Here is a 121,896-nt window from a genome sequence, read left to right as displayed (position 1 = left end):
AAACTCACAGAGATCTGCCTGCCTCTGCCTCACAAATGCTGGTTGTTTGAGACAAGGTCTCATTGAGTTGACCCATGCTGGCCTTGAACTTGCTATTCTCTTGCCTTAGCTTCCTGAGTGGTTCTTATAGGCCTGTGCCACCAGACCTGATTGAATTTGTTTTTTGGTAGTATACGAATAGGTGGGTTTTTTATAAAGTGAAGTACCCTTAAGTGATTTTTGTTGTTGTTTTGAAAAGAGTTTTATTATGTAGCCCAGGCTGGCCCTGAAATTCTGGTTTTCATGCCTCAGTTTGCAGAGTACTCAGGGCACAAGTGTTCCCCAGCATGCCTAGCTTTGAACACTTTGGGGATTTATTTTTTATTTATTTTTAATTGTGTGTGTGTTGGTAGTACTGGTGAGTGAAGATGCCTTCAGAGGCCAGAGGCATGGGATGCCAGGGGTGCTAGAATAACAAGGGCTGCCTCTTCCCTTTCCCACATGGTGCTGAGGACCAAACAACAGCTGTCTGTGCTCTTAATTGCCGAGTCATCTTTCTTGCCCCAAACAATGTTTGTATGACAGGGCATACTGGTTTACTACATAGAGTTCTAGGCTAGCTGGATTGCATAGTGAGATTCCTTTCCTAAAATAAATGAATGAATGAAGGACTGTCATTAAGTTATCAGTTAAAATTTTTACTTCTTTTTAAAAGTACTTTTAGAGCCAGGTGGTGGTGGCACATGCCTCTAATCCCAGCACTTGGGAGGCAGAGGTTGGCAGATCTCTGTGAGTTCAAGGCCAGCCTGGTCTACAGAGTGAGTTCCAGGACAGGCTACAAAACTACAGAGAAACCCTGTTTTGAAAATAACCAAACAAATTTTTAGAACATGTATTTATCTTTTTTTATTAAAAGTTTTTACATTTTTCATGTTCAAAAATTAGGTATTCTAGACTTAAAAACTAACATCCTCAAGCACATTTTATCTTCAGTTGTCAGAAGGATGTATGTTCATAGAGTGTGTTGAAAATTAGGAAAATCGACGGTTCTGGTTCTGTCGGGGGTAATATTTAGGCTGTTATTTTGATAAAACCCAGTTGCTCTAATGTGATTTGAGAACACTTGCTCCACTGGAATGTACTTGCAGGGCAAGAACTGGGGCCTGGGTGAGAATGCACCATACTGGCCGGAATTGGTTTTGTACATGATCATCTGTGGTTTAGACAGTGAAGTGGTTGTGTGGAGTGTCTTAGGGTCCACCATACAGGAAAACACAGGATTGCCAGGGTTCACACATGGAGCCGGTGGTTCAGGCTTCATTTCTGCATCTGAAGTCAAAGTACTTTTCTTATCCTAAAAGGTACATAAAACCATCCTCAGTTACACAGAGCAGACTTAGACCTATCTATTTCCCCCACCCTTTATCTTTTCATAGCCTCTTTTCTTAGCTTTCTTTCTTTTTTTTTTTTTTTTTTTTTTTTGGTTTTTCGAGACAGGCTTTGGATCCTGTCCTGGAACTAGCTCCTAGCTCTGTAGACCAGGCTGGTGTCGAACTCACAGAGATTGCCTGCCTCTGCCTCCTGAGTGCTGGGATTAAAGGCATGCGCCACCATCGCCCGGCTTTTTTTTTTTTCTTCGAGACAGGGTTTCTCTGTAGCTTTGGAGCCTGTCCTGGAACTCCCTTGGTAGACCAGGCTGGCCTCGAACTCACAGAGATCCGCCTGTCTCTGCCTCCCAAATGCTGGGATTACAGGAGTGCGCCACCACCGCCTGGCTCTTTTTTTTTCTGAGACAGGGTTTTATTATGTAGCTTTGGTTGGCCTGGAGCTCACTATGTAGATCAAGCTGTTGGGGAACTCAGCAGAGATCTGTCTGCCTCTGTAGTGCTGGGATTAAAGTCTAGGGCTACCTACCATACCTGGCTGTTGGGAAATATTTTAAGGTGTGCTACTTTTGTTTATGCTGCATTTGTTTAACTCTGTGAAACTGTGATTCTGTGGTTCTTTGCCTGTCTAACACACCTGATGGTCTAGTAAAGCACTGAATGGCAGGATCAAGGACAGGCAGGGCTGGCAGGCAGAGAGAATAAATCGGGGGAACAAATGAGAGAACAAGAGGAGGAGGACGTCAGGGGCAGCACCCAGCCACCCCCAGAGTAAGAGTGAAAGTAAGATGCACAGAAGTAAGAAAAGGAAAAGCCCAGAGGCAAAAGGTAGTCAGAATAATTTAAGAAAAGCAGGCAAGAAACAAAATGGGCATTTCTTTTTTTCTTTTTTTTTTTTTTATTTTTTTTTTACTTTTTTTTTTTGAGTTTTCGAGACAGGGTTTCTCTGTGGTTTTGGAGCCTGTCCTGGAACTAGCTCTTGTAGACCAGGCTGGTCTCGAACTCACAGAGATCCGCCTGCCTCTGCCTCCCAAGTGCTGGGATTAAAGGCGTGCGCCACCACCACCCGGCTCAAAATGGGCATTTCTAACTCAGGGGAAGCCTCTGTAGCTGGGTCGTGGTGGTGCACGCCTTTAATCCCAACACTCAGGAGGCAGAGACAGGCGATTCTCTGTGATTTCGAGGTCTACAGAGTTGCACAGAAAAACAGTCTTGAAAAATGAAAAACAAACAAACAAAAGACTAAGTCTCCGTGTGAGAGTTATTTGGGAGCTAGGTGGTGAGCCCCTCAGAAAAGCCAAAAGAGCAAAACATTGCACAATACTTGGCTTTATTTTGCTCTCTCTTTTAGGGAAAGGGTCTCAGGAGGCCCAGGCTAGCCTAGAACTCTATGTGTAGCTGCAGGTGACTGTGAACTTCTGACCACCTTGCCTTCAACCTTCCAAGCATTAGCATCATGTCATGGGCCATCATGTGTAACCACCATGGCTGTCTTGGAACTCACTTTGTCGACCAGGCTGGTCTTGAACTCATGGATATCTGCCAACTCTGGCACCCAAGTGCTGGGATTAAAGGCATGCGCCACCACCACCTGGTTTAGTTAATCTTTTAAATCCTTTGGCCAGTGCAATTTAAAAAGCCATCGAATTACAGACTTTGCTGTGAAGCCATCTATGGAGGCCTCTGTCCTGAGCAGCCTTCACCCATTCAACACGTTGTACACTTGCGGTCTTTCTCCTACGTGGCTCCCCTGTTCTCTTAGTATCTGTGCTGCAACCTACACAACATGAATTTGTTTCCTCACAACTCCAGCCTTGCTTTATACTTAATGCCCGAATCTCTTTTTTCATCAGTCACTAATCTTTCTCACCCAAGAGGTTTCTGGGCAGCGCTCATGCTGCTTATCTGGTAGAGAGGCTTTGTCTACCCAATGTTGCCGACACCGCATCCTTTTCTGGTTCTTTGAAACAGTCTCATCCTGTGGCCCAGACTGGCTTTGAACTCAAGAAACAACTCCTGCCTCAGCTTCCTGAGCGGTGGCATTGCAGGCTTGTATCTTGGCTCTGCGATTCCTGTACTAGCTGCACGACATTGTTATTTTATAAACCTACACGGCTAGAGATGAGGCAGGAGCACAGTGTGCTTGACTACCGTGAACTGACGTCATCGGAAGTTGCAAAGGGAGAGAGAGGCCATCCTGTTATACAGGAGGTCCTGGACTGAGAAAAAAAAATCTAGAAACTAGAATACTAGAAGAGTGTGGTGTAAGGCAGACACTTCCATCAAGATGTGACCCACTTAAAAATGGCTAAAACAGCAACAAAACCCAAACCACAGATTTGGGCTCACTTGAAGGAAAATTGAATGCAAACATTAAAATGCTGAATAAATGGATTTTTTGAAACAGGTCCCAATAATTATGTGGCCCCAAACTCTTTGCAATTCTCCTGCCTTAGCTTCCATAGTGCTGGGATTCTAGGTCTGGACCACCATGCCTAGCTATATCATGGGCTTTCTTTGGTTATTACTATCTGCTTCAGTTACTGAGGACTCCAGTTTTCATTAAATCACCTACTACTGAAACTAAAACTTAGCACCTTCAGCTCCAGAGTTCATTTTTTAAAAAGTCACTTCAAACAATGCAAATCACTGGATTATTTATCTACTATCAAATCAGGGGATGGTGTCATCGAGATATATCTTTTAGATATCCATCGTAATTGAAGATGTTCATAGGTAATCAAAGTAACTACCACTTTACCCCACTCACTGTAAAAGCAGATTTGTTATTTGGATTTCAGCCTCTTTGTAGTGGCGTAGGCCTGTAATCCCAATACTTGGGAGGTAGAGGCCAGAGGTTCTGGAGTTCAATGCCAGCTACACAGAGAATATGAGGTCAGCCTGAGCTACTCTGTGAAGCTCTGTCTAAAAAACACAACAAAACAAAACACCACCCCAAACTCCTCCCTCACCCAAACTAAAACAAGGGGTCAGGGATATAACTACTTAGCATAGTGCTCTCCTAATTTGTGTGAGGCTTGAGGTTCAGTCCCTGGTTACAGCAACACAAATATCAGGTCTAATTGTGAAACCAGTTTTGCCCAACGTCAGCTACTTGAATGACTTCCTTTATTATTTACTCATTAGCTAGGTAGGAGATAGAGGAAAGTTAGCAATCCTCTGGTGTGAGGGCACTGCGTTTCCTCACCACAATCCTTTTAGATAAGACATACTATAAATGATACCAAAATGACGGTACTAGGGCTTGGAAGTGTAAAGCGATTGCCTACCATTCACAAGACCCTGGATGAAATTCCCATGAGCGCAAACATAAAATAAAAATCATCCTGGTATGCCGGGCGGTGGTGGCGCACGCCTTTAATCCCAGCACTAGGGAGGCAGAGGCGGGCAGATCTCTGTGAGTTCGAGACCAGCCTGGTCTACAGAGCTAGTTCCAGGACAGGCTCCAAAAACCACAGAGAAACCCTGTCTCGAAAAACAAAAACAAAACAAACAAACAAAAAAAAATCATCCTGGTAAAAACCATCACCAGTTTGTAGCGAGGTGCCGCCTTTATACCTTCAGAGCAATAATTACTTAGTGGATCGTGCATGTACACTTGTAAATGTAAAAGCCTGGTGACTAACTAGGTGAGTAGATGGTGCCTCAAACACTATCAGAGAGTTTGACTTTCCAAAGCGTCTATCTAGCCTTCCGCCCAAACCCACCAAGTCGCAGTCGATCTCTTTCTCCATCTTCTAAATCTCTTCTGCCAAAGCAGCTCTTTCCTGATGGCGAGATGTCTGACGAGGGCGCGGGGTACGGTCTCCTCACAGAACCGAAGGAAAGCAGCAGCAATGAAGAAATCAGAACAGTCCGTGTCGCGTTAACTGCTAGATCTGGGTAGTGAGCGAGTAGGTGGAAAGTCTCAGTCTTCCAGTGTGGCCTCCAGTCTCCATGGCAACCGGCTGCAGGCGTGGGAGCCCGGATGTTATGGGGATCCGCGGTCGTCCCGCCCAGCTTCCGGCGGCCTCAGGGCCGCCTGCCGCACAGATCTTCGGGCGTTGTAGTTCTTTTTCTCCGTCGCGGACTAGCGGAAGGCCCAGAAGGAACTACAAGTCTCAGCATGCCCCACGGCGCCGCGCCTGCCGCCCCTTCCCTGCTGCGGACGCCCGCGAGCAGGTTGTTGTTTTTATGAGGCGTCACTGGCGTCTGGAACCCGGACGCCGCCACGGTGACAACCGGTGCGGTCGGGCGGAGGAGGCGCTGCCTTCAGGTAGGTACCCGGGGCTCAGGTTGGGAGAATGAGGCGTGCGCCGCAAGCAGCTCGTGCCTTCGGGCATAGCGCCGGGAGGCTGTCTTCTGGCGGTTTCCTCGGTCCTCACGCTCACGGGCGACCTCGGGTGGAGGGCGCGACCCGGCGGGCGTGAAGCGCGGGCTCGCGGGCTGCAGTCTCCGCGAGCTCCGAGCTGGGCGCCCTGGGATTCGGGTGCGGTTGCATCCATATGCTGAGATGCCGCGTGCGTCACCCTGCGGTCGCTCTGAGATCCCGGGTGTCAGGAATGAAAAAGTGCCAGCGTGCAGCCCAGAGATGCACTTCTAGTCAACCCCGAAGCCGTTCTGCCCCACCATCCCCTTTTTCTTCTCCTGTTCTTCACCCTTTCCCTCCGGGGCCTCCCCGGCGTTGACCAGGCTCGTGGGCTTGTCCTCAATAGCAGCTGCGCGTATGCCATACGTGTTTACCTTTATTTTTCCAACTCTGTCAGGAGCCGCGCTGGAGTCCTAGACCTCAGCAAGTTGGGGTGTTTTGTTGAGGGGTAAACTGTGCACCGCCCTTCCTCACGTTTCCTTTCTTAACCGTATGGAGCTATTTGTACCCCGAATGGGCAACCAATTCATGACTCTAAATTAGTGCTTTTGCGTCTTCCAGCAAGGTCACGTAAATTCTTGAAATGCCAGCATTAACTATCTAGCCTTAAAGTCCCTTTGGTTTTCTGAGATAGAGTTTCTAGAGTTTCTCTGGAACCCTGACTGAGCTAGAACTCGCTCTGTAGGCTGGGCTGGACTTGAAATCAGAGTTCCGCTTGCCTCTAACACCTGAATTCCGGGATTAAAGGTGTGTACCACCACCGCCCAGCTTCAAGGTCCTAATCTTAAAGGCGTCCCATTTCTCTGGGGATGTTTTATCACGTGTTTACTAGTTTACATAGTTTACTATTCTGACCAAACTCAAGTCACAGGGGAACTGCTGAGGTTGTGAGGTGAGTTAATGCTGGGAAGTGCTTTTTTTTTTTTCCTGTGTAGCTCTGGTCCTGGTAGTACTTAATATAGCCCAGACTAGACCTGGGAGTTTACTTGCCTAAGACTCCTAAGCACTGTGATCATAGCTGAGTACCAGCAAGCCCTGCTGTTTTAACCCCTTTACACTAAAGTTGGAATTCCAGTCAAGGGTGTCAAACTAGATATTTAGAATCAGAAGCTGGAGACTGTCAAGCTTGGTACCAATCTCGGCAATATAGTGAGGCCATATTCCCAAATGAAAAGGTCTGAGAATGTAGTCTTTTTGGTACAGTGCTCATTTAGTGTATGTAAGGCTCTTCTGGGTTCAGTCCCCAGGATGATCTCAGGAAAACCAGAGAACCAGTGTTATGCTCGGAACCAAAGAAGAGACAATTATATTTGTGTTGGAAATAGAGCTCAAGGGATATTTAGTTTGAAAGTGATTATCTAGGATGTGAAACTAAACTGACTTCTTTTTGCCTTACTGTATTTTCTGTAGTGGGTGGAATGCAGCCATTTTTATTCCCCATATGGCATATTTCTTTTTTTAAGATTTATTGTTTTGTGTTTTACCTACGCGTTTGTAAGGGTAGCACACGTGTGCAAGGCCAGACAATCCGGACGTGTGTGCTGAGAACTGACCTTGTAACATTCGCTGTAATCAACCCTGTCTCAACTAGCCCAGGCCGACTCAAATTGGCGTTGTTGTTGGGGGTGGGGGGAATGGGAGGCTGAGACAGGGTTCCCCCCCATAACAGCCCTGGCCTTCCTTGTACGAACTTGTTCTATAAACTAGGCTGGCCTTGAACTCAGAGACCCACCTCCCTCTACCTCTGAGTGCTGGGATTGGGGTGTCTGTCTGTGTTTTTAGATAGTGTCTGACTCTTTCCAAGGACTGGGGCTTGTTGCAGTTAGTTACCCTGCTAGTTATTCCTGTGCAGTTGTGAGCCTGCTTGAGCTCTTCATAAGATTATCTGTGAAGCCTTTGTTGCTTTTTAGGTGGTAGTATTTATAACCTGTTTTCTCCGGTTGTCTTGGGAGCTTTCCTCCACATTTCAGTTTCTTTTCAACATTTTCTGTCCTTTAGCTGTGTGTCTGTGTGTGTCTTGTGTTGGTTTGTTAGCTGTGTTGTGGGTGCTGGAAATCAAACCCAGGTCTTCTGGGAGAACAGTTAGCACTTCTAACCTCTGAGGCTTCTCTCCAGCCTGTCTTGTGTTGGTTTATCTGTGATTAGGTTTGGTTCATTCACAGGGTAAAAGAAACATTTATATTAGATTAGTGTATCAGAGCTACCAAGTTCCACAGCATTGCTGTCTAGGTGAAATTGTATTTTTAACTAACTTTAAATTATTTATGCCGGGCGATGGTGGCACACGCCTTTAATCCCAGCACTCGGGAGGCAGAGGCAGGCGGATCTCTGTGCATTCAAGGCCAGCCTGGTCTACAGAGCTAGTTCCAGGACAGTCTCCAAAGCCACAGCGAAACCCTGTCTCGAAAAACCAAAAAAAAAACCAACTTTAAATTATTTGAATATGTATTTTATTTTAAGTTATTTGAATATGAATCGTAAAACCCATGTTTGTGGTTTGAAAAATGTCAAGAAGGTGGCCTTCACAGTCATCACTGCCCCTCCTCAAAAGGTTTCTATTCCTAGTAACAGTCAGATTTGACTAGATTAACCAAGTAAATAGGCTGGTTTCAGTATTTACTGTAATGGAAAAATTAAAAATGCTGCAGGATCTCTGACAGCAGAAATGCTGTAGGTCCCCAAGCGGTGTTAGCGGGCCGTGTGGCAGCAGGCAGCAGGCCCTGAGAGCAACCAGTCCCAGACAGAGACTGCTCATCCCCAAGCAGTGGCTGGTCCCAGGCAGGAAGACAGTGGTGGGTGGGCAAGAAACAGAGACATGAATAGGCATGAAATGCAGAGTGAGGTTGAATATTTATTCAGGAGGTTATGAAGGGAGAAGGGAGGAGAGAGAGAGAGGAGAAGAAGAAAGAAAGACAGAGGGGAAGCAGAGAAGTGGGGAGAGAGGCAGAAGCGAAGCTGCCTCTCTGAGAGGAAGAAGGAAAAAAGAGGAAGTTCAGGCCGGAAGCTGAAGATCAGCCTGCCTCAGCGGATGGGGGAGTGGGCGTGGCTTGTCTCTTAAAGAGACACAACAATCATTACATTTACTATTTGCCTTATGCAGTTAAACAGGACTAAAACATCTTCCAGTTTGAGTTCAGAGTTGGAGTTTAGTCCTGTAATGGAAGGATTGCATGCAACTAATATGTTTTGAAGTTTTTGTTTTGTTTCATTTGAGTTTTTTGGAAGGGTGAAAATTTGCTGAGTTAGTAAGGTTTTCTTGGAATTCGGTATCATGAGTTGCAGAGTTTCCTCAATAAGGGTATAATATGATTGTTCTTAGTGTGACTGACCTACTCAGCTCTGAGTTCATATTGCCAGTGAGCTCCAGCGAGCCTTGCAAAGGAAAGCAGGGTTCAATGATGAATAATTAACTGAACTTCTGAGACTTTCCACTGATAAGTTAGAAGTAACAGCTGTGCATTTTCAAGGTGGATTTGTGAAGATGGAATTGGATATGCAAATGAAATTGCGATGACGACAGATTTATCTCTGTATAACATTATTGACCTTAGTAGGTGACGTGTGAAACTTCACATTGGTAGTGTGAAGACAATGCCATGCATGTTTTTTGTGCATAATTTTTGAGAAGAAATACCATGGCTTCATTTGTCTTCTTGTTGGAGCTGGGTAGCATGCTCTAGTTGGATGGCCAATTGGTTTCCTTCCTCACTGTGACTTTGCTCTTCTGAAGACCTGGGATTGTAAAACATTGCCTCTGCGGTTGGGCTCTTCATGCTCGTCTCGGTCTCACATGTAGAAGTTTGATTTCATAGGAAGTGGCTTTTCTTTTTAATGTTGTCCTCCCGAGCAGCAAGACTACATTGAGCCTGAAATCCTCTGGCAGATGTGAGAGCCCTCCCGGGTGAGGTGGAGATGCCTCCTCCTGGGAAAGTCAGCTGTTGCCATTGGCGTCTGATTCTGGGGTGGACCTCCTTAGGTTGACATAAGGCATTAATGTAAAGCAGTGTTTAGAAATTTCTAGGTTCATTTGAAAGGCTGTATCAGAGTAACATAGGTGTGTGGAGGTAAATACTTGGGAAATGTACTGTGGAGGGTCTGGACAGCTCAGGCGCATCCTTGTCGGGTCCTAGTGCTGCCAGATGACAGCTTTTCTCCCTGTGATCAGATGTGAACGGCAACAAGAACGGATGTTTAAAATCCTTGGGTTATCAGCTTTTCTTTCTGAATACAGAGACAATAACTAGGGAAAGTAGAGTAAATTACCTTTTTGTGAAAATGTTTAGAACTAAAACATTTGTGTGTGTGTGTGTGTGTAGAGAGAGAGAGAGAGAGAGAGAGAGAGAGAGAGAGAGAGAGAGAGAGAGAACCAGATTTGTGAGATGCTGAAGCCACCCCTGGACTCAGTGCTGCGGTGTGGACCCTGCCCATCTTAGATATCTGTTAACTTTAAAAAGGGGGATTTATTATTTACTGTGTGCTCCTGTGTCTGGGCATGTGCAGGTGAGTTCGGGTAACGATGGACACAAGGTGTTGGATCCCCCAGAAACAGCACAGTTTTTGTGAGCCACCCATTGTGGGTGCTGGGCACTGAGTTTGGGTCCTCTGACAGAACAGTGCCCAGCTAGCTCTCCAGCCTCATTGTTGGCTCTCTTTGGTTTTTTCAAAGTTGTGCTTTAACTACCCTGGAGAATCAGGGTTTCTAACAGTGCAAATAGCTAACGGGAGGAGGACTTCTCTCCTTTGGGTATCTTAATTTTCTCTCAGGGTTTGAATCGTTGCTCTCAACTTTAAGAAGTTGTGGCTTTAGATTGAGGCAAAAGAAAGGACTGTTTACTTCAGATACCTGTGAGTGGTTTTGGCTTCCTGGTTTGCAGAGTGTTACATCACAGAAGGAAACTTGCAAAGCAGTGGTGTTGCCTCACTTCTCTTGCAGAAGAATTGATGTTCTGGATGAAAAGGTGCATTTAGTGTTTGCAGCAGTAGTACATGAATGGGGTGAATTTATTCCTCTGCCTTTATATTTTAAAAATATTTTAATAGATTTTGTTTTTAGACGTAGAGTTTCATGTAGCTCAGGTTAGTCCAGCCTCACTATATGGACTAGGCTGGCCTTGAACTTCTGTTCTTGCCTTTCCAGTGCTGGGAATTGTGTGCTACCACACACAGATATTTTGAAGACAGGGTTTTACTCTGTGGCCACGCTGTCCTGGAGCTCATGGGTAATTTTACTGCCTCTGTTTGCCTGAGTGTTGGGTTTATAGTGTGCCCTCCTTGCCTGGTTTACATTATTTTTTTTAATGTTTTTTATTTTATGTGCATTGAAACTAAGGTTACAGACAGTTGTGAGCTGCCATGTGGGTGCTGGGAATTGAACCCGGGCCCTCTGGAATTGCTCTTAATTGCTGGGCCATCGCTCTAGTCTCTGGCTTACATTATTTTTAGTGACAATGTTTTCTTACCTGATTTCCTACTAGAAGAGAGCTTGCTTATTGCAGAGAGATATCTTTGTATTCACTGACAGGAGTAATTAACCAGAGACTACCTTATCTCCTGGACTGTGTGGGCTTAATTCACTGGAAATCTAATAGCTAACACTTTAAGGTAACATTAACTTCATTGACACGTTATTTAATTTCTTTAACTTTCAAGGAGAAACTGCTCTTCTCAGAGATGATGGATGTGTCTTTCACTATGCTTAAAACTGGTTTTCTTGTTTTGAGACAGGTTATTATCATATAGCTCCTGCCTAGAACTTGCCACATAAACTGGCTGGCCTCAAAAATTCAGTGGTCTACCTGCCTGCTGGGATTAAAGGCATGCACCACCACACACTTTTAATTGTGTTGTGTATGTATCCTAATTTGCTGCTGTGAAGAGACACCATTACCAATGCAACTTAAAAACAAAAGAAATTATTGGGTCTCATAATTCTAGGGAGTTAGAATCCATGAGTGTCATGGAGAGCATGGCCTCAAGCAAGCAGACACAGTGGTGGAGAAGTAGCTGGGTTTACATCTAGGCAGAGAGAAAGAGAATGCTAACTGGGAATGGTTCTACCAACTGGAGACCAAGTATTCAGACGCAGCATATGGGGCCTAGTCTCTTCCAGACCACCGCAGTGTGTAGGTCTGTGTGGCTGTGTGCTTGGAAGTGCAGGCATCCCTGGAGACTAGAGGTGTTGAATTCCTGTGGAACTGAAGTTACAGTATGCACTCTTAACCAATGAGCCATCTTTCCAGCCCCTTTTCTTTTTGTGACAGCCTAGGCTAGCCTCAGCCAATATGTAACCTTAATTGTCTTGGAACTCATGATCTGATCTCCTGTCTCAGACTTCAAGTAATTGGGATTACAGGCTTAGGTCACTGGGCCTGAAGGTTTGAGATTTTCTATAGAATAGTCTTTAAGGCCAAGCATGGTGGCTCAAGTCTGTAGTTCTTGAATGGGGAAGTCTGAGTCAAGAAGACAAAAAGTTCAAGGCCAGCCTGGTTAAGTTAGTGGAACCCTGAAACACTGAGCTGTACGTCAGTGGTAAAGTGCTTGCCTAGCATGTATAAGGAAGGCCTTAGTTAACTCCCAGGACTGAAAACAGGCCCATTGAGTGTGATGATGAAAACATGCTCCATTTTCTTTATTGTCACTTCTTTCTTGCTTTTGGGTCTTTTTGTGTTAGAGTCTCAGGCCACAATTCAGGCTTGTCTCATAGTCTCTTCTCACTTGTGGCTGGGGAGCACAGCTGGGTAACAGGCCCAGCCACCACCATGCTTAGCTGTTTATTTTGGTTTGGTTTTTCAAGACCTTAGCCTCTGTTGCCCTGGCTGTCCTTGAACTTGCTGGGTTGATGATGCTGGCCTTGGGTTAAAGGCACACCCAGCATTGAGCATTTTTAGAATAAGGAAGACTAGGTTCTGCCGTGCTGTTAGGCTGGCCTTGGCTCAGACACTCAGACACAGGAATACAGTGTACACGCCATCAAATTAGCTTCCAGAGCATTCATTTTTTCTCCTCAGTAAAGTAACTAAGCTGGTTTCATTTTACATAATATGTTCTTCAAACTCATGCAGTAATTTTAATCTAATAAAATGAGAGAGTGGAATGCCCAGCTGGGACTGGTGACATGTCTAAGCCATCCCAGTACTTGGGAGTGAAGAAAGGAGGGCTTTGAGTTGGAGGCCAGCTTGGCCTATGTAGCAGGGCTCTGTCTCCAAGATAAACAGACGCAAAGTTGGAGAGAACTCAGTAAAGTACTTGTGAGGCAGGCATGAGGGCTTAAGTTCAGTACCCAGAACCCACATAAGCGGGGTGGTGGTGGCACACACCTTTAATCCCAGCAGAGGCAGGCAGATTTCTGAGTTCGAGGTCAGCCTGGACTACAGAGCAAGTTCCAGGACAGGCTCCAAAGAGAAACCCTGTCGCGAAAAACCAGAAAAAGTGTCACGGTAGCGCAGGTTTATGAGTGAGGCAGGTCTCTGAAGTTTGCTGGTCAGTGCCAGGCCAGTCTTTAAAGCTACAGAGAAACCCTGTCTCGAAAAACCAAATAAATAAATATATATATTAATTAAAAAGGCACTACAATGATTGCTCAGTGGTTGAGAGCTTGCTGCTCATGGAGAGGACCCAGGTCCGATTCCCAGTACCCACATGGTGTCTTATAGGCATCTGTAACTCAGTTCTGGGACATCTGACACCTTTTGACCTCCATGGACACCAAACCTGCATGAGAGACACAGACATGTGCAGGCAAGACACACATACACATACCAAAATATTTAAGGAGAATTTTCAGGAGGAAAAAAGACCTCAATGAATCTACTCAGGCTGATCTTGAAGTTAAACTTTTAGCCCAGACTGGCCTTAAACTCCCTGTTGTTCCTCAGCCTCCTGCATAGCTGCAATTACAGGCCCGTGTTTAGAGTCAGAGTCTGGACAGTGACCAAGATGGAGTCTTCATGGAGAGCCCAGCAGCTCGTGACTTTTACCTACCTCAGTCTGTGGTCTGGTGGAATCACAGAACTGTGAGATAACAGTGCCCCCATTCTTCTCCCTCATGCATGTCTAATTCTAGAAGATACGGAAATGAAAACCCTGCCTTCTTCATAGTAAAATGTAGCTTCTTAGGAACAATGTGGCGGGTGTCATCATGCCAGGTAATGTTGTAGTTAGTGGGGAAAGTTAGTAGTGTTGTGTTGCTCTTCGTTTTTTGAGACCGTGTCTCAGTGTGTAGCCCTGGCTGTCCAATGTGGACCAGGTTGGCCTCAAAGTCACTGAGATCTGCCTGCCTCTATCTCCAAAAGGCGTGGTCCACACCCCCTGGCTAGCACAGGACAGTTCTTAATGGAGGGTGATGCATAAGAATGAGTCTCCTACCCTTGAAGCTCTTAGAAAGCCCTTGGAATTTCTGGAGGCTGCTGGTTAAGGGAGCCTGCCTGCCTCCCTCCCTCCTGTCTTCCACTCGTTTCCCCCTCCCTTCCCCTTTGGAGTGTCTTGCTGTCTATTCTGGGCTGGCTTACAGTTGGCAGCCCTCTCACCTCAGCTTTCCTAGTGCTGCCTCCTGGGATTGAGGAGCCTTACTGCTGTCCAGGAGTCTGGGGAAGGTCATCGCAAACTAGCTATTCTTAGTGCAGAACAGAGGGTGGGGCAACTTCTCAGTCGTAAAGTGTGAAGGAGTGTCTGGCACAGCTGCTTGGTCTGGAGCTTCCTGTGCTGTCAAGAGTGACCTTGAACTTCTGATCCTGTCTGCTAGGATTTTGGGTGGTGGCCAGCTGTTTAGTTCACAGGTGCTGGAAATCAGCTCTAGCTAGGCATGCTCAGCTGGAAATCCGAGCTACATCCTCACCCGTGGCTGCAGTTTTGTTGGAAGCACAGCTTTCAGGTTGGATCCGACACTTCCATAGTGTCTGCAGTGCCAAAAGCTAGTTTATGAGGTGAATTCTCAAAGCATGGCATGGTGTTGCAAACCAGTAATTCTAGAATTCTGGAGGCAGGTAAGGAAATTGAAAGTTAAAGACTAATCTATGCTAGCTAGTATAAGGTATGAAAGCTTGGTCTTAGTTTAGACGTGTTCCCAAATCGCTCTTAAAACTTCAATTAACCTGTTTATATTAATCTACATCCTGCAAGTGGCCTGTTACCTCTCTCTACTGCACATCCGATCTCCTCCTCGTCTTGCTGGCAAATTCGTCCCATCTCTCTGGAAGTTCTGCCTATTTTTCTCTAGTTAGCTATTGGCCATTCGGCTCTTTATTAAACAAACCAGTTAGAAGGTGCCTTGGCAGAGACACATCTTCACAGTGTACAAAAAGATTATCTCATTAAAAAAATCCAGGCATCCTTTGTCTTTCAGATCTAATTTCTGTTGGTTGTAGCAGCACAGCTGTGCAGGTTGCCTTGGCTCCAGAGAGTTCCCGTCTTTACAATTTGGTTTCTTCTTACAGGTGTGCAGTCATATGCCCAGTGTGGAAAACCCAAGGGGGTTGTCACAGTCCTGTTTCAGTCTCACCTGGGGGTTTTATGTTATAGAGATTTTACAGACATTTAAAAAATGTGTTCCAGGCTGGAGAGATGGCTCAGAAGTTAAGAGCACTGGCTGCTTTTTCAGAGGTCCTGAGTTCAATTCCCAGCAACCGTGTGTGTGGTGGCTCAAAAACCATCCAAAATGAGATCTGGTGCCCTCTTCTGGTGTGAGGCTTACACACAAACACAAGCTATGTACATAATAAGTAAATAACATCTATAAATAAATAATGTGTCCCACGTTTTGCTGTATGTTCTTGTATTTATAGACTTGAAAAATGTCTGAAAATTCCAGCGACAGTGACTCATCTTGTGGTTGGACAGTCATCAATCATGAGGTATGTTCTCTGGTACATTGTTAGCAGTGAAGAATCTACTTTATGGAGGTCAGTGTTTTCTACATGTAAGCCATGGGTTCTTTTGTGTATAGTTTGGGCATTTTCCCAACTAAACTTGGCTACTAAAATACTATTGAATTACATAAAATCCTAGTTCGTTCTCTCTCTCTCTCTCTCTCTCTCTCTCTCTCTCTCTCTCTCTCTCTCTCTCTCTCTCAACAATTTGAGACAGGGTCAAAACTTTGAGTTGCATTAGGTAGCTTTGGAATCTTTATGTGTCTCAGGCTGATTCTCTGGAACTTAGGATCCTTCTTTCTCAGCCCCAGGAGCTGAGATGACAGGCCTATGCCAGCACACTTAGGGTTTTGCAGTTTTTTTGTTAAATGTTTGGTTTTGGTTGTTTTGAGACCTTAATGTGCAGGGATTCTAAATGAGTGCTAGTATGGCTAGCATGGTTTTGCTTTTGAGAAAGTCTCGTTCTGTCACATAGACTGAATTGAAACTCAAGGCAGCCTTCCTGCCTCAGCCTTCCAGGTGGATTAGCGGAATGAACCATATCCAGTCTCTCTTTTTCTTAAATGAATGGCAGGATTTAAGAAAAAGTATATGCTTAGATTTACAGGTGTGGAAGATGACAGTTGTTTATACTCACGTGGGAGAACTAGAGAATAGCATTCAGGATTTTGGATACCCTGCTGAACATAGCATCTTCTTTCTGTATTACTCTACCTGACATCCCTTAACTTTTTGTTTTTGTTGTTTTGTTTTTCAAGGGTTTCTCTGAATAGCCTGGCTGTTCTGAAACTCACTTTGTAGACCAGGATGTCCTCAAATCCCACTCTTGGTACCAACCCTTCTGTCTTAGGGTTTCTTTTGCTGTGAAGAGACACCATGACTACAGCAATTCCTTTTTTCCTCCCCTTCCTTCCTCCCCCTGATCATAGCAACACTTAGAAAGGGAAATATGTAATTGGGTTGGCTACAGTTTCAAAGGTTTAGTCTGTCGTTGTCATGTGCTGGCAGTCATTATGCTGGAGAAGGAGCTAAGAGTTCTACATCTTGAACCACTAGCAGCAGGAGTCTGTGCTGGACAGAGCTTGAGCACGTGAGTCCTCAAAGCCCACCCCCACAGTGACACAATTCCTCCAACAAGGTCATACCTCCTAAGAGTGCTATTCCCTATTTCTAAGCATTCAAACATATGAATCTAGGGACTATAATCTATTCAAACCACCTCATTCTACTCCCTGGCCTCCATAGGCTTGTAGCCATAATATAATGCAAAATGTATTCAGTTCAACTTCATTAGTCCCCATAGTCTGTCACAGTTCAACAATGTTTAAAAGTCCAAAAGAATCCCCCTGCCTCTGCCTCCCATGTCTGCGATTAAAGGCAAGTGCCACCACTGGTGACTTCCTTAACATTGAGGTGCTGGCTTTATTGTTTGTTAGACTTTGCCCTGTATAGCTACATTCTTGTGTAATTTTTTAAGACTTTTGTGGTACATTGTTTTCATTCTCTTTTTAGGAGGGGGACTTGAAGTTGGAAGGAAGATCAGTGTCTCACTGTGTAACTTAGAATGGCTTCTAAATTACCACACAGCCTAGGCTTGACCTTCAACTTCTGATTCTCCTGCTTTGATTTCTGAGCACTGGAACTGGAGTACTTGGTTGTTGGTGTCCTTCTCCTCCTCTTCTTCTTTTTTTTTTTTAAAGGATGTATGGTGTTTTGCCTGCCTTACATGTATGTACTGTGTATACAGTGCCCTTGGAGGCCAGAGGATGGTGTCAGATTCTCTGTGACTGGAGAAACAGATAGTTGGGAGCTACCATGTGGATGCTGGGAACTGAACGTGGTCTCTGGGAAAGCAGCCAATGTTCTAAACTGCTGAGCTATCATCTCTCAGCCTTTGTTTTTGTTACTGTTTTTGGAGAGAGGGTCTAGTTGTGGCTTTATGGAGCTTACAACGTAGTCAAGGCTGTATTGAAATGAACATAGTCGCAAAGGCAGTTTTGTAATGAGGAATGGTGTAGCTAGAACATTGCAAACACTAGCTTATTTCTCACGCTGGTGATTGTTTTCAGTGTAGAAGTCAGAAGAATAGAAACCACCATGGCCAGTCTGATTTGTTCAGATTTGAGTAGTCTCATCAAAAGTTTCCCATTTGTTTTTAGGATTTTGTAATAAATTTTGCTTACTTCATCAGTGAATTAATTAATTAATTAATTTTTGAGACTGGGCCCCACTGTAGTCCAGTGCGGCCTAGAACACTATGTCACACACACACTGTCCTCCAACTGGAAATCTTCTGCCTTGCCTCCCAAGTATTTGAGTTATGAGTATTCACCATCAGGCCTAACTGATGCTGGTACTTGATAGTATATATATGGTACATAGAAATAATTATTTTGGCCAGATGGTGGTGGCACATGCCTTTAATCCTAGCACTTGGGAGGTAGAGGCAGGAAGATCTCTGAGTTACAGTTGTGAGCCTCCATGTGGGTACTGGGAATCAAACCGGGGTCCTCTGGAAGAACAACGGGTACTCCTGAGATATCTCCCCAAACCCATAGTGTAGATAATTAGCACTCAGAGTTTGGCTTTTAGCCTCTGAGCCATCTCTCCAGGACCATGGGAAGATTATCTAGCCAAGCTTTATTCAGAAGATAACTCCAATAGGCAATATTTAATTTCTTACTAAATGTAAAAGTTAACCTTTTATGCTCATTCTATTTGTGTTCACCTTGAAGCATGAACCCATTCTGCAGTTTCCCTCCTGTAGGCCCGTACGAACTGAGTGGAACAAATCCGATCAGGATAGATGATGTTTAGAGTGTGGGTAGCCTCAGGAACTTTCTACATATCACATATCAAATCCAGTACCTTAATTAATAGTTACCACTTTCCCCCAGGGTTCTGATGTGGAGATCGTGAATTCTGCCAGTGACAGCTGTGAACTGAGTCTTGGCAGTTCCTCATTAGAGCAAGAGGAACTGCAAGTTCTTGATGTGGGGCCTGGAGGTGAAGGTAAGTTTCCGTTTCTTTTGCTGGGGCTGGGAGTATCTATCTTCCTTGATTGCCATTGGAATGGTCTTATCCTGTATGTTCCCTGGACTTGTGGGAAGCTGGAGACCTGCCAGCAAGTGTCTGAGAGTAGTTAGAAGGCTGCTGATACATAGGAGCCATTAATGCATTGCATTCCTTGTGTGAAATTGTCCCCTCATGCTTTCGAGTAATTAAAATTTCTTAGCAAGAGCAGAGTGATCATTCTTGGAAATTGATTTTGTTCTTGAATTCTATTCAGTTTACTGAGTGAGTGTCTAAAATGAAGGTTAACTTTAATATCACCTGTTGAAGTTATCCTTTGAATAAAGCAGCTTAGCTAGATAATCTTTCTATGGTATTTTAGTCTCTTGGTGCTGAGATTGGGTGACATCACATAAGTGACAAGTTTTCAAAGAAATAACGCTATTGATCTTGGTTTTATAGTGAACAGCATGTCATCCATGGGAGATAGCATGTTGTCATCAGTGGAAGAAACCAAGTCAACAATTGAGGTAAACACTTTGTTCTGTGGATGTTTGATAAAAGATTGTCCTTCTGTTTGTAGCTAAGCATTCTGTTACCTAGATGACAAGAAAAATAGTGGGGAAAAATATCAGTTTTAAAGTTAAATTAACTTCTGCTGGGTTTCAGAGCAGGACCCCAAGCCAGTGCCTTCCCCTAGGACAGCCTCACAGCTCCGACTGTAACTAGAAGACAAGTTAGTGTTGTTGAAAGAACTGTTCCCTTACCCCATGTTGTGATCATTCTTGGAAAGTGATTTCATTCTTAAATTCTATTCAGAGTTGACTGAGTGAATGTCTAAAATGAAGGTTAACTTTTACATTTGATAGCAAATTAAATATCACCTGTTGAAGTTATCCTTTGATTAAAGCAGCTTGACTAGATTATCTTTCCATGGTATTAGTCTCTTGGTGCTGAGATTGGGTGACATAAAGAAAAATAATTCATTTCTGGTAGGGTCTGGAGAGATAGCTCAGTGATTAAGAGTGCCTGCTACTCAATCATGAGGACCTGGGTTCAGATTTCACCACACATGGAATAAGCTGGGTGTCCCACAAACAGCTGTAACTACAGCTCCAAGGGAGCTGATGCCCTCTTCTAACCTGTGTGCACACATAGACATGTGCATACACTCACGCAGATACAATGTCTTGATTTCAGTCCCCAGGAACTCACATGGGCGGAGAGAACTGGCTCTGGCAAGGTGACCTCTGCCACATGCGCCTCACCAAAAAAGTTATTGAAATAATTTATTTTTGGAGATGGGAGGTCCAAGATGAAGGTACTGATAACTGGTTTGGTGTGTGGTAATTGCTCCTTGCTTTAGGATGGTGCCTTTTACCATGTTCTCTATATGGAACAAATGCCACATCCTTGGGTGACAGGAAGGGAATGGCCAAATGGCATCCTGCTGTGTGCTCTTCCAACAGCATTCTTCCCATCTCCTCAGCTTTAATGTTTTGTTTGTTTGGGGGATTTTTGGAGGCAGTGTCTTTTTACACAGCCCTGGCTGACTTAGAACTCAATACATGGAGTAGGCATCCTCAAACATGCACATAGGTCCACCTGCCTTTGTCTTCTGCGTGCTGAGATTAGTCATATACCAGCCTAAGTTGTAATGAATTTGGGGATATACTCAAGTGCCATCAGCCTGTCTCGTATTACCTGGGTGTATTTTGTGCCAGTAAACTTAAAGGACTGGTGAATAAGTGAGTTCTTGGGGTCCTGTGATCATGGAGGGAGCTGAGTAGTCTCTTCAACTTTTGAAGCACAGTGGGAGGAGACTGGAGTCTCATCTAATTCTTAGCATTAAGAAGGGCTTTGCGGTGCTGGATAGTCCAGTGGTTAAGAGCATTGACTGCTCTTCCAGAGGACCTAGCTAGGTTCAATTCCCAGCATCCACATGGCAGCTCACAACTGTCTGAAGATCCAGTTGCAGGGGATCTGACACCTTCACACCAATGCACATAAAATAAAAAGTTAAATAAACCATAAAAAAAACCCATGTGCCACATTTGAAAAAAAGGAATGGCTTTGAGGTCTCCAAACTAAAGAAAGCAGGCCTGTGACTGCATCATACTTTACTGTTGGATAGGAGTCATTTCTTTCCTTAAGGGCTAGGGGAGGTGTTGAGGGTGGACTTGAAGCATAGCATGCACAGGGCCCTGGACTCCAGCCCCAGCTTTGAAAAGCAAAGGGAAAGGGAGAGAATGGATAAGGAATGAAACTGGGTGTCATGTATTTTGAACTGCAAAGCAAATTTAAGACTCAAAATTAATGGATTTACTGCCTATAAAATTTGGTTCCTAGGTGGAGGAAGCAGCTTCCCCTGAAGACAATGTGTATTTCGCAACTACCAGCGATGAGTCTGATATTGTTACACTTGAACCACCTAAACTGGAAGAAATGGGGAACCAGGAAGATATAATTCTAAAAGAAGCACCCACCTCAGAAGACTTTAACATGGGTTCTTCCTCCAGTAGCCAGTACGCCTTCTGCCAACCAGAACCCGGTAGGAGCTGTTGCTGCAGCAAACCTCTGACATCTGAATTAATGGCCTCTTTCCTAGCTCCAACTCTCAACTTCTTAAATTATTTCTCTGAAACCCAAGAAAATCTTGGTAAAACTTGCTACCGTGTCTCCCTGGCCTTCATGGCTCAGATCAGGGTTCTTTCTTTGATACATTACTGTGCATATGTGGGGTGGGGTACTGGGGGATTGAACCCAGATATTGCACATGCTAGGTAAACTCACACTGCCACATTCTGTTTATTAAAGTCTCAAGTCCTCAAAAGGTGCATTTGGTTTATAATAATTGGTTGCAGGAATGATTGAGGTCTAGTATGGTCTAGCTCTGGGAGTCTGGCTGTTTTTAGTAGCGCAGGTTAGTCTCAGACTTGGCAGCAGTTGTTTTATAGGCATGTGCTACCATTTTCCGAGCTTCCACAATTCTTTCCTTTCTTTCTTTTTGTTTTTGTTTTGTTTTGGGTTTTTGTTTTTTCAAGACAAGATTTTTCTGTGTAGTCCCAACTGCCCTGGAACTCAGTCTGTAGGCTAGGCTAGCCTCAAACTTAAGAGATCTTCCTGCCTTGAAAGGCATGCGCCACCATGACCTGACTACTTCACAATTTTTAACCTCAGTTTTCTGGATATGTAGTATCTTTCAATGTGACACAAAATACTTAGACATAAAGTTCCTGGGAAAATGTTAAAAAAAAAGAAGCCTGTAACTAACTCATTAATTAAACCACAGTAGTAATTTAGAACTTTGTTTTAAATGGTTCCTAACTTGATGAAAAACCAAGAATATATAGAATCTAGTTTGGATGGATATACTCGTTAGATACTATTGGTTTGAGTTGGTTTAAGGTAATAACATGCCACATTGTGTTTCTTGACACATTGTGTTTCTTGGTTTGTTCTAGGGCACAGTTTCTGTCTTGAGCACACCCTTGGCTAGCCTTGAACTTGCTACAGTCTTCTGCCTCAGTTGGTACTGAGCTGGGATTATGGTACAAAACACCCCACCCACTGTCCTCCATGTAACACACCATGCCTGACACTCTACTGCACACCTTTAATCTCAGTGCTTGGGGGCAGAGATGGTGGACCTCTGAGCTCAAGGCCAACCTGGTCTGCAGGGTTCCAGGACAGGCTCCAAAGCTACACAGAGAGACTTTGTCTTGAAAAAAATGAAAGACACACACAGAGTCTCTGTATGTGTTTAGATTAGAGCAGAGGAATCTTTTCTGAATATTCTAATCCATCCTTTGTTGAGCCTGAGATATAGATGGCTGACTACAGGTTAGTACAGCTGACCTTAGGATTCAGCAGGTACCTAGGGGTCAAGGGCTCTGAGAGGCCTTCCCACCCTCAGGGGCTCAGCAGGGCAGCACTTGGTATGTGTATTTTTTTTTCTTTTAAATTTTAGAATTCCATCATGTTTAGATAGTTTCCCTCCTTTTGATGTATTTACTTAACCATTACTTTTGGTCTGGCTTAAGATGCATGGAGTTAAGTTAGGCCCAAGGGCTCGGTAATGGAGCAGTCTACACATTCATTGTTGATGGGAACTTGCCCAGGACTCTGACTTGATTTCTTCTTGAAAGACCTTGGACTGTTTCAGAATTGGTTAACAGAAATATTAAGGTTTTTTTGTTCTTTGAGACAGGGTCTCACAGTTTATTCCTGACTGGCCTGGAATTCGCTATAGACCAGGTCAGCCTCAAACTCATAGAGAATGGCTTGTCTCTGTCCCTTGAGTGCTGGGATCAAATGTGTGTGCCACCATGCCCAGTTTAAGCATTTTTCAAAAAAAAAAAAAAAAACCTATTGGAAACTTTCCCATCAAAATTGCTTGTATAAAGAAAATGTTCAAAAATAATGATAAATTTTGGGCTACACTGAAAATGCTGTTCAGCCAGGCACCACTGGATGATTTAATTTCCTGTTACTTTGTTCTTTTCTTTTCCATTCTTTTTTCCTTACAGCTTTTCAGGTTTCTGTTTTTGTATGATTCTAGTAGGTGTGCAGCTTTCGTTTAAGAAAACCATTGCCTTCCATTGACCAGCCCTTTTCCTCAGAAGGCAAAGGTGATAGCTGTAGAGAAGTTTGTGTGTGTTTCTAAAGAGACAGTCATTGGATTTTAATATCACACAGATAGCAGTGTTAACTGATAAAAGTTGTATTTTCCTTATTGTTTATAATAAAGCTCTATACATTTTTTTCCTGTTTATTCACAAAAGAAAGGTGGTGGGAGAAGCTGTGGAAGATTCCTGAGTGCATCAGGGGATGGGATGATCAGCTGAAACTCCGAGTTCCTAGCCAGCTCGCTCTCCAAGGTGGCCTGACTGCTGGGCGGCTTCTCAGCTGGCCTAGTCACATTTACTATTGAAGTGCTGAGTGTTTTGGAGAGTCTTGATACCAGAGATCCCATAGACAGGCTGGCTGAGCTTACTGCATGCCTCCGCATTGCTTGCTGCTTGGATTGTGGGCCAAATTATGCTGTACAGGAAGTTCAGAAATCCAGATATTTCCACTATTACATGTATGAATTAACGATGGAAATATTAGGTAGTTGATGACAATGTTTATAGGGTGGGCTGTTCATCTATATGAAGGCAATATATTATATATGTATTAATAGATGAAGGCTTGGAGATGTTTTTTAAGACATTTGGTGAAAGGTTTGCTTTTATACTTACTTCCTGTGATTCCGTCAGAAAGTAACTGCAGTACCCCAGCCATGATCTGAATGAATGAATGCCTTTTTATTATGCAATGCTTGTTTTAAGTCTTCCTTTCTCTCTTTTTATCTAAGAAATGTACCTATCTCACAGCTAAGGCAGTGGTGATCAAGAATAACCAGACCCTTGCTGGGCACGAAGGTCACGACACTGATCCTCTCAGGGCCCCATGTCACTGATGTGTTCATTCAGGAGTGATGCTGTCTCTTAGTTGTCATGTGAACAGGAACCGAATTCTCTACACTCGATCTTTAGAAAGCATTACCTGATACAGACCCAGCTTTCCTGTGGCATGAATAGCCTATTTTCTGACAGACTGGCATTTTTGGTGCATGAGTGTGTGCTGTTTTGGAGCTCGGTGTTAAATTCAAGTTTGTGTTTTATCCTTACTTCTAACTGGCATATAGAGATTACTACCAATTCTATTAATAATTTGCTGAAATATGGAATGGAGTTGTTAAGTGACATGCAAAAAGCTGCAAGTAGTGTTTTCAGGGGGGTGTTCCTGGAGCGGAGTTTTTGTGTAGATTTTCTTTCCTCAGTTTGTTCTTAGCATCGGGGATAGCTGTTGTGTCGTTTCCTCATGCTGACATATTTACTAGAGGGTACAACCAGCAACCTTCTGGTCAGAGAGGCAGTCGAAGGGAAGGGCTTGCCTGACTTTGGGAACCTGGGTCGAACTGTGGTGCTTTGGACCTGCATGGTGGGGTAGGGACCTGGAAGACCTATTGATTGTACAAGACCGGGACATACTTATATACTTCCTGTCCCTTCACGTAGCTGTGAAATGGAATGAAAAGACAGGAGTTCATCTTTCTTTAACTAAAACAGAAATTGGCTTGTGTCTGTAAGCCTGAACTAGACTACAAGAATGATTAACTGTTCTAGATCGTAAGGGGGAAAGAGCAGAGCTTTGAGAAGAGCTGGAGGAGAAGCCTGTCAGTCACAGGGTATAACAGTTGATGAACTACAGTTAATCTGTGCTTGGTTTGCTGCAGGGTGTTCTTGTTTGTGTTTCTTTTTTTTGGCTTTTTCACGTTAAAGGGCATGTAAAGCTAGCATTGATCATTATAAATCATAATTTACTGGGAAGCCTTTTTTGAGAATGTTTACCTAAATGTCAACATTTTTCTTTTTAAAATAGTCTTTTCATCTCAGCCTAGTGATGAGGAATCAAGTAGTGATGATACCAGTCATGAGCCCAGCCCTGCCCTGAGACGCCGCCGCAACAGGAGAAAGACCGTTTCTATCTCAGAGTCTGAAGAGCTGCCACTTGCTGAACCAGGAGATGAAGCCTCCAAGGAGCTGAATAAACGCCACTCTAGTGGTGGTCTCAACAAGTGTGTAATTCTGGCCTTGGTGATTGCCATCAGCATGGGATTTGGACATTTCTATGGTAAGTGCTTAGACACACCTTGTGCAGACCACCTATGTTATAGCAGCAAGACAAGACGGCACACAGAAAGGTCAGTGTTGGTTATTATGGCCTATATGTAGCTAATTTACTCTCAGGAAGCAGAGAGAATTTGCTTAAGCAGTTTGACATTAGTCTAGGCAACATAGCCAGAACCTGTCCCAAAATAAGAATTAACAGTTTTCTTTTTTGAGACAAGATCAGGCTGGTCTTCCAGCATCAGATTCTCAGGTTTGAGAAAAGACTACTAAAATAACATATTTGTGGCTTTCTTGGTTTGTTTTTTAATAAGAAGATTGGAAGATTAAAAATCTGAAGTTGGGTAGTTGGCTTGAGATGGCTCAGTGGTTAAGAGCATGGCTACTAAACTGTTGTTCCAGAGCACCCTAGTTCAGTCTCCAGCACCCTACCCATATGGTGGCTGCTTCATAAACATCTGTATTCCCTCTTCTGACCTTTTAGGGTACTGTGTGCATGCCTTTAATCCCATAGGCAGGCAGAGGATTTTCATTTTGAGGCTAGCCTGATTCACACATTCCAGCTTCTTAGACCCTGTTTAAATTCAAATAGAAATCTGGAGTTAAATGTGGTTGGTATATATGGTAATCACGTAGAAAACATACATGAGACCCTCGGCTTAAGACCCTGTGTTCACCTGGCGGTGGTACATTCCTTTAGCTCCAGCACTGGCAGAGGCGGGCACATCTCTGAGTTCAAGTCAGCCTGGTCTACAGAGCAAGTTCCAGGACGCCTGAGAAACCCTGTCTCAAAAAAAAAAAAAAAAAGAAAAAGAAATTTGAACTGCTTACCCTGGGGCAGATGGTTAGAATTTGTTGCATGGTATTTAAATTCCAGCAGAATAGTCACAGTGTGGTAGACAGGGTGTGGTTCACATCTGTAACACCAGCCCTTGAGGCAGAAAGTTCAAGGACAGCCTTGGACAGTAGTAGTACCTCACCAGTCCTTAGTCTCACTATCTCTACTTGGAGGTGGTGCCTTCTGTTAGTGTAGTTACAAATCTTCATACAGGTGGTCTGTAATAAGATATTTTGTTAGATAAATGCTTTGTTAGGTTATGCTTATGGCTATCCTTTTCCAGACTCTCTGGCATGAATTACAGTTTTGTTAGTATGATCATTCTGAACAGTCAAACAGACGGTGGGTGGGTCTGAGTCCTGTCCTGGCAAACTGTACAGCATGGCCCTCCACAGTAAAACCTAGATGTGCCTTGAGCTTGGATACAGGAGTCATTTTGTGACATTCCTTGCTGCCTTCCTGATTCTTTTTTTTTTTTTCCCCTTTTTTTGGTTTTTCAAGGCAGGGTTTCTTTGTAATAGTCCTGGCTATCCTGGAACTCACTTTGCAGACCAGGCTGGCCTCGAACTCACTGAAATCCACCTGCCTCTGCCTCCCAAGTTCTGGGATTGAAGGTATGCCCTACCACCTCCCAGCAATTCTTCCTCTTTCTATGACTTTGAGACCAGCTGGTCTACAGAGGGAATTCCAGGACAGTCAAGGTCAAATGGAGAAACCCTGTCTTGAAAAACCAAAAGAAAAAAAAAAGAACATCTCACTGATGAATCTTTTTTATGGTTTATTTAACCTTATTTTATATGCATTGGTGTGAAGGTGTCAGATCCCCTGCAACTGGATCTTCAGACAGTTGTGAGCTGCCATGTGGGTGCTGGGAATTGAACCTAGGTCCTCTGGAAGAGCAGTCAGTGCTCTTAACCACTGAGCCATCTCTCCAGCCCCCCTGATGAATCTTTTAAGTTCTGTAATTGTGTCTGAGTGTATGTTCAGATACATGTGCTACGGCATAGGTCAGAAGACATCTCTTGAGTTCCTTTATGGGGGTTCAAAAACTCAAACTCAGGTCTCAGGTTCACACTGCAACCACCTTTTCCCGACATCTTGCCAGCACAAGGCCTGTATTTGTACAGTTTGAGAACTAAAGTTCTCAAATTCTGTTCTTTTAGACTTTGCAGGCTAGTTCAGTTTATTCTCTTTATTTTCGTGGTTTTGGTGCAGGGTAACCTGGCCTGAGCTCGTGTTCTCAGCTCCGGGTGCTGGGATTACAGACCTGTGCTGCCAGATCTGCCTAGAGGAGCACAGTGTACGTTAGAAATAAATTTCTCAGATCTTGTCAGGTTCACACCTTTTGAGCTGGCCTTAGACTCACAGAGCTCCTTTTGCCTCTACCACCCATGTGCTGGACTAAAAAGTTTATGCTGCCAGGCTTGGCAGCTTGACAGATCTTAGCTTGCCCGTGTAGGCTACTTTTTAGATTGACTAATTTTCCTGGTCTATATAAACTACACTGTTTCTCTGTCTTAATAGTTCTTTCCAACAATATGTTTTTTCATGATTGTGGTTAAAGTATTCGATAGAGAACGTGATATTGGAATAAAATGATGGGGCAGCCCATATTTGGTAAAGTCAGAGCCGCTGAATTATGTTTTCGGTGTTCAGCTGGAAGTGGTCTTTGGGCTCGTGGGAAGGCCTGCTCGTGTGGACTCCTTAGATCCACACTAGTGAGACGTGCTCTGAAGCACGCTTGCCTGTGTTGACAGCTGAAGCAAATGTGTCAATGTTTCTATGTGTGTTTTTGCCTCCCTACAGGTAAACATGAAGGAAACAAGGGAAAAGGTCTAAAATCTTTTTCTTACTAAAAACCCAGTGTTGGATATTAACTTTAATGTTAATACAGACTGCACTATACTCACAATTTGCATGACGTTGGAATATTTTTTAGAAAGTACAGTTTAGAACAGTCCTTCTAAAACCAAGAAATTTTGTTTCCTTGTTTGCTAGCTTTAACAAAGTTAACACATTATCTCCCTTCCTATACATTTTTATCTTAGCCTCACACAGCATGAGAACCCTGGATGATGCAGTGTGTGGAGCGGGTGTACACAGTGCACCTTTGAACGCCCTCACTACAGGACAGGACTTGATCTGTGCTGGACAGTGAGCTCCACGCTGAGAGCACATTCTCCAGCATCTGTGTCCATAAGCAGCCACCTGGTATAAACAGTCCACTCAGAACACAGCCAACTGTGGCTCCATGGAAGTGTGGGGTTCCTGTCTATACCAGAAGAGAGAGCAAAGGATAGTGACACCGGGCATTCTAGCTGTTTGACAAGATTCAGATTCTAAAAGTGCATCTGAATTTTTAGAAAAAGATAAAAAGTAACAAAGATAAAAATCTACTTGAATGGTAACACCAAAATACATGTTTGAAGTACTTACCTGTCCCTGCTATTCTCATCTTCTACATTCAGAAGATGGAGCTGTTGACAGGTTCTCCAGCTCTGCTGAGGGTGTAACTACACAGCACAAACAGTCCTTAAATTCCACAGCTCTGTGAGCTCACTGAGTCATCCTTGAATGGGTTTTTAGTAAGCATGTGACAGGCAGGAAGGAAAGTGGCCATTCTAGCAGCTGAAACTCTGATAACCCCTTTTGGAACAGTAACAAAAACTGCCTAGATTATAGGGGGAACAGGTGTTTTTAAAGTGAACAATATAGTATGTTAACTGTGTGGGAAAGTTTGGTTTATTGAGCAACTGAAAACAGCTTTAAAAAAAGTGGGCTGGAGAGATGGCTCAGCGTTTAAGAGCACTGACTGCTCTCTTAGAGGTCCTGAGTTCAATTCCCAGCAACACATGGCGACTCAGAACCACCTATAATGAGATCTGGTGCCCCCTTCTGTACATATACAGGCATACATGCGGGCAGAATACTGTATACATATTAAATGAGTATTTAAAAAAAACAAAACAACAATAACAAAATGTAGGAAAGAAAAGTAAAGCAAAAATACAAGAAGTTGGAGGTCAGCTGGAACTGCCTAGAGTTTGGTAATCCATAAACTGGTGCTGAAGGCCTTGTTGTTAGACTGAAGGGGACTTGAGGTGGTTAGTACAGTGAGGTTTCCAACCTGGATTTATGCATTGGTAGTCTGTCAAAGTTCAGGAGGTGTGCTGGCTGCTTCCCATTGAAGTAGAGGGTTTCCAAGGGGAAGAGCCCTGCTAGATAGTGAAGTAGCTAGATGTTGTGCTAGACCCTTTACCACTGAGTTGAATCCTCACTCCTGTAATGAGCAATGTTCAGAAATGGGTTCCAAGATCTGTAGAATGAATTAAAACGGATTGTTTAAACTTCTGTATGTAGTGGCATGTTAGCTGGCAGATGTGCCTTTTGGTTTAGTGCTCTATTTTCTTGTGTGTGACACATGTAGGAGGAACTTGCAAACAGCTTGTCTTGGCAAAAAAAAAAAAGCACTTTGAATTTAAGGTCAAATAAGAAGGAATTGTCCAGGAACCAGGTAGTAAACTCAGGGCTTTACGGATGGTAGCTAGAGAGGCTCTTCCACCGAGCTACATACAGCCCCCGTCCTATGGCCGAGATGGCTTTGAGGGCCAGCAAGATGACTCAGTGAGTAAGGGTGCTTACTTCCAAGCCTGATTCCTGAGTTTGGTCCCTGAGAGCCACACAGGGAAGGAGGGAGCCAACTCATACAGGTAGAGGGAGATCAAGATCGTCTTCGACTAAATAGGGGGTTGAACTCCATTCTGGATGACTTCAGATCCTGACTCACCAGGCATTGGTGGTGCACACCTTTGATCCCAGCATTTGGGAGGCAGAGGCAGGCAGATCTCCGTAAATTTTAGGCTAGCCTGGTCTACAGAGCTAGTTCCAGGACAGATTCCAGAGCTACAACAAGAAACTCTGTCTTGAAAAACAAACCAACAAAAAAGACAATTTTGAGAATGGTACGTGTTTATAATTAGACTTCCTGTGCTATACTTCAGTATCCTATAGGCAAATTATTAAGATACATATTTTTCATTTTTCTTTGATTCTTAATCTGTAGGAAAAGAAACCCACTGATGGCCTATTTCTCTGTTTAAATAGGTTTGAAACACTTTCACAGTTCCCAATGAAGCTGAATGCCTTCAGTATAGCAAGATGAGAACTTTTTTTGTCATTGTCAGAGTGGCCTGTGTTTTTCTTTGGAAGGGCAGTGAACTGCTTAAATGTTCTTGTGTGTGCTGACTGGGTTAACATACATTATTAATCTGCTTGGCCTGAGCTCTCGCACCCACTGCCTGTGACGAGTGACACCATGGGCTTTTAAAGAAAGCAATGCCCTTTCACAAGTTAAGTAGCTGGTGTGGATTGAAAGCTTCGTGCAGTTTTGAGTAGTGGCTGTCATGCCTCCACACCTGATGGTTTTCCATTTCAGGCACAATTCAGACTCAGAAGCGCCAGCAGTCAGTCAGGAAGATCCACACAGACGAGCTGATTAACGGGAAAGGTTACCTCTCACAATGCCAGCAGGAACCAGAGTCTTTCCTAGATTTCAAGGTGAGTATAAATTAAACATTGAGAAATAACCAGTAGAAATAATTGTTTGAGCTAGGTGTAGGGGGCACACACACAATAACCCTATCCTAGCACGTGAGGACTGAGGCAGTACAAAATTAGGCCAAGTTCAAGACCTGTTTAGCAACACCTGCCTCAGAAAGCTGAAAAGGAAAAAAAGCAGAAGCCAACAGTTAATCGACTTAGATGAGGTTACAGTAAAGATCGATCAATCAATAATTGGGCCGAGCGAGTTGGCTCAGCAGTTACCTGCTCATTACCAGGCCTGGCCGACTGAGTTCCATCCCCGGGCCTACTGGTAGAAGGAGAGTGCAGACTCCCCACAGCCACAGGTTGATCTCTGACCTACAGACAGACTCTAAAACACACAAATAAATATAATAAAAATAATGTTGAGAAGTTGTTCAGTATTTTTATACCTGTTCCGTTGGTGTATATCATGTAACTTCTTGGCGCTCTTGTGAGTGAAGCAGTCTGTTTCAGGAAGACTAAGTACTTGACAAGGCTAGCAGACCTAATTGGATTCCACTTAAGTATTTCACTTCAAAGATTTTTATTTATTTACTTATTTGTTTGTTTATTTATTTATTATGTATACAATATTCCGTTTTGCGTGTATGCCTGCAGGCCAGAAGAGGGCACCAGACCTCATTACAGATGGTTGTGAGCCACCATGTGGTTGCTGGGAATTGAACTCAGGACCTTTGGAAGAGCAGGCAGTGCTCTTAACCTCTGAGCCATCTCTCCAGCCCCCAAAGATCTTTTAAAATGGACCTGTGTGTGTGCACGAGTGCTTGAGTGCTTTGCATGCATGGCACAAATCAGAAAACAACTGTAGGAGTCAGTCTTGTGATTTGGGTGCTGGGGAGTCCAGTTTAGATCATCAGTCCAGCAGCCAGGACCAGCTGGTGCTGGCAGCTGGACCATCTTGCAAACTACAGTTTTAAGTCTTGCTTTTCTTTTCTGAGAGCAGTGAGTTAGTGAAACAACTATTTCAACTAGTTGTTTTTCACATGTAAAACTCTATTACTCCTTTTTCCCCCAAATTCAAGTTTACTTGGATTTGGGGAAGTAGTTAACTGTGTTACCAGGATTCATAGTATCCTTTGTGTACAGAGATGTTTCCATGAGACTCTGACTTATACACCGACATACTGTAGCATTTCCAGCCACCCCAGTGCTCGATTAAAGGCACGTACCACCATAGCATGCTGCCTTCTGAATATGTTTTAATCCATGTTGGTACTGAGTCGGGATACTAATGACTGATTCATGTTTACTCACAGAAGGTAAACGCAGCTAACTTTATAATGTCTTAGTGTTGAGTGTGGTTTCCTGCGCCTTTAATCCCAGCACGGATCTCTGAGTTTGATGCCAGCCTGGTCTACTTAGTGTGTTCCAGGACAGCCAGGGCTATGTTGAGAGACCCTGTCTCAAAATAAATGAATAAATAGAAAAATCTCAGTTTTTTTTCCGTAGGCATCTTTCAGGTCAGTTCCCGTAATAACATGGTGGAGGGGTTTTCCTCACTTTTCCAGTTTACAAATGTGTGTAATCTGGTGTTGTGCCTGTGTGAGTGTGTGTAATCTGGTGTGTCTGCATGAGTGTGTGTGATCTGGTGTTGTGCCTGTGTGAGTGTGTGTAATCTGGTGTGTCTGTATGAATGTGTATGATCTGGTGTCTGTAGGAATGTATGTGATCTGGTGTTATGCCTGTGTGAGTATGTGTGATCTGGTGTTGTGCCTGTGTGAGCGTGTGTGATCTGGTGTGTCTGTATGAATGTGTGTGATCTGGTGTGTCTGTATGAATGTGTGATCTGGTGTGTCTGTATGAATGTGTGTGATCTGGTGTGTCTGTGTGAATGTGTGTGATCTGGTGTCTGTAGGAATGTATGTGATCTGGTGTTATGCCTGTGTGAGTATGTGTGATCTGGTGTTGTGCCTGTGTGAGCGTGTGTGATCTGGTGTGTCTGTATGAATGTGTGTGATCTGGTGTGTCTGTATGAATGTGTGTGATCTGGTGTGTCTGTATGCAGCACTGAGCATTGACTCTGGGGCCTTGAGTCTGCTAGTAACTACTCAGCCCTTTATTCTATTAGAGATGGGTAGAGTTCTGCCTAGCTTGTCCTTATTTGAAGTCTCCCTCATCAGTGTTCGTGTGATACTTGTAGTTTTCATTTTTTCAAGAACAAAAGCCTTCTTTAATATGTGACAAGTGGCATTTAGCATTTATTTCCCAATTTTTAATACTGTTTAACCACACCTAGGGGATTTATGCACATGCTCATATACATACCTATATACATACACATATGTGGGCAGTAAAGGTTATGGTTGTTACAAGATTAAGATTTAGATTAAATTATCAAGGACTTGACATTTCTCTTCTCTTTCAAAAAAAAAAAAAAACCCTTCTAGTTGTTGAAAGAAAACCTTGAGAGGTGTTGGACCGGTACTTTGGGAGCGGTTACCTTTGAAACCCAGAAAAAGAATCTTGCTGCCGAAAACCAGTATTTACGAATATCTCTGGAGAAGAAGGAGAAAGCCCTGTCTTCACTGCAGGAAGAGTTACGGCAACTCAGACAGCAGATTGGATTGTTGGAGGATAAAGGCACAAGTACCCAGTTAGTTAAGGAGAACCAGGTTCTTAAGGAGTGCTTAGAAGTGGAGAAACAGAAAACAAAGAGTTTCGTTAATGAAAGGGAGACTCTGTTAGAGGAAGCAAAGATGTTGAAGAGGGACCTGGAGAGAGAACAGCTCACAGTTAAGGCTCTGCGGGCAGAACTTGAGCAGCCAGTCCCTCGCCAGGTACAGGAGCATGCAGATTGTCCTAGTGTGCGGACTGAAGAGAAGGAAGTCGTGTTGTTACAGCAGAGACTCGCGGAGTTGGAGCAGAAGCTAACCTTCGAGCAGCAGCGCTCTGACTTGTGGGAAAGACTGTATGTTGAGGCGAAAGATCAGAATGGGAAGTCAGAGACCGAAGGGAGGAAGAGAGGAAGCAAAGGAAACCAAAGGGCTAAGAGCAAGTCGAAGGAGACGTTCCTGGGGACAGTTAAAGAGACATTTGATGCTATGAAAAATTCTACCAAGGAGTTCGTGAGGCACCATAAAGAGAAAATCAAACAGGCCAAAGAAGCTGTGAAGGAAAATCTGAAGAAGTTCTCAGATTCAGTCAAGTCCACTTTTCGACATTTCAAAGATACCACCAAGAACATCTTTGATGAGAAGGGCAGTAAGCGATCTGGAGCTTCAAAAGAAGCAGGAACCGAAAAGCAAAGAACAGGTTATGGTTTTTCTTTATACTCACTGCACGAGGTACAGAACCAGAACCAGAATGGCAGAGGCCCTTCTGCACAGAGGGATGGAGGGAGAGAAAAGCCCAGTCACTCAGAAGAAATTAGAAAAAATGCAAATTCATACACGTTCAAGGACAAGTTCGATTGCAAGGACACCCATTCCACCAGAAGGGGTTCTTCGGGTATGTTTGAATGTGCTGGGCAAGAATCTGCTAGCCCTGTTAATGCAGCGAGTCCTATCAGGATGAATGACTTCAGAGAGCTGATTCAGTGGTACTTATTGAATGAGCTGGGCACTTTTCACCACTGGAAAGAACTGGATCAGTTCATCAGTCCGTATTTCCCGGATGGTGTCTTTAGACAAGACCAGAAGCTCTTCGCCCACTTTGTTGGTGCCGTGAAATGCTACCTTAAGGGAATAAAGGAGTATCACGTAGCGGATGACCGTTTGGAGAAGTTGGACGGATACATATATAGACACTTTGGGCACAATTCTGCCCTTCCATTCGGACCCAGGTCGGTTTACATAAAACTATGTTACTATAATAGATTCTAAGAGTGGTATATTGCATAGTGTTTTTTTTTTAATCGCTGAGCTTTTTGGCAGGTTACTGTTTGTAAGAGGCAAGCTTTAGTACCACTGAAATTCAGAATAAATTGAAAAAGTTTTAAAACTTAAATATTACAAACTGAAAAAATTCATTGGCTTGAACAAATGATTAAATTATACCTTAAAAATTAGTTAAGAGTATATTAACTTATTTGAGCCAATTTGGTTTCTTTCAGTGTAGTATAATCTTTGATAGGAAGCTAGAACAGATTTTAATGTCAAGTTTAGGTCATGCGCAGCTGCCTCTCTGTCATCATTGTTGGTTTTATGTGACAGTAAGAGTACTCATTGATCGGCCACTGTAGAAAAGGGTGGTGGATGGTCAGGAGCCACAGTGCTCCATAATCAATCCTGCGTGCATTGTCCTTCAGCTTTTTAGTCTGTAACTGCATGTATGTGATGTTTACCTTTGAGATTCACATAGTTCCATCTTTATGAATAAATCAAGTGTGCCTATAAAATAATGAGACTGGTTTCTGATGTCTTTAGTTCCTGAAGCAGGTGTCTAGTGCTGTGCCGAGCAAACCCCTGGCTCTTTAGGAATTAGGTGTGCACCTAGTGGCATCACGGTGTATAGTGACCTCAGGGCAGTCTGGAGACGGCCAGGAATTCTTCATGATTGAAGTAACCTTGCCTCTAAACTGGCTTTTGGAAGAGAAGTGAGGGTTAGTTCGTCCCACAGGGAAGGCATCTTACTGGAATGGAAGGTCATTTGCAAAGGTGTGGAAGAATGAAGACCTACTTCTTTATGAATGAAACAGGTGGGCTGGAGGGAATTAGGAAGGTCTCTGCTTTGTCCTGAAGTGTCTGTCTTGTGAGATGGAAAATTCCTGAAGGATTTTGTCATGGGGTGGGATTGTGCCTAGCCCTTTAGCTGACTGGCAGCAGCCAAGAGGATTGATTGGCAAGCTGTGAAACCAGCTGTGGTATCTGCACATGAGATGCTGATGAGGTGGGAGGAGACAAGATACATTTAAAACAGCGCATAGTAAAACAGTTATATCTTATATAAAGGGAGTAGAAAGGAAGTGATTTCCATACATCTGGAATGATATTACTCAGAGAATACCAGAAGATGCTAAGCAGAGGATCAGAAGTGGATTGGTTTTGGAGGTGCCTGTTGACATTTATGTGGAGAGGATCGGTTGGCAGTTAGTTACCCAGCATTCATTGACTCACTTCAAAATCAGTCCCCATTGGAAGGGCTGTGCAGGGACGCTGACAACTGTGCCATTGTAGAGAAGGCCAAGCAAGCAAAGACTGCAGAGCGAGAGCACAGGCACCCAGAGGTGGGAGTCAGTGCTGCGCTGAGGACTACGGGGAGCTGCCATGGCTCTGTGTGAAGCAATGGTGGCGGGTGCAGGGAAAGTCAGACAGCTTTGCTTTGCAAGTGTGCGTATAGATTTCAGCTGAGCGATAAAGCCAATGGACACGACATCTTTAAAACTGGAATAACGGAACATCTCATTATTTTATTGTCACATTCCTGTTCCTCATTACTTATTTGGTTTCCCCTTCCAGCTGGTACAGTTGTATTTATCTCTATTTTTTTCCTTTATTGTTGAAAAGTAGTGAATTCCCCCTTTCCTGGTATTATAATAGAATTATATTTTGTATTTTATCTTTTTGCAGTGCTCAGATAGTAGATTAATGGAGAAAAGCATTAAGTTATTTTTACTTTTAGAAAACTGAACTCTAACATAGATAAAAATGTGTTTACTGCTTTCAGTCGACCTGATAAAAAGCAACGTATGGTAAATATTGAAAACTCCAGGCACCGAAAACAAGAGCAGAAGCACCTTCATCCACAGCCTTATAAAAGGGAAGGTAAATGGCATAAATACAGTCGCACTAATGGAAGACACACAGCAAACCTTGAGATAGAACTGGGGCAGTTACCTTTTGATCATAAATACTGATTTATGGTTAAATTAGGAAATTTAGAGGAGTGGATGCTTTCTCCTTTGTTTGGTGTTGAAATTAAGGTGAAACCCCCAAGATGACTGTCTTCATTTCTAGAGACTGTTTTGATGGCTTTATATTATGCAAAAGCAAAGCTTACTAACTTGCATTTTCCTATAGCTTAGGTTTGTTAAAAACTTTTTTTTTTTTTTGCTCTGGAAAAAAAAAAGTAGTTTTATTAAGGAAGCCAGGCATGAAATAGTCTGTGCATGAAACAAGGCTTGGTTTGAGTAGCTGAGCTCAGCTCATACAGGGCAGGAAGTGCCGCCATCTTGGTGTGCAGTATGGCTTGAGGAATGAGCTGAGACAAGGACCCCCTCTAACGTGTTCTACTCTCACGCTTTTGTCTCTCTGTGGGATCAAGAGCCCATTGGCTTGTGAAGAGCTTGCTGACTTGTTCTTGTGAACGCTCTTGCACACCTGAACACTGGAAGAACAATAAACTGCACCGTGAGGAAAACTAAAGGTCTCTGTCAAATCTGGCGTCGTACTAGTGTTTTCTCAGAATGCCTTGGTACAGTAGATGATACAGCCGCCCCCAAGTGTCTTCCTCTTCATTTCCCGAATCACTTGAAGTTCCCCTCAGTTACGCCAGCATCTCTGCAGCCGTCCTCACAGTTCATTCCCTCCTGTGGCGATGCTGCCGGGTAACCGTCGTTCATAGACATGTATGTGACTTCCAGTCCGACCCTCTGGCCAGTGCGTATGGAAGACAATAGCGGTCCTCTCATAGCTTCCTGAAGTGAGGAAGGCGCGGATCTCCTACAAGGAAATAAAGACACGTTGGTCAAGTGCAGTTTCAAAGAAATGTAGAGTTGGCCGGCTATAATTTCTCCTTTGTGACTTTTTTTCTTCATGATTCATGTAAGATTTCTACTTGTGGTAGCTAAACATATTTAGAGAGCTGCAGAACTAGGGCTCTTTCCTGGGCAAAGACCAGTTATGGAACATGGGGTTGTAATCATTAAATTTTATCAACTTTACTGGATTAAGAAACCATTGGAGGGGGGGCTGGAGAGATGGCTCAGAGGTTAAGAGCATTGCCTGCTCTTCCAAAGGTCCTGAGTTCAATTCCCAGCAACCACATGGTGGCTCACAACCATCTGGAATGGGGTCTGGTGCCCTCTTCTGGCCTGCAGGCATACACATAGACAGAATATTGTATACATAATGAATAAATAAATATTTTAAAAAAAGAAACCATTGGAGGGTGGGGGGGGTAGGGGCAGAAGAGGTGACTCAGGTCATGGTTGCTGACCTAGCATGAGGATCTTTTGGACCCCTAACGCACACAGAAAATTGGGCATGGTAGCTGGGTGAAGTGGCACAGCACGTCTTTAGTACTATGTAGCACTTTGGAGGCAGAGGTAGGTGGGCTTCTGTGAACTCCAGGCCAGCAGGGCTACACAGTGAGAGCTGGTCCTAGAAATAAACACAGGCTTGGTGGTGCCTACCTGTAGTCCTAACACTGGGTCATTGGAGTGGGGGCAGAGATAGGATTCTGGGGGATGTTGATAAGCTATAGTAGTTATGCTCCAGGTTTAGTGAAAGACCAGACTCAGAAAATGAGGTGGAGATAGACAGGAGGCATCAACTTAAACCTCCAGCCTTTCCGCATGTGTCCACAGGCACATGAATACACACTGAAGAGTTGAGACAGGGAGCACTGAAGCACATCTGGAGTGTGTATGTGCCTTACAGCATTGAGGGAAGACCTGCCTGGTATGGATGGCACATTCCTGTGGGCTTTCATCCAGTCTGCATAAAGAAAAGGGTAGAACAAACTGAACCAGGACATCCCCCCTTTTTAGATACCGCTCCATAGACCTGGCAGGCTCAGATTCCTCCACTACACCACCCAAGGGGTAGTGTCCCGAACACGAGCCAGAATAAGTCCTTCCTCCTTAAGCTAGTGTTTTGCCAGGCATTTGCCATAGCCATAAGAAGAGTAGCTCACACAGAGGAGTAAAGGGATCAGTGAAGCAGATCCATTTAAAGTGCCGAGTTGACTATTTCAAGTAGACATACCTTCTCCAGAACACTGAAGGTGACCAAGTGAGTGGGGAGAGATGCATTGCTTCGGAACTCTTGTTGTAGCCAACTTAAGGGATTTAGGTAGAACATATCTGCTTCATCAAGATACTGGGATTTTCCAGTCAGGTCTGGAGGACACTGGAGAAACCGCATGGACAGTGGGCAGTGAACGTGGCTGTGTAGAAAGGTCACAATAGTTAAGCACCCCAAGTTTCCATATTGTTTCAGGCTGACCTTGAACTTGCGGGACCTCAGGCAGAAGTGCCTTCCTTACCTGTAGTAAGGAGTGGAGTGGCAAGGCATCATGATGAACACGGAGACTGAAGCTGGGTCAGGACCTCTGGGGCAGATTTGCTGAATGTGACTCATGACATCCAGAGTGCCCCTCTGGTGAACTAGGCCAGTATAGAGAGCCAGCAGCATATTTGACAAAAGCAGGAAACTCAGAGCTGCCTTCCGCCATGCCTTCAAGTGGGCTAGTGAGTATCCTGCATGGAGATGGGCAGAAGGAAGTGGAACGCGGCGGTCTTGCTTTTCTGTTATGAGTTCATTTGTATGTAATTTTCCATGCAGACAGTATAAGCCTTGGCAAATAATGAATCGGCTTCTCTGCTCACTCACCACCATTGTATTCTCAGGCAGGAGCTAGCCTTTTTCTGCTGAGGCAAAGGTGTGGTATGGGTAATGGCTGTCCAGGCTTAACCTGGCAGACAAAGTCTGAGGGCGTCTGACATCTAGGATTTACAGGGGGATTTCTGAAATTGGAATGATGCCAAGGACAGTTGGAAAGAACCAGTATCACGGCTAGCCTGGACTAAGATGCAGTACAGGAAGCAGCACTGTGTGTTCAGTCATACCCAGTTGGATCCCACCACCTAATGGGGCTTTTTAGTTCCGTGTAACATGGAGGTGTAGTTCCCATAAACATCACTCTAAGAGCCTGCCTGGCTCCAGTTGCCTGGCCCTAGAAAAGATGCTTCTGGGTGTGGTGCTGGAGCGTAGCTAAGTGCCAGGATATTTGCCTGGCTTCCATCTCATGCACAAGGTACAAACCCCTTTGTGTAAGTTAACTCTTTCTATGTGTATGGGTTCTGTGAGCTCAAACATAGGTGCCAGGAAGTTTAGATTGCTGCAGGAAATAAGGCTGTGTTTCACCTACCACGTGAGTACTAAATCCTACAAGAAAGGTCTTGTAGTGGAACTGTGAACTCAGATACCAAAATTAACAGGAGAATATGCAGTGTGTGAGGCAGCACACAGCAGTGATCCCAGCCAATGTGGAGGTCTAGGCAAGAGGGTGCCAGTTCATAGCTAGCTTGGGCAATTAAGCAAGATCTTCAAGTTGAAGCTGTTGCTTCAGGGGACAAGGATTGGCCTGGAACTTTGGTTTCTTGTGCCTCAACTTCCCTAGTACAAGGATTACAAGTGTTTTATTTTTTTTTCCCCTTAAGACAGGAACTTGCCGGCCTGGAGGGATGGCTCAGCCGTTAAAGGCTAGGCTCGCAACCAAAAATATAAGACAGGAACTTGCCATGCACGTAACGCAGGCACCCTGCAGCACCTCTGGCAGCCAGAGTGCTGGAGTGCAGACAGGTGCCCTCTTCCCCGACTTGTTGGCTCTAGAACAGAGGCCGTCTTGAAGCAGTGCGTGAGCAGTGTGGATAGGCAGACCCGAGCTCAGAACAAGTGCTCTGTCAGCGGGAGGCAAGGTCTCTGCAGCCAGCAGTGAACCACTTGACACCTGCTACTACTTGGCAGCACTTCAGCACAAGTGCATCTCAGCATCTCCACCTTGGGCAGTCACAGCCTCCGGTTACTGATAAGAAACCAAGGCACAGTTCACGCTCTAAGGAACTCGTTATCCAGACCTCGTCTTAAAGGACTGAAATGAGTTCTGCTTAAGTAGGTATGTGACATTAGGCTGAAAAAAATCTTGCTGTTTTACTGCCTCTTGAATCTGGCCTGCTTTTGATTTGCTATGACCCAAAGACTGGTGGAAGGATCTGCAGATTTCAGATCCAGGCCTCCTGCCTTCCCACTCTTCCCTTGGGACCCACATAAGAAGCTCCACCTGACAGACTGGGCAGTGACAGGACTCAGGAGCCGATGTGTTTGGCCTACAGCTAGCCTGGTCCCACACATCTAGAGCCCTTCCTAGGCCTAGTGCTTTGTCCGTTTGGTGTGAGTGAGCACGGCTGAGATGTGACTTGTAAGGATAAATGGCATCAAAAGTCACTAATTAGACAACAGTGACTGACAGGTCACAAGAACAGAAGAAGGCCTGGATTTGAAGTGTTTAGGAAAGACTTGATAATTCTAAGGGAGGCTGTGCTGGGAGGCAAGCCTGGCCTCCCAGCACTGGGTGATCAGGAAGGAGGTCAAGGCCAGTCTGGATGACACAGTGAGATTACCAGCCAGACTCCGTCTCATCCTCTACCCCTGGCAAAAAAAGTGGCGTGGCAGGTGGATCCTTGTTTTACCTCACGTAACACAGGAGGAAAGCTATTTAGAAGCTGGGCAAGGTGGCTCACATCAGTAACCCCAGCACTTGGTAGGCTGAGGCAAGAGGATGACCCTTGTTCAAGGCCAGCTGAATAGTGAGGTCCAGGTCAGCCCTGCCTGCAAACTCAGACAGCAAACACTCATAGATCATCAGATTACAGAAAGAAGCCACTACAGTAACAGTTTCTAATAGGCAAGTTTTTATCTAGCCGAGTTGGAAATAAACTGGCACTGTCTCTAATGTTTTATGCTCTTCTGAGACAGACAGGATCTCGCTATCAAAATCCCAGGCTGCCCTTGACTTGTGGCTGGTCCTCCTGCCTTTTCCTCTCCAGAGGAATGCTGCCACACCTGGCTTCTCTTAACTATTTCTGTCATGTAGTGTATTCTGTATTAAACAAAACACTTACCACAGAACACCATGCAAAATGGTAAAACTGGATAGATAAACCTGAATTCTTTGTGGCCCAACATGCTATAATAAAGGATATTAAGGCAAAACATTAATTTTATACATTCATGTGAAATCAATGTATTTAAAATGAAATAAACATGATCTATTTTTCTAGTATCTGAGATGGAATTTTTTTTAAAAAAATAACAATTTTTCTATTATAATTCTCATTAATCTCAAACTCTTGACACTTCCCGCTTTAGTTTGAGTTGTTGGCACTGCTGGCATTACACCATGCCTGGCTTCAGACTCAGAAATCATACTCTTTAAAATAGAATGTGATTATGATTAAACAGTCTTGTCAGTGAGATTATGCTGTTCAATTACACTTAGAAAAATTATATTACCAATTCAATTAAGCAGTACTACTCAAATTTGAAATAAGGATACATTTATTCAAAAATATTTTTAAATGTTTGGGTGTGTGTGTTGGGGGTGGGGTGCTCACGCGATAGGGGGAGTTCGGTGGTCAGAGGACCAAGGACTCCTACCATGTGGATCCTGGCGATGCAGTTTTAGGGCGTCTGGCTTGGTGGTACGTGCCTCTCCCTGCTGAGCCCTCTCCCCGATACATGTCTGATAGTGACGATTGTCGCTGTCTGAACACCATACACTTAACTGTTACTTCCATCTGCCATAACCTTACTGCTCTAGCCTCAGAAAGTGAAGCTTGCTTTGGAATAGTTCAGAATCTCTTAGGAACATTGGAACGGTCACCTACGTGAACATAAAAGTCTTACCTGTACACCAGCAGTGTCCACAACACGGTCAGCAGTAGTATGTGCAGCCTCCTTGGGGCCAGGAAGCAGCCGTGGACGAAGAAAGGTAAGTGGGTTCCCAGGACAACTGGAAACCCTTGACTGAAGTACCAGTGCCATGGATGAGAGCCATAAAATGTCCCCAAATTCTGCAGCACGTTAAATTTCAAGAAATTAAATTGGACCAACGTCCACTGGTATAAGAAAAAGAAAATAGTGTCAGAAACTGATCTTGGACCTCTGAATATTGGATAGAATCATGATATTAAATAATTTAAATATCAGGCAGCAGCCTTACATTAGTAATTCTAATCAATGACATGAAGTCTGTTAATAACTTGTGGTTTTTTTTGTTTTTTTCCAAGACAGGGTTTCTCGGGGTAGCCCAGGCTACCCAGGAACTTGCTCTGTAGACCAGGTTTGTCTCAAACTCACAGCTAATAATTAATCTTCTAGGCTGCAGTGGAGTCTACTGCCCATAGTTCGGGAGCCTGTTTTGCAAACCAAATGAAGGGCAGAGTATTTTGATTGACAGGATTTCTGGATGACTAAGAATTAAAATCATTAAACATCAAGATGTGTGTTATGGAAACCACAGCAGAAGACACCAGAGAATACAGCAGGAATGATTCAGTGGATTCTGTTATAACTAAAGATTTGCCTCCGTTCCCAAATATTAATGGGTCTGTTTGTGTTCTGAGGTGGGGTCTCTTGTAGCCTAAGCTGGCCTCCACCTTCTCCCTGTGCAGCCAGGGATAATATAATGCTGACCACCTGATCCTCCTGCCTTCTCAGTGGGAACCCACACCCAGGCCGGTGTCATCACACCCAGATTGAAATACAAAAACATTACAAGTCCAGCTTGAGGCTTCAGAGCAGTAAATGGTTAAAAATAGCCTTTAGTTTAATCTGTTTTTACTTACTTGGCCAAAAAAGATGCGATCAATTATCAGAGACAAACTGAAGGTTATAAGTCTGAAAAACAAAGTAGAATGGTTACTCACATTTGAACCTGCCGGATTCCAAGCCAATGCCTTTTATAAACACTTTAAAGATGCTTTACAAGGGCTGGAAAGATGGCTCAGCAGTTAAGAGCACTGATTGTTCTTCCAGAGGTCCTGAGTTCAATTCCCAGCAACCACATGGTGGCTCACAACCATCTGTAAAGAGATCTGGTGCCCTTTTATCACCTGCAGGCAGAATACTGTAACATAATAAATAAGTCTAAAAAAATGCTTTACAAGTTCACCAACTGGATTCATACATTTTGAAAGATCCTTCACTGATGAGAAGCAAACTTAAGAAAAAAAATCCACTATTTTATCTATTCTTTTTTTTAAAAAGATTTATTTATTAAGTATACAGTGGTCTGCCTGCATGTATGCCTGCAGGCCAGAAGAGGGCACCAGATCTCATTTCAGGTGGTTGTGAACCACCATGTGGTTGCTGGGAATTGAACTCAGGACCTTTGGAAGAGCAGGCAATGCTTTTAACCTCTGAGCCATCTCTCCAGCCCCTATTTTATCTATTCTTAACTAACCAACCTGCCAACATAAAAATATGAATACTTATTATTTCAAAGTTCCCAGGGTTTAAACAAGTTCCATATGTAACTGGCCCCAAGTATATTACAAGAGATCAACTTCCCTGCTCCCAGGGCTGCCAGCAGCTTCGCTATCCTTGCACTTCTGAGATTGTACTGCCTTCCTGTGTGCGCTGAGAGTAGCTGTCTGTCAAACTGCTTTGGTTCTGTTTTGAGACAGTCTCCATTTTTAGTTATTTAGCTAAAGACAGTGTCAGTTCCCATCAAATTGTCAACTTGTCACACCTGAGAGAACCACAATTGGGGAGTTGTCTCCATCAGATTGTCCTTTGACACGTCTGGCGTTTTCTTAAATGTTAACTGATGTCATATTGTGTACCCACTGTGAGCGGGGCCATCTTCTGGCCCATAGGCCTAGGCTTGTAAGAAAGGTAGCTGAGCAATGCACAGGAAGCAAGCTGGTAGGCAGCGCCTCCGAGGTTGCCTTTCTTCAGTTCCCCCTCAGGTTTCTGCCTTGGCTTCCCTAGGTGATGGACTATAATTGGTATATTGTAATCAATCCTTTCCTCCCCAAGTTGCTTTTGTTCAATGTTTACACAGCAACAGAAAGCTAACAAGGAGACACAGCCATATAATTTTGTTTTGTTTTTTGAGACAAGATGGCTGGCCTCACACTCAGAGACCTACCTGCCTCTACCACCTGAGTGTTCCGATTAAAGGTGTGAGCCACCACTGCTCAACAGAGTTGTTTTTGTGAGTGGTGCTGGTGGCCTTGAACTTATGCCTCAGCCTCCTGAGAGACATTGCCTCATTTCCACCTTGAGATTTCTTCTTGGAATTGTAGGTAATGAAGGTGGCTTTTAGCTTTTGCATACTTACCTTTTTTGTTTGCTAATGGGTCTAACTTCATTCCAATGTGATTATAAAGGATACTTTGTATGGTTTGTCTCTTAAGATGTATTGAGCCCAAGGCCTTGTGCACAATAGAGAAGCACTGAGCCACTGAGTACAGCTGGGTGAGTTTCTGTTTTGTTTTGAGACTGAGTCTTACCATGCAACCCTGGCTGCCTAGAACTAACTCATAGATCCACCTGCCTTTGCCTCCCGAGTGCCGGGTTTAAAGATGTGTGCTACCACACCCTGCAAGATGAATCCCTTTATACTTAGTGGTCACTAGCATGACTTACACCCAAGAACATCATGGGGTCATTTGAGCAAAACTGTTCTAAGGCCCTTAATAAATAAAAGAGAAAACTTTAGGAAATAAAAGTGGAAATTCTAATAGACAGACACTTTGGTTTAACCGAAATAAAAAAAAAAAGTTAATCAGTCTCGTAAATGTAAAATGGAATACTGGGCCAGTGGAATGGCTCAGTGGGTTAAGGTGTTTGCCACAAAAGCCTGCTAATTGAGTTCAATTCCTGGAGCCCATATGGAGAGAACCACCACCACAAAAGTAGTCTTTCGGCACGCACACACTAGTGTTTAAAAAAATAACAAACACAAAGTTGAAAGTTTTCTGTGACATTAGATACAAAATCTTTCCCACAGCATGTCATGTTCAGGTTGATAGGATGTTATAGATGGCACCGCGGCCGGACTTACCCTACAGGTAAAAAGTGATGCAGGGTCAGATGGCGCTTTCTCTGCTCTTGGTAGAAATGGCTGAAGAGTAATGGCACCCATGGGATGAGCGCTGTGGGGCGGACTATGCAAGCAAGTGCAACCAGGAGTGAGTACTTGACACTAGGAGCAAGGGAAGGTCGTTACAGGAGACTGGGAGATGGAGCTGCAAGTTAGTCGGCTAGTTCCACTGTGAGAGGACTCCGGTTTGGGGGCTTTTGAGACAGGGTCTTACTTAAATAGCTCAAGCTCATTTCCCCTTTCATACTCCGAGCCTCCCAGGTGCTGGAGTTCCAGGCCTGTGCTGCCAAACCTAGGTTAGCACTTTCAAGTAAGAAGCAGATTCCTAATACTAATTGTATGTACTTTAAAATACACAAAACTTTAATGCTGCTTCATTGGCAGAAAAATAATAAACATTCTCCTAAGCAACTATGTAAAAAAAAAAACAACACTGATCCTTTCTTTAGCAGACTTTTAAGAAAATCCCATTATTTATTCATTGACGGCCTGAGTCCCTACGACCTTGTAGAGTGGAGATGCAGCCCAGTGGAAGAACATTCCAGGGCCAGGCACTGCTCCCGAGAAGGAAGGTGTTTTTGTTTGAGTAGAACTTGGTAAATTCTACTCACCTGTACCCACACACACACACAGACACAAGGGTGTGTAATCCCAGTACTTCAGGGCAGGTGAATCATGAGTTCAAGGTGAGGCTGCGCAGTTTAGAGAGTCACCCAAGAGTTGGGGTTGTAGGTATGAACCACCGTGCCCAAGCAACTCTGTTTGTCTGTAGTGTAGCCCAGGCTGGCCTCAAACTTGCTGTATAAAAGATGGTGACTTTAACTCCTGATCCTCCTGCCTCTGCCTCCCAGTGTTGGCATTACATAAATGTGTGACCACCATGTCCAGATAGGGTCAGTGATCTTTCACAGACCTACCCAGAGTTTCTCAAACTGAATGTGACATACAGAGAAAGTAGAGTAATCGGTAGTGAAACCACAGGATAGGGCCCAGCTAGGCCTCATCTTGATAATAAAAGACTATAAAACAGGGAGTTAGAGCCCTCGGGTTATAGAGCACAACAGAACAGCCCATCCCCACAAACTGCCTTTTTCACTTATAGTAGCCTCCTACATTTACCCAAATCGAATGCAGAAATGACCTTAATGGAGCATGGTGGTAGCATACACCGTTAGTCCCAGTACTTGGGAGGCAAAAGCAGGCCAACCCTGGTCTACATAGTGAGTTTCAGGATAGCCTGGACTACACAGTGGGGGCCTGTCTTAAGGAAAGGAAAATCTTGGTGCAAGAAGACTGAGGTGCACTGGCTTGTTTGTGGGCTTCCCAAGCCTCCCCCCCCCTCTCCTCCACCCCTCTCCTTTTTTGAGACAGGCTGTCTTTATGTGGCCTTGGCTCTCTAACTTACTTCTTAGTTGAAGCTGGCCTCAAACTCACAGATCTGCCTACTGCCGCCTCCGTAAATGCTGGGACTAAAGGCATGTGCCAGCATACCCAGATTTAGTACATTCTTTTGAAATCAGGTTTGAGTCTGGTGGTTTTCTACTATGTGTAGATAAAACCCAAGATGTGGAGCCTGGTTCCATCTCAGCCTCATCCTTGCTTGTTCCTCCCTCCCACACACTTGCTCCGTGATTCTGCTCAGACATTTCTCTCTGCTTGGTCTGGGGTTTGTTTGTTTTTTTTCCCAGCTCTGCTGACCCTCACCCTTGCTGGTCAGTGGACCTGCAGGATCACTTAGCCTCCCTTCTGATTGCTTTAGGGAACCGGAAGGCAGTCACAGCTTGAGTGAGGATTACTTATTCTCCTGGCTGATTACTTGTCATTGCTGAAGGCTAACTATGCCATTCTCCTGTGGGGACATTCAAGTAGAGAGAGCTTGGCAAGGATCCAGTACTCTTTCTTCTAGTCCTTTGGAGCCCACCAATAATAGGCTGCTACTTCAGTGAGCTCTGGGCACTACTGGATGCCCTTAGCACCGTCTACACCTTGTAACCAGACATCTTTTAAGACTCACCATGCAGTGTGACCGTTTTCTGTTACACTCATCGGAAACCTTTGGTTCCTCTAAGTCCCATGAACACGTGGGATCTACTGGATAGAAAATACTTGGGGTTTTTCCAAAGCACATTCTAGAACTCCCGTCTTACCTGTTCATGGACCTCGAGCCTTCCAGGGGATAGTAGAAGAGAGCAATTGCAGTGAGGGCAGTCTCCGTGGTGTTCGTGAGGGTTCGGGTACAGCAGTACCACGTGAACCAGGAGCACATCTGGCAAAAAAACTAACAAGTCAGGAGTGAGTAGAGCTGCAGTAGGAAATGGATCGAGTTTCTGTAGAAAGCACGATTCTAGATGCTACAGAAGCTATGTCAGAGGGGAAATGCCTGAAAAGTAGACATGGCCAACCGCTGTTTTTATCCTGTGCCACTCGCGGCTGATAACAGATTTGCGTGTCTTACTGCTAAGTTGGTAGTGGTTCTGGAAGGTTCTGATGAAAAAAAAAAGCCAGGCAGTGATGGTACACACCTGTAATCCCAACACTTGGGAGGCAGAAGCAGGCAGATCTCTGTGAGTTCAAGACCAACCTAGTCTACAAATCGAGTTCCAGGACAGTCAGGGCTACTCAGAGAAACCCTGTTTTGAAAAACCAAACAAACAAACAGAACACAAAGGTTCTAATTTTCATGATGGAAAAGAGTTTCCTTGAGGAGAACTCAGGGAAGGTCTCAAAGGTGGGCTGCCATCTCTGCTACCACTTCACGTGTGCCTTTGGCAGTGCGCATAAAACATAAACACAGTTGCCATGGGGATGAGTCCGTGTCTGAATCGATTAGCAGGGACTTAGTCACTAAGCTAATTTTCTTTATACAATGTAAAACACAAAACAGACCAAGGCGCTAAGAGCACTTACTGCCCTCTTAGAGGACAGGAGTTCAGGTCCCAGCACCCTGCCAGTGGCTCACAAACACCTCTAACTTCAGCTGCAGAGAATCCCACACTCTCTTCTGGCCTACATGGGCACCACGTTCAGACACACAGAAAATAAAACACATCTTAAAATGTAAAAAAACATGTCAGCACACATAGGCCCTTCCTCCAGGTTACTAATACATCATAATCCAGAAATGTGTTGGTGAATGGAAAGCTTGGAATTTAAAGTGTATTTTGTGATAGAAACAAAATCAGTAGATGGGCAAATGGTTCTCGTGGGCAGAGTGAAGTAAGGAAACAGTGGCACTACACTATCCAGTCCCCCATTGGGGGAATAGTTTGACTGGGAGATACAAGGCAGAAGGGTCTCTGTGAATCTGAGGCCAGTCTGGTCTACACAGTGAGTTCCAGAACAGGCAGGGCTATGTAGGGAGACCCCGTCTCAAAAACGAAAGAAACACAAGAAATAAAACAAGATGCTTTTTCAGGCTGTGTCCTCCCTTACACAAGCCTAGTTCCTTCAGGCTCTCCAGCTAGAGCTGTGCTTCAGTAAAGGGCTTTCTCAGGCAATCGTGGGCTGGGGGACAGCGATCATAGGCTGTAAAAGCAGCTTCCAGAATGTCCAAAGACTAAGGAAAGAGATGAGGACTCTGACAGTTTAGATGCCCAAAGGATTCCATAACCGGCTTTGGGATCCGGCCTGTCCCACTTGGGCCTGAGTCAGGAGATGACATGTACTACTCAGATTTTACTGTTCTTAATTACGGAAGAATTTCCAGGCAGTCCCAGGGACCAGCAGTTTTAGGGCCCGTCTGCCCACGCATGCTCTGTCAAATGTCTGCAGTGTTAGGACTTACCACCCATTGTGCCACTTCCTGGTTTCCCACGCGCTTCATGAGCGAGTACAGCCTTACATCCGCTACAGCAGAGAGAAGAGCTTGGCCCAGTCTGGGAATCCAGATCTTCAGTGGGTAAAAAGAAAAGGTTTGTTGAGCACATCATCCTGGTTCATACTGAACTGCCATAAAAGCAAAATCCTAACCATCCACAGAAAGCCACCCTTCCATCTCTGTAGTCACTCAGGCGTGGGTGGTGTGTGTGGTGTATGCTTAGCTTGCCGGCTCTTACTTGCAAAGCAGCCCCTTCCCCATCTTTTGGAAAGGCTTTGCTATGTAGCCCCGCTGTCTTTTCCTGCCCCAGCACCCCCAAGTATTGGGATTTACAAGTGTGAGACACCATACCCCACTTACCCATTTTTATATTTATGTATATCTTACAACACTAATATACTTTGTGATAGTCGGCACTGAACCTAGGGCCACGTGCATGTTAGACAAGTGCGCTATCACTGAGCTCCTCCTGAGCAGCTTGAAACCATTTTATTGTGTTATGATTCAATTTTAGGGCGGTGGTGGTGCACGCCTTTAGTCCCAGCACTCTGGAGGCAGAGGCAGGCGAATCTCTGTGCATTGGCATTCAAGGCCAGCTTGGTCTACAAGAGCTAGTTCCAGGACAAAGCTACAGAGAAACCGTATTTTGAAAAACCAAAAAGAAAAGAAAAAAAAGCACTTGTTTAGGGCTGGAGAGATAGCTCAGAGATTAAGAGCACCGGCTTCTCTTCCAGGGGTCCTGAGTTCAATTTCTCAGCCACACATCACCAACCATCTGTGATAAGATCTGATGCCCTCTTCTGGTCTGCAGGCATACATGCAGGCAGAACACTATAGTAAGTAAATCTTTTAAAAAATTATTTTAAAGAAAGATTCTCTTTTAGAAGCATACGGTAGGTTTTGTTTTTCAGTCAAGCATTTACAGTGCTGTGTGCTGGGTATCATAGCAGGTGTCACATGCATTAGCTCATTCCTTCAACAACATCTAACATCAGCCCGCTGAGACTTGTTTAACACACAAGGAGACCAAGGCACAGAGAGGTTAGGCTATGTGCCCGAAGCTCTAGAGCCAGTTAGCACTGATGCCTGGATTTAGACAGAGGTAGATCTGATACTGCAGCCTGGGCTCTTAACAATAAAAGTTTTTAAATCCAGGGCTGGAGAGATGACTAGTGAGTACCCAAGTTCAGTTCCCAGCTCCCAGGTCAGGAAGCTCACAGGCGCCTCCCAGCTCTAGAGCATCTGAACTTTTCTTCTGGCCTCCAGCACCAATATTTGTGTTCCAAGCACACATGAATAAATTAATCTTTTTTTAAAAAATGATTTTTTCTTTTTGGAGATGGCCTCAGCCACTGCAAAGAGAGGCATAGCCCTGTGTCAAACAAGCTAATCCAGAGCCTCAGTCTTTCTAGGTGCCACATAGCACCTCAGAACTGGACTCCCTTTGGAATGCTGGGGCCTGGTTTTCCTTGACTAAAGAGAAACAGTCCAAACTCCTGGGTCCAACTTGATGACAGCCTAACAGATCCTGAGGTCTGGCGTGTACCCCAGTGGAACCTGCCGGCGTGTACCTCAGTGGAACCTGCCGGCGTGCACATCAGCGGAACCTGCCGGCGTGCACCTCAGTGGAACCTGCCGGCGTGTACCTCAGTGGAACCTGCCGGCGTGCACCTCAGTGGAACCTGCCGGCGTGCACATCAGCGGAACCTGCTGGTGTGCACCTCAGTGGAACCTGCTGGCAGGTAGACGTGTACCCCAGTGGAACTAGCTGGCGTGTAGCTCAGTGGAACTTGCCGGCGTGTATCCCAGTGGAACCTGCCAGTGTGCACCTCAGTGGAACCTGCTGGCATGCTCAAGGGCTTGTTTTGGTTCTGTCCTGCTCCTCTTCCAAAGGATCCTAAAACTGAGGGTCGGACTAGACAGACTTCTCAGGTCCTGTGCACAGCCTCCTCTTAACAGCCCCTTGAAATCCATAGCCTAGAAACTGCAGCCTTACTACATAGTACAGAGACAATACAGGTCATTAAATGTTTGTCAACACTAATTTTCTCCCCAATCCAATGAATCAAAACATCATATAAAACAGATATTTTGCTGTCTTTAAACTGTGTTCTCACAGCAGATTTTCTCGTCATCTTTTATTTGTGTATGTTTTATGTGTGTGTGCGCACAGAGATGCTAGAGGGTGTTTGACCTCTTTCTCTGTCACATGTTCCTTTTGAGGCAGGGTCTGTTTTACAGGGTGAAGCACAACCCAGGGATAATCTTCTGTTTACCTCCTCAGAGCTGGCCTCACAGGTATTTACTTCTTTCATGGGTGCTGGGACCTGAACTCTGGTCTTTATGAAAGTGGACAAGGGCTCTTAACCTTGAGCTAACTCTCCAGCCATTCACTTTTATCTTCTTATTTAAAATTTAATTTATTTTTAAATATATTGAAGAACTCTACATCAGTGTCTTTGGTACAGTGGGCTTCCCGGACAAGGCTGGACTTTACCAACAATAGCCTTTTAGAAACAAATTTTCTGAGATTTGCAGTTATTAAACTATCATTCAGTTATTACCAACTAACTCTTGAAAAAGGAGTACATCTGGATTTAACAATTTTTGTCACTTTAATTTAAACTTACCAGCAATTGAACACTGTCTTTCCCCAAAAGATGCAGAATCTTGTAAATGCTCGCAAAGATGAGGGGGTAAGTGTAGCCCCTCAGTCTCTCTGTCCATTCCCAGGTCAGATAACCATAATTACTAATATCAAGGACCAAATAGCAAATAATACTGAAAAATTAATTTATACCTCTTTATATGAAGCCATATGTTTTTCTTTGACAATGAAGTTTTAAAAATTTTTTTTGTTTTGATGGTGGGAACTGATCGCCAGCCTTGGACATGCTAGGCAGGTTGTGCGCCGCTACAGTGCACCCTAAATCGTAAAACACAGAGTTGAATATTTGATCAACTAAAGTCTTAATTTCCTCAAATTAGAAAAGTGTTTCACAAGTCCAGCACGGTGGTGCACGCCTTTAATCCCAGCACTTGGGAGGCAGAGGCAGGTGAATCCCTGTTAGTTCAAGGTTAGCCTGATCTACAACGCACGTTCCAGGTCAGCCAGTGCTGTTAGGCAGAGGAACCCTGTCTTGAAAAAAAAACAAAGAAAAGAACTATAAAGGATATCTGAAGACCATGTGGTGTGCAACTTCAAGAGACTGCCAGTATTCATCAGGAACAAAACTCGTTTGCACTAGGAAGCAGTTAAGTATTCGCAGAGCAACAGTAAACAAGACCAGGTAAATGCTTTCTCCAAGAAGACCTGAAAAGCAAATCAAAGTAGTGACTGTGGCATTAAAGACAGGCAGCTCCTCCTTCAGATACACAACTGTGGCGTCCCTGGCTCTGCCTCCGGTTGTTAAGGTCCTTCACACCATTCCACAAATGTTACCTAGTTAAGTGATTTACTGGACCGGCTGTGAGTTAGCTAAGGGTGGGACTCTTGCTTAGCCTGCTTGAGGCCCTGAGTGTGTTCCCTAACAGCGTGTGCGGAGCAGGTAACAACCCATGAACACCTACAATCACTGCTAAAAGACAGAAACCCCACTAGGGGGCGGAGACACACCCACCCACACCCCTGTTCACCACTGGTTGATTCCTTAACCGAATCTCCCCCTGACCCTGCCCTGCCACTGGTGATTCCTTTCCGATGTGAGGAAGCTAAAGCTCAGAAAACTGCTTTGCCCAAAATAAAAACGCTGTTACTGACTAGGTAGTATTGCCGGTCGGCCACCTTCCAAGTTTGCTTTTCAGCTGCATGATGAATACAGAGTATTTTCTACTTTAGTTGTTAACAGTCCGTGTGTGAGTGTGGGAATCAGATTTTATGTTAAAATCTGTTCGTGATCGTGTCATCATCGCACGTCAATGGGGAAGCTGAGGCAGGAGGATTACGGCAAGTCCAAGCACAGCCTGCACCGCACAGCGAAGACACTATCCAGCGAGCTTCAGCGAGCTTCCACTGCGCTGCACAGCCCGCCAAAAGCCGCAGGCGTCAGGAGCCGTGAGCTCTGCCACGCAGCCCGCACTCACCGCCGCGCTGAGAGCGCTTCTCCTGCATATTCACGTACAGCGTGGACTTCCTCTTCCGCAGCTTCATCTCGCCGGAGCCGCTGTGGAGACTGCGGAAGGCCAGGCCGTGGTCGCCGGCCTCGGGCTCCATCCCTTCCCAGCCACCTGCAGCCCACAGGGAACCTGCCCCGCACCTTCTCCCGGGCGGACGCGCACCACTAAGATTGGGCCCGGCGAGCCGCCGTCGCGGGGCTGCTCCAGCCCATCCACAGCCGGAAATGCGGCCGGAAGCGGCTGAGTCTTTAGGTGGTGCTGGACTGCACCTACCTAGCTGGAGTTCAGTCCTGGAAAAGACAAAAGTAAGGACTGGACGCCTTACTGCGCCCGGCACCTCGCCAGCGCCCGCTGAGGAGGTAACAGAGCGGAGGGAGGCAGTGAAGTGCTGAGATCAAGCTCCCGGGTGACCACGGCGCTCACCCCACATGCCGCGTCCTCGCCTGGGAACCGTTCATCAAGGTCTTACAATGACAGGAGACAGAAAGTTATACGTCAGTAGATTTTTAAAGTTAAATGAAGTTTTTTTTAAAAGATTTATTATATATACAGTGTTCTGCCTGCATGTATGTCTGCACGACAGAAGGGGACACCAGATCTCATCATAGATGGTTGTGAGCCACCATGTGGTTGCTGGGGTTTGAACTCAGGACCTGCGGATGAGCAGCCAGTGCTCTTAACCTCTGAGCCCCATATCAGTGAATATTTATTTGGATTTCTCTTCCAAATTAAATTAATCTACTTTCTCTTTAGTTTATGCAATCATATTCTTGAGTCGAACTCACTATATAGATTAGGCTGGCCTTGGACTCGAGATCCTCCTGACTCTGCGTCGCGAGTGCTGGGATTTAATGCCTGCACTACCACACTCGGCCTCATCTATTTATCTGACTTGGTGACAGGTCCTCACTATATAATCCTGGCTGGCCTAGAACTCACTATGTGCACAGGCTGGCCTCAGACTTAGGTTTGCCTGTCTCCACCTCATAAGTGCTGGGATCAAAGGTGTGTGCCACCATGCCAAGCAATCAAAGCATTTTAAAAAAGAAAGTTGGTGGAGCCGGAGAGATGGCTCAGTGGTTAAAAGCACTGACTGCACTTGGAGAACTCCCTGGTTTGATTTCCAGTACCCACATACTCTGAGGGCACCAGGCATGCATACTGTTGCAGTTACGTACATGAAGATGAACACTCGTACACATAAAATAAAACTTTTAAAAATGCATCGGTAGAAACATCAAGTAGATGGGGACGTCTGTACTTGAGGCCTCAGATGCCCTCTGCTAACATCCTTAGCTTTTGAGCTGGTGGAAAGAAAGGGCCTGGGCCAGGCGGTGGTGGCCCACGCCTTTAATCCCAGCACTCGGGAGGCAGAGGCAGGCGGATTTCTGTGAGAAAAGAAAAAAGAAAAAGAAAAGAAAGGGCCTGTTGCCGGGCGGTGGTGGCGCACGCCTTTAATCCCAGCACTCGGGAGGCAGAGGCAGGCGGATCTCTGTGAGTTCGAGACCAGCCTGGTCTACAAGAGCTAGTTCCAGGACGGGCTCCAAAACCACAGAGAAACCCTGTCTCGAAAAAACCAAGAAAAAAAAAAAAAAAAGAAAGGGCCTGTTACTGCATCCCAGGATTTTACCTGATAGTTACAAAGATGTTTGGCCACCTCATAGTCACTGAAGTTCTAATTAGTCAGCTTGTCTTTTAGAATGTTTAACGAATGTGTTTTGTTTTTGTTTGTCCTGCAAACTTCAGTTCATGAAACCCAAGATATAATTATCATCTTTTAAAAAGGGGGAGTGGGGGGGCGGGGCTGGAGAGATGGCTCAGAGGTTAAGAGCATTGCCTGCTTTTCCAAAGGTCCTGAGTTTAATTCCCAGCAACCACATGGTGGCTCACAACCATCTGTAATGAGGTCTGGTGCCCTCTTCTGGTGTGCAGGCATATACACAGAATACTATATACATAATAAATAAATAAACATTTAAAAAGGGGGAATGGGGTCTACTGAACAAACTGAGGTTCAAAAGACTCAGATTATTTATTTATTTATTTATTTTGTTTTTCAAGACAGGGTTTCTCTGTAGCTTTGGAGCCTGTCCTGGAACTTACTCTGTAGAACAGGCTGGCCTCAAACACACAGAGATCTGCCTGCCTCTGCCTCCTGAGTGCTGGGATTAAAGGCCTGTGCCACCACTGCCCAGTCAAAAGACTCAGATTTAACAGCAAAACAAGAAACCCCACTACATTAGAAACAGTTTCAAATGACCTCTGGCTTTTGTTCCTTTTTTGTTTGTAAACTCTTCGCCATTAAACCAAAGCAAGATTGGTAAAATTGTCATTTGTGTGGTCAAATGTGTAATCTAAGAGAAAACACACCTTCCTTTCCCTGATGAGCTTAAATTCCATTTGAGAGCCATTATAAAATTTATAAAAATCAGCTGCTATTGACTTTTGTGACCTGGGCCTGGGTTAAGAATCCATGCCGCAGTCCTTCTGGACTTTCTAGTGTGTGGCTCCTTCGCTCTGCTCTTCTCATTCACTAATATCAGACCAAGGTGATTGACAAGCAGCACTGTTTTCTAGAAGGTGCTATGTCCATTGGTGAGTTTCCACTATTTTCAGTTGTTGGAACTAGAAGCAAAATCTCCATTTTGGTTTTTCTCAAAAAAGGCATGCAATGGTCTGCATTTGATGTCTCCAAAAATATCAAAAGGAACTCAACAAACTTTGTTGTTTTGCCTTGCTTTGCTTTTTTTGAGATAGGATCTTATTATATAGGCTTGGCTGGCTTGGAACTCACTATGCAGACTAGACTGGCCTCAAACTCACAGAGCTCTGCTCCCCCATCCCCTAATAGTGCTGGAATTAAAGGCAAGTACCACCACTCTTGGCTCAATAAATTTTTATAGCCTCTTAAAAATTTTTGTCATAAAGCTTGCTAAAAATTATGACTACCGCAGAAGAAATAATGAAAAGTAGTTTGTTATTATTATTTATTAATAAATTTTATTATTATTTAGATAAGATTTAAAATGAGACAATTATGTCTGACTTTCCTTCAGGTATCTTTTGGAGTAAAAAGTTTTGTATGACTTGCAAGGTGGTTGCCATCCCTTCCCATCCTTTTGCCATTTTAAAAGCTACCAGTTTACACACCCTGAGAAGACTAACATGGCCAGGTTAGTGTGATAAGCCTGTCATCCTGGCACTTTGGAGAGGAAGGCAGACTGTAATCTTAGAACACCCTGTCTATCGCGAAGAACCAGGACAAACAGGCAAACGTCAGGAAAGAACTCAATGGGAACGTGCTGTAATAGAAGGGTGTTTAGCGTCTTCTCATGCCGCCCTCTGCCCTTCATTCCCTATACGTTCCTTTTTAAGGTTGTTGTTGATTGGTTTTGCTTTTTGTTTGTCTGAGACCTGTTATGGTATCCAGACTGTCCTCAAACTGGCATGGAGCCAAAGGGTGACCTTGTGCTCCCCATCCTCTTGTCTGTGCCCAAGTGCTGGGAATGTGAGCATGCGCTGCTGTGCCTGGAGGAAATACAAAGTTAAATGTAAAATAAGATTTGTAACTATTGGCAACTAAATTGAAATTTTAGAAAATATTCCATAGTAAGTCTATATGCTGCTATCCTGCAAACCCCTATGTATTTGTATTTATTAGTTAGTGATTCTTTTTCATTTGTTTGTTTATTTCAAGACAGGGTTTCTCTGTGTATATCTCTGGCTGTCTAGGAAATCATTCTGTAGACCAGGCTGGACTTGAACTCAGAGATCTACCTGCCTCTGCCTCCTAAGTGCTGGGATTTAGTTAGTGATTCTTAAATATTATAAAAAACATTCGCACCAGAGCAAACTCGTAGTAAATCTTTGAAAGGGCAGTTGTGCTGGAGACAGGGCCCGGGGATTGAGAGATACTGCTCTTCTAGAGGAGTTGAGTTCCCAGCACCTGTGCTGGATGCTATCACTGCCTGTAACTCCTGCTCCAGGGACTCTGACACTTGCTGGCCTCTGAAGGCACTTTTTAAAGAGGCTCCTGTACTAAGTGGTTCCTTTTTTGTCCCCCTTTCTTTGGAAACAGATCTGAAGAGATTCGCTGTCCACGGAGCATAGCCGCCCTCGGCCTGTGCACTACTTGTTTGGCAATGCTCAGGAGATTGACTGTTTCACAGGTGCTCTTTGCTGTCGCCCTTGGAATTGCTGGAGGAATGTATATTTATCAGCCAATATTTGAACAATATTCCAGAGACCAGAAGGAATTAGAAGAAAAGCTGCAAGGGTTTCAAGCAGCAGAAGAAAAGAAGAGCTAATTCCGCATCCAGTGAATTTGTAGGCGCTGCTCGCCATTCTACTGAAATTACACATGGACTATTAATCTAGTAAAAATTTAGGTACATTTTAATAAATAAATCATGGGTAAAGGATTAAGGTTATTTATTTATAGTTTTGTTTTCAAGACAGGGTTACTCTGTGTAGTCCTGGCTGAACTAGACTTTGCTCTGTAGACTAGACTGGCCTCGAACTCAAGAGATTTGCTTGTGTCTGCCTCCCAAATGCTGGGATTAAAGGTGTGAGCCACCACTGCGAGGCAGTTTAAGTTATTTATAACATTAGTTCTTTGTTGGTTTGTTTCAGGGCAAGAGCTCACTATGTAGCACAGGCTGGCCTCAAACTCTAAGCAGCCCAACCTCAGCTTTCCAAATGCTTGGTTTATGGGAGTACCGGCATTTGTTTTTTAGATAGGCTCTATCTGTGTAGCTCAGGCTGGCCTCAGACATGCAATCCTGCCACTGGTGCTGAGATTACAGAGTCTCAACACATCTAACAAATTCATTTAAAAAAAAATACTTCTTTTTACAACATCTTGAATTTTGCAGGCAAATGGATGGAGCTAGAAAACATCATTTTGAGTGAGGTAATCCAGCCCCAGAAAGACAATTATCACATGTACTCACTCATGAGTACATAAACATAAAGCAAAGAAAACCAGCCTACAAATCACAATCCCAGAGAACCTAGACAACAATGAGGACCCTAAGAGAGACATACATAGATCTAATCTACATGGGAAGTAAAAAAAGACAAGATCTGAGTAAATTGGGAACACAGAGGCCTTGGGAGAGGGTTGAAAGGGAGGGGAGAGCAGGGAGGGGAGCAGAGGAAAATGTAGAGCTCAATAAAAATCAATAAAATTTTTAAAAAATACTTTTAAAATTAATTATGTGTGCTTCATGTGGGTTATACACACAGTAGTGCAAGAGCCTCTGGAGGCATAAACTGTTGAATATCCTATAGCTGGAGTTACAGATGGTTGTGGCCTGCTTGTGGGTCCTGGGACTTTAATCCAGGTTCTGTGTAAGAGCAAACATGCTCTTAAGTGTCCAGCCATCTCTCCAGCCCCGAGATGTTTCGCATTAGTGTTCACTTATTTGCAGTATGTCTTCTCAGGACAGGGCATAATTTCCTATTGCATAAGTGAATTCAGTATGCTTAATAGTTTAGTGTGTTTTTTTTTCTGTGCTGGAGAGATGGCTTAACACTTAACAGCACTGGCTTCTCTTTCGGAGGTTTTGACTTCCCAGCACCCAGTTGGTTCACAACCATCTATATAACCATAGTCACATAGGGTCCATGTCCTCTTCTGGTGTGCAGATAGATGTACATGCAGACAAAACATTGATATACATAAAACACATCTTTTTTAATTCCCCTTTTGTACAGTACACACAAATGTGAGAGTTCTGCCTGTTAGCGTTTTCCAGTTTTGGAGACTGAATCCAGGGCTTCCTGACGCTATCAAAGTGTGCTCACACCGACCTATACATCCCAGTTAGAGAAGGTTGTGAGCTGCCGTGTGGGTGTGGCAGCTAAACCTCCATCCTTTGAAAGAGTAGCAAGTGCTCTTAACCGTGGAGCCATCTCATCAGCCCCTGCTTTTTAAATTCACATCGAATTCACTCAGTAGCCAAGACAGGGCTTGAACTTGTGACTATCCTTCCTTAGTTTATAGAGTAGTTTTAGCTACAGGCCTGTGCCATCAGGGTTGGCTTTCTTATTTTTTTAAACTCTTGCCATGTAATCCAGGATGGCATAAACTCATGACTGAGCACAAGTTGGCTTCAATCTGTCGCCTTCACCCCTTTTCCAGACTCACGTCACTTGCCTTGATTTGGTGTTACTTGGATGTGTTCAGACACTTACTTATTTTGTAGAGAGGGTCCCACTGTGTTGCCCAAGCTGACTTCAGACTCTGGGATCAAGTGATATTCCTGCTTGAGCCCCCCTTTTCCATCCCCCCCCAGTGGCTGGGATGCAGGCACCTTCCACTCTGCCCATCTACCAATGACGTCCTTTACCTTCCTTATTGAGGTCCTTACTGGATGTTGCTGAGTCTCCTACTTAAGTCTCCTACTTAAGCATTAGTCTTACAGGTAAGTTCTAGGGGCCAGGAGCAACTTAACCTAGTCCACTGTTGCAGCCTATGTGCCCTGAAGTGCCTACTCATTGAAAGCATCCTCAGGTGATGAATGGCCACAGTACCTGTCTGTAAACGCCAAGTCGTGGCCCTGCTCAGCTGCAGAAATGGAGAACGCTGAAGGTGGGTATTCCACCTGGATCTTACCATCAGCGGTCAGTGTTGTTCCCTACTATAGTTCATAGACTGTCCCCCAAAGTTTGTGTGTGGGGTGTTCGGTCGTCAGTGTGTTGAAATTGAAAGACGGTAGCTCCTTAAGAGCTAGTTCCTGAAGGAATACAATTGCCTAACTTTTCCTGAGGAGTCTATTTCTGTTCACCCCAGATAGAGAGGAAAGGATAGAAAAGATTCTGTTCAGGGCCAGCTTGGTGAAGCCAGTGAGTTTATTGGGATTACTTACAGAAGTGTGGGTGGCTCCAGGAGCTGCTGTCCTCAGAAGGCTCCTTGGACATGGTTGAGAAACTGACCGCACCGTAATGCAGTCCCAGTAGCAGCAGACAGGAGGGTGGACTGGCCAGCAGGAACCGGACTGCTGGAGTTTGTGGGGGAGGCCTCTCAGATAGCTGCAGGGACAGGAGCTAAACTCAGGCTTCCCGGCATCTTGCTTCTCTCAGATCTGGAATTCTGAAAGCACATAGGGGCAGGCCCAAAGGCCAGTGTTGAAAGTTCCGAGCCACCTTTGGATGGATTTGGATAATAATCTCATCCTGGGGTCAACATCCAAGCTCCTCAAAGAAAACCCTGGGCATCGAGAAGAGGCCGCTGGGAGGCAGCAGAGGCTCACAGGTCGCTCCTAACCCTGTCTTAGTATGTTATACCTCCCCACAATTTCTCTTACTGTGTATTAACTGTCCTATCAGTGTTTTAGGAATTCAGGCTGACTGTAAGCAGAATTAGACTCCACTACACTGGCCTTTACCTCCCAGAATGGTGTTTGTTTGTTTGTTTATTTATTTATTTCCTGCCTGAATCTTAACTTATTTTTATCGCTGTCATATCCAGGAACCCCTGGCAGGCCATGCCCAGACTGTCCCCAGCGAGGATGCACAGCCAGGAAAGGGTTTTTAGAACAGATCTTCGTTGGTACCAGGGCACACCTCGCCTCGCCAGGATCCTGGGGCAGTTTGACGTTTTTGTGAATGGTACTTTGGGTCTCAAAACGAAAACCACCCTCTGTGGTTCCCGCACCTTCCTCAACAGGGCAAGAAGACCTGTTCCGGGCCAGACGAGGCAAGAGGTCGTTTCTGTGGCAGGGGGCCTGCGGGCAGGTGACAGGAGGCGGAGGCGGAGGCCGCGCAGGGCCCGCCCCTGCCGCGCTCTCCTTCACGGGAAGTGATGTGGGGCCGGACGGAAAAAACCGCCAAGCACCCAAAAAAGGCCAGTCATTTGGGGTCCCAAGCTCCGTTTGGAAGGGAGTGCCTAAGGGACTGAACACTACGGGGACGCAGTACCTCGAGGACTCAGCACTGCAGGGACGCAACGCCGCGGGGACGGCACCAAAGCCCAGAGCACCGAACCGGGTGAGTGCTCTACGTCCTCGGTGCCTCAGGTTGCGGGCGATCGAGCTGGCCCTGGGGGGGGGGGGGGGGGCAGAGGATCTTCAGACGGGATGCTGGTCCCGTTAGGTTCCAGGGATTGGGGTCCAAGGTTTCCCCAAGTGAAATCTAAGTGTCAGAGTCCCCATAAGGAGGTAAGGAAAGGAAGGTCCACTCCACCCGGCTCTTGTTCCCTCGCTTGGGTTTTGACTTTAAAGTCTTTAGAGTCCCGCTGCTTGCAGAACAGAAAGGGCTCTCCCTTTTGCTGTAATTCAGAGAACCCAGCCTGTCAGCCAGGTCGTAGAGTTACCCTAATGGAGGTAGAATTAATGCGATGACACATTTTGGTCACTTTGTCAAGGCCGGGTCTTTGCCCTGCAGCTGGGTACCGATTTAGAAATTCAGGTCTGAAATGTAGGCGATCTTGAGATCTCAGCAACCCCCTGGCCTTTGCAACCTGCTGTTCCCTGGAGTGTTCCCCGCAGGTTTCTCTTATAAGCCCGAGGGCTAACAGCTGTTCCAGTTAGCTGTTCAGCCCTGCTGCCTGAGGGAGGCAGGAGGCATTTTAAAATCATTTCTTTAAAGCTTTCTGGAGAGTGAAAACAGCGTGGAAAAGGTAATCCTCACATTTGGGAGGTGGACAAAGAAGGATTCAAGGGTCAAGGTCAGCCTTTGCTAAGTTGTCAGCTTGAGGCCAGCCCGGGTTATAAGAGACCTGTCTCAAAAAATAAAATCACAAGGAAAAAAAAAAAAGAGCTGGGCAGTGGCGGCGCATGCCTTTAATCCCAGCACTTGGGAGGCAGAGGCAGGTGAATCTCTGAGTTCGAGACCAACATGGTCTACAAGAACTAGTTCCAGGACAGGGTCCAAAGCTACAGAGAAACCATTTGGGGGGGGGGCAGAGGAAGGGAGGAAGGAAGGAAAGAAAAAAGAAGTAAAAAGCATACAGCAATGCTGAACAACACCTGAATGAAAATTGCTTTCTGTATTTTCCGTTGGTCCTCCCTCCCTCCCCTCACCCCATCCCCTGCTTCTTTTCCATAACCTGTCATAATTTTTGTGTATTTATTTTTGACAAATTTGTGTGTGTGTGTGTGTATGGAGGTCCATACATGTGCATTTATAGGGCAGAAGTCAGTGTTGACTGTCTTCCTCCATTACTAGCCACTGTGTGTGTGTGTATTTATGTATGTATGTGTGTATGTTTGTCTTTTGTTTTTAAGATGGGAGTCTCACTGTGTAGCTCTGGTTGGCCTGGAATATACTACATAGACCAGACTGACCTTCAGCTCACAGAGATCTTCCTGCTTCTGCCTCCTGAGTGCTAAGATTAAAGGCCTGGCCACCTTACTTTTTTTGAGACAGATTTCTCACTGAACCTGGAGCTCCTTGTCTGGACTGGTTGGTCAGTAAGTTCCAGGGGTCCTCCTCTCCATCCCCAAGCATTCGGATCATATACCTGTACCTTCACACCCCAATGCGGGCTTTGGGGATCTCAAAGCAGACTCTCCTGCCTGCACAGAAAGTACTTTGCCCACGGGGCCATCTCCCCTGTCATTGTTTTGGTTTTGATTTTATGAGACAAGGTCTGATTTTCATACCCAGGCTGGCCTTGAACTGGTGACAATCCTGCTTCAGCCTAGGAAGTGCTGGGATGATAGCTGTGTGCCACCATGCCCAGCAGGCTGTTTGTTTGAGGTCATGAACATTTGTGCTTATGGTAGTTTTTTTCTATACACCCAGAATTCTTATAGTTTTAACCCCTCTATTTTATTCTTTGGTTAATTTTAAGTTAATTTTGTGTGTGGTGTGGGGTAGGGGTCTAACTTTATCTCCTCAAATGTGGATACTCACTTTTCCCAGGAGTGTTTGTTGACATGACTGTTTGGCCATTTGAATTTTGGCCCTTTGGCACCTCTGTTGGAAATAAATCAGATACAGACGTGGAGTTTGTGTCTGGATTTGTAGTCTTCTACGTACCGTATGCCTGCCTGTTGTTACAGTGATGGCGCCCTGTCTGGATGATTGAGCCCATGGAGTTTTGAAGTTAGGGCATGCCAGGCCTCCAGCTTTGCCCTCCTGTTTTACCGTTGCTCTTGGCTGTGGAGAGTCCCTTGTATCTCTGTGGAAACTAAGGCCAGTTTCTCAATCCTGTTGCCTTGGCTTTCTAACGAATGCAATGCAGACATTTTGAAGTGGGCAGGAATCTCTGGGAAGCAGACTTTGCACTTTCTTTCCTGATACCTGTCTTCCTTTGCCTTCCCCATCTGTCAGGGTCCAGTCCCAACATTATTATCTCTCTGACCAATGTGGAGGCGTGGGAATAATTGAGACACAGTTCACACGGCAATATCAGGAGGGAGTCCCAGGGCTCGTTCAAACCCTGAAGATCACCCGCATTTATTATCCAAACAGCTTTTATATCAAAAGGTAAACTGAGGGGGAAGTTTATTGGCATTTTGTTTCCGGGGTAGCGGAACTAAAGTCACATCTGCAGTATGGCTGCTCTGTCGCACAGCCTGGATTAGCACCTCTCCCCAGGCGGTCTCCACAATTACAAAGAACGGAGCAGAATGATATTGGCATATCCTGATCCTTTTAGAATGGCAACTCCTGCTCTGTGTGGCCAGGCATGAGCTGTCCTGTAAGTTTGGCCATACAATGGAGGGCCTGTATAATATTGCCCACACTTCACTCCTGTAGAAGCTCACACTACACCCTGGAATTGCCCTCAAGTCTCTTCTTCCTTTTATGTCCCATACCCAACCTGAGCAAATGTTCCTGAGTCTACCTTGAGTATAACTAATTTTTTTTTGTTTACAAACATTTTAAGTGGACAGAGAAATGGCTCAGCAGTTTAGAGCACAAACTGCTCTTCCTGAGGACCCAAGTGTGATTCCCACCATCCATATCAGGCAACTCACAGCTGTTTCTAACTCCAACTTCAGAGAATCCAATGCCCTCTTCTGGCTTCTGCCAGCATTGTACTCATACACGTAATTAAAATAAATAAATAAATAAATAAATAAATAAACCTTCTAGTAGTTACATTTCCTGAATCAGATTGACTAGTGGCTAAGAGTACTTGCTTTTGCAGAGGACCTGGGTTTGGTTCCTAGCACCCACATGACAGCTCATTAACTGTCAGTAATTCCAGTTCCAGTGGACCTGGTGCCCTCTTCTGGCCTCTGCGAGCACTGCACTCTTGTGTTACATGTACATACATGCAGGCAAAACACTACACAGGAACTCAAAATAAATCTTTTAAAAACATTGCATTTATTTATCATTTGTGTAGGATGTGTATGGGAGGTCAGAGAACATCTTGTAGGAGTCGGCTCTTTCCTTCCACCACGTGGGTCCTAGGGACTTAACTCAGCTCATGCAGCTTGGTGGTGATCACAGAGATGCCTTGTCTACAGTGTTTTAGTGTGTGTTTGAAACAAGGCTTTGTTATGCATCTCAGGATAGCTTGGAACCCAGTGAATAGACCAGGCCTCAGCCTCCTGAGTGCTAGCTAGGTTTAGAGTCAGACAGACTGGGGTCGCATCATGGCTTATGGCTTACACACACACACACACACACACACACACACACACACACACACACACACACACACACAGAGAGAGAGAGAGAGACAGAGACAGAGACAGAGAGAGTTGGGTTTGGATATATAGGTGCCAGGGACTCAGGTCGAGCCCTCACCAGAACAAATTGTAATGTAAATATCTGTGTTTTCTGCTGGTTTTAGGCAATCCCTGTGAAAAGGTTGTTCGACCCACAAAGGGTCCGGACCCACAGGTTGAGAAGTACTGGTATAGCCCCATAATTTTCTTAGCAAAGCATCTTCATATAGACCTCCATTTCCTCCTGCTGCCCACTGCCTCCCACTGAACGAGGAATTGTGAGACTTCCCAGTGAGAACTGAATTAATTCGGCCTAGAAAGTATGATAACTAATTTTATATGTTTTATGTGTTAGGAATTATTTCAGCACCGTATGGAGTATTTGAAAACACACACATAATGCATTTCCCAAATAAAACAGATCGGAAAAAACAGGGCTTGCAGGGTAAAGTCTGAGCCTCTGAGAAGAAAACCCTCTTGCCCTTGTGTGATTGGCTCTTGAGAAAGTAGCTCTTGCTTTTGTATGCATCCACTCTTTATGCCCTGTGAGATTTGCTTGGATTGTGTTTGTTCCTCTGCCTGGTGATTAGGAAATTTGAGTTGATGGTCTGGCTTCCCTTAAATTGATTACTCTGAGAGCAGACACTGGAAGCTAAGATAAAAGCTTTTAGTGAACAGGAAGTCCTGGTGTAAGAGGCAGGAATGGTGAGCATCTAGCTGGCTAGGACCTTCCAGAGTGGGGGCTCAGGGGTGTGCCCATCAGTTGTCTTGTATGATTAGGATCCATTAATGCATTGTATTTATTGCCAATTAAAATTAAACATCTAGCCTAGAAGGGATTGGAATTTCCTTCCTTCCTTCTTCCCCTCCTCCCTTTCCTTCTTCTCTTTCTGCCTCCTCCTTCCCTACTCTCTCTCTCTTTCTATCTAATTGGATCTCATGTATGTCAGGCTAACCTGGAACTCACAGTATAGCTCAGGATGCCCTTGAACTTCTGATTATCTGCATTCTGCAAGGATTATGGGTATGTGTTACCAAGCCCATGTGAAACTCTAATCTGAGGATGGGGTTCCAGATTTACCAAATAAAAACCATTAAATTTTTCTTTCTTCCTTTAATTTTGTCCCCCTGTTGAGTCAGGGTCTCAATGTAACAAGCTAGCTCTTGGCTACCCTGACTCTGCCTCTTGATTGCGGTGCGCACCACCATACCTCATTCCAAAATACAAACATAAACAGTTCTAGTTAGAGATCATGCTCATCACGGGAAATGCTTGTCCAAGTCCAAAGAATGGCTGAGCTCTGGCTCGGTGGCTGTGTGTCTCCGCACAGAATTTGTTAATGGCACCAGAGCTAAAAGCAAGTCAGAGAACCACTGGTTTTACTCTAGGCTTTCATGGTAAAGGAGATCCCCACCTAGAGAGGCTAAGTCTGTTCAAGTTACATAGACTCCGGGGTGGAGCCAGAGCTAGATCCAGGGTCCATGGCACAATGCCTGTCTTAGGAAATTATGTGTAGGGTGGGATGCGACGGCCTTGCTGCTGTTCCCGAGGACCTGGGTTTGGTTCCCACCATCCACACTGTAGCTCACAACCATCCATAATTCTAATCACAGGGGATCCAATCCCCTCTTGACCTCTCCAAGTACCAGGTGTGCATGTGGTGCATGTACATTCACGCAGATGAAACACTCATACACACACAATGCATTTTAAACATTTAAAAGAAAATCTGTAGCTCCAGTTCCAGGGGACCCAGTACCTCCTTCTCACTTCCATGGGCATGAATGACATACACACAAGCAGAACCCCCATACACATAAATTAGGGGGAAAAATCTAAAATTTTTAATGGAAGGAAGGAAGGAAGGAAGGAAGAAAGAAAGAAAAAGAAAGAAAGAAAGGCAGTCCTGTAAATGAACATGTTTTTGTCTGCCACTAGGAAAACCATATTTCAAAGCCCCTGATTTTTTTTTTCACAACCTGGATGGTTAATTCATATTAAGCCTTACCAGCTGCCAGGTCAAAGCATAATAAAATCGGTTGCCAAGAAACGGAAAAGTCTGTTCTATCTTGTTTGCTGCGGTTTGTCCCGCCGCATGGGCGGATGGTAGATCATCTGGGTGTTACCGTGTGCTAATCTTCTGTGTATTTGTGTCACTAGAGGCGAAGACAAGGTATCAATTGCCCGGTTAGACATAATAGAGCTCTTTAATTCTTGCGTTATCCTAGGATGGGGACATGAGGTGTACAGCGCCAATCTGTACAGATGCATAGATAGAAATCTCTCGCTTGTAGCTGGGGATGCCGCTCATTATGGGCTTGCCTGGCACGCATCAAACCTCTTTCTGCTCATTTGGGTTACCTAAGAATTGTGTGTTTGTTTGAGACAGAGTGTCCTGTAGCTCAGGCTGGCATGAACTTACTATGTAGCTAAAATGAGTTTTGACTTCCGATCCTCCTGCCTCCCACTTCCAAGTGCTAGGATTACAGGCCTGAGACCCCATTCTTGGTTTATGTGGTACTGGGGATTGAGTCCCGGGTTTCATGTGTCCCAGGTGAACACTTAACCAACTGAACTACTTCCTGTGTCCTATGTAAAATAATTAAAAATAGCACAATAGAAGAAATATGGGAAAATAATCTAAAATTTTTTTTTATTTTTTTTTTTTTATTTTTTTTTTTCTTTTTCGAGACAGGGTTTCTCTGTGGCTTTGGAGCCTGTCCTGGAACTAGCTCTGTAGACCAGGCTGGTCTCGAACTCACAGAGATCCGCCTGCCTCTGCCTCCCGAGTGCTGGGATTAAAGGCGTGCGCCACCATCGCCCGGCAATAATCTAAAATATTAACCCATAGTTGTGGGCAGGGTTTCTTTATTTCTAGCTGTGTTTGTTAATTTTCTTTTTTTTTTATATTTATTTATTTATTATGTGTACAATGTTCTGTCTGTGTGTATGCCTGCAGGCCAGAAGAGGGCACCAGATCTCACTACAGATGGTTGTGAGCCACCATGTGGTTGCTGGGAATTGAACTCAGAACCTTTGGAAGAACAGGCAATGCTCTTAACCTCTGAGCCATCTCTCCAGCCCCCGTGTTTGTTAATTTTCATTCCATATTTTTTGTTTGTTTGTTTTTTTTTTGTTTGGTTTTGAGACAAGGTAGCCCTGGATGTTCTGGGACTAGCTCTGTAGACCGGGCTGGCCTCGAACTCAGAGATGCGCCTGCCTCTGCCTCCAGAGCACTGGGATTAAAGGTTTGGCCACCACTGCCCGACTTCCTTTCACATCTTACTTGTACAGTTGTGATGGCCAGAATGAGTGCAGCCCCTGAAGAGAGCCTGAGAGGACCCGGGGCGGCCCAGCAGGCTGCTGGTTGTTCGGAGCTTATCTTATCTTACTAGAGACCAGGATACCTCTTCATTCACCTTCTTTACTCTGTATGAGAACATAGACTGTGGTGTCTTTGGCAAACTGGCTCATCTCTGTGTCCCAGGCCACGTGCTTGAAAGAGCCAGCACTGCAGGGATCCCTGGGATGTCGCTGGTGGTCAGTTACTGGGCGTCCCTCTAGCAGCCTTCACAGGGGTCATCATTCCACCCCCGTCTATCTTTCTATCTGGGGCAGAGTCTCTTACAGTCCCAGGCTGGTCTCATGCTCACTGTATAGCCCAGACTGGCCTTAAACTTGTGTTTCCCTTGCCTTCGAAGTGCTAGGATTATAGAGACATTTTTGGGCGCCACAAAAATGAACAGCTATGGCTGGTGTTGCATTGGTACTGGCCAGAAGACGCCGCTGAACAACCAGTGCCCAGGGAAACGGTGGGCTAGCTGGGCCAAATGTAGACAGTAGTGAAACTGAGAAACCCTGCCGCAAAATCCCTGAGTCTCTTTGACTTGCAGCTTCCTGAGTGAGACGTCTCCTCCATTGTGAAAAGTTAACTGTATCTAATTTTGCCAACTTTTCCCTTACCTCAAGTCTCATATGTTAAAGATGGAGTTAAGGCTCCCGTCTATGCTTGTGGTGGTTTGAATAAGAATGGCCCATAGGCTCATATATTTGAATCCTTCTTCGTTGTCGTTGTCAGGGAGTAGCGCTGTTTGATAAGGAGTAGGGGGATTAGGGAGTGTGGCCTTGTTGGAGTAGGTGTGGCCTTGTTGGAGGGAGTGTACCACTGGAGATAGGCTTTGAGGTTTCAAAAGCCTGTGCCAGCCCAACCCCCTCCCCCACCTCTCTCTCCCTCTCTCTCTCTCTCTCTCTCTCTCTCTCCCTCTCTCTCTCCCTCTCTCTCTCTCTCTCTCTCTCTCTCTCTCTCTCTCTCTCTCCCTCTCTCTCTCTCTCTCTGATCAGTATGTAACTCTCAGCTATTGCTCCAATACCATGTGTACCACCATACTCCCTGACATGATAACAATGGACTAAACCTCTGAAGCTGTAAGTCAGCCCCCAATTAAATGTTTTCTTTTATAAGAGTTATCATTGAAGGACCAGGCATGGTGGCAGAAGACTTTAATCCCAGCACTTGGGAGGCAGAGGCAGGCAGGAGAATCTCTGTGAGTTAAGGCCTGGTCTACAGAGTGAGTTCCAAGACAGGCTCCAAAGCTACACAGAGAAACCCTGTCTCTGGGGGGGGGGTTGTCATGGTGACAGTGTCTCTTCCCAGCAATGGAACACTGACTAAGACAATGCATGTATATACTTTTCATTCCTACAAGGTTGCTACTGAATAGTGGGGTCTGAGAATCCCGCCCTCTGGGACTAGTGATGTCCTTATTGAGAATCAGGTTGACTTCATGAGAAGGGTAGACCTGTGGCCAAGCTAGAGGCTGGACTGAAATGCCTATTTGTGTGACCCCAAAGGGCATATAATCAAATGGTGCCAAGGATCTGGGCATATGAAGCCTGTGGGCGCCTCAAGCCTTCAGCTCACCTGGGCCTGTGCTTCCTGAATTCCCAGCAGACGCCTATAGTTCCGTGCCACGGGTACCAAGGAAATAGCAAGACTGTGCAGTATCTTCATTGATTCCGCCTTCTGAGAGCCTTTCTGCGTTTGAGAAAGCAACTCATTTTGCCGCCCAGATAAGGAAACCTCGTTGGTTACACTGACAGAATTGTGTAACTTTAGATCTGGTTGGAAGGGGTCTTGGAAATCATGTGGTTTCCCCTCAACCTCCTAGGTATGGAGTTAGGTCTCAGACTACTGAGTGAGTGATAGCAGAGAGGGTTCTGGGAGGAACTTTTTGCCATCTCTAGGCTGATATTTCATTTCTAGGCAGTTCAAAATTAGGCTGTTTGAGTGCTTCAAAGAAGTGACATTTATTACTTATGTATGTATGTATGTATGTAATGTATGTATGTATTTAGAGATGGACTATCACGTACCCCTAACTGTCCTAGAAATCCCTATATAGCTAAGGATGACCTCGAACTTTCTGTTCCCGTCTTGACTTCCCCGTACATTGGGAACTGAACTCCAGCGAGGCGAGAACGCCAGCAGTGGGGCTGCCAACCCCAGGAGTGACCTTCAGATGGAATTTTACTAACCACTAAGGCATCTTCCTTGAAGCTGTCTGAAATGACCAAGTATATTATGGTCTTGATTTACACTAAAGCTGCCCAGGAGACTTCTGGTGTCGGTCATGATGTCTCTGTCGATCCTTCATGGTGAATTTTCTGTCAGCCTGCAGAGGTCTTCTCTTACGAGTTATTTCCTCCCACTTCACGCCGTCTCCATAACATCCATTGCTAGTTAAAAATCATTTTGTTCTTGTTTATCTTGCTTTTGGCCTGTCTCTTCCTGCTAACACTCTCTGTGAGCACAGTTCTCCCTGGGAGCAGCTGTGGCTGACTACCTAGAAAATACCTAGAAGATAGTGAGTTAATAATGAACAGGCGAACAAACAGGGAGCCAGAGAAGCCTGCTTCCGTTTTCCTCTTCTACATTCTTTTGTTGTTGTTTGATGCTATGTGCGAGTACCTGCATGTATGTCTGTGCACCACTTGCGTGCCTGGTGCCCCCAGAGGCCGGAAGAGGGTGTCAGAGTTCCTGGATCTGGTGTTAAAGATGGTTGTGAGCCCACATGTGGGTGCTGAGAATCAAATCTACGTCCTCTGCAAGAGCAGCAAGTGCTCTTAACCACTGAGCCATCTCTGTAGCGCCTGAACTTTCTTTAAAAATCAAATCCAAAATACCAGTTTATGGGCTGGAGAGATGGCTCAGTGGTTAAGAGCATTGCCTGCTCTTCCAAAGGTCCTGAGTTCAATTCCCGGCAACCACATGGTGGCTCACAACCATCTGTAATGAGGTCTGGTGCCCTCTTCTGGCCTGCACACACACACACACACACAGACACACACACAGACACAATATTGTATACATAATAAATAAATAAACATTTAAAAAAAAAACAAAAAAAAACAAAATACCAGTTTATTAGTATGTAGAAAATGGAGCTGGTTTTTGTTTTCCTGTTTGTGTTTTTTGAGACAGGGTTTCACTGTGTAGCCCTGACTATCCTGGAACTCATTCTGCAGGCCAGGCTGGCCTCGAACTCACAGAGATCTGCCTGCCTCTGCCTCCCAAGTGCTGGGATAAAAGGCATGCACCACCACTGCCTGGCAGGAAATAGAACTATTAAAGAGACTAATTTCCTTTTCAGATTCTATTACTTTTCATGTATGTGAATGTTTAGCCTGTGTCCACAGGAAGTCCAGCAGGCGTTGGATCCCCTGAAACTGGAGTTACATATGGCTGTGAGCCACCATGTGGATTCCGGGAATTGAATCCAAGTCCTCTGTAAGAACAACCAGTGCTCTGAACCACTGAGCCATCGCCCAGGTCCCCTTAAAAAAAATAACCCCAGTGCAGGTATTTCTCCTAAACAGTGACAACCACTACCACCTCTCTAGGAAGCAAACACAGAAAGAGAAGGCTGCTGTGAACACTGACTCATGTAAGGATAGTGAACCAAAACCCTCCCCCCACCCCAGCCATGATGTTGCTGGGAACCAGATTAGTGTGTTAAGTCACAGGAGGCGTTTCGGTTGTTTCTCTAAACACTCCTTAAGAAGCAGCGTACTTTGTGTCTCATTTGGAGATTGTAATCTGTTAGGTGTGAGGTTAGGTCTGAGGAAGCAGTGTTTGTCTATTTAATGTGTGTTAGTGTTTGGCCTGCATGAATGTATGGGCATCCAGTGCCCAAGTCAAGAGACCAGAAGAGGGTATTGGATCCCCTAGGACTAGAGTTACTGAGGGTTGTGAGCCAGTCTTCCCCTCACACTGCTGACCTTAGCTTTTACAGTTGGTGATTTGTTGCCATGGCAGCCTCATCTTATTAAGCATGCCATCAGGTATGGGTGCTGGGAACGAAACCCAGTCCCCTGCAAAACAGCGCATGTTCTTAATCACCGAACTGTCTCTCCGGCCCAACGGAATCAGGTTTTCTTTAAAATACTTCCCAGCAGGCTCTGGGACCCACTGATACACTCTTCTACTCTGAGGTACTAACTTAAGGTTCAGAGAATATGAGCCGGGGACATGGAGCCCCGACTCTGCCTCATTCAGAAAACAGGAAGGGAGATTCTCAGGGCAGAGGCAGCACATGCAGCCTCAAAGGTTGTTGGCTCATTGCTTTTTGCTCTGTTTGCTTGTCGCTAACCAGGCTGGTGTCAAACAGGAAGCCCACAGGCACATCTTTCCTTTCTGGTACGCAGTGTCCCGTGAATTAGGTATTACACATGGGGCTGTAGAGTAAAGCCCTCCATAGCGGTGAAAACCCAAGTGTTCGTCTGACCCCAGCAATGTGAACCCCACCTGGGAATGTGCTAGAAAGGCGAATTCACAGCCCTACCCTATACCGGCTGGATCTGAAGCTGGTCAGCCCAAAGCCTGTATTTCAAAACTACCCTGGCACCCTGGTGACCACACAGCCGAAGAACTACTGTCTACGGTTCATAGCCCAATCGTTCCTTAACACTGCTGACCCTGGCTTTTGCAGTTGGTGACTCACTAGCCTGGAAGCCCTCGTTTATTAAGCAAGCCATCTGGTTTGCTTTGGAGTGCTTATTTAAAACCTGAGCTGTCCTTAGGATCTTTTCTTGGAATACTACACCAGGTGGAGAACACACAAATTCCTGCCCAGCACCTGCCCTGGGCGAGGCTTTGGGCTGGGAACGCTTAGTTGCTGTTTTGCTCTCCCAGTCATGCTGCTGGGTAGATACTGTGATCTGTCTGACAGATTCGGCACCCGGGGGTGGTAGAGGTTGAACACGGCCTTCACCTACAGACTTCTCACCCAGTCACGGCTCTGCGTTTGGCTATCCGTTGTCTTCCTAGCACAGTGGCTCTCAAACTTTAGGCAGCACCAGGGAGTCCCTGGAGAGCTCGTCATCAATGCAGACTCTCTAGGTCTTCCTGGAAGGGATGGATCCTCATTCAGAAGCCCAGGTGGGGCTCGGAGCTTGAGGTCTTCATCAAAGTCCCAGAAGGATCTTCCCTTGGTCATCAGACCGTACTTGGGAATGTATGTCTGGAGCTGTCGCCTCCCCTAGCTGGTTGGAACAGACCATACATCCTCTAGGCTCCTGGAGGTCTCGTGGTACTCGGAGGTCTTGGGTGCTGACGGGGAAACTAGCAGAAGAAATAGGAAGGCAAATGGGTGGCATTTTGTAGCGAAGCGAAGTCTCGGGCACCTGGATGCTTCTGTGGCTTGGCTGTCTCTTCAAGGCTGCCAGCCTGTTGTGTTGGTTTTGAGCAACTTCTGATCATTTCTGTTACTTTCCGCCCAGTTTTGTAACCTTTCCTATGGCAACGTTGTCCTTGTGTGTGTGGGGAGTTCAGATGTGAGCAACTTCCTGCGAACCGCAGTTAACATCTACGGAATAGTGAATTGCTTCAGCTTTGAGGTCAGAAAGGGGTTTCATGTACTCAATGATAAGAGCCCTTATTTTTCAGATGGGATTGACATAGTGAGTCATTTGGCAGCCCAGTGGGGCACTAAATGACTTGGCACCACTGTGAAGGAGGACAGTAAGACACGCTCTGAAAACAGACTTCAGGTGTGGTGCCTGGCGGCCTTTGTGAGTTCATGTGTCTGTCCTTTTCTTACTACAATAAATACCCCAGGCAGTTCTAGGGGACATGCCCAATCCCTAAAGTGCTTACTGCACAGACAATAAGGACCTGAATTCAGTCCCCACAACCACATACAAAAGCCAGATGTGAAAAAATAAATTAATTAATTAAAAAAAGAAAAAAAGAAAAAAGAAAAAAAAAAGAAAAAAAAGCCAGATGTGTTGCTGGGCATGGTGGAATAGGCCTTTAATTCCAGCACTCGGAGGCAGAGGTAAGCAGATCTCTTGAGTTTGAGGCCAGCCTGGTCTACAGCGTGAATTCGAGGACAGCCAGGGCTGTTATACAGAGAAACCCTGTTTCAAAACAAAACAAACAAACAACCAAGCCAGGTGCTGTGTGGTGTGCTTAATAATCCCAGCACCGAGGAAACAAAGACGGGGTTTGCTGGCCACCCAGCCGAGTCAAACCTGTAAGTGGTCAGTCAGTGAGAGACACCATCTCATCTAAAAATGAGGAAGAAACAAGATGCTGAGGAAATGACTCAGTGGGTAAAGGTGCCTGCTGCCAAGCCTGACCACCTGAGTTTAATCCCTGAGCCCTACACGGTAGAAGAAGAGAACCAACTCTCTAAAGCTCTCCTCTTCCTCCACGTGGGGGCTGTGGTGTGGGCAACCACACAGACACCTGCACACACATGCAAACAAAATAGAAAAATGGAAATGCAGTAAGCTGAAAAACCTAGGTGCACAACTCTTGATAAGCAGCACACACCCGCGTGTGCATACACACACACACACACACACACACAGACACACACACACACACACACACTCCTTCAGAGCTCTCACAGTGGGCAAAAGATAATCTGTATGAAAATAGAGTTGGCACTAGTCTTTGTAGAGGAGAGTGGTTAATGTTATTGAACTATTAAAATTTCTTAAAAGATTTATTTATTTGTAATGAGTGTGTGCCTGCATGTATGTCCATGTACCATGTGTGTGCAGTGCCTTCAGAGGCCAGAAAAGGGTGGTGGATCCCCTGGAATTGGAGTTACAGATGGTTGTGAATCACCATGTGGGTGCTGGGAACTGAACCCAGGTCCTCTGCAAGGGTAGCCAGTGAGGGCTTTTAATCATTAGAGCACTTTGCCTACTTCTTGCTAAGAATGCTTCTTCAGCTAAAGTTAGAGTGCCTCCCACTGGGCACAGCTGGGGCCACAGATATTATACACACAGAATTATGGAAACACTGTCTCTAGTCTTCAGCAGCTTTTCAAAACAGTAGCCGGCATTGGTTTTACAGTTGATAAGATCCAGGCCAGAGACCCAGTTTCTTGGGTTGTAGGCCTTTTAGGGCCTTAACTCTGATGGTCTCTGACAAACTGGGAGAGTTGGTCACCATGTCGGCAACCTCCTGACCCACGGGTGACGGTAAGGAAATCAGCCTCCAGGGTTCTGTTCACTCACCCAGATGATTGGTATAGCGAAACTTGCCAGCCTGCTGCAGTCAAGACTTCTGGGCCAGATGTCAGGGCCCTTTTCCTTCTATGCCACACACTGCTCAGTCTCCTTCGCTGTTTGGTGTCCCCGTGCCTCATCAGTAAGGAACAGCGCACTGGAAGATGCCAGAACTTGTTCTAAAAGGCACATTGATGACTGTGTTGAGGGACAGCTGGCTGATTGACAGCCTGGATGGGGCAGGGAAAATGAAATACAAACTAGTAAAAGACGCGAAAAGCAATACAGCCAGCAGGAGCCATTTATTAACGAGGCAAGTTAGCTTTTGTGGCAATGGCTGTTACTAATCATATACCCCAGGCCAAACAGCGTTTTAAAAAAGAGCCCTGTTTCTTTACTTGTGTAAGTATGTGTGCATGCGTGCATGCTGTCTCTTTTGTGGCACAGCGCATGCATGAAAAAGTTGATTTTCTTCTTCCTTCATGTGGTTTCCGGGGATCAAACTCAGGTCTCAGTCCTGGCACCCATACCCTGTGAGCCATCTTGCTGTCCCCACAAACAGGTTTAAGTACTTTAGAGGCATTGTGAAATCTGGTCCTTCTAACGTAATCCTGTTTCTTTTCTGGTTTCACAAAGGGGCCAGTGGGGCAGAAAGGTGGGGTGATTTTCTCGAGGCTCCACTGCTGGAGTGGTTTGCACAGTCCTTCACCAGAGTCCAGGGCCTTAGTGTCCTATGTCAGGGTAGGTCCTCAGTCCTAGAGACAGTGTGGCCAGTTCAGAATGTCTATTCTGGCCGGGCGGTGGTGGCGCACGCCTTTAATCCCAGCACTTGGGAGGCAGAGGCAGGTGGATCTCTGAGTTCGAGACCAAGAGCTAGTTCCAGGACAGGCTCCAAAACCACAGAGAAACCCTGTCTCGAAAAACCAAAAAAAAAAAAAAAAAAAGAATGTCTATTCTGATGTCCTGAATCACTCAAGAAAAACAACCACATTTTATCTGCATTAATTAATTTTTAAATCAAGGTTACATAAAATATTGTTCTATAAGGCTTATTAGTATTACTATTAGTATATTATATTATTTAATTAGTTAGTTTTTCGAGACAGGGTTTCTCTGTAGCTTTGGAGCCTGTCCTGGAACTAGCTCTATAGACCAAGCTGGCCTCGAACTCACAGAGATCCGCCTGCCTCTACCTCCCACCTGGCTATTATTTGTTTTTTTTTTTTTTTTGAGACAGGGTTTCTCTGTGTAACAGCCTTGACTGTCCTGGAACTCTCTCTGTAGACCAGGCTGGCCTCGAACTCACAGAGATCTACCTGCCTCTGTCTCCCGAGTGCTGGGATTAAAGCCAGGCAAGGCTTATTATTAAAACAAAACAAAAGCAAAAACAAAACAAAAACCCAGCAGGCTCTCCACCCTGAGCCCTTTCCAGCTCCCTTGTCACTCAGCTTGCTGACTTTGCTGGTCCTCTCACGTCTAGGCTCTAAATGACACACATATTTCCTTGGCCATTTTTTTTTTCATGTTTAGGTGTTGTCTCTTGACACTCGATTGTGGAATAAGAGTGGTTAGTTCATTTTCCCCAACACCTCTCCCACACATATGCAATGTCAGTCCCTTTCCACTTCACAGACAGTAGAGGTTTCGGCTTGGTTTTATATTGAAACAGGGTTTCTCAATGTGTAGCCTGGCCTAGGACTGGCTATGCAGGCCAGGCTGGCCATGCAATCCTTCTGCCACTACAGACTTGTCCTACCGTGCTTTTTTTCTTTTTGCTGGTTTCTTCTAGGAGTTTTACATTTTCAGGCTTCTCCTTTAAGGCTTTATTCCAGATTCGGCCACTGGTTGGGACAATGGACTTTGCACATTAGACCATGGCCCAGTTCGTCCATAACCTCGACAGGAAGGCCCTGGAGCTGGTAAACGCTACTGTGATTTAATCCAAGTCTGGACTGGCCACATTTGGCACTGGTTTCAACAACCCCTGCTGAGCTCCCTAAAGCTTATTCAGAGCATGAAAAAGAAATGATCCAAAGTGCTGAATCTGGCAACTTCAGACAGCTCACAGTTAAGGGAGCTAGGTTGAGTGTTTTGGTGGACACTGAGGTACGAATGTGGTTTTATATTGGGGAGAGAATTGGCAAACATGGCATCATTGGTGATGATACTGGAAGACAAAACTTTAACATCTGATTTATTTGAGTTCTTATTTGAATGCTGTGGACCATGTACAATGAGACTGTTAGAATAAAATAAGAGCTGTCGGGAGGAAGAAAAGAATGTTGTTGCACTGAGTTGACGTTTGTGTAGGATATCTTGTTTTACTCTTGTGCCTGTGGATAGCCAATTTACACCCATGAGGAGTCTCTAATCTGTTTCCATTATGTGTTCTTGGCTCTCTCATTGAAAACTAAGTAACCAGCTGGGCATCTGATCCCAGCCCTCAGGAGGCAGAGGCAGGCAGATCTCTGTGAATCTGAAGCCAGCCTGGTCTACAGAATGAGTTTCAGGACAGCTAGGCCTACACAGAGAAACTCTGTCTCAAAAAAACAAAATAAGAAAGTTAAGTAACCATTTGTGTGAGTTTATTTCTAAATTCTCTGTTCTGTACCACTAGTGTGTTTGTTTTCATGGCAGTACCTTACTGTTTTGATTACTATAGTTTGGAATTAGGAATCCCATTTTCTTCCTTGAGACAGGGTCTTACTGTGCAGCTCGGGCCAGGCTGGAACTTGTTCAGTCCTCTCACCTCAGGCTCTGAGTACTGTGATCATAAATGTGCATCACCATGTCCCATTTCCATCTTCCTGTTCGGGTGATTCCATAGGAGTGTGTGTGTGTGAACATGTATGTATATGTGTGCGCATGAATATGCGTGTATGTATGTGGTGTGTGTATGTGCAGGAGCATTGTGTAATCTTTAGTATTCTCTGTAGATAGGTTCATATCGCCAGCAAAGAGCTATTTAACTTATTAGCATTTTTAGTACTGGGGCTTGAACTCAGCATGAGTTCCTCGGCCCCCTCTGTCATTTCTTTCTTTCTTTTTTTTTAAGATTTATCTATATATTTATTATGTATATAGTGTTCTGGCACCAAATCTCATTGTAGATTGTGAGCTAGCATGTGGTTGCTGGGAACTGAACTCAGGACCCCTGGAAGAGTAGCCAGTGTTCTTAACCTCTGAGCCATCTCTCCAGCCCCCTTCTGTTGTTATTACTGGGATGCTCTAGTTCCTCTCTTGTACCTGGTTGCTCCAGCTGTGACCTTTAGGACCATGCTGAAGGCAGTGATGAGCGTGAGCATCTGTCTTGGCCTTAGTCTGAGAAAGGCTTTCAGCATCTCAGCAGTGACAAGGATGTAGGCTGTGACTTCATCACATGTGTCCCTGGCTGTGACATGGGGAATTCCCCTATACCTGATTTGTTGAGAACTTTTGTCATCAAAAGGTTGATCTTTTTCAAATATCTTTAAAAATGATTTATGTGTTTTTATTTTATGTGCACGTATATGTGTATGAGGGTGTCAGATTTCCCCGGAACTGGAGTTACAGACAGTTGTGAGCTGCCATGTGGATGCTGGGACTTGAACCCAGGTCCTTTGAAAGAGCAGCCACTGCTCTTAACCACTCACTGAACCATCTCTCCAACCCCTTAAAGTTTTTGTTTTGTTGTCAAATATCTTGATAATCTTGTTGTCTTTGTCCATTTTGTTAATGTGTATGTCATATTTATTTATTGGGAGCTGGAGAGACGGCTGAGGGGTTAAGAGCACTTGATGCTCTTGTAGAGGACCTGGGTTCACTTCGTATTGGGACACTCAAAACCATTTGTAATTCCAGTTCTAGGAGATCTAACACCTCCTCAGGCACCTGCCCACACATAAAGACAAAAAGACACACATATACAACAAAATAAAAATTTTAAATAATTTATTTGTTTTGGTCTTATGTATAAACACCCATACTACTGTTGCAGAGGACCCGGATTCAGTTCCCAGGACCTACACGACAGCTCCCACCTCTGCAAGAGCGATGGGTGCTCTGAGCTGCAGGGTCTTCTCTCCAGCCCCCTTTCACGGGCTTTACGGAGGAGAGTTCTGGCCTCTCCTTTGTCTTGCGGAAAGAACAGTTTGCGTATTATGAGGGGCTTGGGTCAGAGGTGTGGCCACATTTGCAGCCAGAACACCAAATAAGCGTTTTGTCACGGTCATCCAGACCAGATTTTTTTTTTTTTAATGGAATAGGGACGAGACTAGGGAAGATGTGACCAATGGGAAATGCGAGAGGAGAGGGCGGGCGGAGCTGTAGTTACTGAAGTTCCTGAAGACTCCGGGAGGGGAAAGGCCGGACTGGAGCGACAGAGAGCAAGGTAGGCACTCTGAAGGCAGAACATGATGACTTGGGGGTGCTAGTGGGTGTCTGGGTGCGGGCGGAGCAGGTGGAGCTCCTTCTCTGGCCAGTCACTTGCATGTGCTCTTCCCTGCTGTCTGTTTGGGTCAAGCTTTGCCTTTGTAGAGAAATCACAGTAAGAAACCACATGTGCCTTCATGATGGAGGGAAAATAAGAGGAGAGGCATTGCCCCCAAAGCCCGGCACAGTTAACAATCTGCTTGCACTGTGTGAGAGAGCCCGCCGGATTGACCCCGGGGAAATCACTTGACTGCTTCGCCCAGCCATATGACCAGCAGCTGAGACGCATTAGCCGGATTGTGGCTTTCTGTGGAGAAGCCTGGCTTCAAAATCGGGTAGGGTAGACTGCTTTCCAAGAGACTCTTTGGGAAAGTGTTCCTAAGTAGGCTATTTTAGCCTTTGCCGGTTCTCTTCGTTGTGACATTAGACAAAAAGTGACCTTGTAGACGAGGAGGTGTGATCCCAAGTTGTCAGTTGTTGTGCCTTGGCGACTCCAGGCTAAAGGTTTAGAAAAACACACCGGGTTCTCCTCTCCTGCCTCAGGTATGGTTTGCGTCTGTTCTTGTTTTTTCTTAGAGTGGTTCCTGGGTCTGCCAAGCCAATTTCTAGCTAATGAAACGGTTAATTGTGTTAGGTTTGAAAGTGCAGGCCCCATCTCAGAGCTTGGAGCGGGGAAGAACTGAGTAATGGGAATGGTCTCTTACATCAATCTTTCCACTTTGGGGCAGTTTGGTGCTGGTGGCTCTTCAACTTGTCAATGTCTTCATTTCAAGGGAGAATCCATTCCTGCCCTCTTTCCCTGCCTCTCCATGTTGTCTTCCTTCCGTGCATGTTGGAGACCAAACTTCCTCTGTGTGTATGTGTTCCGGTACTGCTGAGTGTGGAGACTGGTGGGCAACCTCAGATATCCTCTTCTGTGGCTTCCACCTTTTCTTTTGTTGGGTTGTTTGTTTTTTGGCAAGGTATCTCTGTGCAATGCTGGCTGTTCTGTAGACCAGGCTGGCCTTGAACTCACAGAGATCCACCTGCCTCTGCCTCCCGAGTGCTGGGATTAAAGGTGTGTGCCACCACCACCTGGTTTTCATCTTCTGTATCGAGACAAGGTTTCCCTTGGAGCCCGTGGCTTTCTAGTTCGGCAATGCTGGCTGACCTGCCAACCTGGTCTCTGCTTCCACAGTGCTGGGATTACAGCGGTCTACTCCCATGCCCACTTTTTATATGAGTTCTGGGGTTGGCACTCGGGTCCTCAAGTTTGAGGTGGCAATCCATCTCATCACCTGAGATTCCTCTTTCTTAGAAAGACAATGGCTATATTGGTTTTGGGCCCGTTCTTTGAATCTCTTTTAACCCCTGACTGCATTCATTAAAAGTTCTATCTATGAAAAAGGTTCCATCCTGAGATACTGCAACTTAGCACTTGCATGTGAAAATTATGGGGAAAGGTGATCCAACTTGAAACTGATGTGTTGAGAAGTTCCATAATATCACCCTTTGAAGGTCTGCCTTCCCAGGACTGGAGAGGCGGCTCAGTGGTTAAGAGCACTGGCTGCTTTTGCAGAGGACCCTTATGTCTGATCCACAAGTTGCAGGTAGAGAGAGAGAACCCAGGACTGGGCCTGGAGTGGGCTCTTGATACCTCGGCGCCCACACTCGGCGATACACCTCCTCCAACAAGACCACGCCTCCTGATCCTTCCTAAACAGTCTGCCAACTGGGAACCAGACATTCCAATATGAGCCTCTGGGGATCATTCAGACCACCACAAAGTGCTTAGCTGGGCTATACCACAAACAATACAAAAGTCGTCTTACATCCCTGCAAGTTTGGTGTCGTGCAGGCCCGTAGTTACTAATTACACCGCAGTAGAGTTAGAAACCAACAGTAACAGCAAGCTAGCGTCTCCCAGGCCGGAGGAAAATGAATGGGTGGTGGTGCAGCTCCTCTGTGCTTCTGCAGAAGTGAACTCAAGGCACGCCCATTCGGTAAACAGATGCCCATAGACACGCAGTCAGTTCTTAGAACCCACATCTACATAGGAAAGGTGGAGCAGAGGAGAGTCTGCCAAGACGCGGTCAGAGTGTATTTGATCAGACCTTGTCCTCTAGGTAAGCTTATTTTCATTCCTTTGGATTCATTTATTAAAGACTATGATATTCGGGGGTAATTGAATATGTACTGTAAATTTACGAATGGAGAGAAAAACCTAGAAGGCAGATTTAGTGATCCCTAATGACAAAGGCTTGGAATTCTAATGTCCCACCCATGCCTCTATGAAAGGAAATCCTGCCCTGCGTTAATGGTTATACAGAGCTGTGTTACCATCCCTTGGACCTCTCCTGGAAAAGTAGAATCAAGTGTCCAGCGTCCTTTATTTGTGTCCTCGGGTGTCACAGAGAAAAGCCGGATTGTGTCCACCTCCAGCATACTGAATACCTTGAACCTTCCTTATGTGGTAGTGACCACCGTTATCAGACCTGCTTGTTGTTCGCTTTTGAGACAGGGTCTCACTATGCCTCTTGGTCTGGCCTGGAACTTACTCAGTAAACCAGGCTGTTCTGGAATCTCCTGAGTTCTGGGATTAAAGATATGCTCCACCATGCCTTACCTATCAAAGCTAGGGTTTTTATATGTGTGGATTTTTTTTTCACATATATGTACACGTCTAGTGCCGTTAGAAGCCAGAAAAGGATGTCAGATCCCCGGAAACTGGTCTTACAGATGAGTGTGAGTCATTTTTTCCACATTTGTTTCTATCTCTGTGGAAACTGGAAATCAAACCTAGGTCTTCTGCAAGAGCAGCAAGTGCTCTAAGCCCCTGAGCCACCTCTCCAGCCCAGGGCTCTTTTTAATAATGCTCCTCAGAATCTTTTCACATGACTGAGAACCTAATAGTTTTTTTTAAAAAAGAACTATTTTAGTGGCATTAAACATCAGATAATAGGTTGATTTTCTGAGCCAATTACACTGGTTTTTATTTTATTTTATTTTTTTATCATTTTAAAGAACTGGGTTGAGCTCACTGGTGGTGGCACATGCCTTTGATCCCAGCACTTGGGAGACAGAAGCAGGCAGATCTCTGAGTTCAAGGCCAGCCTGGTCAAGCGAGTGAGCAAGTTCCAAGACAGCCAGGGCTACACAGAGAAGCCCTATCTTGGGGGAGGTGGGGGAAGAACTGGGTTGGTGCATGGTAGAAATTTTTACAGCCATGATGGGGTAAACTTGTGATAGGTGCACCCCTGTCTTCTCTGTTTTGTCATGGGCCGGTGGTAGTGCCCAGTTTTAATGCCAGCACTTGGGAGGCAGAGGCAGGTGGATCTCTGTGAGTCAATTATGTCGTGGTGAACCCAAACCAGGGACCCAGTTCCATGGGAACTTACTGAGAAGGGTCAAATATGCAGAAGCTTGCACGGCCTCCTACTGTGTTTCCAAAGGGAAGCACACGTGTTGGTTGGTTGGCTGCTGATGTCAGCTTTGGGGGAGAAAATCTGGAAAGGTGGGACAAGAGAGCCAAAAGATGAAGAAGACAGCCGATGAGCCCATGGCGTGATGTTGGCTGTTAAAATGCTACGTGTGTTGGGGGCAGGGGCATATGTGTGACTCAACAAATGAAAGCCAGCTGGAAATGTTGAGTGCTTTGAGCAGCCACCCAGGACCTAAAGAGCCCGTTACCATGGCTACGGAACAGCTCTGTTTGATGTGCTTGATTAGGGTGTGAGGGAGGCCGGCGGGTAGTGAAGCTGTGTCTGGTCCCCCAGAGCAGCCTTTGTGAGCATCTCCGTGCCAAGCCAGGGGTGCAGCTTGACCTTCAGGGTGGGGTGCTGGGGTAGGAGTGCTGCATGGGGGAACTCGGCACAGAAAAGTTATGTTTTGTACCTTACGTTAAAGAAGCCAGATTGATTACAGCATACTGGAAACACCACTCCTTTGTAAAACCCAGTGAAAATAACGCCCTGGTGGATAAATGAATGGGTACAGAAAGAACAGGGTGTTAAAATACCCAGAACCCAATTTTCTCTATGGATGAGAAAATATAGAACCCACATCTCTTTCTTAAAAAGTCAAATCTGAGTGAGATCCTGTATCCACTCGGGGTTGTTTGTATAACTGCTTTCATCACATGAATAGACATATAATTCACATTTTTCTCGGAATAAGAGAGCATCATTGCCCCTTCATAGAGTGAAGGGTTGCTTCTTGTTCTGGTGCCTTTCCCAAGCGGGTGGCTCATGTAAGTCCATGTTCCGAGAGAACCAGTCTGCACAGACTCCCCACTTGGGCTTCCGAAAGGCGTTGGTGTTATACAGTGTTGGAGACTCTCTTTCCACCCTTGGGTCCTTCAATGCCCTCTGCTCTATGGTACCATCCAGTCTGGCTGCTGTGGCAGAAGCGCTGTCTCTACAGCGGCCTAGGAGCTGGTGATGTCTGGCATAATTAATAACACCTACATTTTGTAGCTGCAGAGCCTGTGACTCGCACATGGACTTGTAGGTAGCCTATCTTCCAGGAGGCGTCAGTTGCTCCCCTAGTTCCATGCTTGGAGAGTGTTTTCTCTCATATCTTTGAGGAATGTCATTTCTTAGTGTCATTCTCTAGTTTGGGTGGGAAGCACCCGGCTTACAGGCGAAGATGGGGTCCACGCCCCGAGCTGCCTGGAGCGATGAGCCACTCACAGCTGCGAGCCCTGAGCTGCCTGGAGCGATGAAGCTCTGACTGAGTTGATCCACACTCAGCCACTTCACTGCTCGCTTTACCCAGGAGGGTGTGGTGTTTGTCGCCCTGTAGAAGATCCTGGCTCCTGGCCTGTTCTTCACCATCTCCCTTGGACCCACAAGAGAGCAGCCACCCACTGGGAGTGGACTTGGCACATTCTTCATTTTTATCAAATTCCTGGAGACAGCTTAGCTTCAGGGTGTCATGCCCAGCTGTGAGCTGGCATTCTAAGACAATGCCACATGGCTGTGTGCATTGTGAGGCTCCCTCCACATTATTTAAGCTATTACTCAGGAAGACAATCAACCACGCCTGTACTCTACACACAGAAAGCTGTGTCCTCCCTCCCACTAGAGTGTATGTAAAGCGAGAGGGACTTGTCTTAAACGGTTAGTACTACACACCCAGCATTCTGGGAAATCCCTGTGACCCCCAAAGAGGCTTTGACAGTAAGTATAGAAAGTCCTCTTGAGGAAGCAAATGAATGGTCCACACTGGGGAAAAAAAACAAAAACAAAACGTACCATTTCCTCTGAGCCATGAAAACTGGTCCTCTAGATCTACTCAGGAAAGGTCTAATGCCCCCTCCCCTGTCGCTTGGCCGCTCCTGTTACCACTTCCGGTTCTTCGGGGTCAATTGGGAAGGGATGGCAACAGTTTAGTGTTTGGTGGACACTGGAACTGACAGCACCTAGGTTTTCTTCAAGCTGCTGCTTTTCCCCACTTCGTGTCTTTCTCAACATTCAGGTACAGACTGAATTAATAGTAAGAATGGGTTTTAGGACTGAGACTATAGCCCCAGCAGTCGAGGACTTACTTAACATGTACAAGGTCCCAATTTGATGCCCAATACCACTAAAGAAAACAAAAGGTGGGCTGGAGAGATGGCTCAGAGGTTAAGGGCACTGACTGCTCTTCCTGAGGTCCTGAGTTCAATTCCCAGCAACCACATGGTGGCTCACAACCATCTGTAATGAGATCTGGTGCCCTCTCTGACGAGTAGGCATATATGAAGACAGAACACTGTATACATAATAAATAAAAATATTTTAAAAAAAAGAAAACAAAAGGTTTTTGTTTTTTTAATTGCCATCTGGGCATGGTGGTACTCACCTTTAATTGTAGCACTCAGAAGACATAACAGGGAGGTCTCAGTGAGTTTGGGGCCACACTGATATATGTAGCAAGATCTGTGTCAGCCAGGGCTACACAGTGGGACCCTCTCTCTCTAAACAGCAGCAACTAAACCTGCACTCATTGCCAGGACGTGGGCAAGATGGCTTACTGGGTAAAGATACTGCTGCCAAGCACCATGGCTTGAATTGGTCCCTGGAACCCATGTGGTGGAAGGAGAGAACTAACTTCTGCATAGTTCCCCTTTGACCTCTACACATGCCCCATTCCCATAAAATAAACAGAAAAATAACAAAAACCTCTATACTGCTAATAAGTTGCAATGATTGAACACTTGAACCAATCACTTGGCTGAAATCGTCCTGTGAGCTCCCCTAGTCTATAAGTCATGTTTCTGAGCCTAGGAGGCCGTTAGGACAGTTGGCTTTACCTGTCGATTCGACACAACCTAATGCCACTTGGGCAGAGAGTCTCAGGAAGGGATGATGAAGATGGGGTGACCTGTGAGCCGGTCTGAGCTGGATTGTCTTGATCACCTTAGTGATAGCCGTTAAAGCATCCCTTGGGGCTGAGCCCTGCGCTGCAGAAGGGTGGAGGAAGAGCTGACCGCCAAGCGTGTGTGCATGCATTCATCCCCTCTGCTCTTGACTGTGGGTATGGTGTGCCCAGCTGCTTCCAGTCCCTGTCATGGTCACTTCCTGAAATGATGGCCTGCTATCTGGAAGTGTGAGCAAAAACGTACATGCATATACAGATGTGTGTGAACAATAATACTTAATGAGAAAAAGGGACCAAGGAGGGGCTTGTGGGAGGGCTTGGAGGGAGGAAAAGGGAGAAATGAAATAGTTATAAAATAATCTCAAAAATTTAGAAAAAGGTAAAAAAAAACAAGCTAAGTTTGCCTGTTTGTCGGTCTGTTTATTTCAGAGGCAGAATGGCTGTTGTCTCGTTTTACAGCCTAAGGGATGAGGCTCCTTTAAGAAGACCAGGCTATGGAGAGCAGAAGTAGGAAGAAGAGTTAGAATTTGGAGCCAGGCTAACAGACTCTATGGGGAAGGCACTCTCTCTGTGTTGTCAATCTGTGCAGATGTAAGGACGATAAATAGATAAAAATAGCCACGTCTGGGCTGTCTGTGGCGTCTGGCAGCTGCTCAGCAGTGCATCCCTCTTTTGATTGAATTTTCTGAGACCAGCTTGCTATGTGGCCCAGTAATCCTCCTGATTCAGCTTCCTAAGTCTTGGGGTTACAGGCGTGGTCTCCTCTCCCCTCTCCCTTTGATTTGAACTTTTTCACTCTCTGGAAAACAAGTGTTTAGAATTTTTGTTTATTTTGTTTTTGGTATTTGGGTACTAGGAATTAAACCTAGGGTCTCACACTGCTAGTCAGGCACTCTACCCCCCCCCCCATAGTCTCAGGGTCTTTTTCATTATTTATTTTGAGGTGAGGTCTCACTAAACTGCCCAGGCTGGCCTGTCCTTTCTGTCTTCCTCGTGCCTTAGCCTTAGCCTCTGGAATAGCTTCAACTCCAGGCCCCGCCTTTTTTTTTTCTTTTTAAATAAGGAAGCTCTTCGTCTTGCAGGCACTTATCTCACTGTGGTTGGTGTTGAGGAAATGGGTGTTCTTTGCTTTCTATTGTTAGTCTGATGAGAATGAGGGTGGGGAGCACTTTGAAAAATATTTGTGTAAGGAGGAGAGAGGAGGCGCTGAGCGGGAAGTGTCCTGCTCTCTCTGGAGCCGCCTGGAGCTTTCTGACCCTGCAGGGGCGCTGAAACAGCCCTTCCTCCGGGACTTGGATCTGGGGCCCGAGGTTCCAGTGATCTTAGCAGATCCTTAGCTTGCTTACCTGATAGTCACAGGCTGTTAGGTCGCACAGAGGTGTGGGACAGTTGATAAAGGGACTGCCCAGCCTGAGATAACCTAGTTAATGGGCTGGTTAACTTTTGTCAACCAGACACAAGCTAGAGACATTTGGGAAGAGGGAACCTCAGCTGAGAAAATTCCTCCACTAGACTGACCTGTGGGCAAGCCTGTGATGAATTGTCCTGATTGGTGATTAAAGTGGGAGGGGCCAACTCACTGTTACCCACGGGCTGCTGGCCTGGGGTGAATAAAAAGGCAGACTGAGCAAGTCTCAGAGCCCATAAACAGTATTACTCCATGGTATCTGCTTTGGTTCCTGCCTTCAGGGTCCTCCCCTTGAGTTCCTGCCATGAGGGGCGGGGGGGGGGGGGGGGGGGGAGACAGGACTCTGGACTGTAAGCTGAAATAAAGCCTCTCCTCCCCCATCTTCTGGTCACTGTATTTATGAGAGCAGTAGAAACCTAGGTAGGACAGGCTTGGGTCTGCAGCATCCCGACTGCCCACCTTCATTGAGGGAGACTGAATTAGTCAGAGAGCCTCGCAGAATTGTGTGTGTACGCACATGTGAAAACCAGAGACTGGCGTCAGGTGCCCTCCATCACTCTCCAGATCTCTCACTGACACTGCAGCTCACGGAATAGACTAGCCCGGCTGACTCGCTGTGGGCCCTGGGGACCCTTCTGTCTCTACCTCCCCAGCTCTGGGCACATAGATTTTTTTTTTCTGAGGATCTGAATGCAAGTCTTCATGCTTGCATGGCAAGTCCAGTTCACCTCTTAGAATAGTTCTCATAAGCATACCCTCCCACCCCTACCCCTGCCCCAAGCAGGGTGGCTTAGTACGGGCAAAACATTGTGCTGGGAACTCCACAAAGAGCATCTTATTCTGTCCTCAGAGCAGTTGTGTGAGGTGATGTATTATCGTCTCTCTCTTTTTAAGAGTTGTTGTTGTTATTATTATTTTGCGTGCATGGGTTTGTGGCTGTGTGCGGTGTGTGGAGAGGTAAGCAGAGAGCATCAGGTTCTAGAGCTAGGTGTACAGGTGGTTGGTTGTAGCTACCTGGTGTGGGTGCTGGGAACCAAGCCCACCCAGGTCTTCTGTAAGAGCAGCAGGTACTCTTAACCACTGAGCCATCTCTCTAGCCCCTAGGGTTTTATTTTCTTTATTTTTGTATTTTGAGACAGGATTTTACTGTGTAACCCTGATGGTACTGGAACTATCGCTGTAGACTGGGCTGGCCTTAAACTCACAGAGATCTACCTGCTGCTTCCTCCTGATTGCTGGGATTAAAGACATGCACAATACCAGTAGGCTTATTTTTTTTAATTTAAAAAAATAAAATAAACAAACAAAACACAATCAGTATTGTGGCACATGCCTTTAATTCCAGGAGGCAGAGAAAGGCAGATCTACGAGTTTGAGGTTAGCCTGTCTACACAGTTAGTTCCAGAATGGTTAGGACTGTACAGAGAAACCCTGTCTGGAAAAACAAAATAACAACAACAACAAAGGTAACAACATCATCAATAAAAATAGTCTGGCCAGATGGTGGTGGTACACACTTTCAGTCCCAGCATTTGGGAGGCAGAGGCAGGTGGATCTCTGAGTTTGAGACTAGCCTGGTCTACAGAGCAAGTTCCAGGACAGCCAGGACTTGAGGGGGAGGGTCTGATTGTATATTAAAAAATAAAATATAGGTATACGACTGACCAGCTTTTCCCAAATTAACATAAAGAACAAAGGAAACAGCTACAGTCTTTGCTTTTCACTGCTTTGCTGAATTAGAGCCCCTTGGCTTCAGGTGGAAACCCCCATTCCTTCCCAGCTGACCTGAGCTTATCTGGATCTGCACGTGTTTCTGTATACCATGTGTACCATGGAGCCAGGCATCTTTCCTCATGTGGTCCTCGTTTGGAGACATCATCAATCCTGTGTCCTATATGTCTGCAGGGAAAAGCTGTTGACAGCCACCTCCCTCAGTAAAGTGTCACCTTCATATCTTACAAACGGATCTGCAAATGTTTGTAGAGGCTCTGCCCTTACTGACAGTGCCAGTCATGTCTGCGACGTGAGGCCACAGGTCATGAGGTCAGCTACGGCAGCTCGAGGGGCTTGGGGTTTGGGATTTTAGGGAGAAAGGTGAGCCAGTAAGTTGAGGGTTGGCAGGGTTAGGAGAGGTGGCGGGCTTAAAGATGAATAAAGGTCCTTGCCTGAGATTTATTAATTCTATGAATCTTTGCTAACAGCTCCACAGGAAGCACCTAGTGTTGTTAGAGCCCAGTACCTGGGTAGACAGGAGAGTGTGAGGGAACGGAGCAGCAGGGTGGGTGTGGGTGTCTGATGTGCAGATGGATGAATGGGTGAACACTGCCTTCCATGGCAGGAAGAGGTGCCCAGAGGTGTCCAGAGGTGTCAGTGTGAGCGGGGCAGCGCTTTTCTGGAGGGGTGTGTGCATGCATGTGCATGTGCATGAGAGGAGAGACAGAGAGACAGACAGACAGAGAGAGAGAGAGACTGTGTAACTGTGTAGTTCTGGCTGGCCGGCCTGGAACGCTATATATACCAGGCTGGCTTGAACTCACAGAAGTCTGCCTACCTCTGCTTCCCTTTGATCCTGCTGGAATCAAAAGTGTCTACCCCCACCCCTACCCTCACCATGGTGAGAGACTTCTTGACGCATTTCTCTGTCGACAGGCACCGCGCTTTTCCGTCTGCTGAGAAGGTAAAGTAGATAACAAATGTCACCGCCAAGGAGAGGAGCCCCTGTGGGTGGGGATTGCTGCTGGAGATGAGTGTTTTCAGTTGATCTTGAAGAATTTTGAGCACTTCCTGTTGTAGACGACCCAGGTGGAGGTGGAGTTAGCTGTGGGGTTATGGTTTCTATTCCCACTATGGAACCCACTTCCTGAGAGAGTGTGACAGCTAGGAAGTTTGACCAATCAATAGGAAACAATGACAGATTACGCAGAAGCCATCAGACGGATTTGATGTGAGTTAGTGAGTTAGTCATCTTGTTTCGTGTGTGTGTCTTTCTCCAGCCCTCTGTACCCTATCTTTTGAGACAGGGTATGCCTCTGAATCCAGCGCTCACCAATTAGCTAGGCTGACTGGCCTCTGATTGGGTTACAGACAGGTGCCTGGCTTGTCACGTGGGTGTCAAGGGCTCCGAACGCAGGTCCTGACGCTTGCACAGTAAGTGCTTTATAGACTGAGCCATCTGTCGTGAATGGTACACGTACTTGAACATGAATAAGACAAATGAAATTGCCTAAAATCCACGTGAAAAGAGGGAGAGCTGGGACCTAGCATTGAGAAGAGGGGCTGCAAGCACTGAGCTCTGGAAGTCACCTTGTCCCAGCTGTCTCTGCACGTTTTTTTTCGTTGAGACAAAATCTCAGCTCAGATGGCCTCCAGCCCAGAATCCCCCTGCATCCCTTTCAAGTACTGGGGCCACAGGTGTGCAGCACCGAGCTTCCTTCTTCCCTTTGCCGTGTGTGCTTTTCTCTTTTCTTTCTCTTTCTCTCATTTTTGGAGACAGTTTCACTATGTAGCCCTGGTTGGCTGGGAGCTCACCGTAGAGATCAGGTTAGCCCCCAGACTCAGGGGCAATCCTCCTACCCCTCCTTCTGGAATGCTGGATTGCAACATGTGCAGCACACCCAGCCGTCCCTTCTTTTGTTGCTAGTTTTTGTTTTGTGGGCTGCTGTGTTTACAATTACCAGACTTATACTGTCACCCTTGCTTGGAGTTCCCGTGTTTGTAGTTCCACAGCCTGTATGCTAAGTTGAAACTAAACTGTTAGGCGGAGAGATGGCTCTGTAGTTAAGGGTACCAGCTGCTGTTGTAGAGGGCCTGGGTTTGGTTCCCAGCACCAACATGGTGGCTCACTACCCTCTGTAACTTCAATTCCAGGGGATCTAATGCCCTCTTCTGGCCTCCAGGGGCACTGCACACGTGTAGTGCAAGCATACATTCAGGCACACAACTCATACATACAACAAATGTTTCTTTAAAAATCCTAAACTGTGGGGCTGGAGAGATGGCTCAGTGGTTAAGAGCATTGCCTGCTCTTCCAAAGGTCCTGAGTTCAATTCCCGGCAACCACATGGTGGCTCACAACCATCTGTAATGAGGTCTGGTGCCCTCTTCTGGTCTGCAGACATACACACAGACAGAATATTGTATACATAATAAATAAATAAATATATAAAAAAATCCTAAACTGTTATTTATTTACTATCCCAACAGCATCTCACCCAGAAGTTACTAGGTTCTCAGGGGCAGTGAGCCCTGCACTACTGTCCCTCACAGACCCCCACACGGGGATGCCACATAGAAGCACTTGTGAGAGCCAGGCACAGTGGTCCATACTGTCTATAAATCCAAGCACTTGGGAGGTGGAGGCAGGAAGATCAGGAGGGCTAGGGCAACCTGAGCTACCTGAGACCTTGTCTCAAAATAAGCAAAGTCCCTGACAGAGACAGACAGACAAACTCCCAAACAAACAGAAGTACTTATTGGACAGAATAGTGTCATGTTAATAATGGAAAATTCTAATATATTTTCTTTTTTTTTTTTTTTTTTTTGGTTTTTCGAGACAGGGTTTCACTGTGGCTTTGGAGCCTGTCCTGGAACTAGCTCTGTAGACCAGGCTGGTCTCGAACTCACAGAGATCCGCCTGCCTCTGCCTCCCGAGTGCTGGGATTAAAGGCGTGCGCCACCATCGCCCGGCTATATTTTCTTTTTTAATTAGAAAAAATTAATGTGTGGGCTGGAGAGGTGGCTGGGGGTTAAGAGCATTGTCTGCTCTTCCAGAGGACCCAGGTTCAATTCTTAGTACCCACACGGCAGCTCACAACTGTGTGTAACTCCAGTTCCAGGGAATTTAATACCCTTACAAAGACATGTGTAGGCAAAACATCAATGCACATAAAATGAAAATAAATCACTAAAAAAATTTGTGTGTAGCCGGGCAGTGGTGGCGCACGCCTTTAATCCCAGCACTTGGGAGGCAGAGGCAGGCGGATCTCTGTGAGTTTGAGACCAGCCTGGTCTACAAGAGCTAGCAGGACAGGCTCCAAAACCACAGAGAAACCCTGTCTCGAAAAAAAAAAAAAAATTGTGTGTAAAAAAATTAGTGTGTGGCCGGGCGGTAGAGGCAGGCAGATCTTTGTGAGTTCGAGACCAGCCTGGTCTACAAGAGCTAGTTCCAGGACAGGCTCCAAAACCACAGAGAAACCCTGTCTCGAAAAACAAAAAAACAACAACAAAAAAATTAGTGTGTGTGTGTGTGTGCGCGCGTGTGTGCGCACACATGCCATGACATGCATGTGTCGGTCAGAAGACAGCCCTGTGGATTTGATTCTGTCCTGTCTTTAATTGGATTCCAGGGGTAACTCAGGTCATCAACCTTGTGCAGCAAGTCTTCATCCATGAAACCATCCCACCAGCCCTGATTCTAGTGTTTTGGGTGGACATTGCTAACTCCGTTGATTTGTGTCTTACAGGTGAAGCCCAGAGGCCTTCATCATGTCGGATGGGGATTATGATTACCTCATTAAGTTTTTGGCCTTGGGAGACTCTGGAGTGGGGAAGACCAGTGTGCTGTACCAGTATACAGATGGGAAATTCAACTCCAAATTTATCACCACAGTGGGCATTGACTTCAGGGAAAAGAGAGTGGTAAGTTCTACATCCTTCACAAGAATCTAATCTGTGTCAACACATTAACAGACCTACTTTGTTTGCTTTGTAGTACTTAAGCCAAAGGTTGGGACCTAAAATTAGTACAGGAAAGTGTGGCTGGGTGTTGCGGTGCACACCTTTATCCCAGCACTCTTGAGCTAGAGATGCGAAGATCTCCATGAGTTTGAAAGCAGCAGGGTCTACAAAGCAAGCAAGCAAACAAACAAACAGAAAGGGTGTTGTATTCAGGTCCATGGAAAGTAGCTAGGAATCTTCAGGATTCTCATATAAAACCTTCTGGACATGAGCCAGTGTGGCGCACACCTTTATCCCAACATTAGGAGGCAGGCAGATCTCTGTGAGTTAGAGGCCAGTGTGGTCTACAGAGCTAGTACAGGACAAGCTTTAAAGGTACACAGAGAAACACTGTCTCAAAATAAAACAAAACCAAAAAAAGGTGAAGAATTTATACATTCTGAAGAGAAACCAGAGTCTTGAAAAACCAAACAAAAAACTCCTTTGGACACAATTAAAGTGCATATTACTTTTTTTCCTTTTAAAAAATACTTATTTTTAATCATATATCTGATGTCTGTCCCTGTGAGTGTATGTTTGTTCTCTCTCTCTCTGTCTCTCTCGCTGTCTCTCCATTTTTCTCTCTTTCCTTTTCTCCTTCCCTCTCTCCTTCCTCCCTATTTCCCTTTCTTCCTCCCTCTTTCCCTCTCTCTCCCTCTGTCCTGCTCCCTGACCCTGTGTGCAGACTTTTACCTTGTATTGTTCTGAATAACACGGTAGCAATCTCAACCAGTGATGTTTCAAAAGCATGTCTAAGTGTTGGTGAACTAGCGTCACACCCTAGGGCTGACTGTGTGTGTTAGTGAGCTGGTGTCACACCCTAGGGCTGACTGTGTTGGTGAGCTGGTGTCACACCCTAGGGCTGACTGTGTGTTAGTGAGCTGGTGTCACACCCTAGGGCTGTGTGTATTGGTGAGCTGGTGTCACACCCTAGGGCTGTGTGTATTGGTGAGCTGGTGTCACACCCTAGGGCTGTGTGTGTTGGTGAATTGGTGTGACACCCTAGGGCTGTGTGTGTTGGTGAGTTGGTGTCACACCCTAGGGCTGAGGACAGGCCTGAGGATGGGCTCTCCAGGGACAAGCCTGGGGATGGGCTCTCCAGGGACGAGCCTGGGGATGGAGCTCTCCAGGGACAGGCCTGGAGATGGGGCTTTCTAGGGACAAGCCTGGAGATGGGCTCTTTAGGGACAGGCCTGGGGATGGAGCTCTTTAGGGACAAGCCTGAGGATGGAGCTCTCCAGGGACAGGCCTGGGGATGGGCTCTTTAGGGACAAGCCTGAGGATGGAGCTCTCCAGGGACAGGCCTGGGGATGGGCTCTCCAGGGACAGGCCTGGGGATGGGCTCTCCAGGGACAGGCCTGGGGATGGGCTCTTTAGGGACAGGCCTGGGGATGGAGCTCTCCAGGGACAGGCCTGGAGATGGGGCTTTCTAGGGACAAGCCTGGAGATGGGCTCTTTAGGGACAGGCCTGGGGATGGAGCTCTCCAGGGACAAGCTTGTGGTAGGTTTTTGAGGAAGCTTCCTGACAAACCTCCAAAGCTGTCTCGCCTGCTCCTGCAGTGGCTCTGGGGCAGAGGCTCTCACAGTAGTCATGGTGGTACATTTGTTGTTGGTTGTTTTGTTTGTTTGTTTGAGACAGGGCTTCTCTATGAAGTCTTGGAACTTGCTCTGTAGACCAGTCTGGCCTCCAACTCACAGAGATCCGTCTGTCTCTGCCTCCCGAGTGCTGGAATTAAGGGTGTGCACCACCTTTCCCAAAAAATAAAATAATTTTGAGAACCCTTTCTACAGATGAGATAAGGAAAAGCCACAGAAAGTCAGTGTTTCTTGAAGTGAGTGATTGCGGGGACACTGGGAGAAAGCAAGCTGACTGGTACTTTAGCATAAATCATTGTATTACTTACATATTTTGTAAAGTATTTCTAACATATAATGCACATACGTTTATTTATTTTTTATTTTAGCTGGGGCAGTGTTAGCAGACACCTTTAATCCCAGCACTCTGGAGGCAGAGGCAGGAGGATTTCTTTTTCCTTTAATTATTACTTGTTTGTTTGATGCAAAGGTGTCATATTCCCTGGAACTGGAGTTACAGACAGTTATGAGCTGCCATGTGGATGCTGGGAATTGAACCTGGGTCCTCTGGAAGAGTAGCCAGTGCTATTAACTGCTGAGCCATCTCTCCAACCCCCCAGGGGGATCCCTTGAGTTCAATGCCAGCCTGGTCTATAGAGTGAGTTCTAGGACAGCCTGGCTACACAGAGAAACCTACCTTGAAACTGCCTCCCCATCCCCAAAATCTAAAATAAATTGTTTTAATTGTTTTTTTAATTTTTGGGTTTTTTTTGGAGACAGGGACTTATAAATTCTTGGCTGGTCTCAAATTCAATTTGACATATATAGCTGAGGAAGACTTTTTTATCCTTCTGTTTCTCTCCTCCCAAGTGCTGGGATTGCAGCCATGTGCCACCATGCCTCGTTTTGTGGTGCTGGGGATGGATAGAGCTTCATGGATGCTGGGCAAGGCTCTACCAACTGAACTACATCTCCACCTAGGTAGATGTCTCAGTAGGAGGTACTGCTGCCCAAGTGTAGTTATTGCAACAAAGTACAAACCTGTTTGGGACTCAATTCTCTTGAGAAGGGTAGATGCTTTGGAGTTTGTGTTGAACAGAAAGTGAAGAAGAGCCCACCCATCTCAGAACCTCCCTTGGTTTTTCTCTGCTTTGATATTTTAGGTGTACAGAGCTAATGGACCAGATGGAGCTGTGGGCCGAGGCCAGAGGATCCACCTGCAGTTATGGGACACGGCAGGACAGGAGAGGTAAGCATGTCCTCCCCGGTGCTCTTGCCACACTGTCCTGGGCAGGCAAAGGGAGTCAATTGGCTCGTCTGCACCTGGTGATCTGGGCAGCCAGATCAGTCTGCGGGCAGCCTGAGGGGACAGCGATGGGTGTATTTTCTCTGCCATCAACAGAGATGGGAAGCTCCTTAAAATTAAACTTTTTTAGTTGGGACTCATTCTTTTTTTTTCTCCCATTTTAGGCTTTCCCCCATTGCCTTAGCTGTTTGCTCACCTGTAAGGGAGTCCTAAGGCTCCCTGCTTTGTTCTTATCTGATACGGAAGCCCAATGGAACATCTGGTTGGCATGACTTAATCAGGCCACAGGTTACTTAACTAAAATAAACGATGTCACATCTTGGTGCAAGGCTACTTTCAGGCAGCTACAACCCCCTTGAAGGATTTTTCCTCTGTGTGTGTGTGTTCTCCTGGGGTATGCAGGCACATGTGTGATGTGGGGCCCAAGGTTAACATCAGGACTCTTCTTTGATTGCTCTCTGCCTGACTCACTGAGGCGGGACTCTCACTGGAACCCAGTGCTCACAGACGCAGCTGGTCTGTAGCTTGTTTTGAGAATCCCACCTCTGTCTTCTGTGTGCTGGAGTTACACACTGGTCTGTGTAACTATGTCACTATGGTCTGCTATGCCCACCTGACATTTATGTGGGTTCTGCTTGTCAAGCTTGTATAGGAAACATCCTAACCACAGAGCCATCTCCCCAGCCCTCTTTAAAGGATTAAAAAAGAAAAGAAAAGAAAAGAAAAAAAAACACCATAGAAATTTTCAAGTGTACACAAAAGAGAAGAGGTTCAGCTGAATCCCTGTCACTTTACCCAGAGTCCGCAATCACTGTGCTGGGGCTAGTCTTATTGCACGCGGCCCCCTTATCACTTTTCTCCTCTCCCTCCCGTGTTACCTGGAGGGCAAATCTTAGATATCATGTCATGCCATCCGTTGCTATTTTGGTATGTATCTGTAAACAATGAAGACATTTGGTAAGAACACTGAATAAAATAATTGAGAAAAGGGCTGGAGAGAGGGCTCAGCAATTAAGAGCACTGACGGCTCTTCCAAAGGACCCGGGTTCAATTCCCAGCCACCACATGACAGTTCACAACTGTCTATAGCTTCCTGTTCCAAGGGATCTGACGCCCTCATACAGACATCCATGCAGACAAAACACCAGTGTACATATAATAAAAATAAATATATTTTAAAAATTGAGAAAAATCTACCATTTCTGAATAGCTGGTTAAAGTATACCATGTCCTTCTGTGGTGCCTGCCTGCTAGTGACCGACTGTGTATTTATGCATAGTGGGAGGAACCAACTAGAGGAAGAGCAGGGGCAGCAGGTAAAGCCTCGGCAGACTACCTGGGAAGAGTTGAGTCTTCCTCAGCACCATTCCCATCGTAGAGGCAATGAAATGGTTGTCAGAGAGGAGAGACTTCTACAGAGCCTAACATGAAGACCAAGGATTGCCTTGTAGGGGTGGGAGGAAAACATGCATGGCCTGCTAGCACTGTTGCTTTTGGCCCAGTGAACTCACGGTTGTCCAATGATTCCCTGGCTGAGACTGAGGTTACAAGGCAGTTCTCCAGTCCGTGGGGCTCAGTTTTCAATAACACGTTCTGTTCACATTGAAATCAGGGAGTGGTAAGCAGCCGTCTGGGAGAACAGCGTGGGAATTGTTGATGAATCTCTGTTGAAGGCGGAGGGTGTCACTGGTGGCTTTGCATCCCAGGAGTGTGGCCATGACTTAGTGACTGCCTGTTTTCATGCCTTAGGTTTCGTAGTTTGACCACTGCGTTCTTCAGAGATGCTATGGGTTTCCTGCTACTGTTCGACCTGACAAATGAGCAAAGTTTCCTCAATGTCCGAAACTGGATAAGTAAGTGCTGGGGTTTCCTGGGCCCTGCTCTGCTCCCTGAGTGTAGCTATGTTTATGTCTTTGGCTGAAAACAGCTCCGGGCCAAGGCTGGGAAGAGTAAGCTCTTCAGCTTACCGCTGCAGACTACTGCGCCCTCGAGCTACCTTCTCTTTGCTGGGGGTCCTTCCCTGTCTTCTCAGGAGGGGTCAGATGAGCTGATGGAATTGGATCACCATCTGTCTTCCTGGAGTTAAGGGACTGAGCAGGTCATGTCTAGAGCCATTCCCGATCCTGAGCCAGGATGAGTCCTGACAAAACTTTTAGGTAGTCTAAGCCTCCAAACTGATGCATTTCCCCTTTTTCCTTTTACCTTTATCTTCCACTCTGTTGTGAAGCCCTCCATCTTCCCTTCTTTCTGACCAGCTAGAGTTGTTTATTTTAGTTATTTATTTACATTTTAGCTTTATGCTTGTGAGTGTTTTACTTGCATGTCTGTACACTCATGTGCAGTGTCTGTGGAGGCTAGAAGTGGGCGTTGGATCCCCTGGCACTGGAATTACAGACAATTGTGAGCCACCATGCGGGTACTGGGACTAGTACCTGGGTCCTCTGGAAAAGCACCGGGTGCTTGTCACCACTGAGCCATTATTCCAGCCCCAAGTTATATTTATTTTTTAAAAACCTGGAAAGAAAGAACTCCCATGAAAACCATCTTAGCCGGACCATTTCCTCTCTTATTAATGACCGCTATTTTATTTTACTGTTCTAACACATATCCGATCTTTACCATATCTCACCTCAGGTTACAGGGGTTTAGGTACACCTAAAATTTCAGATAACTGATTAATTTACTTCATTACTTATTACTTCATAGTTTTCATACAAAATTTTATTTTTTTTATTTTATTTTATTTTTTTTTTAGTTTTTCGAGACAGGGTTTCCCTGTGGCTTTGGAACCTGTCCTGGAACTAGCTCTGTAGACCAGGCTGGTCTCGAACTCACAGAGATCCGCCTACCTCTGCCTCCCGAGTGCTGGGATTAAAGGCGTGCGCCACCACCGCCCGGCTTCATACAAAATTTTAGAGATGAGAACAATAACATCAGCTGGACATGGTGACACACTTTTAATCCCAGCACTTGGGAGGCAGAGGCAGGAGGATTTCTGTGAGTTCAAGCCAGTCTAGTCTATAGAGAGAGTTTCAGGACATCCAAGACTACACAGAGAAACCCTGACTGGAAAATCCTCCCTCCAGAGAAAGAGGGAGAGGGAAGGAGGGAGGAAGAGAGAGAGAGAAAGAGAGAGAGAGAGAGAGAGAGAGAGAGAGAGAGAGAGTCTCAGACTCACCAACGTAGACACTCTGAACTGTTACTTACAGAGTCTTAGAAGTGCTTTGGTTTATTAATTAAGCGTGTGTATGCATCTGAGTCTCTTGGAGGGTGGTCCACCCACATCCATGTTCCTGGTCAGTAGATGTTGCCTAGGACTAGAATTTGCATTTCCAGTAAGTTCTCAGGGGATGCTGAGGCTACTAGCCCACACACCTTACCCAGGGAGTCAGTGAATCAGTTAACCTTCCTTTGACGCTGCGATCATTTATGCATGAGGAAGCTAAGGAGGTCAGATAACTTCTGGGGAGGGGGTTTGGGGGACACAGCTAGTAACAGGTAAACAGACTCATGCTTCAACTCTAGGAGACACTCATAACCATGGTAGGGGACAGTGGAGGTGCCAAGAGAACACAGAAGAGACCTGGAGAGGAGACAATGGAGCAAATCCTAAAGGAAGTTGTGTCTGGGCATTAAAGGGTGTGGGAGCTGCACATTAACACCCGAGTAGAAGTAGTAGAAGAGTAGAAGAGGCCCAGCTTCTGCAGGAAACAGGGCAAGTCTGATCTTGCCTGGGCAGGTCTTGTGACCTAAATTGTCCCCTGAAGGCAAAAGACAGTGTCCTGATATTCAGGCCTGTGTGACTGCTTGGGGAGACTTCCTCCTCCTTCACCTTCTCTTGATAAGACCTGTGTGACCTGGCTTTGTGAGGAGGAACTGAAGTGTCAACACTCCTGAGCTCCGAGCTGATAGTGACAACACACACACACACACACACACACACACACACACACACACACACACACACGCACACGAGGTCATGCATGCCGAGACCTGTGATTGTGGAAGTTCAGCTACTGCTTTAACTTTGTTCTGGAGTGTGAGGAGAGACAAGTTGGGGTTTTTTCTCCTTCTTTGGAAGGTGGGGCTACTTAGCACCCTGGAGCTCTGTTTCTTTCTTCTTTTTAAAGATTATGTTTTTATGACTTTTTAAAACCTGGTGTCTGTGGGTAGGTGTATGTGAGTGCAGTTGCTTTGGGAGGCCAGTGTAGCTGCTGGTGCCGAGCCACCTGGAGTGAGTGGTAGGAACAGAACCCAGGTCCTCTGGAAGAGCAACATGTGCTCTTAACCACTGAGCCATTTCTCCAACCCATTATGAGTAGGGCTGTAGCACCCTTCTTCCCCTTGGCCTTGGTGACAGTCATTTTACTGTTTACTCTATGTTATCGAACCATAGTTTTTGTTTGTGTAAGACAAGGTCTCACTCTGTAGCCCAGGCTATCTCTGAACTCACAGAGCCTCTTCCTCAGCTTCCTGGGATTATAGGCACGCACCATCACACCCAGCTTCTTAATTGTTTTAGATAGCTTGGTTCTGCCTTAGGATGACACAGAAACATGAAAAGCATTTCACATGTCAGTGAAATATCTTATAAAAAGATATTTCTTAGGGCTGGAAATGCAGTACAGCTGGTGGGTGTTTGCTTAGGACACATGAAGCCTTGGTTACCATCTTGGTGCCGTATAAACTGCCGTGCACTACATACCTGTAATTCTAGCACCCAGGAGGTGGGAGCAGTCAGAGCTTCAAAGGCATCCTTGGCTATATAGTGAGCTTGGGGAATAAAGGACGTCTCAAAAAACAAAAAGAAGTTCTATACAACTATTACTACTGTTGAAAGAAATTTTTAAAAAGTGACAAACAGCCGGGCGGTGGTGGCGCACGCCTTTAATCCCAGCACTCGGGAGGCAGAGGCAGGCGGATCTCTGTGAGTTCGAGACCAGCCTGGTCTACAGAGCTAGTTCCAGGACAGGCTCCAAAGCCACAGAGAAACCCTGTCTCGAAAAACCAAAAAAAAAAAAAAAAATAAATAAATAAAATAAAATAAAAAAAAATTATCCAAAAAAGTGACAAACAGGGTTTAAGATTAGTAACACGTTGTGAGGCAGTGGGTAGAGAGGAGGTGGGGAGGGAAATGAATATGATCAAAAGACACTTATGAGTTCATCAAAGAACAAATTAAAAACCTTATAAACAGAAAGGACTTCAAAAGAAAATTGGAAGAATTCTTTTAAAGAGTTAATTTTATTTTATGTAAAAGTGTTTACCTGCTTGTATGTATGTGCACTATAAGCGCACAAATGCCTGTACAGGCCAGTAGAGGGCACCAGATCCCTGGGAACTGGAGTTGCAAGAGGTTGTGAGCCAACACATGGGTGCATGCCTTTAATCTTGGCACTCAGGAGGCAGAGGCAGGAGGATCTCTGTGAGTTGATCTCTGTAGCCTGGTCTACAAAGAGAGTTCCAGGATAGCCAGGGCTATGCAGAGAAACCTTGCCTCAGAAAAAAAAAAAAGAGTAACAACACACACACCCCCAAAAAAGTAACAGTTGTAAATGTTTATTAATAAAAAACAAAAGATTAGCAACACACAGGGCCAGGGAAATGGCTCAGTGTTTAAGGGTCCTGACTCGTGTTGCAGAGGACCCATGTGTTGGCTCACAACCTCTTGCAACTCCAGTTCCCAGGGATCTGGTGCCCTCTACTGGTCTGTACAGGCATTTGTGCGTTTATAGTGCACATACATACAGGCAGGTAAACACTTTTACATAAAATAAAATTAACTCTTTAAAAGAATTCTTCCAATTTTCTTTTTTTTTTTCTTTTTTTCTTTTTTTTGGTTTTTCGAGACAGGGTTTCTCTGTGGCTTTGGAGCCTGTCCTGGAACTAGCTCTGTAGACCAGGCTGGTCTCGAACTCACAGAGATCCGCCTGCCTCTGCCTCCCAAGTGCTGGGATTAAAGGCGTGCGCCACCACCGCCCGGCTCCAATTTTCTTTTGAAGTCCTTTCTGTTTATAAGGTTTTTAATTTGTTCTTTGATGAATTCATAAGTGTCTTTTGATCATATTCATTTCCCTCTCCACCTCCTCTCTACCCATCTAAATTAATTTTTCCCCCTTCCCTTCTCCCTCCACCCCCCTCAAAACCAGCCCATGTGTTGACTGATTCTGGGTGTGGGGCCTGCCCTGGAGAGCAGTCAATATACCAGGTGTCACTCCTTGGAGAAAACCAACTCTCCCTCCCATCAGCAAACAAGTGCCCACAGTTCTCTAGGTAGGAGTGGGACTCCAGCCCCCTCCTTCATGGCGGAATTTTGAGTGGTGTGAGCCCGTGTAGGTCTTGTGTGTGCCATCCCAATCTGAGTTCATACGTACGTCTGTCCTGCCGAGTCTGGAAAATACTGTTTCCTTGAAGTCATCTACTACCTCCACCTAGCTCTTGTTATCTTCCCAGCTCCTCTTCTACACATATCCCGGAGCCTTGGGGAGAGTGGTGCGGCACAGACGTTCCATTTAGGGCTGAGCATTCTGATTCTGTTATTCACAAGACAGATATTTTATGATCTGCGTGTGCACATACACACACACACACACACACACACACACACTTTTAAGGGTTACCATAGTCTCTCTGATATAAACATACTGGAGTGTTTATTAAGGACAGGAATAATAATTCATTCAGTTTTAAAGATTATAGTACTGGTGCTTTGAGATATTCTATTGGCTCTTCACCCCTGTATATGCACTAGTGGTTTCCAGAAGCACTTTTACGTGTATTTTCTATTGCTCGCATGCTTACATTATAACGACATGTAACAAGCTTTCCTGTACCATAGGCCAGCTACAAATGCACGCATACTGTGAAAACCCGGATATAGTGCTGTGTGGAAATAAGAGTGACCTTGAAGACCAGCGGGCAGTGAAAGAGGAGGAAGCCAGGGAACTCGCAGAGAAGTATGGGTGAGTATTCCTGCGGCGTGTGAGCATCTGAAATGACAACGCGAGAACTTAAAGTAAGCCGCTTATGGCCTTGAGAGGTTGTGTCTCAGTGGGACTTAGAAAAGAAACAGGGGTAGGGCGTCCTCTGCTATCTTTGTCTCCCTTTGTCAATCCCTTGGAATTTGTAGGAAAAGAGCCTTGAGTGTGGATATGCTGGCCGCAGGGCCTTCTGTCCAACATGCAACAGAGTAATCTTTATGTATTTTCCTATTTCCTTACTTACCCATTTGTTTGTTTATTTATTTATTTTGAGGCAGGGGTTCTCTGTGTACTAGTCTTGGCTGTCCTCACCTACTCACTCTGTAGACCAGGTTGGCCTTGACCTCAGAGATCCTCTGCTTCTGCCTCCTGAGTGCTGGGATTAAAGGTGTGAGCAGTCACCCCTGCCCCTGCCACCACCACCTGGCTAACAGAAGACTCTTAGAATAAGGAAATCCTCTGTGCTCAGCAAGGAAATGTCAAAACCACTTTACATACCTTGTTGCCGAGTCCTGGCAATTGGGAAGGCCTCGCTGGGTATCACAGAGCAGGTGTTGACTTTGGGGAGGAGGTGAAGATGCCCTTTGGTTTAGGCTGATTTTTGAGTGGCGGGTCAGAAACTCTCTTCCTTTTTCAGCTCTTGTAGGAGGTTCACAGGGGGCACCACGGGGGGAGGGTGGACTTCTCCTGACTTATGAGAATGCAAATGTAGAAAAAGTAGGAGGCAGGGATGGAGCGATTGCTCTGCAGTTAGAGCGCTTGCTCCACAATCACAAGGACCAACGTTTGGACCTGTCACCCACGTCACAATCTGGGTGTCTGGTGGATGCCTATAACCCCAGCTCAAAAGGAAGCAAAGACAGAATCACCCATTGCTAGGGCTTGCCGGCTCTGTTCTTCCGTGGTCTGATGGAGGTTCAGAAGGGACTAAAGGATGGGACTGACCTAGAGGGTGAAGGCGGGGAATGAAAGGTTAAGTTGGCCAGGCGGGAAGAAGCCAGACTCTGGGGGGCTTTGACTCTCTGCCAAGGAGACAGGGAGCTGGAGGCTTTTGAGCACCGAAAGGTGTTACACTCTTCCAGGCCTGCTTGGGAACTGCAGGTGAGGTAAGATGGAGGACGGGTGAAACACTGGTAAGGGGTGGGCAGTGATTTGTGGGGTGGTCAGGAGCTGGATTCCTGGGAAAGGAAAAGAGGGGTACAGGAGAGAAGACACAGGGTGGGGCGGGGCATGACTTCAATTCCCGCAGCCCTGCTGGCTTACTCTGGCAAGGAGATGCAGTGAGATGCCGAGCGAGATGCGGAGCGTTTCATGCCCGGTCCTCCCTAACCAAAGATCAAATTCTGGGAAATGCTCAGCCTGGCCACAGCGGCGTGTGGGGGGCCTGGGCACTGGTGACCTTAACAGCTTGCCACGTGGTTTTCTTATGCAGCTATCGTGACCAACCGGCCTACTTGGGAGATTCTGAGCTAGAGGCTGGCAGAGCTCATAGGCAGTTCCGGTATCCCCCACCTCCCCCTTGAGAGTCACTCAAATAGTGTGGAAAGGAAATGGGGGTGGGGTAGGGGAAGGAGCAAACCCCACAAGTCAGACTTGAGCGCCGAAGGGAGGCTGTTTTGCAAGGAGATAAGGAGGAAGTCAGCTGTGAAGCAATACAGGCAGTGGTTATTACCCATGCTTTTGAGATGTGAATGAAAAAGTGGGCGGACGAGAATAATCTTTCAACAAACATTTCTCAAGCACCTGCGCAGTAGAAGGATCAGCCCCTTTCTCGTTACTCCATTTTGGGTCTCAGGAATCTGCAGTCTGTCTGGCATCAGAGTTCTGTTTTGTGTTGTACTAGGGTTCTGAGTTATGTGGGGACTGTCTTTCCCTGTGTCCGTCCAGCATGTGCTGGCCATAGAAAACACCACAAAGATGAGTTGAGTTAAAATGAGAAGAGTTTTTTGTTTGTTTTATTAAGGGTTTTATTGTTTTGTACTACTAGGAATCAAAGCAAAGGTTCACACTTACCAGGTGAGCATTCTGCCACTAAGCAATGCCACAGCCCCACCCCACCCCCATGAGAAGAGGTTTCTGTTGTTTTTAAGACAGGGTTTCCCTGCATAGCTTTGGAGCCTGTCCTGGGACTAACTAGCTCATGTAGACAATGCTGACCTCGAACTCACAGAGATCCACCTGCCTCTGCCTCCTGAGTGCTGCGATTAAAGGCATGCCCCACCACTGGCCTACTTGAGAAGAGGTTTTACTTGACGAGGGTAAAGGAATGGTTGGAGAAGAGAGGAAAGGGATGGAGACAAGAATGTGCTCCTTTAATCACAGGAAATAGTTGGTGGAGGTGATAAGCTATTTTGGCTGCTTTATTCAGAATGGAGGAAACCAAGAAGATGGTGAATGGGACGAAAGGACAACTGAGTGACACACTGGTATGCTGTGCAGGTGATTGGCCACAACTGAGTGACACACTGGTATGCTGTGCAGGTGATTGGCCACAACTGAATGACACACTGGTGTGCTGTGCAGGTGATTGGCCACAACTGAGTGACGTACTTATGTGCTGTGCAGGTGATTGGCCACAGATCTGAGATGAGGACTCTATACCCCTTGCTGGTTAGCGATGAGGGAAGGTGCCCAAAGTTTCTACAATGAAAGCTCAGTTGGAAATCTTGATTCATGCTGAGAAGTGATGGTGCACGTCTTTAATCCCTATACTCAGGCCAGTGGATCTCTGTGAGTTCGAGGCCAGCCTGGTCTACAGAGCAAGTTCCAGGACAATCAACCAGGAACAGAAAAACTGTCTTAAAATAACAAAACCAAACCTTTATTCACAATGTCAGTGGAAGATAGCAGACATTAGTACAGATCTTGTTTTGGATTTCAGGAGTCTGAATTTAGCAGTGCCCTGTCTCGACTCTGGACTGGGTAACGTGTCTGCATCATTTGGTCCCTGATCAATCGTTTGGCATTTTTGAGTTGAGAAAGAAATTAATGGGGGCTGGAGTGATGGCTCCGTGGTTAAGAGCACTTGTTCCTCTTGCAGAGGACCGGGGTTTGATTCCCAGCACCCACTTGGTAACATACAACCAGCCATTCATAACTCCAGATCCAGGGAATCTAGTACCCTCTTCTGATTTCCTCAGGCACACATATGGTATACAAATATATATACACACACACACACACACACACACACACACACGCCGGGCAGTGGTGGCGCACGCCTTTAATCCCAGCACTTGGGAGGCAGAGGCAGGCGGATCTCTGTGAGTTCGAGACCAGCCTGGTCTACAAGAGCTAGTTCCAGGACAGGCTCCAAAGCTGCAGAGAAACCCTGTCTTGAAAACCAAAAAAAAAAAAAAAAAGGAGGGGGGGGGCTGGAGAGATGGCTCAATGGTTAAGAGCACTGGCTGCTCTTCCAGAGGTCATGAGTTCAATTCCCAGCAACCACGTGGTGGCTCACAACCATCTATAATGAGATCTGGCGCCCTCTTCTGGCAAATGGGCATACATGGAGGCAGAATGTTGTATGCATAATAAATAAATTAAAAAAATATGAGCAAAAAAAAAAAGTTTCCAGTTTTGTCAGTAAATAAACAATAGAAAAGAAGTCAGATGATTGGGGACTCTGCCCTGCGGATATCCTGGTGGAGATCTGCAAATGAGACAGTCTCTTGATGGGAAGCTGCTGTCATTTTGTTTACTTGATGTTTTTATTTTCAAATTGTGATGAGTCGTCTGGGTGGTGATGATCCACACCTTTAAACCAGCACTCAGGGAGCAGAGGCAGGTGGGTCTCTGAGTTTAAGGTCAGCCTGGTCTACAGAGTTCCAGGACAGCTAAGGTTACATAGAGAAACCTGTCTTGAGAAACCTAAATAAATAAATAATGAAATTGTGCTGAGTATTCTTTCTGCATGTGATTTTTAGAGACAGGGTTTCTCTGTGTAGCAGCCTTGACTGGCCAGGAACTCACTTCTTTAGACCAGCCTCAAACTTTAGACTGGCCTCAAACTCAGAGAGCCGCCTGCCTCTACCTCCTGAATGCTGGCATTAAGGTGTGCTCCACCATGCCCAACTGTGATGAATCTATTTGTATGAGCACATGAAAAGTTGTCTGTGTCTTCACAAAGTCCAAACATTTAACAAGGGGCCATGTGTAGGTGGATCTCAATATCAACCATCTCTTCTCATACAGCTCCAAGGCAGTGCTGCTTTAGCACCATCATGTGGCCAGAATGGGTAGTGCCAGTTTTCTCTGGTTAAAGTAATGATCCTTTTGAATTGATGCCTAGATACCTAAACTTTTTTGTTTTTTGTTTTTTTTTTTTCTAGACAGGGTTTCGCTGTAGCTATCAAGCCTGTCCTGGAACTAGCTCTTGTACACCAGGCTGGCCTCGAACTCACAAAGATCTGCCTGCCTCTGCCTCCCGACTGCTGGGATTAAAGGCGTGCACCACCACCACCTGGCTGACTGTGATTTTTTAAATTGCCTTTCCAAATGTATAAAATATCCAAGGCTGGAGAGATGACTCAGTGCTTAAAAGATCTACTGCCGGGCTGGAGAGATGGCTCAGTGGTTAAGAGCACCATCTGCTCTTCCAGAGGTCCTGAGTTCAATTCCCAGCAACCACATGGTGGCTCCAAACCATCTGTAATGAGATCTGGCGCCCTCCTCTGGCGTGTGGGTATACATGGAGGCAGAAAGTTGTATACATAATAAATAAATAAATTAAAAAAAAAAAAAAAGATCTACTGCCCTTAGAGGAACAGAATTTGGTCTCTAGTTGGCTCACAACTGTCTGTAATGTCAGTTCCTGGGATCCAGCACCTTCTTTTGTCCTTATAGGCACCTGCACTCACATGCATACACACATATGCACACATACATAATTAAAAATAACAAAAGTCTTTTTAAAAGTATAAAAAATTAAGCCAGGAGTTGTGGTACACATCTGCAATCCAAATAGTGCATAGGCTGAAGCAGGAGAATTGTGAATTTGAGGCTAACTTAGACTACATAGAAAACTCAAGATCCATTTGAGTTATCTAGTTAAACTGTGTCTCAAAAACCAGAAGGTTAGGTGGCTGTTGCTCGGTGGTAGATCCAACAGGACATTTCCTAGTCTAACAGGGGCTATGGGACATATGAGGACATATATGGGAGGACACACTTATACTTCTGTCATTTATTAGCTGAATGACCCTTTAAGGATTATTAACTTCTCCAGGAAGTGGCAAGGAAGTAACGGAAGTGTGTGTAGGGGGAGTGAGCTGCAAGCATCACTGCATGGAAATGGGTGAGGTAAAAAGGAGAGCTCAATTCAGCTCGACTTAGTAAGCGGTGCTGGCTAAAACTTCTGGAGTCTGACCCCAGATGGTTTGCTGTAAGCATATTTAAATGCAATACGATTTGGGAAAGTTTCTTGGTGTTTACAATCCCTGGTGCACAAGGAGGCGTAATTACATCACACTCAACTCAAAGTACTTGTTATTTCTTTCAAGAAGATGGATTCTAGAGATACATATATAATGTAGTTTAAGGGCTTAGGGAAGGTCTGGCTAGTCACTTGGTCTATAAAATACATGTGGCATTTCCCTCAAGGATGTGTTCTATTGACTGAGAAACAAGGTAAAGATAGAGAATCTGGGATTGTAAAACTTTAAGACAATTCTGAAGCCATTTCTTTTTTTTTTTTTTTTTGTTTTTTTCGAGACAGGGTTTCTCTGTGGTTTTGGAGCCTGTCCTGGAACTAGCTCTTGTAGACCAGGTTGGTCTCGAACTCACAGAGATCTTCCTGCCTCTGCCTCCCGAGTGCTGGGATTAAAGGCGTGCGCCACCACCGCCTGGCTCTGAAGCCATTTCTGACAATTCTGAATCCTCTCAGCCTCCTTCCCTGGGAACCAAGGACCTAACAGCTACACATGCACATACGTTCTCCAGAAATTAGGGCAAGATAATCTTTAAGATGTTGACTCAGTTTCTGAACAATTACCCATACACGTATGTTTTGATTCAGTCCCCTGGGAAACGGGGTCAAAATGACCTCTTACCTCATCTGATCTGGCAATAGCTCTCCAGCCAATTATTGGTAATAGCCCTTTCGAATAAGCCAGTCATAATAGTCAAAGAACAACCCCCTTGCTTCTGTGGCCTTCTCCTTTAAAAGTAGCCTGTACCAGCTACTTGAGGTCTCTTGGCTTCCTGAATGCTGAGGGACCCTGTCATGACAGAATTAATAAAATCCTCATGCTTTTACATCAGCTGTGGTGTGAGGGGTGGTCTCTGGGGGCAACTCCTCCTAGGTGTTTGAACTCTAGGGTCCAACAGGATAAACAGTCTGGGGGGACTTGGGTGACGTCTAGCTCCATAGATAGCAAAATTCACCAGGTCATTAACAACATCCACTCCTGACCTTCTGGGTGGTAAACAGTTGATACACCTTCTTCTTTGAAAAGAAACCTCTGCATGCTTAACATGGTTTTGCTAGTGATCTGTGGGTGCAAGGACTTTTATATTCCTAACACTAGCGAAGTTGAAGCCTCCCTCCCTCCCCGGCTTCTCCTATTCTCTTACATCTTCTGAGTTGTTTTGTTTTGTTTTGAGACAGGGTCTAAAGCAGTCCAGGCTTTCTTCAAATTTACTGTGTTGTGAGGCTGCCCTTGAACTTGTGATCCTCCTGCCTCTACCTCCCAAGCTAGGATTACAGGTGTGCACTACTATACCTGGCTCTGCCTTCTCTTAGAAAAACACTGGGTCTATTTTCTGGGGCAGATATCAGTGGTTGCTTAGACAACATTCTTACCCTACCCCCTCCCTCCTCATAGAAGTCCAGTTTTCATACGCTCTGCCTCAGGACGACTTAACTGTTGGAGAGAGAGAGAAGTGCAAACCTGGCCCTGCATTGATTGCTTAAGCTACTTACAATGATCTCATTCCTTTAAGCTGGAGTTTGTCTTAGGCAGGCTCTGGTAAATGATACCATTTTGAAGAATGAGATATGAAGGTTTGAAAGAGACACATACTGGACTGGAATCCATTTTCCTTGTAATTTGCCACATTGAATTAGGAACATGGGAATAGTGTTGCCTCCTCTCTGGTCCCTATTGAAGCCATACTGTTGTCATGTATATTTATCCTAAAATTATTCTCTAAATTGTGAATGGCTAAAAAAATTATGGACAAAGGTCGTTGTCCCCCCCTTCCACATTGTCATCTGAGTTTTTTCCTGTCCTTCCAGAATCCCCTATTTTGAAACTAGTGCTGCCAACGGGACGAACATAAACCAAGCAATTGAGATGCTCCTGGACCTGATAATGAAGCGGATGGAACGGTGTGTGGACAAGTCCTGGATTCCAGAAGGCGTGGTGCGATCCAACGGCCACACTTCTGCAGATCAGCTAAGTGCGGAGAAGGAGAAGGGGCTGTGCGGCTGTTGAGACAGCCTCCAGGTGTGCACTGCAGCGGCCCAGAGCTCCTGCCTGTGAGCTGTGCAGCAGAGATCCAGCGCACCGTGAACAACAGCGAATAACACTGTATCGAATGCCAATTGCTTCTCCTTGTCTCCAGTAGACATTAACTCAGCATCCGTTTGTAACTTGTTGCAGCTTTAAGGTATCCAAGAATTGGGAGAACTATTTCACAGAGCCAAAAGTGCCTTGTAAAGCCTAGGCCCGTGGTGGCAGGTCATTCAGGGATTCAAGAGTTTGCAGCCAGGAAAGGTTGCATCTGCTGTGTAGAATGCTGACGGCACCGCCACCTGCCGTAGCACAGATTGACCTGGAGTCTCATTAGAGTCTCGTTAGAAGCATTGGGATCTCTGGGCAATGAAAGACTAATCCAGATTTAAAAATCCACACCGTAGTTGATCTTCTAGAACACTTGAATGCTAATATTATGTACACGCTGGACCAATGTCTTTCGGTGCACTGTCTTTGACACAATTTGTCAAAGGGAAGGCTTACGTTAAAATTACAGCCATATCTGTAGACTGGGTTGCCTATAGGTGTGGTGGTGGCGGGTAGGGTTTGTAGGACAGGGGTGGGTGAAGTAATGGAAGCCAGTGAAGTCAGATTTCCTGGCTCTTGGCTTCAGGGTCATGGAGACTCAGGTGTTTATTTGTGGTCTGTTGGTTCAGTCCACGGCTGAGCATAGCTGGTGCTTCTGCTGTATGCATGCTAAGAAACGATTTCTTGCTTTTCTCTTCATATTTATATTTTTGTCTGGCATCTTCAGGCTGTAGTTTCATTTGTCGATGCCTAATCAGACTTTACCTTCAGGCTGGGTGTCGTTGCTATTTCCCAGTTTGTTTTCTCTCCCATTAGTGTAATCGAAGGTATTTCTTTTTAATTAAAACACATGCTTATTTGCTATCTGGAGGGAGAGCAGCATCTGTATTTAAAAAGTCGCGTTTGTATGCTAGTTTAGGAAAAGTGTTTCGTCGCCTGTACTTTCATTGGGAATGTGGGCATTTGTGTACTTGTGTATCTTGCCAAGACCTTGTGTTGTGCTCTATTGCCTCAGTATCTTCTTGCCCAAAAACGGTGGTTTAAAATGTTCTACATAGCCAGGTGGTGGTGGCGCATGCCTTTAATCCCAACACTCTGGAGGCAGATCTCTGTGAGTTCAAGGCCAACCTGGTCTACAAGAGCTAGTTCCAGGACAGGCTCCAAAGCCACAGAGAAACTCTGTCTTGAAACAAAACAAAACAAAAAATATGTTCTTCATAGAATCTACTTCTTCAGGCCTAAGGTATTTCATTCAGAGCAAAATTCTTTTAAAGAGGCTTAAAAAAAAGTAAACCAAAATTCCCAAAGAACTTCACCAAGGGGAAAAAAAAACCCACCAATTATAATTTTAAAAAGTAAAAACTGTGGGTTTTTTTTTTGACACTAATTGTTTGGCAGAACTTGTAATAGTTGTAATTAGTAAAACAAATATAAAGGAAAATGTTCGCGTGGTAGTTTTCAAGTAACAAAGTCTCACTATGTAGCCCTAGCTGTCCTGGAACTCCTTTGTAGCTCAGGCTGGCATCAGACTCACAGAGATTCGCCCCCCTCTGCCTCCCCAAGTGCTGGGATTAAAGGTGGAGCCATCACCCAGTTAGTGACAGCTCATGCCTTTAATCCCAGCGCTCTAGAGGCAGAGGCAGAGGCAGGCGGATCTCTCTGAGTTTGAGGGCAGCCTGGTCTAGAGCTAGTTCCAGGACAGCCAGGGTTAACACTGAGAAACCCTGTTTTGGGAAGAAAAAAAAAAGACCCCTCCACCCAAAAAAAGGTGGAGCCATCGTACCCACCAACCCTTAAAAGGCTTTTTTAAAATTCAACATCCATCATTTATTGTCATTGTCCTTGATCTCCTCTCCAGCAAAATCAGCCGCAGCTACTAAGCTTTTTCTGTCACTGAAATGAAGGATTCTTTGAAACACCAAAGTTGTCATTAAGGCCTTTGCTTCTGCCTGTGTCTGAACTGTGTCCTGTGTTTGAAGGGGCAGGCCGTACATAGCAGTGCCTTCCAAAGTTACCCTAACACTTCAGTGGAGTTTATCCCCTTCTAAATGTTCTGTTGTGAATAAAATTAATGCTCGCATAATGCTGCTTTCAAGAAGTAGATCCACAGTGAGATGCAAGTCTTGTTGGCTCCAAACCCGGCGCAGGGTTAAGTGTGTGTGATAGACACCCACACAAGAACTGCCTTTGTCTGTTGGAAACAAAGAACCCCAAAAACCTGTATTCTCTTTGAAAATGGTTTAAATTTGATATAAAATAGCCATATTTTTTGTGTTAATGTATTTTTCTATTTGGAAATCTGTATAAAAAGCAAATGCTCTTCAGTGAACTTTGTGCCAATTAAACAATAATAAAAAAATGAACGCGGTACAGTCTCTTTTTGTGTGAACATTTCAGACTATGAATTGTAATGCCAAAGGAATCCAAATTCAGGAACATAGAGTTCATGAGATGCCCATTGAGGGGCCTGGTCCAAACAACATCCTGGTAACATAGTTGAAAATGTTTTCTGGGACAATTTTATTCATTTATTTCGTGTGTGTGAATGTTTGCCTGAATGTATGTCTGTGTACTAGGTGTGTCCAGTGTCCTTGGAGGCCGGAAAGGGGCATCAGATCCTTTCGGACTAGAGCCACAGACAGTTGTTGTTCAGGTGGAAGCTCCACCCCAGCCCCTGGCATCCATAGACCCAAAGAGTCTGGAATGTTCTGGTGGAGCTTCCACTCCAAGCCCCCTCCCCCATCTCTCTTCAAACCCTATTGCATCTCAGAAGGTCTGCCAAATGATGACCCCCTCCTCCAGAGATGCTCAAGACCATGCCCACAGTGGTATTGGAACTGTTCCCCAAAAAACAGACACGTGTTTTTTCAGTCTCTCTTTCCTGTCTCCTCTCTGGAGGACTGGAAAATCATCTGGGAGCATTTTACCCATTAAGCTTGGTCTTTGTTTGTTTGTTTTTTGAGACAGGGTTTCTCTGTAGCTTTGGAGCCTCTCCTGGAACTAGCTCTTGTAGACCAGGTTGTCACAGCCACCCTCGTCCCACAACGATGACGCGACCACCGGAGCTCTTCTCACTGCAGTTTATTCCAGGACTTTATTCACTTTTTCTCTCTCTTCCCCTCTCTCCTCTCTCTCTCCTTTTCCTCTCTCTTTCTCTCTCCTTGACCTCTCTCCCCGGGCAAACCTCTCCCAGCCCTTAAGTAGGCATGGGCTGCCAATCCCCGATTGCCAGGTGGGCACTGCCCATAGATTCACGCATATGCAAGCAGCTGATGATCATTGCGTGATCAGGCATAAGTCAGACTTTAGCCATAGGAGTTGATCATACATCTCCATCAGGTGTGATTCCATGCAGCTTGCTACACTAGGCTGGCCTCGAACTCACAGAGATCCACCTGCCTCTGCCTCCTGAGTGCTGGGATTAAAGGCGTGCGCCAGAATATTGTATACATAGTAAATAAATATTTATAAAAAAAATGGGCTGGAGAGATGGCTCAGTGGTTAAGAGCATTGCCTGCTCTTCTAAAGGTCCTGAGTTCAATTCCCAGCAACCACATGGTGGCTCACAACCATCTGTAATGAGGCCTGCAGGCATATACGCAGACAGAATATTGTATACATAATAAATAAATATTTATAAAAAAAAATAAAGGCGTGCGCCACTACTTCCTGCCAAACCTAGCTTTTTTCTAAAGGATTGGTCTGGTCTGATTTGGTTTGCTGCATAGGCAGAGAGGCTTATTGGGGTACAGAAACTTTTCATCTGGAGGTCCTACCAGCTTGGGCCACATGGTGGAAAACACCCTTCCTGCCCACACTTGTCCTCCACCAGGCTAAAATCGGCTTTCAACTGTGTAAATTGTCCCTTCCAAGTCACTGCCTTAGAAGCCCTGGGCCTCTTCCGATTTTCAGGATGTCTTGCCAAAGATGTGGGCGTGCCAGGCCCATGACCAGGACAAACACCTGCCTTTGCCCCTTGGGAGTCCCTTCTTCAGATATTCTGTTCAAGGGACTATCCCACAAACGCTCTCTTTGACCTAAAGCCTACCACAGTGGATGCATTGCATTGGGCATTGGGCCCCGGCGTAGACTTGTGAGATGAGTACCTGCCATTGGAAACCAGATCCCCAAACATTCTTTTATAAAATCTTTTTAAATTGGGGCTGATTTCTCTGTGCACTAAGGCTGGGCCTCAATTACGTCAATTCGAGTCAATGGGACTGGAATGTTCCACCCTCCGTGATCTTGAAAATTTTGGGGACAAGCGGTCAGAACTCCCATATGCCCAGTTTCTGGTATTGCGCTCCTGTCTTTTCCTCAGTAGCCAGTGTCTCACAGCACTGGTCTTGTTGCCTAGGGTCACAGTGCCTCCAGACTTCTGCCTATCTGGGAATTGGGACCCTGAAAATTCAGCCTTGACCACACTGCTGGAGACACTGGCCCCTCCCCCGCTCCCCTGAATTCTGCCTACCCACCCACCTCTGGGGCCACAGGTTCCATTCTCTGGCCAACCTCCCTCACATTCCTCTCATTCCTCCCCCATCCACCCCTCCCTGCTTCACCCCCCTCTGGGACAAAGGTCCAGGGCCAACTTCCTCCTTCTTACCGCCCTTCCTCTCCTCCCCTTCCTCCTACCACCCTTCCCTACCCTTCCATGCTTCACACACCAGCCTAATCCCTTTGAACCCTCCCTGGTCTCTTCTCAGACTCCTGCCCTACTCTGCCCTCTCTGAGAGGTAGCTGGAGCCAATGGAATTGTTCCAGTCCATGCTCCCCTCTCTCTTCAGGACCACTCACAGATAGAAAAAGTGGCTGGGCTCCTTCTCTGCTAATCCTTCTGTTTATAACCAGGAGTTTCTCCTTCTGTCCTAGGCCTACGATTTGACCTGGCATGACCTCTGTGGCATCCAGGCCTCCACACTCGAGTTCCGGTAGCAGCTAGACAGTATGCAGACCAGACCCACGTGGTGGACAGTATGGTCCCTGTGGGGGATGTGGCAGTGCCAGCTACAGGACCATGCTGGGACTTCTCATGGTTGTGAGCCACCATGTGGTTGCTGGGAATTGAACTCAGGACCTTTGGAAGAGCAGGCAATGCTCTTAACCACTGAGCCATCTCTCCAGCCCCTTGGACAAAGTTTTAATTTTGATAAGCTCCGAGAGATTATACAGCCAGCTGATGAAAACCCTGGCCATTTTTTCTAAATTGATTACAAGAGACCTTGGTTCAGTATACTTGACTTGACCCAGCCTCCCCAGTGGGAGCAGCGGTCCTAAAATCCATTTCATTTCTCTGTCAGCCCCAGATATTAGAATTTTTTTTTTAAATTTTAAACCACATTATTTATTTCTAATTCTTTAAATATGTATTTATTTTTATGTGCATTGGTGTTTTGCCTGTCTAAGGGTGCCAGGTAGGAGGATTTTTTTTTTTAAATTATTACTTGTTTATTTGATGCAAAGGTGTCAGATTCCCTGGAACTGGAGTTACAGACAGTTATGAGCTGCCATGTGGGTGCTGGGTATTGAACCCTGGTCCTCTGGAAGAGCAGTCAGTGTTCTTAACTGTTGATCTGTCTCTCCAGCCCCTAGAAAAAAATTTTAAAAAAATCTGAGGAAGGTCCCCAAACTCTCATATAGCAGTTGGTAAAAATGGCTTTTAAAGTTTTCAATGCCCCAAAAGAGGCAGCTCAATCCTCCCGACAGACAAGTGTGCAACAGAAGGCTATTCTCCCAAGCCTTAACAGCTGCCCTGAGGCCACTGGGACCCTCACAAAGGGGGCAAGGGAAGTCAACCATGAAGCGCTATCCTGCCAGAGCTCAGCCCAAGTCAACTTTGCCAAGAGCCTGCCTAAATGCCACCAGGAGAGTCACTGATCACCATACCACCCTTACGCTCAGCTGCCACGGAGGCCATGCCCAGTCTGCTATCACTGGACACTGGGAACCAGAATGCCCTTGTGCGGGTTTGTCCTTCCAGCCTTTGAACTTCTCAGCCCTGACGCGGCCCAGACTTGGTGACTCCTGGTGCCCTCACCTAGATTAGGGGAATGCTGCAGGCAGGGGTAAGTTTTATATATATAAATATATATTTATTTATTATGTATACAATATTCTGTCTGTGTTTATGCCTGCAGGCCAGAAGAGGGCACCAGACCCCATTACAGATGGTTGTGAGCCACCATGTGGTTGCTAGGAATTGAACTCAGGACCTTTGGTAGAGGAGGTGAAGCTCTTAACCTCTGAGCCATCTCTCCAGCCCCCCAGGGGTAAGTTTTTTACTGGAACTACTTACTCTGTTTTAGCATCACCCCTTGCCAGTTTCTGTTGTGGGGGTGGATGGGACCCTTTCCTTCCCACTTACGGCTATCTTTTCCCTGCATTCTTGCAGGGCGGTTCTTCTCATGCTCAGTCTACCTTCCCAAGGCGCTCTCCCCAGGGGACAGAGTGCTCCTTAAACAGCTAGTTCTGCTGGGCGGTGGTGACACACGCCTTTAATCCCAGCACTTGGGAGGCAGAGACAGGTGGATCTCTGTGAGTTTGAGGCCAGCCTGGTCTACAAGAGCTAGTTCCAGGACAGGCTCCAAAGCTACAGAGAAAACACTGTCTCAAAAAACAAAAACACCAGCTAGTTCTTAGGTCTCTTGAGCCCTGATGGGCAGGACCCTACACCGTGATCTTCACCACCGCTTTGCTGCTGAGCTACTGGGACATCCATGCTGGTACCACCTCTCCAGGGTCAAGTGGGTACCTATTCAGGACACTTGATCCGTCCAGCAGCTGGGACCCTCCACCCTTCAGTTTTCCAAGATGTGGCAGTGAAGGGCCTGTTTGCTCTTTTTCCTGGCACATTCGTCTTTGTCAGTACAGCTAGGACACGTGTTAATCTCTTTTGTTCCTAGCAACTTGCCTTTTCTGCTTCCTCAAGAAACAAAGGCCTGAAGTCTCCAGGATGGCAGTTAACTGAATGCTTCTCTGTGGAGGTCCAAAGAGGCCAAAGGTCGGAGAGTTTGGGACTAGTTTCTAGTTCATTCTAGGTTATTGTGCTCTCCCTCAAACCAAAGCCAGGAATGTCTACAGGTGGGAACTCGTCAGGACAGCAGCTTTCAGCCTAGTACAAAGGCAGTCTGACCTCTGGTGTGGCTGTTAAGCCTAAATCCCTTCAAGGCCAACAAGGAAACTGAGTCCCATGCAGAAAAGCAAAGAGCTTTTATCAACTTTGCAAACTTGGTCTCACCGCACGTCCAATGTATTGGAATAACTGGAGAGCCCTGAGCTCAATTAGAATTTTTTTTTATAGTAGTAAAGGTGGGGGGTGAGGGGGTCTCTGAGGTTCAGGACCCCTGATTGGCTGACATTTATCTAGGGTGTCCTGGTGAATGTGCAGGTGTTTCTATCTAAGGTGCTTGGAATGCCAGGCATTCCCTTTGAAGAGTCTGCTCTTGGGTGGGGGTCAAGTTATCTCAGCTTGTGGTTTTTTCCTCCACCAGGTATTGCTTCAGGGTAAACTACTGAGACTTGGGGCCTCTTGTTAAATTTAGGGAGTGCCAGTGTTCTACTCTGGCAAGTGATAATGGTTGGAAATAAAGAATTTCCTTTGGCTGGGCCACGATGGCGCACGCCTTTACTCCCAGCAGTCGGAAGGCAGAGGCAGGCGGATCTCTGTGAGTTCGAGACCAGCCTGGTCTACAGAGCTAGTTCCAGGACAGGCTCCAAAGCCACGGAGAAACCCTGTCTTAAAAAACCAAAAACAAACAAACAAAAAAATTTCCTTTGGGTGACTTGTCCATACTTAGCTTATCATGGCTGGCCCACACAATGGCCACCGGACATTGTCACCTGCAAAGTTTGTGCTTCAGGACTGGGTATGGTTTCTTTGTGTAGCCCTGGTTGTCCTCGAATTTACTCTGTGGGCCAGGCTGGCCTTGAACTCACAAAGATTGGCCTGCCCCTGCCCTCCACGTACTGGGACTAAAGGCTCATGCCACCACTGCCAGGCCATAGTAAGATTGATTTTTTTTATCTAAAACAACAATAAAGATGGCTAAATGTGGCGACACGCATCTTTAATCTCAGCATCAGGAGGCAGAGTTCTGTGAGTTCAAGGGGAGCCTAGTCTGCAAAGTGAGACCCTATCTATATAAAATTTAGTAGAGTATTCATTCCATGTTCAAGTAATGAAAGGAAAGGTATTTATTGGAAATACTTCCGGGCAGTGGTGGTAGGCACCTTTAATCCCAGCACTTGGGAGGCAGTGGTGGGCACAACAAGTTGCAGGATACCCAGGGCAACACAGTGAAACCCTGTCTCAAACAAAACAAAACAAACAAAGGACAGCGAGTTCCAGGATAGTATTCAGAGCTACAGAGAAACCCTGTCTTGAAATACCCCCATCTGCACTGGGGGCATGGTTTAGAACTCCAGCCCCATCTGAGGGGAGGGGCTCTGATTTGAGGGATCTAGTGAGGTAGCCTATGTCCTCTTATAGTCGATCTGTATTTTTGTTTTGTTTTGATTTTTGTTTTTCGAGACGGGGTTTCCTTGTGGTTTTGGAGGCTTTTCCTAGAACTCACTCTGTGGGGCGGGCTGGCCTTGAACTCACAGAGATCCACCTACCTCTGCCTCCTTAGTGCTGGGATTAAAGGCGTGCACCACCACCGCCCTGGCTCCCCTGTTTGTTTTTTGAGACAGGTTTAGCACTGGCTGTCCTGGAAGTCTATCTGTTACCAGGCCTCAAACACACAGAGATCCGCCTGCCTCTGTCTCCCAAATGCTGGATTAAAGGCATGCGCTACTAAATCCCGGCACCAACAAGCATTTGAGGACGTGAAGCCAGTCTAGATACAAGGCCTCTCTCTGAGGTGCAGACCACGGGAGACCACGTGAGAAGAGGCAGGGCCTCTGGGAGTGGAAGCAAGGTCTAAGAGCCAATTGGAAGGACGAAAGTGGGAAGGGACTAGCAAGCAGCCCTTGAAATACAGCTCTCCCCAGAGAGGCTTCTTTTTGGGTTTACTGGGTTTGGAGTTGCCTAGTCTGTTTATGACGGCACTGGTGCACTATGGCCCCTTTTAAGACTTATAAGTCGCTAGTCCAGCTGAAGCACAAAGAAGGGACCTTATTTGAAGTGGTCGGAGACTCCAGCACGCTGCCCAAGTGGTTCCGGACCGAGTATCTGGATGATCCAAAGACGGTGTACGTGAGTCCTTGGCTCGTGGAAGCAATGTTTGGTGAGTGACCTGAGGAGGGAAGACAAGAGGTAACCTTTCCCTGACTCTTTGCCTGAGTATGTCCTATAGAGAGAGCCTGTCCAGTGGCTGTGGCCCCAGGCCTGTGCCACCTCTATCCAGCTGCCTCAACCTCTGAATGAATGTGCCAAGAAGTAGGAGCCACCTCCCCCTTATGTTCCTCCTGTTCCCTGCTCAGGCAAGAATGGATGGTACATCCCACACGTCGAGAGTACATCACGTACCTTGCTTCAAGTGACCCATTGGCATCCTGAAGAGGATGCAGAGATTTTGATATTCGGGCCTTCTCATTACCAAGAAGACGTTTCCCAGATGATCTCCAACTTGGTTAATTATTACTGCCCGCGAATGAGGCAAGGTATGGTCTGGGAGTAGGTAGGGCTGTCTTGCCCGACAAACCTTGGCTCCTTGGGAGGGATCCCCTGGGGAAAGTGGGTTTCAGAAATGTTCTAGTAGACCAGATAGATATCCCTGTGTTTGGTAACCTTTGGCCCCCCACGGTCCCAAGGGTGACTGTCCTTACCGGAGTTCCTCCACTGCTTTTCTTCTGACACAGAGGAGGACCTTTCTCCAGAGGATGAGACCCAGCGTCTTCTTGAGGAGGTTGATGAGGCCTCCACCCAGCTGTCTCGTGTGAGGGTCGCTAAGGATCAGGTAGAGGTCGCTGAGGCTGCTACCCAGCAGGCTCTGAAAAAATAAGAATTTTGTTTTCCCCCAGTGTTAATGTTTGCAAACACAATTCCAATTGGAAAAAAATATTCCAATAAAGAGCTGCATCCTCCAAAGTGTGCTGTTTGAATGGTAGAAAAGGAACAGGCTTCTCTATCAGCCAAGGCTGTGGGATACCCTCCCTCTCTTCTTGAGGAGGGTGGGGTCTCTTGGATTTTTGGTTCTCACCCCAGCACTCACAGGATCAAATACTTCCCTTGTTCCTTAACCCTGTACCTCTGGCAGGGATGGGGCTGCCTCGCAGGGCCAATGATTCTCAGCCTGCTACTTTACTTGTGGGGCCTTGAGTGGACCTGGGGTTTGAAACTCGGTTATTTGGTGAAACTTGCTTTGAAGGATCCATTTGGTTATACCAAGTTGTCACTAGCTACTTTTTGGTTTTGGCTAGTGTCACTCTGGGAGGGAAATTGTGGGTCGTCTGGGCCTGCAATGTTGTCCTCTTCAGGACTTTTCTGGGAGGAGGGAAATTGTGGGAGGTCTGGGCCTGCAATGCTGTCCTCTTCAGGACTTTTCTGGGAGGAGGGAAATTGTGGGAGGTCTGGGCCTGCAATACTGTCCTCTTCAGGACGTTTCTGGGTCATCTGAATTCCCTGAAGTTGAAGAGCATGTGGGTTGAGTCTCAGAAGTCTGAGGTGGAGGTAGTCGAATGCTCCACATTCGCGCAGAAACATTCACGTGGTAGGGCTATCAGCAGACAGTAATTGTGACATTTTTCATTTTAAAAACTGCCAGGAGGCAGGGTTGTGGTGCTGTATGTCTTTAATCCCAGCCTTCTGGAATCCGGGGCAGGCAGATCTCTGGAAGTTCAGGGTCCTCCTGGTGAACAGAGCGAGTTCTAGACCAGCCAGAGCTGCACAGTGAGACCAGGTATCACAATTCTAGGAGATGCACTGAGGAGGGGAGGGCAAAGCGTGGCACCTGTGCATCAGGTTCTGTGTTCTGGGTGACAGCTGAGTCTAGAGATGGTTGAGGACGGGATACTGAGTTTAAGGAACCTCTGTGTGGCCATGTTCTTTTCTTTTTGAGGGAGAGTCTCACTGTAGTCCAGGCTGGCTTAGAGAATCTGCTTGCCTCTGCCTCCCAAGTGCTAGTA

At 45.8% G+C, this 121,896-nt stretch overlaps 5 protein-coding genes across 19 annotated transcripts; 3 read left to right on the top strand and 2 right to left on the bottom strand.

The window, feature by feature from the left end:
• Nucleotides 1–859: 859 nt before the first annotated feature.
• On the bottom strand, nt 860–5,411 carry Pierce2 (piercer of microtubule wall 2). The gene is made up of 2 exons (XM_075965279.1): nt 5,093–5,411; nt 860–1,333 (listed from the first exon to the last, which is right to left on the bottom strand). The coding sequence occupies exons 1-2, from the start codon at nt 5,117–5,119 to the stop codon at nt 992–994; spliced, it is 369 nt and encodes a 122-aa protein (XP_075821394.1). The 5' UTR covers nt 5,120–5,411; the 3' UTR covers nt 860–991.
• Nucleotides 5,412–5,507: 96 nt separating this feature from the next.
• Nucleotides 5,508–41,672, top strand: Ccpg1 (cell cycle progression 1). 7 transcript variants are annotated; one of them, XM_075965269.1, is made up of 12 exons: nt 5,508–5,640; nt 15,513–15,581; nt 18,494–18,608; nt 19,071–19,138; nt 20,958–21,159; nt 23,393–23,488; nt 25,038–25,289; nt 27,930–27,956; nt 30,559–30,680; nt 33,116–34,509; nt 36,333–36,430; nt 36,930–37,030. In XM_075965269.1, the coding sequence occupies exons 2-12, from the start codon at nt 15,522–15,524 to the stop codon at nt 36,944–36,946; spliced, it is 2,451 nt and encodes an 816-aa protein (XP_075821384.1). In that variant the 5' UTR covers nt 5,508–5,640; nt 15,513–15,521; the 3' UTR covers nt 36,947–37,030. The 7 variants fall into 7 exon arrangements, with proteins under 7 accessions (XP_075821384.1, XP_075821386.1, XP_075821382.1 ...); XM_075965271.1 differs by lacking the exon at nt 27,930–27,956; XM_075965267.1 differs by having other exon boundaries at nt 36,333–37,030.
• Pigb (phosphatidylinositol glycan anchor biosynthesis class B) lies at nt 35,356–53,530 on the bottom strand. 4 transcript variants are annotated; one of them, XM_075965275.1, is made up of 12 exons: nt 53,401–53,530; nt 52,495–52,630; nt 51,948–52,065; nt 49,285–49,389; nt 47,648–47,778; nt 45,462–45,602; nt 43,237–43,288; nt 42,296–42,507; nt 41,512–41,576; nt 38,874–39,087; nt 38,594–38,774; nt 35,356–37,327 (listed from the first exon to the last, which is right to left on the bottom strand). In XM_075965275.1, the coding sequence occupies exons 1-12, from the start codon at nt 53,528–53,530 to the stop codon at nt 37,178–37,180; spliced, it is 1,635 nt and encodes a 544-aa protein (XP_075821390.1). In that variant the 3' UTR covers nt 35,356–37,177. The 4 variants fall into 4 exon arrangements, with proteins under 4 accessions (XP_075821390.1, XP_075821391.1, XP_075821393.1 ...); XM_075965276.1 differs by having other exon boundaries at nt 47,648–47,766; XM_075965278.1 differs by lacking the exon at nt 53,401–53,530 and adding an exon at nt 53,078–53,327.
• Nucleotides 53,531–53,602: 72 nt separating this feature from the next.
• Pigbos1 (PIGB opposite strand 1) lies at nt 53,603–57,854 on the top strand. Of its 5 annotated transcripts, none has more exons than XM_075965284.1 (2): nt 53,603–53,738; nt 57,512–57,854. In XM_075965284.1, exon 2 carries the CDS (start codon nt 57,576–57,578, stop codon nt 57,738–57,740), a length of 165 nt encoding a protein of 54 aa, XP_075821399.1. In that variant the 5' UTR covers nt 53,603–53,738; nt 57,512–57,575; the 3' UTR covers nt 57,741–57,854. The 5 variants fall into 5 exon arrangements, with proteins under 5 accessions (XP_075821399.1, XP_075821396.1, XP_075821398.1 ...); XM_075965281.1 differs by having other exon boundaries at nt 53,659–53,792; XM_075965283.1 differs by lacking the exon at nt 53,603–53,738 and adding an exon at nt 53,758–53,895.
• Nucleotides 57,855–61,226: 3,372 nt separating this feature from the next.
• On the top strand, nt 61,227–113,171 carry Rab27a (RAB27A, member RAS oncogene family). Of its 2 annotated transcripts, XM_075965286.1 has the most exons (7): nt 61,227–61,425; nt 93,211–93,385; nt 96,202–96,287; nt 98,094–98,197; nt 103,183–103,306; nt 110,562–110,804; nt 110,846–113,171. In XM_075965286.1, exons 2-6 carry the CDS (start codon nt 93,233–93,235, stop codon nt 110,758–110,760), a joined length of 666 nt encoding a protein of 221 aa, XP_075821401.1. In that variant the 5' UTR covers nt 61,227–61,425; nt 93,211–93,232; the 3' UTR covers nt 110,761–110,804; nt 110,846–113,171. The 2 variants fall into 2 exon arrangements, with proteins under 2 accessions (XP_075821401.1, XP_075821400.1); XM_075965285.1 differs by having other exon boundaries at nt 61,234–61,425; nt 110,562–112,016.
• Nucleotides 113,172–121,896: the final 8,725 nt, after the last annotated feature.

Source organism: Microtus pennsylvanicus, chromosome 3 (genome assembly GCF_037038515.1).
Source record: "Microtus pennsylvanicus isolate mMicPen1 chromosome 3, mMicPen1.hap1, whole genome shotgun sequence".
NCBI lineage: Eukaryota > Metazoa > Chordata > Mammalia > Rodentia > Cricetidae > Microtus > Microtus pennsylvanicus.
This window is presented reverse-complemented; position numbering and strand designations above follow the sequence as displayed.

Excerpts from the sequence above, each read along its gene's own strand:
- Rab27a (XM_075965286.1), top strand. The coding sequence starts at position 93,233 with ATGTCGGATGGGGATTATGATTACCTCATTAAGTTTTTGGCCTTGGGA. Across the intron at positions 93,386-96,201 it reads ACTTCAGGGAAAAGAGAGTG|GTGTACAGAGCTAATGGACC; the intron begins GTAAGTTCTACA and ends TTGATATTTTAG. Across the intron at positions 103,307-110,561 it reads GAACTCGCAGAGAAGTATGG|AATCCCCTATTTTGAAACTA; the intron begins GTGAGTATTCCT and ends CTGTCCTTCCAG.
- Pigb (XM_075965275.1), bottom strand. The coding sequence starts at position 53,530 with ATGGAGCCCGAGGCCGGCGACCACGGCCTGGCCTTCCGCAGTCTCCAC. Across the intron at positions 42,508-43,236 it reads ATCGCATCTTTTTTGGCCAA|TGGACGTTGGTCCAATTTAA; the intron begins GTAAGTAAAAAC and ends TTCTTATACCAG. Across the intron at positions 38,775-38,873 it reads CACTCCACTCCTTACTACAG|CCACGTTCACTGCCCACTGT; the intron begins GTAAGGAAGGCA and ends CTTTCTACACAG.
- Pierce2 (XM_075965279.1), bottom strand. The coding sequence starts at position 5,119 with ATGGAGAAAGAGATCGACTGCGACTTG. Across the intron at positions 1,334-5,092 it reads AAGAGATCGACTGCGACTTG|GATAAGAAAAGTACTTTGAC; the intron begins GTGGGTTTGGGC and ends TGTACCTTTTAG.
- Ccpg1 (XM_075965267.1), top strand. The coding sequence starts at position 15,522 with ATGTCTGAAAATTCCAGCGACAGTGACTCATCTTGTGGTTGGACAGTC. Across the intron at positions 25,290-27,929 it reads GGGATTTGGACATTTCTATG|GTAAACATGAAGGAAACAAG; the intron begins GTAAGTGCTTAG and ends GCCTCCCTACAG. Across the intron at positions 30,681-33,115 it reads AGTCTTTCCTAGATTTCAAG|TTGTTGAAAGAAAACCTTGA; the intron begins GTGAGTATAAAT and ends AAACCCTTCTAG.